This window comes from Schistocerca gregaria, chromosome 11 (genome assembly GCF_023897955.1).
Source record: "Schistocerca gregaria isolate iqSchGreg1 chromosome 11, iqSchGreg1.2, whole genome shotgun sequence".
Classification (NCBI taxonomy): domain Eukaryota; kingdom Metazoa; phylum Arthropoda; class Insecta; order Orthoptera; family Acrididae; genus Schistocerca; species Schistocerca gregaria.
Window position 1 is genome coordinate 152,745,661 of NC_064930.1, and position 144,179 is coordinate 152,889,839.

A 144,179-nucleotide genomic window follows, 5' to 3' on the forward strand; every position below is an offset into this window, starting at 1 on the left:
GCTTCGGTAGCTCAGTTGGTAGAGCACTTGCCCGCGAAAGGCAAAGGTCCCGAGTTCGAGTCTCGGTCGGGCACACAGTTTTAATCTGCCAGGAAGTTTCATATCAGCGCACACTCCGCTGCAGAGTGAAAATCTCATTCTGGAAACATCCCCCAGGCTGTGGCTAAGCCATGTCTCCGCAGTATCCTTTCTTTCAGGAGTGCTAGTTCTGCACGTTTCGCAGAAGAGCTTCTGTAAAGTTTGGAAGGTAGGAGACGGATACTGGCAGAAGTAAAGCTGTGAGTACCGGACGTGAGTCGTGCTTCGGTAGCTCAGTTGGTAGAGCACTTGCCCGCGAAAGGCAAAGGTCCCGAGTTCGAGTCTCGGTCGGGCACACAGTTTTAATCTGCCAGGAAGTTTCATATCAGCGCACACTCCGCTGCAGAGTGAAAATCTCATTCTGGAAACATCCCCCAGGCTGTGGCTAAGCCATGTCTCCGCAGTATCCTTTCTTTCAGGAGTGCTAGTTCTGCACGTTTCGCAGAAGAGCTTCTGTAAAGTTTGGAAGGTAGGAGACGGATACTGGCAGAAGTAAAGCTGTGAGTACCGGACGTGAGTCGTGCTTCGGTAGCTCAGTTGGTAGAGCACTTGCCCGCGAAAGGCAAAGGTCCCGAGTTCGAGTCTCGGTCGGGCACACAGTTTTAATCTGCCAGGAAGTTTCAACTTTTAAGTAGACTGCTAATTCACTAAAGGTGGCTGATTACTGACTAAACTGTGATTGCTAACGACTTCTTGTAGAAAACAATGAAAATAGTACTACCTGTCTCTGGACTGTATTCAAAACAAACACTAGCATTACTGGCACTATGGCTGACTACAAGGACTCTCTCTGACTGTATTCAAAACAAACACGAAATCTATGTAACTCTATTACTAGCACTCGACAATTAAAGCTTCCTAAAAGCAAAAACACACGGAAGAAGAAGTGACAAGTAAGAAAAATACAGTTAATACTTAAATTAAGGTAGCTCGCTGAACAGCAGACGTGAAGCAGACGGCGGTTAGGGCGACACATGAACTTACAACATAAAAGTAATAACAGATAAAAATACATGTTCATGAACCTGAGAGAAAATCAGTCCATAAGTTTAAGCAAACGCTATCAGCAGTACAATGAGAATCAGCTTAATTTTTCAATTAACTCCTTGACAGGATAAAAGGAGTGACCCATGAGGAAACACTCCAGTTTCGATTTGAAAGCGCGTGGATTACTGCAAAGATTTTTGAATTCGAGTGGCAGCTTATTGAAAATGGATGCAGCAGTATACTGCACACATTTTTGCACAAGAATTAAGGAAGTCCGAACCAAATGGGAGTTTGACTTCTGCCGAGTATTAACCGAGTGAAAGCTGCTTATTGTTGGAAATAAACTAATATTGGTAACAAGAAACGACAATAAGGAATATACATATTGAGAGGCCAAGGTCAAAATACCCAGACTCCCTGAACAGAGGTCGACAAGTGGTTCGTGAACTCACACCACTTTTTGCCCGAACCTCCAGTTTCTGAGCCAAAAATATCCTTCTAGAATGGGAAGAGTTACCCAAAAACATAATACCATATGACATAAGTGAATGGAAATAGGCAAAGTAGACTAATTTACTTGTCGAAGTATCACTCACTTTCGGTACCGTTCGAATAGTGAAAATGGCAGTATTAAGTCTTTGAGCAAGATCCTGAACGTGGGCTTTCCACAACACCTTACTATTTATTTGAACACCTAGGAATTTGAACCGTTTAGTATCACTAATCATATGCCCATGCTGTGAGATTAAAACGTCAGGTTTTGTTGAATTGTGTGTTAGAAACTGTAAAAACTGAATCTTACTGTGATTTAACGTTAGTTTATTTTCTATAAGCCATTGACTGAGGTCATGTACTGCACTACTTGAAACGGAGTCAATGTTGCACACAACATCCTTTACTACCAAGCTAGTGTCATCAGCAAACAGAAATATTTTTGAGTTACCCGTAATACTTGAGGGCATATCATTTATATAAATAAGGAACAGGAGCGGCCCCAACACTGATCCCTGAGGAACCCCCTCCCCCTTGACAGTACACCACTCAGATCCCCCATCACACTGTATTACTTTCCCCCATTCCTGTAGATCGTTCCCTAATGCTCTTCCTGAAACACTGTACAACTTCTGATTCTGTCAGTTCTTTCGGGTCCCATCTCCTTAAATTCCCACCTTTTTCCAGTTTCTTCAGTTTTTATCTACAGTTCATAATCAATATACTGTGATCAGAGACCACATTTGCCCCTGGAAATGTCATACAATTTAAAATCTGGTTCCTAAATCTCTGTCTTACCATTATATAATCTATATGAAATATTGCAGTATCTCCAGGTCTTTTATGATTTTTGAACCAAGTGTTAGCTATGATTAAGTTATGCTCTGGGAAAAAACCTACCAGGCGGCTTCCTCTTTCATTTTTTACCCCCATTCCATATTCACCTACTACGTTTCCTTTTCTTCCATTTCCTACTGTCGAATTCCAGTCACCCATTAATATTAAATTTTCATCTCCCATCACTATCTGAATGATTTCTTTTATCTCATCACACATTCCATCAGTTTCATAATCATCTGCGGACTACTTTTACGACTTTGGTAGGCGTGGGATTCGTGGCTATCTTGGCCACAACAATGCGTTCACTATGCTGTTTGTAGTATCTTACCCACATTTCTATTTTTATTAATTGTTAGACCTACTCATGCATTAGCTTCATATTAGCCTTCCTAATACTTAAATCTATATTCGATGTTAACAATGACGCCGGTGGATGGACTATCACGAAATTACTGACCGTCGAGAAAGTCACAAATATAACCGACAAGCTAATGGGCCCTTCACAGGAAAAGGTTTTTTGCCGTTCAAGGGGAAAACTGAAACCCAGCAAATGAGTAAAAAAATGTATATTCACTGACAAAAAAAAATACTGTACGCACACAACTTACACAACAATAGTCTGGGATTACTCTATTACGTAACACAGTTTTTGTGATTGTATCTTGCAGCTTTAGTTATTTTTAATTAAAAGAGGCTTTAAAAGGACAGAAAGAACGTGTTGGACTACGCTACAGATCGTTCTGTTAGCACAGTCTTTACTTTGTAATCACTTTCGTTGACTTCGGCAACTCTCAACAGAAATCTCCAACCTAACCGAGACAATGTGCTACGATACGGCCGAGATCATGACAAGAGAATGGGCTACATCACACTCGAAGTAAATTTATATAGGTAAGGATCCCCATGACCTGTGTACGTCTATTATAGAAAATCTCCAAGCCACTCTCCTCAAATATATCGCAATCTTCTCTTGACCTTCATCTGTTACTATTTCAGAATTAAAAACCAGATTCAAAGAACATTTGGCTACCAGTCACAAAACTAGAAAAATAAAAATAATAAAAGTGAGAACGTGAAACACGTTAGCAATAACCATAAACAGGAGATTTTACAGAAAATAAAATTGAGAAAGGAAATTATTAATATTATCGACCGTTTAGGAACTCTAGGCTACGAAAGGTATGAAACCACATATCGAATAACTGGTGGAAGAGTTAGTGTGTTTTAAGATTAAATCCAAACAAGAATTAGAGAAAAATATATCGAAGCAAGGCAACTATTACGAAAAATTGCTAAATCTCGAGACAAATTGTGTCCTTCTGTATTAGATGAAATGTTTTGGCCCCTAGTACGGATGAAACAGTATCTGCAGAATCAACAAGAACTTCGGACATGTGTTTCATATTTCATCCAAGCCTGCAGTCTATAAATATTTAAACAAAATACTAAAACAAAATACCACTACAGGGGAATTACTTACGAAGTAATTCTTGGTAAAGAAAAACAGGACACAATTACGTATGTAGGCTTAATACGAACTACAGCTGTGTTTATAAATCGCTATAGTTGCCTTGGACTAACGACGAGAGAATATCAATATAACCTATACGCTTTTCAAAGCTGTTATCCATGAAAAAGCTAAACTACGTATCGTAAACAAAATACAATTTAACACCGAAACAATGACATTAGCTGACAATGGGCACAGACTTTAGTCAATGGGCACTTGAAAATTTGTGCCAGACCAGGATTAGCACCCGAGTCCCCTGGTTACTAGGGAGAGGCCATAATCACTGTGTCCCAATTACACAGTGGTCAACAGAATAGCACGAACTGCCCGAGCATGCCGTTCGTTAGATCCAAATTCTCAATTTCTCCATAGACTGCTAATACACTGCTCCTTGAACATAATCCTCCTCCCCTTAATTATACAGTACATGGCCAAAAAAACAGACACAGAATATATGCAAACTTGGCTTTACGAACATTGCAGACGTCGTCTATGTAACACACGTCAAACTTTAAAGAATTTACCAGTTCGTTGCATTGTTTACTATAGACCACAAATCAAGTAACGTAAAAAAAGCACTGCGTCTATTGAAATCATGATTCATAGTTTTTAAAAAAACTAATAAGTCGCCTACATATTACAGTTGCTGCCGAAAGAGGAGAACCATTATTTTCCCACAAAAGGAAATATAGTTAAAATTACGCTTCTATTTCGGTTAGTTTCGGCGGTTACTAAAATTTGCAGTGAAAGTTACATAGTGGACTCTACCCTCCCCCCACAAGAAACGTAGTTATCGTTGCTGTTGTGAGACTTTTGTACACAGTTAGAGAATGTGTGTTAAATGTGGCGCGGGCGGAAACACTAGGCTACGCTACAGGGCAATCTGCTCGCACAACGTTTAGTCGGCATTCATAATCGTTGGCGTAAACAACTCTCAATCAAATTACCACCTTCCAACCTAACTTAGATCTCGGGCTACACTACCAATCGGCCTGTCATCACAACCAAAAATTCATTGAGGGGGGTGGGGGGATTTCCTGTATCTCTCTCTGTAATGTATCTGTAGGCAAAACTGCCAGTTTTGTCAGACTCAACTGCAAGATTTACCAATGGTAAACACTTTTGAGACGGCTCGTAATTTTAGAATAGTCCTCTTCGTCTTACTTGGCATAAATTGTTCGCTGGCGTCCCAGCAGCTAGCTCCCTCAGTGTCTGCTTCTGCCATCGCACCACGCTAGTCTGCTGTTGTCCTAGCAGACCGAACGCACCGCACATCCGATACCTTCGGAACCACTCACTGGCCAGTTAGCAACTGAGCGGAACACTGTTTACATCGTGAAAGGAAAACTATGCAAAGATGTACACTTAAATGGCACGACTGAGTAGCACACACACAGTAATATCTGAGGAATGTCCTTCGACACGCGCAGAACGAAAGTCTTCTCGCGAACGTACAGCATCTCTGAAAAAAAATCTCGTGACTATATTCCGGCGTTACGGCCAGGTTCTCATACAAATGAGCAAAAAAGGGTACATTTGAAATTTTTTTTGAGACAATGAAAATACATTCGAAGGATCTGTTTGGGAATTACGAGTGATAATACTATGAGCTTAATTTTAGATTTTCAATAAAAAATGGCGCCCGTAATTATGATTTGATCAAGGGCCTGCGAGACTGGAGTACGTAGAGTGCGTGCAGTGTGGCACCTGAGATGTTACCTGAATTCAAAAATGGGTAACATCAGTTGATACTACATTATTTCTTTGAAATTGAAAATGGATAACATCAGTCGATAATACATAAAATTTATGGGAGCGCATACCTAACCGCAATGAAACAACCTTAAATTTAACGATACAGTGCTAATTCGAACTTTGAGTTCGATTTTGGGGGGTTTGTTTCACTCCTTATGCCTACACAAAAATTAGTTAATATTAACAAATGTCATATTATAGCTATAAGTTCCTAAGAAAAGTGTTTACTTTTAGGGGTCAGAGGTAGAAGTTAAGAGATCGAACCACTTTTAATTTATACTGCATGCCGTTCTGAGAAAATCGTTACTCGAAAAAAAAGTGTTCAAAGTTTAGGGAAAACATTTAGTTATATTATTACTTCGATTTGCATGAACTGAGTGTTACATATATATTCTTAATGTCGCTGAAAACGAATCTGAAGTCAGATTTTCAATATTCAAAACAGCTAATCCAATACGGAGGGCAAACGATTATTTTTGACAAATTTTTACCAAAAATGTATTTTCGTTATTTACGTTTAGTCTGCAATTCAAGGAGTATTTATCAACCCTTCCTCTACCTCTGATTGTTCCTAGACAGCAACTTCCTGTTCTTCTTGGCAGGAAGGTCGCAGTTCGCAGTAATAGACGGCAAATCATCGAGTAAAACTGAAGTGATATCAGGTGTTCCCCAGGGAAGCGTCCTGGGACCTCTACTGTTCCTGATCTATATAAATGACCTGGGTGACAATCTGAGCAGTTCTCTTAGGTTGTTCGCAGATGATGCTGTAATTTACCGTCTAGTAAGGTCATCCGAAGACCAGTATCAGCTGCAAAGCGATTTAGAAAAGATTGCTGTATGGTGTGTCAGGTGGCAGTTGACGCTAAATAACGAAAAGTGTGAGATGATCCACATGAGTTCCAAAAGAAATCCGTTGGAATTCGATTACTCGATAAATAGTACAATTCTCAAGGCAGTCAATTCAACTAAGTACCTGGGTGTTAAAATTACAAACAACTTCAGTTGGAAGGACCACATAGATAATATTGTCGGGAAGGTGAGCCAAAGGTTGCGTTTCATTGGCAGGACACTTAGAAGATGCAACAAGTCCACTAAAGAGACAGCTTACACTACACTCGTTCGTCCTCTGTTAGAATATTGCTGCGCGGTGTGGGATCCTTACCAGGTGGGATTGACGGAGGACATCGAGAGGGTGCAAAGAAGGGCAGCTCGTTTTGTATTATCGCGTTATAGGGGAGAGAGTGTGGCAGATATGATACACGAGTTGGGATGGAAGTCATTACAGCATAGACGTTTTTCGTCGCGGCGAGACCTTTTTACGAAATTTCAGTCACCAACTTTCTGTTCCGAATGCGAAAATATTTTGTTGAGCCCAACCTACATAGGTAGGAATGATCATCAAAATAAAATAAGAGAAATCAGAGCTCGAACAGAAAGGTTTAGGTGTTCGTTTTTCCCGCTCGCTGTTCGGGAGTGGAATAGTAGAGGGATAGTATGATTGTGGTTCGATGAACCCTCTGCCAAGCACTTAAATGTGAATTGCAGAGTAGTCATGTAGATGTAGTCATGTAGATGTAGATGAAAAGCCGATCTGTCTAAGCTGGATATGCAGCACTCGGCAGCCTGCACTTGATATTCGTCCGTATTTTCGGTGAGTATGTTTGCATGCATTCTGCAGTATGAATAATTTTGAGCACGTGCGACACGGGACGAGTTATCATCTACATCTATATGGATACCCTGCAAAACACATTAAAGTTCCTGGCAAAGGGTTCATCGAATCACCTTCACAACTGATAATTAATTGAAACCCTCAGCTGCCAACAGGTGTTGTTGATATACTTCGATGGGGACAGCTGAAAAGTGTGCCCCTACTGGGACTCGAACCCAAGATCTCCTGCTTACATGGCAGACGCCCAATCCATCTGAGCCATCGAGGGCACAAATGAACATCAGGACTGCAGGAATTTATCCCTCGCACGCTTCCCGTGAGACTCACATCCTCAAACGTCCACAATCCGATTACGTAATGTACTTAATAGGTATTTGTCTATCCACTCATTACTGGCTCACACTAAGGTGAGTTCCGGCAACCTGTGCGCATTCGCACAGACGAAGGTCAATGGCTGGGTAACGTTTAACCATAGATATGAAGATAGTAACTCTTCTCGAAAGAACAGGCGCCACCGACGACCGTGCAGCTCTTCTAGAATACATGACAGACCGGCCGATGTGGCCGAGCGGTTGTAGAAGCTTCAGTCGGGAGCCACGCGCCCGCTACGGTCGCAGGTTCAAATCCTGCCTCGAGCATGGATGTGTGTGATGTCCTTAATTTAGTTAGGTTTAAGTCGTTCTAAGTTCTAGGAAACTGATGACCTCAGATGTTAAGTCCCAAAGTGCTCAGAACCATTTGAACCATCAGTCCCTATGTTTACACACTACTTACAGTAACTTATGCTAAGGACAACACACACACACAACCATGCCCGAGGGAGGACTCGAACCTCCAACGGGGGGAGCCGCGCGAACCGTGACAAGGCGTTGGAGACATGGCGGGTACCCCGCGCGGCTCATGGCAGCCGTGACACTGCTTCAAACAATGGACTGTAGAAACTTGTGTAAAGCACGGATTAAAAAAAAAAACCTTTCCGTTCCAAGAGTCTAGACAAGTACACCTTTAAAAAATGCAACTACAAAGAAATTGAATTTTCGAACGTTTTGAATGAGAACCTGTCCTTATGGAACACCGTTGATCAAATGTCACAGGGATTATATACTCAGGTTTCACCTGTGGATTAACACTTTCTAATCAATATCCGGAATGAGCAGGGCTTAAAACTTTGAAGAGTTAAATTTCAAGGGCCGTTCTCTTGTATGCAAATAGTTTCACAGTAGAAATTTCTCTAGTTTTGTTTATTAATTAATTTATTTATTTTTTGTTGTAGGTAAAGAAGGATAGCATTGTGAGGAGGGGGAAGGGGGAGGGAGGAATCTTGCATCTCCCACCTTGGAATTCTCAGTACAGAATTTTTATTCATTACGAGATTCTTAGCCACTTGCAGAAGTGATTTCGAGTGATTCTGCAAAACTTTTCCTTTAGCCAATCGTAGCAACTATAGGATTCCGTTCCTGCTGCATGACATGTCTCGGAACGTACACTGACCAACTCATTTGCATAAAGAGCTAGCTTATCATCCGCTTCTCTACTTGCGTAGACCGTTCATGGTCTGCAAAGAATTTTTTTCTTTAATCGTTTTTTTATGTCTTTTATAAACTGCAACACTTTCTAAACTTTCTAAACTTAGCACCGTTGAAGCATGGTCTTTTACTGAATGATCAAAAAGCAATGCTGACAGCTGGAGTCCAAGGTTTTTGTTAATCAAGCCGTTTGTATTCTTGTGGTGATATCTCCGTAGAGTCTTTCATTCCCTAACGCATATTTCTTTATATCTAATTGAGAAGTGAAATACCGGTTTTCATAGATGCAGATTTAAAATATTTTAATATAACGAAATAAATATTTCATTAAAATTTTCATCCCCTTATGCTCGAAGTTCCAAAACCAGAAAAACACGTAGTTTTTAAAAATTGTAACACATTAGCCGAATACGAATTGTCAGATATATTTAGCAATCCTTTCATAATGAACCATTTTCTGAAACATCTCACACCCTTTAGGGGTTGGGTTTTCAAAAACAATTAAACACATATTCTTCTATTTAGAGCCGAGGAGCCAAATTCAAATCTTCATCCATTTAATTCTAAAAATTCTTTCATAGTGAAATATTTCATAAAACATTTCATCCCCTATTTCACTCTGTTAGTGAGTTAAATTTCCAAAAGCAACGAAACACATTTATTTTACATCCAACCGAGATGTCAAATACCTATTTTCATAGATGTAGCTATAGAAATGCTTCAGTAGTTCTTTAATAATTATTTATTTTCAAAAAACCTTCACTAATTATTTTATCCCCCAATGGAAGAATTTCGGAAAATGCTAAAAACTTGTTTCTTTTTTGTTTCTGACTGAGACACCAAATATCAATTTTCGTAGTTTTGTAGTTATAGCTTCAATAGGGACATAGGGACATATATTAAAAAAAACTTTCAACCCATATTTCACCCCCTTAGGAGTGAAATTTCGAACAATCTCTTCTTAAATGATGCTTTCAGCGTAAGATTTACACCTTCATCAAATTTCAAGTCCATATACTTTGCAGGTTGGGCTGGAAGGCTATGGGTCAGTGAAACCTGTGCTCCTATTGCACCTTCTTGGAGGTTGTAGTTCCAAAAACAGTGAAACACGTATTTTTCAATAACACAATTTTCATAGATTTCGCTTTAAAAATTCTTTCGCACTGAAATACTTTCATAAAACATTACATCCTATATTCCACCCCTCTTAATGGTTGAATGTATCAAAAACAGGTTTTCATATATTTCATGAAACATTTCATCCTCTATGAAATGGGGTATGGTAGTGACACACCAAAATCACAATAGTAATCCGTTGTAGTTGCTACATATTTTATTACAATCAAAAGCATTATAAAATCACAATCACAATAATAGAGGAGACTGCCTTACAAGGCCAGATCAGTTGGACAAATAATAAATAAGTGGAACGAGACCCGTAAAACTTGAAATTTGAATATGACTATGTAAATATACTTAGGTAAAGCTTTACTAAAATAGCACAAATGTCCATAAAATTCATAGCAGAACTCTCACTACTTGCAATCAGGGGAGAAACAGATTAAGCGTAAGAATACAGATATTTAACGTTCGGCTAGCCAACTTTCCTAAACAAAACTGTATAAAAATGAGTAAAACAATTAAGGGGGTCCTTTAATTTTGACCAAACGGACCTTCAAATTTACTTACTCAGTTGATTAATCAACAATATTCTTAGAATGATTACAACTAGAACATGACTATATGACAATACCCTTAAAATAAGGTTGCTTCAATATTTCGCGTGAATTGGCGATAGACGCGAGCAGACTAAGGATTCTAATCAATACAAGAGATCCACGAGGCAGAGAATGACATAGAAATATACTCAACTTGGCAATGCAATTGAACTTTGGATGCTATAGTTCAGCACCGGAAAGATGGAATCACGCAAAAGTGACAACATAACCCAGGATGTAAAGGAGAGGACATGGCCTTAAATATCTCTCTGCCGCCGTGGTGCTCTGCTCGCAGTATGTTAGCGTCGACCGCTGCCAATTATCTCTAACAAAACACACATCAAGGGCAGACACTTCTCTGAGACATAAACTACACAACCTTATCTGGAGAACAGGTGAGCAATACAACTGGACTGAAACCAATGAGCCTCCGTGAGTTACTTGGCCAGTGCCAGCCCTTAAACTTTGATTAATAAGATCGCTAAAAATCATACCGAAGTTAAGATGACAAGACTTATCTCCAGGTTCGGCATATTAGTGGAAGAGACAATGAATTGGCGACGCTCTCAGCCGTATGTTCGCGGTAGAGTCTAGGGAAGGCAAGGGCCACGTGGAGCCGGATCTTGGGGAGAATTTCCTTCTCTCCGAGACACCCGGCTTCTTCTGCGACTTAGCCGGCAAACAGGTTGAGGACCCCGGGTGGGGACCGATTCGGCAGCAGTTGGCGGATGGCGAGGTCTTCGGGGGGTGGGGGGGGGGGGGGGGTCTTGTGTAAAGGGGAAGACAACCGTGGTGAAGGGAAGGTCTGTATTCCACAGGAACGAGTTAGCATGGCACTCAGATATTTCCACTATTCGGCGGTAGGGGATCATTTGGGGTTCTACAAGTCCTTGAACCGAGTTCGGGAACACATGATTTGGCCCAACCTATATGGTGATGGCAGGCGATTTGTTGGCAACTGTGTCCAGTGTAAGCGCGGTAAGCCCGATGTTGGGCCGCACAGGGAACTACTACAGTCGCTTAGGGAGCAGTGTCCTCTGGACCGTGACTCAAAGATCGAAACAACGATCGACGGAAACTGGCGCCAGAAACGCACCAGCTCACTCTATTTCATCCCCTTAGAGGTTGAACTTCCAAAAACACGAAAATACGTATTTTCTTATTTGTAACCTTGAAGTCAAATACCAATTTTCGTAGATGTAGCCTTAAAAATACTTCCATAGTTCTTCCATAATTTTTTATCTCAAAATAAAATGTTCATCCACTATTTCACCTCATAGAGGTTAAATTCCCAATAATACTGGAACACATATTTCTTTATTTCTGACCTAGAAACCAGATACAAGTTTTCGTCTGCCAAGCTTCAAAATTACCTTAATAGCTACATGTTTCAAAAATCCTTTCATTTCCTGTGTATCCCCCTTAGAGGTGGAATTTCGAAATATGCAGCATAAGCGGTATAAGATCAACACCCTTTCCAAATCTCAAGGTTTATTTTCCTTGGCGGTCTGGACTGCGTGAATTTCATAGTAATGGCCTCCACACACACACGCACACACACACACACACACACACACACACACACACACACACCACTAACAATGCCACCACCACCTCCTGGGGAAATTTCTGCAGACGCCCTTGTTCCACTGCAGTCATATTTTGCCGACGACCTACATTTAGCAGCGTGGGAGGGATAGTGTCGTGCAACAGACAGTATACTCAGTAGACAACGAACTGTTAGTTGTGAAATCAGCGACATAGGAACCGAGACTGACACAGAAGGTGCTGTAGGTGAAGCACACTAGACTCGTGTCTACCACGGCTTCAAATAGTATCGATTTACTATGAACGAAAGTTCCGAAAAGTGAGCAAGTAATTTTACAGTGAATTCAGTACCGATTGTGAGGATATACAACGAAAAACATTTCTATAATATTTCAGAAATAATGAAACATTCCACTCAAGTCGCGCGGCAGAAAACGCAATGGATATGCTTGCACTTAAGACGGAAGGCCCCACGTGCTTACGCAGGCTTACGACAGATCGCAAAATTCGGCAGTAGGCGTAAGGCAACCTCTTGTGCTGCCATCTGTTATTGATGCCAGGAATCAAGGTCTCAGTAGTACGACCATCCACTGGAGAGTAGTTTGCTTTGTAAGCACTCCGTCTTCAGGCCACGAGTGGCCTGCTGGGACGGGACCATCCGACCGCCGTGTCATCATCCGTGGAGGATGCGAACAGGAGGGGCGGGGGTCAGCACACTGTTCTCCCAGTCGTTATGATGGTTTTCTTTGACCGGAGCCGCTACTATTGGGTCGAGTAACTCCTCGATTGGCATCATGAGGCTTAGTGCACCCCGAAAAATGGCAAGAGCGCATGGCGGACTGGATGATCACCCATCCAATTGCCTTCAACGCCCGACAACGCACTTAACTTCGGTGATCTCACGTGAACCGATGTAACCTCCGCGGCAAGTCCGTTGCTGCAGATATTTTAGAGTAGTTGTTACGTTTCATAATTATCTAGTTTACGGGGAAAATGTAAAAAAGGCGATTGTCACCGAAGCTACAACTAATCTGAATTTCTGGTTAGTTATCAAGTGGTCTTATGTGCAAGCCTGAATATTTCATCCTTTGCGGTGGGAATGATTCAAACCCGTCATGTTCTTCTTATGAGGTGTTCTATTTATTTTGCACACAATGATCGTTTGTAGTTGTGTTGAGTTACCACCTTGATAAATTTTTGGATGGCGCACGTATCATAACTGAGATCTGCGCTTGCGCTTAATGGCTGAAGGTCAATTAGCGTAATGAGTAGTAGCGAATGTTATAGTTACATGTTTGTAAATTACTTCAGGTAAATTACCTTAGTAGTGTAATATTATCTGTATACCAGTACAGTATGTGGGCCAATTACGTTAGTCATGGAATACTATCCGTATAAGACTATGTCACCTTGATGTCCCGGACTTGGCTTCAATTTTGGAATCCACGAAAGAACTGGAAATTTTCCTTTACACAGCTTTCCATATAATTTCTATTACAGTGATTCAGTCTTGTCTCTCACTCGACTTTTCTGACTGTGAAATAAATTCTATCGCTCAGGTGCTTATTACCACTTCGTGTTTCCATTTGCCGATATTGCGCATAAACACTTACATATCTCAAAGTTGCTATGGACATTGATGGAACGACACACTTTTCTGTGGCGACATTGCAGTTTAGAGATAGAAAAACTGATCAGTTATAACGACATGGGTATTTTAGTTCTGAATAACCGATGTCTTTCGGTATTTGTTTGCTCTCGGTTATAACAAGTATCTTTTTATTTTTTCCTGATAACCACGTAAAAACAGATATACCAATTAGCCACAGCTGTCGTAGTAAAATTTTTAGTTTTCAAATAAACCTTTTTTAAAAAAGACGAGTAATTTTTATTCGTAAGATTTCCATAGTTCTAAAATACTGCGTTATTACAGAAAAAATGGGTAAAGTGATGTATGCCGCTTTAATAACACTGCTGATAGAAACGAGCAACAAATGAATTGGTCCAACATTGCCGAGACAATACTGTGCGTGCCTGTTATACAAGCAGTTCGCGAGAATGGACGCAGTTTCTCGCTGTTGTCGAACGTCAGTTGTAACACAGAATGGCACCATCTGAAAGCCTGGAAGTATTTTACGATATGCAGTACGAGTGAAGCACAATGGTCGATTTGGTCACTTGCGACATCATACAAGGAAAAAAGTTAAAATTTTACAAATCATTCATAGTTCGGGATAAAAATAGAAAGTGCGTGATCTGCTGCCTGTGTCTACGTAGTATGCCGTTATCTGCTTTTAGCCTTTAACAGAGAAATTAAAACGAAAAAGAGAGTTCTCCTGCCGCAGTTTTCACTCTTTATCGCTGGACTATACGTAATGCCCGCATAGTGCCGTGATAACCGATTTCAATATAATTTTTGATCAGAGTTCTAAAAACTAAAATCAGTAGGATAATACTGGCAGTTTTCTGTAGTATAGAAGCACTCGCTATATTTTGAGAGAAGCAGCGAACATCGGACAAAGTTTTATTGGACTATTTAATTGAAAGAAATTAGAATTATATTAATACCGTCAGTTGCTCAAGGGCGTTGATAAATATCAACGTGGACAAGTGAAAATGTGTGCCGCGATCGGGACTCGAACCCGGGATCTCTTGCTAAAATGACAGACGCTCTATCCATCTAGGCCACCGAGGGCACAGTGTATGGTTCGACTGCAGGGACTATCTCGCGCACGCCTCCTGCGAGACTCACATTCTCACCTTGAATGTCCATACACTACAGTCGTAGAGTCCCACTCCAACACACTCATTCCTCGTGGAAGACATGTCCATATCCATATAAGTATATGGTTCTGGCAATACCAGCCATGACCTTCTTCTGTGAAGATGCACAAGTATTCCCCGAACTGCTACGGGACTTGGTAAGAATGTGTTCCACGAGTAATGAGTGTGTTGGTGTGGGACACTACGAATGTAGTGTGTGCATATGCAAGGTGAGAATGTGAGTCTCGCGGGAGGCGTGCGCGAGATAGTACCTGCAGTCACACTATCGTCTGTGCCCTCGGTGGCTCAGATGGGCAGAGCGCCTGCCACGTAAGCAGGATATCCCGGTTCGAGTCCCAGACGTGCACACATTGTCACCTGTCCCCGTTGATATTTATCGACACCCGTGAGCAGCTGACGGTATTAATATAATTCTAATTTCGTTCTGGATGGCTGCAGGTCGTCATAAATGTATTTGACGTTTTGATTCCATTTATCAATAAACTGAGAAAGTAAAATTTTTTTAATCTCTGTTTGATTTCTACGTTTACTAGAGGAAATAATGTAAATAAAAGACTGAAAATCGGTTATTACAAGAACTGGTATTGTGACGGGCTTTAACAATTAGGTTAAAGTGAGGCTGGGAAACTGATAAGAGCCGAAAACCAGTTGTTTCAGCGATAACCGACATTCCCACTGCTGCTCTGAGTGGTAAGATTGACGCGCAAGGACATCTAGAACAGTTTCTCAGAAAGGTTACTGCAACTCTGATGTTCTCAAAATGAACGGGCCAGCCATTGGCGTCCGCGAGGGGGAAGGGGAGGGGGAGGGTAGGAGGTGGGGAGGGGAGGATTGGCAAAAGGGCACTTTCACCCGTCGCCCCTAACCATCCTTGGAATCTGGAGTAAAGAGTTTTTATTCGTTACAGTATACTCATACTCTTCCAGATAAGAATTCTCCACAATACTGCTAAACCTTAGCTTTGACCAGTTGTAGCGCTTATACAGTTAGGGTCTTGTAGCTTGATGCACCTTGTAACTGACCAGCTGATTTGTACACAGAGTGCCAGTTTCAGAATCATGCATTCCAGCCCCGACGCGCCTTCCCCCCTCCCCACCACTGGAAATATTTCTGCAGACTCCAGTCTGCCACTGTGCATATATTTTGATAACATCCTGGTTTTAATAGCATCGAGGGAACAGCATTGTGGAGTAAGGGTAGACCTAGCACAGAACACACCATTCCCAATGAAACGCATCACTTAGTAGATGGTGAAGTACTCTGAAGCTAGCCAGATAGAAACAAAACCTCCTGACACTGTATCTAACCCAAATTCTAATCTTACACTAATCTCTTGTATGTACCTACCACGCCCTCAAAGGGGCAACGATTTACTATTATCAGAAGTTCCGAAAAATGAGGAAGAAATTGACCCACACTTTTTTCCGTTGTTCATTATTTCGATTACCCCATAAAGGGAATGGACTTGTAGCCACAGGTTACACAAGCGATAGATGGTTTAAAATACATAAAAAGAGATGACAATAGGAAACGATTTTTAAAAACACAATGATGCTCGGCTTTTACGATTTTTACAGGAAAAAAATGGATGACAAAATAAAGGTTTTTCAAAAATACGCTGGTGGGCAATATTGGGGATTTTTTTATCTGTATAGATGACTAGCGGAAAAGCTTGGTGTTGACCAGGCATTTATTTACAGCTGTGCGTCCACGTCCGTACTATGCAGCGTCTGGCCTTGTCCTGAGTTTTTATGACGTATCTCCTGAAACATGTGTCGTACAATGATATAATTTTGTAGGTACATTCAGCGTCATATGCGGATACTGCCTGCAAAATTTATTGCGAATATAGTACCAAAGAAGTAACAAATTTAAATGTCACGAATGCTGTGATCCCCACACACATGGGTGCAACTAATGTACACAGGATGCTTGGCTCCATCATTATGGCTACCATCACCTGTGGTCGAAATTGGACCAGCTGTGTCGACGTAGTGAAAATATAAATGTGCATAACATGGTAAACGTCCATTCTTTCCAGCCATCAGACCTGATCTACGATCAAAAATATCATGTAAAAGTTGGAGGGGCAACGGCCTTGCCGCAGTGGATACACCGGTTCCCGTCAGATCACTGAAGTTTAGCACTTTCGGGCGTGGTCGGCACTTGGATGGGTGACCATCCGATCCGCTATGCGCTGTTTCCATTTTTCGGGTTGCACTCAGCCTTGCGATGCCAATTGAGGAACTACTCGACCGAATAGTAGCGGCTCAAGTCAAAGGAAACTACCACAACGAGTGGGAGAGCCAGCTCCTCCTCCACCCTCAGTGCGAATGACGTGGCGGTCGGATGGTCCTGATTGGCCACTTGTGGCCTGAACACGGAGTGCTTTCTTAAAGTAGTGCTCCCTACATAAAATTGACAGTCTTGGCTCAGGGACTGTCCACGGTAAATGCTGCATTGGACCTACGAATACTCTTAAAATAACGGTTTGAGTTCTCTTTAATTGTCCAATCATCTGAAGTGAGTCCTTATTGAAGTGCGCTGAAAAATAGATTTTATGTTAATGGCGGATAATTTTTTTCTTAATGGCGGCAAATTAACTTTACCCTAATGACACACAAGGTCAATGCCGTTCTATCACGTAAAGTATTCTCAGATCGAAATGTTTTGCATTACCAAATCTCCAGTGTAGATTCATCATACCGCAATTATAATTCTCAAAATAATTTGGAGCTACGTTCAATGCATATTTAAATGCATCTTTCAAAACAATACCAGAATTCTCATTAGATCATCATTATCAGTGGCTAGAGTATTCCTATTATTTCGTCTACCAAAAACCGCGTTTCACTATGTCTTTTTCAGTACGCTGTTTTGTTTTCCACTGCTGACAATAGAAACGATCTGGCAGATGTGACATTGTAGATGTCCAGTATGCGTGTCTTAATGCAAATAAACCGTCTGGAACATTTACCCTTGAACCTCCCTAGAATGGGATTTCATGGAACGTTATTACTTTCCTGTGTCCATTTCTATCACACCAGCTGATCGCCACGACTGGGGAGAGTGAGGAGGGGTTGGGGTGAAAGTTGGCAGCACTTTGAGTGGCAGAAACCTCACGTTTCCGTCATTTGTTTTCATAATGACGTAGTGCCAATTCGTCACATTGGACGCTTTTCTCTCGGAAACGTTTACATTCATCGTCTGGATATCAATGTCGCCTTCTGAGGTATGCAGTCGCACCACTCTGTACGAAATAGGTTCTAAGCTGATGCAGTCGACAAGTAACGTCGAAATATATCGTCACATCGAAATATATCGACACCTCGAAATAAATCAACACCTAGAAATAAAAGGCCACCCCGAAATAAATCGACACAATGAGAAAAATCGAAACTTCGAAATAAATCGACACCTCCAAAAGACTGCTACATCGAAATGATTCGATATCCCGAAATATATCGACATCTAGATGCATTCAGCTTACCATATAGAACGATATCTCGAAACAAGGAGCTCTCGAGATAAATCGAGGTATAGAAACATATCGATATCTTGAAATATAATGGTACCTCGTAATATAAAGATATCTCTAAAAATACGATATCTAGAAATTTATGGATCACTTGAGATATAGAGGTTCCTTGAAATATGTCGATGTCTCGATATTAATTGATATCTGAAGTACACCGATACATTGAAATATATCGATACCTCGAAATATATAGACAACCCGATTGCGTCGGTATATCAAAATAAATCGATAACTCGACGTAAACGTGTACTTCGAAACCAATCGATACCTCGAAATAAATGGACTCCTCAGTATAGATAGATATCTCGAAATAAATCGACATCTCGATATAATGTGTGCCTCGAAATAAGTCAATATACCGAAATAAATGGATAATGGGAAAAAACTGGACGTCTCGAAATAAATCTGTACCCCTAAGAAAACGATTCTCGAAATAAATAGATATATCGAAATATATCACTATCTCGATAAATACCGATATCTAGTGGTCGGATATATGTTTCAAGATGACATGACATATCAGTATAGTTCGATATACATGAAAATACTTTGGATTTTCAATATATTCGTAGATTTCTGGACCTCGGGGAAAAAATCGCCGATCCGACCTCGGTGCAAAAACGCAGACCTAGGGAAAAAACGCCGACCTCGGGGAAAAACGCAGACGTCGAGGGAAAAACGCCGACGTCGGGGTAAAACGCCGACCTCGGGGGAAAAACGCCGACCTCGGGGTAAACCGCCAGCCTCGGGGAAAAACGACGATATCGTGGGAAAACGCCGACCTTCGGAAAACTGCCGACCTCAGAAAAAATCCAGTTCCATTAATTTACACAGACACTAATGTATGTCACCATTAGGTTCTCAAAATGCAACAAAATTTCTGGTATTTATCACCTCACACAAAAAGTGGTCGCGACAGAAAAGTCTCGTTCTTTAGAAAGTTTAGAATGAGATGTTCTAAATATTGCAGTTTATCCATTTACAATAATCTACAAGCACTGCACAATGAGAAGAGACTGTCAACCACAGCACTTTGAAATAGTGGACAGCCAGGAAGACAGAGGTTGCATTGCTGTTTCTAATCCACTGGTGCTTGAGATTCAGAATCCAGGATTGCCTCGAATAAGAACAGCAGGAATGAATGTCCTGCACCAGTGTAGAACTTATTCTGGAACTCCACAGAAAATCACAAGGCACAATTATATCACATCATTCTCAGAAAACTACAGAAGCCTCTAATGGACGTAACAACGTCGTCAACTCCTTCACCAGTGAAAGATCTTAGAAGCTATTGAGTCAAGAGTAGGTGGCCAATTAATAATTTGTTGTTCAAAGCTAACTTCAGTGTATATGGGAATACTCAGTGGACATCTTTAACCATCATATTTTACTGTCTAAGATATGTCAACTTCCCAGACTATAAGTATAAGCTGAGCTTGGACTTTCCCAATCCGAGATTGTTTAGAATGGGTATCACGGGAATCAGATCCACTGGGCATTTAGAGCAACCTGCTTTAAACAATATGAGCAGGCAATAGACACAGACACAGAATTTGAAATTTCTCTGTGAAGCGGTTACCTTCATCGTCTGCAAACTTATGTTGTGTGCTGCGGTATGCGGAGGCACTAATAGCAACACAGTAGAACATAGAAGAAGCTTCTAGGTTTATGTAAGTAGCCCGTAGGAAACAGTACAATTCAGGTTTTAGTTATCGATTATTGATTTATTAGCCGGCTTTGCCAGTAAAATGACCTACTACCTTAAGATTTGGCATTAAACAAGGTCTGGCAGCCACGTTACACGAGAGAATGTGAAAAGTGTTCATATGAACTAAAAACCTAACAAATCCGCCCGTTTTCACATCTGCTTTTGAATCCACGTAATGCGAGATCGTCACATTGGTCGTTTTCTCTCTGAAACGGTTACATTTATCGTTTGCAATGCTATGTAGCGTGCTGCGATTGCGGAGACACTAAAACCACCATAGTAGAACACAGAAGAAGCTTTTAATTTGGTGTAATAGCCAGTAAGAAGCAGTACAAATCAAGTTTTAGTTATCGATTATTGAATTTTTAGCCAGCTTTGGTGCCTTGGACATGGGCTAGGACCTCAAGATTTGGCATGAGGGGACGTCTAGCAACCACGTTGCACGGGAGAATGTGAAAAGTTTTCATGTGCAGTAAAAACCTAAGAAACCCGCCCGTTTTCGTCATCTGCTTTCGAATCGACGTAATGCCAGATCATCACATTGGCCGTTTTCAACCTGAAACGGTTACATATATCATGTGCAAAGCTTTGTCGCGTGCTGCGGTATGCGGAGACACTGGAAGCACCATAGTAGAACACAGAAGAAGCTTTTAATTTGATGTAACAGCCACTAAGGAGCAGTACAACTCAAGTTTTGGTTATCGATTATTGATTTTTAGCCGGCTTTGGTGCCTTGGACATGGGCTACGACCTTAGGATTTTGCATGAAGGGAAGTCTAGAAGCCGCATTGCACGAGAGAATGTGAAAAGTGTTCATATGTAGTAAAAACCTGAGAAATCCGTCCGTTTTCGTCATTTGTTATCGAACCGACATATAGCCAGATAGTCACATTGGCCGCTCTTCTCTTTGAAACGGTTACATTTATCGTCTGGAAAGCTATGTCGCGTGCTGCGGTATGCGCGAGACACTAAAAGCACCATAGTAGAACACAGAAGAAGCTTCTAAGTTGATGTAATAGCCAGTAACAAACGGTGCAATTCAAGTTTTAGTTATCGATTATTGACCTTTTACCCTTCTTTGGTGCCTTGCACATGAGCTAGGACCTGAAGATTTTACATGAAGCTAAGTCCAGCAGCCGCCTTGCACGGGAGAATGTGAAAAGTGTTCATATGTAGTAAAAACCTGAGAAATCCGTCCGTTTTCGCCATTTGTTATTGAATCGACTTAAAGCCATATCGATACATTGGGCGCTCTTCTCTCTGAAACGGTTACATTTATCGTCTGCAAAGCTATGTCGCGCGCTGCGGTATGCGGAGACACTAGAAGCACTACACTAGAACACAGAAGAAGCTTCTAAGTTGATGTAATAGCCAGTAAGAGGTAGTACAATTGAAGTTTTAGTTATTGGTTTTTGACTCTTTATTCGGCTATGTAATAGCCAGTAAGATGTAGTACAATTCAAGTTTTAATTATCGATTATTGAATTTTTAGCCTTCCTTGGTGCCTTGGATATGAGCTAGGACCTTACGATTTTGCATGAAAACAGGATTAGCAGTCGCGTTGCTCGGGACAATGTGAAAAGTGCTCATATGTAGTAACAACCTGAGAAATCAGTCCGTTTTCGTCATTTGTTATTGAATCGACTTAAAGCAAGGAGGTTACATTGGCCGCTCTTCTCTCTGAAGCGGTTACATTTATCGTCTGCAAGGCTATGTCGCGTGCTGCGGTATACGGAGACACTAAAAGCACAATAGTAGAACACAGAAGATGCTTCTAAGTTGAAGTAATAGCCAGTAAGAAGTAGTACAATCCAAGTTTTAGTTATCGATTATTGACTTTTTAGCCCGCTTTGGTACCTTGGACATGAGCTAGGACCTTACGATATTGCAAGAATGGACGACTAGCAGCTGCGTGCATGGGAGAATGTGAAAATTGTTCTTATGTAGTAAACACCTGAGATATCCGTCCCTTTTCGTCATTTGTTACCACATCGACTTAAAGCCAGATCGTTACATTGGCAGCACTTGTCTCTGAAACGGTTACATTTATCGTCTGCATGGCTATGTCGCGTGCTAAAGTATGCGGAGACACTAAAAACACCATAGTAGAACACAGAAGAACCTTCTAAGTTGATGTAACAGCCAGTAAGCAGTAGTACAATCAAGTTTTAGTTATTGGTTTTTGACTTTTTATTCTGCTATGTAATAGCCAGTAAGATGTTGTACAATTCAAGTTTTAATTATCGATTATTGAATTTTTAGCTTTTTGGTGCCTTGGACATGAGGTAGGACCTTACGATTTTGTATGAAAGGAGGATTAGCAGCCGCGATGCTCGGGACAATGTGAAAAGTGTTCATTTGTAGTAAAAACCTGAGAAATCCGTCCGTTTTCGCCATTTGTTATTGAATCGACTTAAAGCCATATCGATACATTGGGCGCTCTTCTCTCTGAAACGGTTACATTTATCGTCTGCAAAGCTATGTCGCGCGCTGCGGTATGCGGAGACACTAGAAGCACTACACTAGAACACAGAAGAAGCTTCTAAGTTGATGTAATAGCCAGTAAGAGGTAGTACAATTGAAGTTTTAGTTATTGGTTTTTGACTCTTTATTCGGCTATGTAATAGCCAGTAAGATGTAGTACAATTCAAGTTTTAATTATCGATTATTGAATTTTTAGCCTTCCTTGGTGCCTTGGATATGAGCTAGGACCTTACGATTTTGCATGAAAACAGGATTAGCAGTCGCGTTGCTCGGGACAATGTGAAAAGTGCTCATATGTAGTAACAACCTGAGAAATCAGTCCGTTTTCGTCATTTGTTATTGAATCGACTTAAAGCAAGGAGGTTACATTGGCCGCTCTTCTCTCTGAAGCGGTTACATTTATCGTCTGCAAGGCTATGTCGCGTGCTGCGGTATACGGAGACACTAAAAGCACAATAGTAGAACACAGAAGATGCTTCTAAGTTGAAGTAATAGCCAGTAAGAAGTAGTACAATCCAAGTTTTAGTTATCGATTATTGACTTTTTAGCCCGCTTTGGTACCTTGGACATGAGCTAGGACCTTACGATATTGCAAGAATGGACGACTAGCAGCTGCGTGCATGGGAGAATGTGAAAATTGTTCTTATGTAGTAAACACCTGAGATATCCGTCCCTTTTCGTCATTTGTTACCACATCGACTTAAAGCCAGATCGTTACATTGGCAGCACTTGTCTCTGAAACGGTTACATTTATCGTCTGCATGGCTATGTCGCGTGCTAAAGTATGCGGAGACACTAAAAACACCATAGTAGAACACAGAAGAACCTTCTAAGTTGATGTAACAGCCAGTAAGCAGTAGTACAATCAAGTTTTAGTTATTGGTTTTTGACTTTTTATTCTGCTATGTAATAGCCAGTAAGATGTTGTACAATTCAAGTTTTAATTATCGATTATTGAATTTTTAGCTTTTTGGTGCCTTGGACATGAGGTAGGACCTTACGATTTTGTATGAAAGGAGGATTAGCAGCCGCGATGCTCGGGACAATGTGAAAAGTGTTCATTTGTAGTAAAAACCTGAGAAATCCGTCCGTTTTCGTCATTTGTTATCAAATCGACTTTAAGCCAGTTCGTCACATTGGCCGCTCTTGTCTCTGAAACGGTTACATTTATCGTCTGGAAAGCTATGTCGCGTGCTGCGGTATGCGGAGACACTAAAAGCACCATAGTAGAGCACAGAAGATGCTTCTAAGTTCATGTAATAGCCAGTAAGATGTAGTACAAATCAAGTTTTCGTTATCGATTATTCACTTTTCAGCCGGCTTTGGTGCCTTGTACATGAGCTAGGACCTTACGATTCTGCATGAAAGGAGGACTAGCAGCCGCGTTGCACGGGAGGAAAGTGTTCATATCTAGATAAAACCTGAGAAATCCTGCCGTTTTCGTCATTTGTTATGGAGTCGACTTAAAGTTAGATCGTCACATTATCCGCTCTTCCCTCTGAAACGGTTACATTTATAGTCTGAAAGGCTATGTCGCGTGCTGCGGTATGCGCAAGACACTAAAAGTACCATAGTTGAACACAGAAGAAGCTTCTGAGTTCATGTAATAGCCAGTAAGAAACATTACAATTCAAGTTTTAGTTATCGATTTTTGACCTTTTACCCTTCCTGTGTGCCTTGGACATAAGCTAAGACCATAAGACTTTGCATGAAAGGAGCACTAGCAGCCGCGTTGCACGGGAGAATATGTTAAGTCTTCATTTGTAGTAAAAACCTTAGAAATCCGTTCGGTTTCGTCATTTGTTATCAAATCGACTTAAAGCCAGATCGTCACATTGTTCGCTCTTCTCACTGAAACGGTTACATTTATAGTCTGGAAAGCTATGTCGCGTGATGCGGTATGCAGAGACACTAAAAGCACCATAGCAGAACACAGAAGAAGCTTCTAAGTTGAAGTAATAGCCAGTAATAAGTAGTACAATGCAAGTTTTAGTTATCGATTATTGACTTTTTAGCCCGCTTTGGTATCTTGGACAGGAGCTAGGACCTTACGATATTGCAAAAATGGACGACTAGCAGCTGCGTTGCATGGGAGAATTTGAATATTTTTCTTATGTAGTAAACACCTTAGATATCCGTCCCTTTTCCTCATTTGTTATCAAATAGACTTAAAGCCAGATCGTTACATTGGCCACTCTTCTGTCTGAAACGGTTACATTTATCGTCTGCAAAGCTATGTCGCGTGCTGCCGTACGCGCAAGACACTAAAAGCACCACAGTTGAACTCAGAAGAAGCTTCTAAGTTCATGTAATAGTCAGTAAGAAACATTACAATTCAAGTTTTAGTTATCGATTATTGATCTTTTACCCTTCCTGTTTGCGTTGGACTTGATCTAGGACCTTAAGACTTAGCATGAAAGGACCACTAGCAGCCGCGTTGCACGGGAGAATGTGTTAAGTGTTCATTTGTAGTAAAAACCTTAGAAATCCGTTCGGTTTCGTCATTTGTTATCAAATCGAATTAAAGCCAGATCGTCACATTGGTCGCTCTTCTCACTGAAACGGTTACATTTATAGTCTGGAAAGCTATGTCGCGTGATGCGGTATGCAGAGACACTAAAAGCACCATAGCAGAACACAGAAGAAGCTTCTAAGTTGAAGTAATAGCCAGTAATAAGTAGTACAATGCAAGTTTTAGTTATCGATTATTGACTTTTTAGCCCCCTTTGGTACCTTGGACAGGAGCTAGGACCTTACGATATTGCAAAAATGGACGACTAGCAGCTGCGTTGCATGGGAGGATTTGAATATTTTTCTTATGTAGTAAACACCTGAGATATCCGTCCCTTTTCCTCATTTGTTATCAAACCGACTTAAAGCCAGATCGTTACATTGGCAGCTCTTGTCTCTGAAACGGTTACATTTATCGTCTGTATAGCTATGTCGCGTGCTAAGGTATGCGGAGACACTAAAAGCACCATAGTAGAACACAGAAGAACCTTCTAAGTTGATGTAACAGCCAGTAAGCAGTAGTACAATCAAGTTTTAGTTATTGGTTTTTGACTTTTTATTTTGCTATGTAATAGCCAGTAAGATGTATTACAATTCAAGTTTTAATTATCGATTATTGAATTTTTAGACTTTTTTGGTGCCTTGGACATGAGCTAGGACCTTACGATTTTGTATGAAAGGAGGATTAGCAGCCGCGTTGCTCGGGACAATGTGAAAAGTGTTCATATGTAGTAACAAACTGAGAAGTCCGTCCGTTTTCGTCATTTGTTATCGAATCGACTTAAGGTAAGGACGTTACATTGGCCGCTCTTCTCTCTGAAACGGTTACACTTATCATCTGCAAAGCAATGTCGCGTGCTCCAGTATGCGGAGACACTAAAAGCACCATAGTAGAACACAGAAGAAACTTCCAAGTTGATGTAATTGCCAGTAAGAAACAGTACAATTCAAGTTTTCGTTATCGATTATTGATCTTTTACCCTTTTTTGGTGCCTTGGACATGAGCTATTACCTTAAGATATTGCATGAATCGAAGTGTACCAGCCGCTTTGCGCGGGAGAATGTGAAAAGTGTTCATATATAGTAAAAACCTTGAGAAATCCGTTTCCGTCATTTGTTATCGAATCGACTTAAAGCCAGATCGTCTCATTGGTGGCTCTTCTCTCTGAAACAGTTACATTTATCGTCTGCAAAGCTATGTCGCGTGCTGCGGTATGGGCGAGACACTAAAAGCAGCATAGTAGAACACAGAAGAAGCTTCTAAGTTGTTGTAATAGACAGTAAGAAGTAGTACAATTCAAGTTTTAGTTATCGATTATTGACTTTTTATTCGGCTTTCGTGCCTTGGGCATAAGCTGGGACCTTAAGATTTTGCATGAAAGGAGGACTAGCAGCCGCGTTGCACGGGAGACTGTGAAAAGTGCTCATTTGTAGTAAAAACCTAAGAAATCCGCCCGTTTTCGTCATTTGTTGTCAAATCGACTTAAAGCCAGTTCGTCACATTGCCCGCTCTTCACTCTGAAACGGTTACATTTATCGTCTGCAAAGCTATGTCGAGTGTTGCGGTATGCGGAGACTCTAAAAGCACCATAGTACAACACAGCAGAAGTTTCTAAGTTCATGTATTAGCCAGTAAGAAACAGTGCATTTCAAGTTTTAGTTATCGATTATTGACTTTTTAGCCGGCTTTCATACCTTAGACATGAGCTAGGACTTTATGATTTTGCATGAAAGGAGGACTAGAATCTGCGGGCACGGGAAAATGTGAAAAGTGTTCATATATAGTAAAAACCTGAGAAATCCGTCAGTTTTCGTCATTTGTTATCGAATGGACTTAAACCCAGATCGTCACATTGGCCGCTCTTCTCTCTGAAACGGTTACATTTATCGTCTGCAAAGCTGTGTCGCGTGATGCCGTATGCGAAGACAGTAAAAGCACCATAGTAGAACACTGATAAAGCTTCTACGTTTATGTAATAGGCATTAAGAAGTAGTACAATTCACGTTTTAGTTATCTATTATTGACTATTTAGCCGGCTTTGGTGCATTGGACATGAGCTAGGACCTTAAGATCTTGCATGAAAGGAGGACTATTAGCCGCGTTGCACGGGAGAATGTGAAAAGTGTTCATATGTATTAAAAACCTGAGAAATCCGGCCGTTTTCGTCATTTGTTATCGAATCGACTTAAAGCCAGATCGTCTTATTGGACGCACTTCCCACTGAAACGGTTACATTTATAGGCTGCTAAGCTATGTCGCTGGGTGCGGTATTCGGAGACACTAAAAGCACCATAGTAGAACACAGATGAAGCTTCTAAGTTGATGTAATACCCAGTAAGAAGTAGTACAACTAAAGTTCTAGTTGTCGATTATTAACTTTTTAGCCGGCTTTGGTGCTTTGGTCATGAGCTAGGACCTTAAGATTTTGCATGAAAGGAGGACTAGCAGCCGAATTGCACGGGAGAATGTGAAAACTGTTCATACGTGGTAAAAACCTGAGAAATCCTTCCGTTTTCGTCATTTGTTATCGAATCGACTTACAGCCAGATCGCCTTATTGACCGGTCCTCCCTCTGAAACGGTTACATTTATCGGCTGCTAAGCTATGTCGCTGGGTGCGGTATGCGGAGACACTAAAAGCACCATAGTAGAACACAGAAGAAGCTTCTAAGTTGATGTAATACCCAGTAAGAAGTAGTACAACTAAAGTTCTAGTTGTCGTTTATTGACTTTTTAGCCGGCTTTGGTGCTTTGGTCATGAGCTAGGACCTTAAGATTTTGCATGAAAGGAGGACTAGCAGCCGAATTGCACGGGCGAATGTGAAAAGTGTTCATACGTGGTAAAAACCTGAGAAATCCTTCCGTTTTCGTCATTTGTTATCGAATCGACTTAAAGCCAGATCGTTACATTGGCAGCACTTGTCTCTGAAACGGTTACATTTATCGTCTGCATAGCTATGTCGCGTGTTAAAGTATGCGGAGACACTAAAAGCACCATAGTAGAACACAGAAGAACCTTCTAAGTTGATGTAACAGCCAGTAAGCAGTAGTACAATCAAGTTTTAGTTATTGGTTTTTGACTTTTTATTCTGCTATGTAATAGCCAGTAAGATGTAGTAAAATTCAAGTTTTAATTATCGATTATTGAATTTTTAACCTTTTTTGGTGCCTTGGACATGAGCTAGGACATTACGATTTTGTATGAAAGGAGGAGTAGCATACGCGTTGCTCGGGACAATGTGAAAAGTGTTCATATGTAGTAACAAACTGAGAAGTCCGTCCGTTTTCGTCATTTGTTATCGAATCGACTTAAGGCAAGGACGTTACATTGGCCGCTCTTCTCTCTGAACTGGTTAGATTTATCGTCTGCAAAGCTATGTCGCTGGGTGCGGTATGCGGAGACACTAAAAGCACCATAGTGGAACACAGAGGAAGCTTCTAAGTTTGTGTTATAGCCAGTAAGAAGTAGTACAATTCAAGTTTTCGTTATCGATTATTCACTTTTCAGCCGGCTTAGGTGCCTTGTACATGATCTAGGACCTTAAGATTTTGCATGAAAGGAGGACTAGCAGCCGCGTTGCACGAGGGAACGTGAAAAGTGTTCATATGTAGTAAAAACCTGAGAATTCCGGCCGTTTTCGTCATTTGTTATCGAGTCGACTTAAACCCAGATCGTCACATTGGCCGCACTTCCCTCTGAAACGGTTACATTTTTCGCCTGCAAAGCTATGTCGCTGGGTGCGGTATGCGGAGACACTAAAGGCACCACAGTAGAAGCTTCTAAGTTGATGTAATAGCCAGTAAGAAGTGGTACAATTCAAGTTTTAGTTATCTGTTTTTGACTTTTTATTCGGTTTTGTAATAGCCAGTAAGATTTAGTACAATTCAAGTTTTAACTATCGATTATTGAATTTCTAGCCTTCTTTGGTGCCTTGGACATGAGCTAGGACCTTACGATTTTGTATGAAAGGAGGATTAGCAGCCGCGTTGCTCGAGACAATGTGAAAAATGTTCATATGTAGTAACAACCTTAGAAATCCGTCAGTTTTCTTCATTTGTTATCGAATCGACTTAAAGCAAGGACGTTACATTGGCCGCTCTTCTTTCTGAAACGGTTACATTTATCGTCTGCAAAGCTATGTCGCGTGCTGTGGTATGCGGAGACACAAAAAGCACCATAGTAGCACACAGAAGAAGCTTCTAAGTTGATGTAATAGCCAGTAAGAAACACTACAATTCAAGTTTTACTTATCGAATATTGACCTTTTACCCTTCTTTGGTGCATTGGCATGAGGTAGTACCTTAAGATTTTGCATGAAATGAGGACCAGCAGCCGCGTTGCACGGGAGAATGGGAAAAAAGTTCATATGTAGTAAAAACCTGAGAAATTGGGCCGTTTTCGTCATTTCTTATCAAATCGACTTAAAGCCATATCGTCACATTGGTCGCTCTTCTCTCTGAAACAGTTACATTTATCATCTGCAAAGCTGTGTCGAGTGCTGCAGTATGCGGAGACACTACAAGCACCATAGTAGAACACAAAGAACCTTCTAAGTTGAAATAATAGCCAGTAAGAAGTAGTACAATGCAAGTTTTAGTTATCGATTACTGACTTTTTAGCCGGCTTTGGTACCTTGGACATGAGCTAGGACGTTACGATTTTGCATGAATGGAGGACTAGTAGCTGCGTTGCACGGGAGAATGTGAAAAGTGTTCATGTGTAGTAAAACTCTGAGATATCCGTCCATTTTCGTCATTTGTTAACAAATCGATTTAAAGCCAAATCGTTACATTGGCCACTCTTCTGTCTGAAACGGTTACATTTATCGTCTGCAAAGCTATGTCGCGTGCTGCCGTATGCGCAAGACACTAAAAGCACCGCAGTTGAACACAGAAGAAGCTTCTAAGTTCATGTAATAGTCAGTAAGAAACATTACAATTAAAGTTTTAGTTATCGATTATTGACCTTTTACCCTTCCTGGGTGCGTTGGACGTGATCTAGGACCTTAAGACTTTGCATGAAAGGACCACTAGCAGCCGCGTTGCACGGGAGAATGTGTTAAGTGTTCATTTGTAGTAAAAACCTTAGAAATCCGTTCGGTTTCGTCATTTGTTATCAAATCGACTTAAAGCCAGATCGTCACATTGGTCGCTCTTCTCACTGAAACGGTTACATTTATAGTGTGGAAAGCTATGTCGCGTGATGCGGTATGCGTAGACACTAAAAGCACCATAGCAGAACACAGAAGAAGTTTCTAAGTTGAAGTAATAGCCAGTAATAAGTGGTACAATGCAAGTTTTAATTATCGATTATTGACTTTTTAGCCCAGCTTGGTACCTTGGACAGGAGCTAGTACCTTACGATATTGCAAAAATGGACGACTAGCAGCTGCGTTGCATGGGAGAATTTGAATATTTTTCTTATGTAGTAAACACCTGAGACATCCGTCCCTTTATCTCATTTGTTATCAAATCGACTTAAAGCCAGATCGTTACATTGGCAGCTCTTGTATCTGAAACGGTTACATTTATCGTCTGTATAGCTATGTCGCGTGATGCGGTATGCGGAGACACAAAAAGCACCATAGTAGAACACAGAGGAAGCTTCTAAGTTGAAGTAATAGCCAGTAAGTAGTACAATGCAAGTTTTAGTTATCGATTACTGACTTTTTAGCCGGCTTTGGTACCTTGGACATGAGCTAGGACGTTACGATTTTGCATGAAGGGAACTGTAGCAGCCGCTTTGCACGGGAGAATGTGAAAAGTATTTATATGTAGTAAAAACTCTTAGAAATCCGTCCGTTTTCGTCATTTGTTATCGAATCGACTTAAAGCCACATGGTCACATTGGCCGCTCTTCTCTCTGAAACGATTACATTTATCGTCAGCGAAGCTATGACGCGTGCTGCAGTATTCGGAGTCACTAAAAGCACCATAGTAGAACACAGAAGAACTTCTAAGTTGATGTAATAGCCAGTAAGAAGTATTACAATTCAAGTTTTAGTTATCGATTATTCACTTTTTAGCCGGCTTTGGTGGATTGGACATGACCTAGGACTTTAAGATGTTGCATGAAAGGCGGAATATTAGCCGCGTTGCACGGGAGAATGTAAAAAGTGTTCATATGTAGTAAAAACCTGAGATATCCGGCCGTTTTCGTCATTTGTTATCGAATCGACTTAAAGCCATATCGCCACATTGGCCGCTCTTCTCTCTGAGACGGTTACATTTATCGTCTGCAAAGCTATGACGCGTGCTGCGGTACGCGGAGACACTAAAAGCACCATAGTAGAACACAGAAAAATCTTCTAAGTTGAAGCAATAGCCAGTAAGAAGCAGTACAATTCAAGTATTGTTTATCGATTATTGATTTTTAGCCGAGTTTAGTGCTTTGTACAGCAGCTAGGACCTTAAGATTTTGCATGAAAGGCGGAATATTAGCCGCATTGCACGGGCGAATGTGAAAAGTGTTCATATGTAGTAAAAACATGAGATATCCGTCCGTTTTCGTCATTTGTTATCGAATCGACTTAAAGCCAGATCGTCACATTGGCCGCTTCTCTCTCTGAGACGGTTACATTTTTCGTCTGCGAAGCTATGTCGCGTGCTGCGGTATGCGGAGACACTAAAAGCACCATAGTAGAACACAGAAGAATCTTCTAAGTTGAAGCAATAGCCAGTAAGAAGCAGTACAATTCAAGTTTTGGTTATCGATTATTGATTTTTAGGGGGCTTTGGTGCCTTGGACATGAGGTGGAACGTTAAGATTTTGCATGAAAGGGGGACTAGCAGCCCCGTTGCACGGGAGAATGTGAAAAGTAAAAACCTGAGAAATCAGTCCGTTTTCGTCATTTGTTATCGAATCGACTTAAAGCCAGATCGTCACATTGGCCGCTTTTCTCTCTGAGACGGTTACATTTTTCGTCTGCAAAGCTATGTCGCGTGCTGCGGTATGCGGAGACACTAAAAGCACCATAGTAGAACACAGAAGAATCTTCTAAGTTGAAGCAATAGCCAGTAAGAGTCAGTACAATTCAAGTTTCTGTTATCGATTATTGATTTTTAGGGGGCTTTGGTACCTTGGACATGAGGTAGAACGTTAAGATTTTGCATGAAAGGAGGACTAGCAGCCGCGTGGAACGGGAGAATGTGAAAAGTAAAAACCAGAGAAATCAGTCCGTTTTCGTCATTTGTTATCGAATCGACTTAAAGCCAGATCGTCACATTGGCCGCTCTTCTCTCTGAGACGGTTACATTTTTCGTCTGCAAAGCTATGTCCCGTGCTGCGGTATGCGCAGACTCTAAAAGCACCATAGTTGAACACAGAAGAAGCTTCTAAGTTGAAGTAATAGCCAGTAAGAGGTACTACAATTCAAGTTTTAGTTGTCGATTACTCACTTTTTAGCCGGCTTTGGTGGCTTGGACATGACCTAGGACCTTAAGATTTTACATGAAAGGAGGACTTGCAGCCGTGTTGCACGGGAGAATGTGAAAAGTGTTCATATGTAGTAAAAACCTGAGAAATCCGTCCGTTTTCGTCATTTGTTACCGAATCGACTTAAAGCCAGATCGTCACATTGGCCGCTTTTCTCTCTGAGACGGTTACATTTATCGTCTGCAAAGCTATGTCGCGTGGTGCGGTATTCGGAGACACTAAAAGCACCATAGTAGAACACAGAAGAAGCTTCTAAGTTGAAGCAATAGCGAGTCAGAAGTAGTACAATTCAAGTTTTAGTTGACGAGTATTCACATTTTAGCCGGCTTTGGTGGCTTGGACATGACCTAGGACCTTAGGATTATCCCTGAAAGTAGGACTAGAAGCCGCGTTGCATGGGAGAATATGAAAAGGGTTCATATGTAGTAAAAGCCTGAGAAATCCGTCCGTTTTCGTCATTTGTTATCGAATCGACTTAAAGCCAGATCGTCACATTGGCCGCTTTTCTCTCTGAGACGGATACATTTTTCGTCTTCAAAGCTATGTCGCGTGCTGCGGTATGCGGAGACACTAAAAGCACCATAGTAGAACACAGAAGAATCTTCTAAGTTGAAGCAATAGCCAGTAAGAAGCAGTACAATTCAAGTTTTGGTTATCGATTATTGATTTTTAGGGGGTTTTGGTGCCTTGGACATGAGGTGGAACGTTAAGATTTTGCGTGAAAGGAGGACTAGCAGCCCCGTTGCACGGGAGAATGTGAAGAGGGTTCATATCTAGTAAAAACCTAAGAAATCCGTCCGTTTTCGTTATTTGTTATCGAATCGACTTAAAGCCAGATCGTCACATTGGCCGCTTTTCTCTCTGAGACGGTTACATTTATCGTCTGCAAAGCTATGTCGCGTGCTGCGGTATGCGGAGACACTAAAAGCACTATAGTAGAACACAGAAGAAGCTTCTAAGTTGAAGCAATAGCCAGTAAGAAGCAGTACAATTCAAGTTTTGGTTATCGATTATTGATTTTTGGCCGGCTTTGGTGCCTTGGACATAAGGTGGAATCTTAAGATTTTGCATTAAAGGAGGACTAGCAGCCGCGTTGCACGGGAGAATGTGAAAAGGGTTCATATGTAGTAAAAACCTGAGAAATCCGTCCGTTTTCGTCATTTGTTATGGAATCGACTTAAAGCCAAATCGTCACATTGGCCGCTCTTCTCTCTGAATCGGTTACATTTATCGTCTGCAAAGCTATGTCGCGTGCTGCGGTATACGGAGACACTAAAAGCACCATAGTAGAACACAGAAGAAGCTTCTAAGTTGAAGCAATAGCCAGTAAGAAGTAGTACAATTCAAGTTTTAGTTGTCGATTATTCACTTTTTAGCCAGCTTTGGTGGCTTGGACATAACCTAGGACCTTAAGATTTTGCATGAAAGGAGGAGTAGCAGCCGCGTTGCACGGGAGAATGTGATAAAGGGTTCATATGTAGTAAAAACCTGATAAATCCGTCCGTTATCGTCATTTGTTACCGAATCGACTTAAAGCCAGATCGTCACATTGGCCGCTTTTCTCTCTGAGACGGTTACATTTATCGTCTGCAAAGCTATGTCGCGTGGTGCGGTATGCGGAGACACTAAAAGCACCTTAGTTGAACACAGAAGAAGCTTCTAAGTTGAAGCAATAGCCAGTAAGAAGTAGTACAATTCAAGTTTTAGTTGTCGATTATTCACTTTTTAGCCGGCTTTGGTGGCTTGGACATGACCTAGGACCTTAAGATTTTGCATGAAAGGATGACTAGCAGCCGCGTTGCACGGGAGAATGTGATAAAGGGTTCATATGTAGTAAAAACATGAGAAATCCGTCCGTTATCGTCTTTTGTTATCGAATCGACTTAAAGCCAGATCGTCACATTGGCCGCTTTTCTCTCTGAGACGGTTACATTTTTCGTCTGCAAAGCTATGTCGCGTGGTGCGGTATGCGGAGACACTAAAAGCACCTTAGTTGAACACAGAAGAAGCTTCTAAGTTGAAGCAATAGCCAGTAAGAAGTAGTACAATTCAAGTTTTAGTTGTCGATTATTCACTTTTTAGCCGGCTTTGGTGGCTTGGACATGACCTAGGACCTTAAGATTTTGCATGAAAGGAGGACTAGCAGCCGCGTTGCACGGGAGAATGTGAAGAGGGTTCATATCTAGTAAAAACCTGAGAAATCCGTCCGTTTTCGTCATTTGTTATCGAATCGACTTAAAGCCAGATCGTCACATTGGCCGCTTTTCTCTCTGAGACGGTTACATTTATCGTCTGCAAAGCTATGTCGCGTGCTGCGGTATGCGGAGATTCTAAAAGCACCATAGCAGAACACAGAAGAAGCTTCTAATTTGAAGCAATAGCCAGTAAGAAGCCGTACAATTCAAGTTTTGGTTATCGAAAATTGATTTTTAGCCGGCTTTGGTGCCATGGACATGAGGTGGAACCTTAAGATTATGCATGAAAGGAGGACTAGCAGCCGCGTTGCACGGGAGAATGTGAAGAGGGTTCATATCTAGTAAAAACCTAAGAAATCCGTCCGTTTTCGTTATTTGTTATCGAATCGACTTAAAGCCAGATCGTCACATTGGCCGCTTTTCTCTCTGAGACGGTTACATTTATGGTCTGCAAAGCTATGTCGCGTGCTGCGGTATGCGGAGACACTAAAAGCACTATAGTAGAACACAGAAGAAGCTTCTAAGTTGAAGCAATAGCCAGTAAGAAGCAGTACAATTCAAGTTTTGGTTATCGATTATTGATTTTTGGCCGGCTTTGGTGCCTTGGACATAAGGTGGAATCTTAAGATTTTGCATGAAAGGAGGACTAGCAGCCGCGTTGCACGGGAGAATGTGAAAAGGGTTCATATGTAGTAAAAACCTGAGAAATCCGTCCTTTTTCGTCATTTGTTATGGAATCGACTTAAAGCCAAATCGTCACATTGGCCGCTCTTCTCTCTGAATCGGTTACATTTATCGTCTGCAAAGCTATGTCGCGTGCTGCGGTATACGGAGACACTAAAAGCACCATAGTAGAACACAGAAGAAGCTTCTAAGTTGAAGCAATAGCCAGTAAGAAGTAGTACAATTCAAGTTTTAGTTGTCGATTATTCACTTTTTAGCCAGCTTTGGTGGCTTGGACATAACCTAGGACCTTAAGATTTTGCATGAAAGGAGGAGTAGCAGCCGCGTTGCACGGGAGAATGTGATAAAGGGTTCATATGTAGTAAAAACCTGATAAATCCGTCCGTTATCGTCATTTGTTATCGAATCGACTTAAAGCCAGATCGTCACATTGGCCGCTTTTCTCTCTGAGACCATTACATTTATCGTCTGCAAAGCTATGTCGCGTGCTGCGGTATGCAGAGACACTAAATGCACCATAGTAGAACACAGAAGAAGCTTCTAAGTTGAAGTAATAGCCAGTAAGAAGTAGTACAATTCAAGTTTTAATGGTCGATTACTCACTTTTTAGCCGGCTTTGGTGGCTTGGACATGACCAAGGACCTTAAGATTTTACATGAAAGGAGGACTTGCAGCAATGTTGCACGGGAGAATGTGAAAAGTGTTCATAAGTAGTAAAAACCTGAGAAATCCGTCCGTTTTCGTCATTTGTTACCGAATCGACTTAAAGCCAGATCGTCACATTGGCCGCTTTTCTCTCTGAGACGGTTACATTTATCGTCTGCAAAGCTATGTCGCGTGGTGCGGTATGCGGAGACACTAAAAGCACCTTAGTTGAACACAGAAGAAGCTTCTAAGTTGAAGCAATAGCCAGTAAGAAGTAGTACAATTCAAGTTTTAGTTGTCGATTATTCACTTTTTAGCCGGCTTTGGTGGCTTGGACATGACCTAGGACCTTAAGATTTTGCATGAAAGGATGACTAGCAGCCGCGTTGCACGGGAGAATGTGATAAAGGGTTCATATGTAGTAAAAACATGAGAAATCCGTCCGTTATCGTCTTTTGTTATCGAATCGACTTAAAGCCAGATCGTCACATTGGCCGCTTTTCTCTCTGAGACGGTTACATTTTTCGTCTGCAAAGCTATGTCGCGTGGTGCGGTATGCGGAGACACTAAAAGCACCTTAGTTGAACACAGAAGAAGCTTCTAAGTTGAAGCAATAGCCAGTAAGAAGTAGTACAATTCAAGTTTTAGTTGTCGATTATTCACTTTTTAGCCGGCTTTGGTGGCTTGGACATGACCTAGGACCTTAAGATTTTGCATGAAAGGAGGACTAGCAGCCGCGATGCACGGGAGAATGTGAAACGTGTTGATATGTAGTAAAAACCTGAGAAATCCGTTCGTTTTCGTCATTTGTTATCGAATCGACTTAAAGCCAGATCGTCACATTGGCCGCTTTTCTCTCTGAGACGGTTACATTTGTCGTCTGCAAAGCTATGTCGCGTGCTGCGGTATGCGGAGATTCTAAAAGCACCATAGCAGAACACAGAAGAAGCTTCTAATTTGAAGCAATAGCCAGTAAGAAGCCGTACAATTCAAGTTTTGGTTATCGAAAATTGATTTTTAGCCGGCTTTGGTGCCATGGACATGAGGTGGAACCTTAAGATTATGCATGAAAGGAGGACTAGCAGCCGCGTTGCACGGGAGAATGTGAAGAGGGTTCATATCTAGTAAAAACCTGAGAAATCCGTCCGTTTTCGTCATTTGTTATCGAATCGACTTAAAGCCAGATCGTCACATTGGCCGCTTTTCTCTCTGAGACGGTTACATTTATCGTCTGCAAAGCTATGTCGCGTGCTGCGGTATGCGGAGATTCTAAAAGCACCATAGCAGAACACAGAAGAAGCTTCTAATTTGAAGCAATAGCCAGTAAGAAGCCGTACAATTCAAGTTTTGGTTATCGAAAATTGATTTTTAGCCGGCTTTGGTGCCATGGACATGAGGTGGAACCTTAAGATTATGCATGAAAGGAGGACTAGCAGCCGCGTTGCACGGGAGAATGTGAAGAGGGTTCATATCTAGTAAAAACCTAAGAAATCCGTCCGTTTTCGTTATTTGTTATCGAATCGACTTAAAGCCAGATCGTCACATTGGCCGCTTTTCTCTCTGAGACGGTTACATTTATGGTCTGCAAAGCTATGTCGCGTGCTGCGGTATGCGGAGACACTAAAAGCACTATAGTAGAACACAGAAGAAGCTTCTAAGTTGAAGCAATAGCCAGTAAGAAGCAGTACAATTCAAGTTTTGGTTATCGATTATTGATTTTTGGCCGGCTTTGGTGCCTTGGACATAAGGTGGAATCTTAAGATTTTGCATGAAAGGAGGACTAGCAGCCGCGTTGCACGGGAGAATGTGAAAAGGGTTCATATGTAGTAAAAACCTGAGAAATCCGTCCTTTTTCGTCATTTGTTATGGAATCGACTTAAAGCCAAATCGTCACATTGGCCGCTCTTCTCTCTGAATCGGTTACATTTATCGTCTGCAAAGCTATGTCGCGTGCTGCGGTATACGGAGACACTAAAAGCACCATAGTAGAACACAGAAGAAGCTTCTAAGTTGAAGCAATAGCCAGTAAGAAGTAGTACAATTCAAGTTTTAGTTGTCGATTATTCACTTTTTAGCCAGCTTTGGTGGCTTGGACATAACCTAGGACCTTAAGATTTTGCATGAAAGGAGGAGTAGCAGCCGCGTTGCACGGGAGAATGTGATAAAGGGTTCATATGTAGTAAAAACCTGATAAATCCGTCCGTTATCGTCATTTGTTATCGAATCGACTTAAAGCCAGATCGTCACATTGGCCGCTTTTCTCTCTGAGACCATTACATTTATCGTCTGCAAAGCTATGTCGCGTGCTGCGGTATGCAGAGACACTAAATGCACCATAGTAGAACACAGAAGAAGCTTCTAAGTTGAAGTAATAGCCAGTAAGAAGTAGTACAATTCAAGTTTTAATGGTCGATTACTCACTTTTTAGCCGGCTTTGGTGGCTTGGACATGACCAAGGACCTTAAGATTTTACATGAAAGGAGGACTTGCAGCAATGTTGCACGGGAGAATGTGAAAAGTGTTCATAAGTAGTAAAAACCTGAGAAATCCGTCCGTTTTCGTCATTTGTTACCGAATCGACTTAAAGCCAGATCGTCACATTGGCCGCTTTTCTCTCTGAGACGGTTACATTTATCGTCTGCAAAGCTATGTCGCGTGGTGCGGTATGCGGAGACACTAAAAGCACCTTAGTTGAACACAGAAGAAGCTTCTAAGTTGAAGCAATAGCCAGTAAGAAGTAGTACAATTCAAGTTTTAGTTGTCGATTATTCACTTTTTAGCCGGCTTTGGTGGCTTGGACATGACCTAGGACCTTAAGATTTTGCATGAAAGGATGACTAGCAGCCGCGTTGCACGGGAGAATGTGATAAAGGGTTCATATGTAGTAAAAACATGAGAAATCCGTCCGTTATCGTCTTTTGTTATCGAATCGACTTAAAGCCAGATCGTCACATTGGCCGCTTTTCTCTCTGAGACGGTTACATTTTTCGTCTGCAAAGCTATGTCGCGTGGTGCGGTATGCGGAGACACTAAAAGCACCTTAGTTGAACACAGAAGAAGCTTCTAAGTTGAAGCAATAGCCAGTAAGAAGTAGTACAATTCAAGTTTTAGTTGTCGATTATTCACTTTTTAGCCGGCTTTGGTGGCTTGGACATGACCTAGGACCTTAAGATTTTGCATGAAAGGAGGACTAGCAGCCGCGATGCACGGGAGAATGTGAAACGTGTTGATATGTAGTAAAAACCTGAGAAATCCGTTCGTTTTCGTCATTTGTTATCGAATCGACTTAAAGCCAGATCGTCACATTGGCCGCTTTTCTCTCTGAGACGGTTACATTTGTCGTCTGCAAAGCTATGTCGCGTGCTGCGGTATGCGGAGATTCTAAAAGCACCATAGCAGAACACAGAAGAAGCTTCTAATTTGAAGCAATAGCCAGTAAGAAGCCGTACAATTCAAGTTTTGGTTATCGAAAATTGATTTTTAGCCGGCTTTGGTGCCATGGACATGAGGTGGAACCTTAAGATTATGCATGAAAGGAGGACTAGCAGCCGCGTTGCACGGGAGAATGTGAAGAGGGTTCATATCTAGTAAAAACCTGAGAAATCCGTCCGTTTTCGTCATTTGTTATCGAATCGACTTAAAGCCAGATCGTCACATTGGCCGCTTTTCTCTCTGAGACGGTTACATTTATCGTCTGCAAAGCTATGTCGCGTGCTGCGGTATGCGGAGATTCTAAAAGCACCATAGCAGAACACAGAAGAAGCTTCTAATTTGAAGCAATAGCCAGTAAGAAGCCGTACAATTCAAGTTTTGGTTATCGAAAATTGATTTTTAGCCGGCTTTGGTGCCATGGACATGAGGTGGAACCTTAAGATTATGCATGAAAGGAGGACTAGCAGCCGCGTTGCACGGGAGAATGTGAAGAGGGTTCATATCTAGTAAAAACCTAAGAAATCCGTCCGTTTTCGTTATTTGTTATCGAATCGACTTAAAGCCAGATCGTCACATTGGCCGCTTTTCTCTCTGAGACGGTTACATTTATGGTCTGCAAAGCTATGTCGCGTGCTGCGGTATGCGGAGACACTAAAAGCACTATAGTAGAACACAGAAGAAGCTTCTAAGTTGAAGCAATAGCCAGTAAGAAGCAGTACAATTCAAGTTTTGGTTATCGATTATTGATTTTTGGCCGGCTTTGGTGCCTTGGACATAAGGTGGAATCTTAAGATTTTGCATGAAAGGAGGACTAGCAGCCGCGTTGCACGGGAGAATGTGAAAAGGGTTCATATGTAGTAAAAACCTGAGAAATCCGTCCTTTTTCGTCATTTGTTATGGAATCGACTTAAAGCCAAATCGTCACATTGGCCGCTCTTCTCTCTGAATCGGTTACATTTATCGTCTGCAAAGCTATGTCGCGTGCTGCGGTATACGGAGACACTAAAAGCACCATAGTAGAACACAGAAGAAGCTTCTAAGTTGAAGCAATAGCCAGTAAGAAGTAGTACAATTCAAGTTTTAGTTGTCGATTATTCACTTTTTAGCCAGCTTTGGTGGCTTGGACATAACCTAGGACCTTAAGATTTTGCATGAAAGGAGGAGTAGCAGCCGCGTTGCACGGGAGAATGTGATAAAGGGTTCATATGTAGTAAAAACCTGATAAATCCGTCCGTTATCGTCATTTGTTATCGAATCGACTTAAAGCCAGATCGTCACATTGGCCGCTTTTCTCTCTGAGACCATTACATTTATCGTCTGCAAAGCTATGTCGCGTGCTGCGGTATGCAGAGACACTAAATGCACCATAGTAGAACACAGAAGAAGCTTCTAAGTTGAAGTAATAGCCAGTAAGATGTAGTACAATTCAAGTTTTAATGGTCGATTACTCACTTTTTAGCCGGCTTTGGTGGCTTGGACATGACCTAGGACCTTAAGATTTTACATGAAAGGAGGACTTGCAGCCGTGTTGCACGGGAGAATGTGAAAAGTGTTCATAAGTAGTAAAAACCTGAGAAATCCGGCCGTTTTCGACATTTGTTACCGAATCGACTTAAAGCCAGATCGTCACATTGGCCGCTTTTCTCTCTGAGACGGTTACATTTATCGTCTGCAAAGCTATGTCGCGTGGTGCGGTATGCGGAGACACTAAAAGCACCTTAGTTGAACACAGAAGAAGCTTCTAAGTTGAAGCAATAGCCAGTAAGAAGTAGTACAATTCAAGTTTTAGTTGTCGATTATTCACTTTTTAGCCGGCTTTGGTGGCTTGGACATGACCTAGGACCTTAAGATTTTGCATGAAAGGATGACTAGCAGCCGCGTTGCACGGGAGAATGTGATAAAGGGTTCATATGTAGTAAAAACATGAGAAATCCGTCCGTTATCGTCTTTTGTTATCGAATCGACTTAAAGCCAGATCGTCACATTGGCCGCTTTTCTCTCTGAGACGGTTACATTTTTCGTCTGCAAAGCTATGTCGCGTGGTGCGGTATGCGGAGACACTAAAAGCACCTTAGTTGAACACAGAAGAAGCTTCTAAGTTGAAGCAATAGCCAGTAAGAAGTAGTACAATTCAAGTTTTAGTTGTCGATTATTCACTTTTTAGCCGGCTTTGGTGGCTTGGACATGACCTAGGACCTTAAGATTTTGCATGAAAGGAGGACTAGCAGCCGCGATGCACGGGAGAATGTGAAAAGTGTTGATATGTAGTAAAAACCTGAGAAATCCGTTCGTTTTCGTCATTTGTTATCGAATCGACTTAAAGCCAGATCGTCACATTGGCCGCTTTTCTCTCTGAGACGGTTACATTTATCGTCTGCAAAGCTATGTCGCGTGCTGCGGTATGCGGAGATTCTAAAAGCACCATAGCAGAACACAGAAGAAGCTTCTAATTTGAAGCAATAGCCAGTAAGAAGCCGTACAATTCAAGTTATGGTTATCGAAAATTGATTTTTAGCCGGCTTTGGTGCCATGGACATGAGGTGGAACCTTAAGATTATGCATGAAAGGAGGACTAGCAGCCGCGTTGCACGGGAGAATGTGAAGAGGGTTCATATCTAGTAAAAACCTGAGAAATCCGTCCGTTTTCGTCATTTGTTATCGAATCGACTTAAAGCCAGATCGTCACATTGGCCGCTTTTCTCTCTGAGACGGTTACATTTATCGTCTGCAAAGCTATGTCGCGTGCTGCGGTATGCGGAGACACTAAAAGCACTATAGTAGAACACAGAAGAAGCTTCTAAGTTGAAGCAATAGCCAGTAAGAAGCAGTACAATTCAAGTTTTGGTTATCGATTATTGATTTTTGGCCGGCTTTGGTGCCTTGGACATAAGGTGGAATCTTAAGATTTTGCATGAAAGGAGGACTAGCAGCCGCGTTGCACGGGAGAATGTGAAAAGGGTTCATATGTAGTAAAAACCTGAGAAATCCGTCCGTTTTCGTCATTTGTTATGGAATCGACTTAAAGCCAAATCGTCACATTGGCCGCTCTTCTCTCTGAATCGGTTACATTTATCGTCTGCAAAGCTATGTCGCGTGCTGCGGTATACGGAGACACTAAAAGCACCATAGTAGAACACAGAAGAAGCTTCTAAGTTGAAGCAATAGCCAGTAAGAAGTAGTACAATTCAAGTTTTAGTTGTCGATTATTCACTTTTTAGCCAGCTTTGGTGGCTTGGACATAACCTAGGACCTTAAGATTTTGCATGAAAGGAGGAGTAGCAGCCGCGTTGCACGGGAGAATGTGATAAAGGGTTCATATGTAGTAAAAACCTGATAAATCCGTCCGTTATCGTCATTTGTTATCGAATCGACTTAAAGCCAGATCGTCACATTGGCCGCTTTTCTCTCTGAGACCATTACATTTATCGTCTGCAAAACTATGTCGCGTGCTGCGGTATGCAGAGACACTAAATGCACCATAGTAGAACACAGAAGAAGCTTCTAAGTTGAAGTAATAGCCAGTAAGAAGTAGTACAATTCAAGTTTTAATGGTCGATTACTCACTTTTTAGCCGGCTTTGGTGGCTTGGACATGACCTAGGACCTTAAGATTTAACATGAAAGGAGGACTTGCAGCCGTGTTGCACGGGAGAATGTGAAAAGTGTTCATATGTAGTAAAAACCTGAGAAATCCGTCCGTTTTCGTCATTTGTTACCGAATCGACTTAAAGCCAGATCGTCACATTGGCCGCTTTTCTCTCTGAGACGGTTACATTTATCGTCTGCAAAGCTATGTCGCGTGGTGCGGTATGCGGAGACACTAAAAGCACCTTAGTAGAACACAGAAGAAGTTTCTAAGTTGAAGTAATAGCCAGTAAGAAGCCGTACAATTCAAGTTTTGGTTATCGAAAATTGATTTTTAGCCGGCTTTGGTGCCATGGACATGAGGTGGAACCTTAAGATTATGCATGAAAGGAGGACTAGCAGCCGCGTTGCACGGGAGAATGTGAAGAGGGTTCATATCTAGTAAAAACCTAAGAAATCCGTCCGTTTTCGTTATTTGTTATCGAATCGACTTAAAGCCAGATCGTCACATTGGCCGCTTTTCTCTCTGAGACGGTTACATTTATGGTCTGCAAAGCTATGTCGCGTGCTGCGGTATGCGGAGACACTAAAAGCACTATAGTAGAACACAGAAGAAGCTTCTAAGTTGAAGCAATAGCCAGTAAGAAGCAGTACAATTCAAGTTTTGGTTATCGATTATTGATTTTTGGCCGGCTTTGGTGCCTTGGACATAAGGTGGAATCTTAAGATTTTGCATGAAAGGAGGACTAGCAGCCGCGTTGCACGGGAGAATGTGAAAAGGGTTCATATGTAGTAAAAACCTGAGAAATCCGTCCTTTTTCGTCATTTGTTATGGAATCGACTTAAAGCCAAATCGTCACATTGGCCGCTCTTCTCTCTGAATCGGTTACATTTATCGTCTGCAAAGCTATGTCGCGTGCTGCGGTATACGGAGACACTAAAAGCACCATAGTAGAACACAGAAGAAGCTTCTAAGTTGAAGCAATAGCCAGTAAGAAGTAGTACAATTCAAGTTTTAGTTGTCGATTATTCACTTTTTAGCCAGCTTTGGTGGCTTGGACATAACCTAGGACCTTAAGATTTTGCATGAAAGGAGGAGTAGCAGCCGCGTTGCACGGGAGAATGTGATAAAGGGTTCATATGTAGTAAAAACCTGATAAATCCGTCCGTTATCGTCATTTGTTATCGAATCGACTTAAAGCCAGATCGTCACATTGGCCGCTTTTCTCTCTGAGACCATTACATTTATCGTCTGCAAAGCTATGTCGCGTGCTGCGGTATGCAGAGACACTAAATGCACCATAGTAGAACACAGAAGAAGCTTCTAAGTTGAAGTAATAGCCAGTAAGATGTAGTACAATTCAAGTTTTAATGGTCGATTACTCACTTTTTAGCCGGCTTTGGTGGCTTGGACATGACCTAGGACCTTAAGATTTTACATGAAAGGAGGACTTGCAGCCGTGTTGCACGGGAGAATGTGAAAAGTGTTCATAAGTAGTAAAAACCTGAGAAATCCGTCCGTTTTCGTCATTTGTTACCGAATCGACTTAAAGCCAGATCGTCACATTGGCCGCTTTTCTCTCTGAGACGGTTACATTTATCGTCTGCAAAGCTATGTCGCGTGGTGCGGTATGCGGAGACACTAAAAGCACCTTAGTTGAACACAGAAGAAGCTTCTAAGTTGAAGCAATAGCCAGTAAGAAGTAGTACAATTCAAGTTTTAGTTGTCGATTATTCACTTTTTAGCCGGCTTTGGTGGCTTGGACATGACCTAGGACCTTAAGATTTTGCATGAAAGGATGACTAGCAGCCGCGTTGCACGGGAGAATGTGATAAAGGGTTCATATGTAGTAAAAACATGAGAAATCCGTCCGTTATCGTCTTTTGTTATCGAATCGACTTAAAGCCAGATCGTCACATTGGCCGCTTTTCTCTCTGAGACGGTTACATTTTTCGTCTGCAAAGCTATGTCGCGTGGTGCGGTATGCGGAGACACTAAAAGCACCTTAGTTGAACACAGAAGAAGCTTCTAAGTTGAAGCAATAGCCAGTAAGAAGTAGTACAATTCAAGTTTTAGTTGTCGATTATTCACTTTTTAGCCGGCTTTGGTGGCTTGGACATGACCTAGGACCTTAAGATTTTGCATGAAAGGAGGACTAGCAGCCGCGATGCACGGGAGAATGTGAAAAGTGTTGATATGTAGTAAAAACCTGAGAAATCCGTTCGTTTTCGTCATTTGTTATCGAATCGACTTAAAGCCAGATCGTCACATTGGCCGCTTTTCTCTCTGAGACGGTTACATTTATCGTCTGCAAAGCTATGTCGCGTGCTGCGGTATGCGGAGATTCTAAAAGCACCATAGCAGAACACAGAAGAAGCTTCTAATTTGAAGCAATAGCCAGTAAGAAGCCGTACAATTCAAGTTATGGTTATCGAAAATTGATTTTTAGCCGGCTTTGGTGCCATGGACATGAGGTGGAACCTTAAGATTATGCATGAAAGGAGGACTAGCAGCCGCGTTGCACGGGAGAATGTGAAGAGGGTTCATATCTAGTAAAAACCTGAGAAATCCGTCCGTTTTCGTCATTTGTTATCGAATCGACTTAAAGCCAGATCGTCACATTGGCCGCTTTTCTCTCTGAGACGGTTACATTTATCGTCTGCAAAGCTATGTCGCGTGCTGCGGTATGCGGAGACACTAAAAGCACTATAGTAAAACACAGAAGAAGCTTCTAAGTTGAAGCAATAGCCAGTAAGAAGCAGTACAATTCAAGTTTTGGTTATCGATTATTGATTTTTGGCCGGCTTTGGTGCCTTGGACATAAGGTGGAATCTTAAGATTTTGCATGAAAGGAGGACTAGCAGCCGCGTTGCACGGGAGAATGTGAAAAGGGTTCATATGTAGTAAAAACCTGAGAAATCCGTCCGTTTTCGTCATTTGTTATGGAATCGACTTAAAGCCAAATCGTCACATTGGCCGCTCTTCTCTCTGAATCGGTTACATTTATCGTCTGCAAAGCTATGTCGCGTGCTGCGGTATACGGAGACACTAAAAGCACCATAGTAGAACACAGAAGAAGCTTCTAAGTTGAAGCAATAGCCAGTAAGAAGTAGTACAATTCAAGTTTTAGTTGTCGATTATTCACTTTTTAGCCAGCTTTGGTGGCTTGGACATAACCTAGGACCTTAAGATTTTGCATGAAAGGAGGAGTAGCAGCCGCGTTGCACGGGAGAATGTGATAAAGGGTTCATATGTAGTAAAAACCTGATAAATCCGTCCGTTATCGTCATTTGTTATCGAATCGACTTAAAGCCAGATCGTCACATTGGCCGCTTTTCTCTCTGAGACCATTACATTTATCGTCTGCAAAACTATGTCGCGTGCTGCGGTATGCAGAGACACTAAATGCACCATAGTAGAACACAGAAGAAGCTTCTAAGTTGAAGTAATAGCCAGTAAGAAGTAGTACAATTCAAGTTTTAATGGTCGATTACTCACTTTTTAGCCGGCTTTGGTGGCTTGGACATGACCTAGGACCTTAAGATTTAACATGAAAGGAGGACTTGCAGCCGTGTTGCACGGGAGAATGTGAAAAGTGTTCATATGTAGTAAAAACCTGAGAAATCCGTCCGTTTTCGTCATTTGTTACCGAATCGACTTAAAGCCAGATCGTCACATTGGCCGCTTTTCTCTCTGAGACGGTTACATTTATCGTCTGCAAAGCTATGTCGCGTGGTGCGGTATGCGGAGACACTAAAAGCACCTTAGTAGAACACAGAAGAAGTTTCTAAGTTGAAGTAATAGCCAGTAAGAGGTAGTACAACTCAAGTTTTAGTTGTCGATTATTCACTTTTTAGCCGGGTTTGGTGGCTTTGACGTGACCTAGGACCTTAAGATTTTGCATGAAAGGAGGACTAGCAGCCGCGTTGCACGGGAGAATGTGAAAAGTGTTGATATGTAGTAAAAACCTGAGAAATCCGTTCGTTTTCGTCATTTGTTATCGAATCGACTTAAAGCCAGATCGTCACATTGGCCGCTTTTCTCTCTGAGACGCTTACATTTGTCGTCTGCAAAGCTATGTCGCGTGCTGCGGTATGCGGAGATTCTAAAAGCACCATAGCAGAACACAGAAGAAGCTTCTAATTTGAAGCAATAGCCAGTAAGAAGCCGTACAATTCAAGTTTTGGTTATCGAAAATTGATTTTTAGCCGGCTTTGGTGCCATGGACATGAGGTGGAACCTTAAGATTATGCATGAAAGGAGGACTAGCAGCCCCGTTGCACGGGAGAATGTGAAAATTAAAAACCTGAGAAATCAGTCCGTTTTCGTCATTTGTTATCGAATCGACTTAAAGCCAGATCGTCACATTGGCCGCTTTTCTCTCTGAGACGGTTACATTTATCGTCTGCAAAGCTATGTCGCGTGCTGCGGTATGCGGAGATTCTAAAAGCACCATAGCAGAACACAGATGAAGCTTCTAATTTGAAGCAATAGCCAGTAAGAAGCCGTACAATTCAAGTTTTGGATATCGAAAATTGATTTTTAGCCGGCTTTGGTGCCATGGACATGAGGTGGAACCTTAAGATTATGCATGAAAGGAGGACTAGCAGCCGCGTTGCACGGGAGAATGTGAAGAGGGTTCATATCTAGTAAAAACCTGAGAAATCCGTCCGTTTTCGTCATTTGTTATCGAATCGACTTAAAGCCAGATCGTCACATTGGCCGCTTTTCTCTCTGAGACAATTACATTTATCGTCTGCAAAGCTATGTCGCGTGCTGCGGTATGCGGAGACACTAAAAGCACTATAGTAGAACACAGAAGAAGCTTCTAAGTTGAAGCAATAGCCAGTAAGAAGCAGTACAATTCAAGTTTTGGTTATCGATTATTGATTTTTGGCCGGCTTTGGTGCCTTGGACATAAGGTGGAATCTTAAGATTTTGCATGAAAGGAGGACTAGCAGCCGCGTTGCACGTGAGAATGTGAAAAGGGTTCATATGTAGTAAAAACCTGAGAAATCCGTCCGTTTTCGTCATTTGTTATGGAATCGACTTAAAGCCAAATCGTCACATTGGCCGCTCTTCTCTCTGAATCGGTTACATTTATCGTCTGCAAAGCTATGTCGCGTGCTGCGGTATACGGAGACACTAAAAGCACCATAGTAGAACACAGAAGAAGCTTCTAAGTTGAAGCAATAGCCAGTAAGAAGTAGTACCATTCAAGTTTTAGTTGTCGATTATTCACTTTTTAGCCAGCTTTGGTGGCTTGGACATAACCTAGGACCTTAAGATTTTGCATGAAAGGAGGAGTAGCAGCCGCGTTGCACGGGAGAATGTGATAAAGGGTTCATATGTAGTAAAAACCTGATAAATCCGTCCGTTATCGTCATTTGTTATCGAATCGACTTAAAGCCAGATCGTCACATTGGCCACTTTTCTCTCTGAGACGGTTACATTTATCGTCTGCAAAGCTATGTCGCGTGCTGCGGTATGCAGAGACACTAAATGCACCATAGTAGAACACAGAAGAAGCTTCTAAGTTAAAGTAATAGCCAGTAAGAAGTAGTACAATTCAAGTTTTAATGGTCGATTACTCACTTTTTAGCCGGCTTTGGTGGCTTGGACATGACCTAGGACCTTAAGATTTTACATGAAAGGAGGACTTGCAGCCGTGTTGCACGGGAGAATGTGAAAAGTGTTCATATGTAGTAAAAACCTGTGAAATCCGTCCGTTTTCGTCATTTGTTACCGAATCGACTTAAAGCCAGATCGTCACATTGGCCGCTTTTCTCTCTGAGACGGTTACATTTATCGTCTGCAAAGCTATGTCGCGTGGTGCGGTATGCGGAGACACTAAAAGCACCTTAGTAGAACACAGAAGAAGTTTCTAAGTTGAAGTAATAGCCAGTAAGAGGTAGTACAACTCAAGTTTTAGTTGTCGATTATTCACTTTTTAGCCGGGTTTGGTGGCTTTGACGTGACCTAGGACCTTAAGATTTTGCATGAAAGGAGGACTAGCAGCCGCGTTGCACGGGAGAATGTGAAAAGTGTTGATATGTAGTAAAAACCTGAGAAATCCGTCCGTTTTCGTCATTTGTTATCGAATCGACTTAAAGCCAGATCGTCACATTGGCCGCTTTTCTCTCTGAGACGGTTACATTTATCGTCTGCAAAGCTATGTCGCGTGCTGCGGTATGCGGAGACACTAAAAGCACTATAGTAGAACACAGAAGAAGCTTCTAAGTTGAAGCAATAGCCAGTAAGAAGCAGTACAATTCAAGTTTTGGTTATCGATTATTGATTTTTGGCCGGCTTTGGTGCCTTGGACATAAGGTGGAATCTTAAGATTTTGCATGAAAGGAGGACTAGCAGCCGCGTTGCACGTGAGAATGTGAAAAGGGTTCATATGTAGTAAAAACCTGAGAAATCCGTCCGTTTTCGTCATTTGTTATGGAATCGACTTAAAGCCAAATCGTCACATTGGCCGCTCTTCTCTCTGAATCGGTTACATTTATCGTCTGCAAAGCTATGTCGCGTGCTGCGGTATACGGAGACACTAAAAGCACCATAGTAGAACACAGAAGAAGCTTCTAAGTTGAAGCAATAGCCAGTAAGAAGTAGTACAATTCAAGTTTTAGTTGTCGATTATTCACTTTTTAGCCAGCTTTGGTGGCTTGGACATAACCTAGGACCTTAAGATTTTGCATGAAAGGAGGAGTAGCAGCCGCGTTGCACGGGAGAATGTGATAAAGGGTTCATATGTAGTAAAAACCTGATAAATCCGTCCGTTATCGTCATTTGTTATCGAATCGACTTAAAGCCAGATCGTCACATTGGCCGCTTCTCTCTCTGAGACCATTACATTTATCGTCTGCAAAGCTATGTCGCGTGCTGCGGTATGCAGAGACACTAAATGCACCATAGTAGAACACAGAAGAAGCTTCTAAGTTAAAGTAATAGCCAGTAAGAAGAAGTACAATTCAAGTTTTAATGGTCGATTACTCACTTTTTAGCCGGCTTTGGTGGCTTGGACATGACCTAGGACCTTAAGATTTTACATGAAAGGAGGACTTGCAGCCGTGTTGCACGGGAGAATGTGAAAAGTGTTCATATGTAGTAAAAACCTGTGAAATCCGTCCGTTTTCGTCATTTGTTACCGAATCGACTTAAAGCCAGATCGTCACATTGGCCGCTTTTCTCTCTGAGACGGTTACATTTATCGTCTGCAAAGCTATGTCGCGTGGTGCGGTATGCGGAGACACTAAAAGCACCTTAGTAGAACACAGAAGAAGTTTCTAAGTTGAAGTAATAGCCAGTAAGAGGTAGTACAACTCAAGTTTTAGTTGTCGATTATTCACTTTTTAGCCGGGTTTGGTGGCTTTGACGTGACCTAGGACCTTAAGATTTTGCATGAAAGGAGGACTAGCAGCCGCGTTGCACGGGAGAATGTGAAAAGTGTTGATATGTAGTAAAAACCTGAGAAATCCGTTCGTTTTCGTCATTTGTTATCGAATCGACTTAAAGCCAGATCGTCACATTGGCCGCTTTTCTCTCTGAGACGGTTACATTTGTCGTCTGCAAAGCTATGTCGCGTGCTGCGGTATGCGGAGATTCTAAAAGCACCATAGCAGAACACAGAAGAAGCTTCTAATTTGAAGCCATAGCCAGTAAGAAGCCGTACAATTCAAGTTTTGGTTATCGAAAATTGATTTTTAGCCGGCTTTGGTGCCATGGACATGAGGTGGAACCTTAAGATTATGCATGAAAGGAGGACTAGCAGCCCCGTTGCACGGGAGAATGTGAAAAGTAAAAACCTGAGAAATCAGTCCGTTTTCGTCATTTGTTATCGAATCGACTTAAAGCCAGATCGTCACATTGGCCGCTTTTCTCTCTGAGACGGTTACATTTATCGTCTGCAAAGCTATGTCGCGTGCTGCGGTATGCGGAGATTCTAAAAGCACCATAGCAGAACACAGAAGAAGCTTCTAATTTGAAGCAATAGCCAGTAAGAAGCCGTACAATTCAAGTTTTGGTTATCGAAAATTGATTTTTAGCCGGCTTTGGTGCCATGGACATGAGGTGGAACCTTAAGATTATGCATGAAAGGAGGACTAGCAGCCGCGTTGCACGGGAGAATGTGAAGAGGGTTCATATCTAGTAAAAACCTGAGAAATCCGTCCGTTTTCGTCATTTGTTATCGAATCGACTTAAAGCCAGATCGTCACATTGGCCGCTTTTCTCTCTGAGACGGTTACATTTATCGTCTGCAAAGCTATGTCGCGTGCTGCGGTATGCGGAGACACTAAAAGCACTATAGTAGAACACAGAAGAAGCTTCTAAGTTGAAGCAATAGCCAGTAAGAAGCAGTACAATTCAAGTTTTGGTTATCGATTATTGATTTTTGGCCGGCTTTGGTGCCTTGGACATAAGGTGGAATCTTAAGATTTTGCATGAAAGGAGGACTAGCAGCCGCGTTGCACGGGAGAATGTGAAAAGGGTTCATATGTAGTAAAAACCTGAGAAATCCGTCCGTTTTCGTCATTTGTTATGGAATCGACTTAAAGCCAAATCGTCACATTGGCCGCTCTTCTCTCTGAATCGGTTACATTTATCGTCTGCAAAGCTATGTCGCGTGCTGCGGTATACGGAGACACTAAAAGCACCATAGTAGAACACAGAAGAAACTTCTAAGTTGAAGCAATAGCCAGTAAGAAGTAGTACAATTCAAGTTTTAGTTGTCGATTATTCACTTTTTAGCCAGCTTTGGTGGCTTGGACATAACCTAGGACCTTAAGATTTTGCATGAAAGGAGGAGAAGCAGCCGCGTTGCACGCGAGAATGTGATAAAGGGTTCATATGTAGTAAAAACCTGATAAATCCGTCCGTTATCGTCATTTGTTATCGAATCGACTTAAAGCCAGATCGTCACATTGGCCGCTTTTCTCTCTGAGACGGTTACATTTGTCGTCTGCAAAGCTATGTCTCGTGCTGCGGTATGCGGAGACACTAAAAGCACCATAGTAGAACACAGAAGAAGCTTCTAAGTTGAAGTAATAGCCAGTAAGAAGTAGTACAATTCAAGTTTTAGTTGTCGATTATTCACTTATAAGCCGGCTTTGGTGGCTTGGACATGGCCTAGGACCTTAAGATTTTGCATGAAAGGAGGACTAGCAGCCGCGTTGCACGGGAGAATGTGATAAAGGGTTCATATGTAGTAAAAACCTGAGAAATCCGTCCGTTTTCGTCATTTGTTACTGAATCGACTTAAAGCCAGATCGTCACATTGGCCGCTTTTCTCTCTGAGACGGTTACATTTATCGTCTGCAAAGCTATGTCACGTGCTGCGGTATGCGGAGACTCTAAAAGCACCATAGTAGAGCACAGATGAAGCTTCTAAGTTGAAGCAATAGCCAGTAAGAAGCAGCACAATTCAAGTTTTGGTTATCGAATATTGATTTTTAGGGGGCTTTAGTGCCATGGACATGAGGTGGAACCTTAAGATTTTGCATGAAAGGAGGACTAGCAGCCGCGTACCACGGTAGAATGTGAAAAGTGTTCAAATATAATAAACACCTGAGAAATCCGTCCGTTTTCGTCATTTGTTATCGAATCGACTTAAAGCCAGATCGTCACATTAGCCGCTTTTCTCTCTGAGACGGTTACATTTATCGTCTGCAAAGCTACGTTGCGTGCTGCGGTATGCGGAGACACTAAAAGCACCATAGTAGAACACAAAAGAAGCTTCTAAGTTGAAGCAATAGCCAGTAAGAAGTAATACAATTCAAGTTTTAGTTGTCGATTATTCACTTTTTAGCCGGCTTTGGTGGCTTGGACATGACCTAGGACCTTAAGATTTTGCATGAAAGGAGGACTAGCAGCCCCGTTGCACGGGAGAATGTGAAAAGTAAAAACCTGAGAAATCAGTCCGTTTTCGTCATTTGTTATCGAATCGACTTAAAGCCAGATCGTCACATTGGCCGCTTTTCTCTCTGAGACGGTTACATTTATCGTCTGCAAAGCTATGTCCCGTGCTGCGGTATGCGGAGACTCTAAAAGCATCATAGTAGAACACAGAAGAAGCTTCTAAGTTGAAGGAATCGCCAGTAAGAAGCAGTACAATTCAAGTTTTGGTTATCGATTATTGATTTTTAGCCGACTTTGGTGCCTTGGACATGAGGTAGAATCCTTAAGATTTTGCATGAAAAGAGGAGTAGCAGCCGCGTTGCACGGGAGAATGAGAAAAGGTTTCATGTGTAGTAAAAACCTGAGAAATCCGTCCGTTTTCGTCATTTGTTATCGAATCGACTTAAAGCCAGATCGTCACATTGGCCGCTTTTCTCTCTGAGACGGTTACATTTATCGTCTGCAAAGCTATGTCGCGTGCTGCGGTATGCGGAAATTCTAAAAGCACCATAGTAGAACACATAAGAAGCTTCTAAGCTGAAGCAATAGTCAGTAAGAAGCAGTACAATTCAAGTTTTGGTTATCGATTATTGATTTTTAGCCGGCTTTGGTGGCTTGGACATGACCTAGGACGTTAAGATTTTGCCTGAAAGGAGGATTAGAAGTCGCGTTGCACGGGAGAATATGAAAAGGGTTCATATGTAGTAAAAACCTGAGAAATCCGTCCGTTTTCGTCATTTGTTATCGAATCGACTTAAAGCCAGATCGTCACATTGGCCGCTTTTCTCTCTGAGACGGTTACATTTTTCGTCTGCAAAGCTATGTCGCGTGCTGCGGTATGCGGAGACACTAAAAGCACCATAGTAGAACACAGAAGAATCTTCTAAGTTGAAGCAATAGCCAGTAAGAAGCAGTACAATTCAAGTTTTGGTTATCGATTATTGATTTTTTTAGGGGGCTTTGGTGCCTTGGACATGAGGTGGAACGTTAAGATTTTGCATGAAAGGAGGACTAGCAGCCGCGTGGAACGGGAGAATGTGAAAAGTAAAAACCAGAGAAATCAGTCCGTTTTCGTCATTTGTTATCGAATCGACTTAAAGCCAGATCGTCACATTGGCCGCTCTTCTCTCTGAGACGGTTACATTTTTCGTCTGCAAAGCTATGTCCCGTGCTGCGGTATGCGGTGACTCTAAAAGCACCATAGTTGAACACAGAAGAAGCTTCTAAGTTGAAGTAATAGCCAGTAAGAAGTAGTACAATTCAAGTTTTAGTTGTCGATTACTCACTTTTTAGCCGGCTTTGGTGGCTTGGACATGACCTAGGACCTTAAGATGTTACATGAAAGGAGGACTTGCAGCCGTGTTGCACGGGAGAATGTGAAAAGTGTTGATATGTAGTAAAAACCTGAGAAATCCGTCCGTTTTCGTCATTTGTTACCGAATCGACTTAAAGCCAGATCGTCACATTGGCCGCTTTTCTCTCTGAGACGGTTACATTTTTCGTCTGCAAAGCTATGTCGCGTGCTGCGGTATGCGGAGACACTAAAAGCACCATAGTAGAACACAGAAGAATCTTCTAAGTTGAAGCAATAGCCAGTAAGAAGCAGTACAATTCAAGTTTTGGTTATCGATTATTGATTTTTTTAGGGGGCTTTGGTGCCTTGGACATGAGGTGGAACGTTAAGATTTTGCATGAAAGGGGGACTAGCAGCCCCGTTGCACGGGAGAATGTGAAAGGTAAAAACCTGAGAAATCAGTCCGTTTTCGTCATTTGTTATCGAATCGACTTAAAGCCAGATCGTCACATTGGCCGCTTTTCTCTCTGAGACGGTTACATTTATCGTCTGCAAAGCTATGTCACGTGCTGCGGTATGCGGAGACTCTAAAAGCACCATAGTAGAGCACAGATGAAGCTTCTAAGTTGAAGCAATAGCCAGAAAGAAGCAGCACAATTCAAGTTTTGGTTATCGAATATTGATTTTTAGGGGGCTTTAGTGCCATGGACATGAGGTGGAACCTTAAGATTTTGCATGAAAGGAGGACTAGCAGCCGCGTACCACGGTAGAATGTGAAAAGTGTTCAAATATAATAAACACCTGAGAAATCCGTCCGTTTTCGTCATTTGTTATCGAATCGACTTAAAGCCAGATCGTCACATTAGCCGCTTTTCTCTCTGAGACGGTTACATTTATCGTCTGCAAAGCTACGTTGCGTGCTGCGGTATGCGGAGACACTAAAAGCACCATAGTAGAACACAAAAGAAGCTTCTAAGTTGAAGCAATAGCCAGTAAGAAGTAGTACAATTCAAGTTTTAGTTGTCGATTATTCACTTTTTAGCCGGCTTTGGTGGCTTGGACATGACCTAGGACCTTAAGATTTTGCATGAAAGGAGGACTAGCAGCCCCGTTGCACGGGAGAATGTGAAAAGTAAAAACCTGAGAAATCAGTCCGTTTTCGTCATTTGCTATCGAATCGACTTAAAGCCAGATCGTCACATTGGCCGCTTTTCTCTCTGAGACGGTTACATTTATCGTCTGCAAAGCTATGTCCCGTGCTGCGGTATGCGGAGACTCTAAAAGCATCATAGTAGAACACAGAAGAAGCTTCTAAGTTGAAGGAATCGCCAGTAAGAAGCAGTACAATTCAAGTTTTGGTTATCGATTATTGATTTTTAGCCGACTTTGGTGCCTTGGACATGAGGTAGAATCCTTAAGATTTTGCATGAAAGGAGGAGTAGCAGCCGCGTTGCACGGGAGAATGAGAAAAGGTTTCATGTGTAGTAAAATCCTGAGAAATCCGTCCGTTTTCGTCATTTGTTATCGAATCGACTTAAAGCCAGATCGTCACATTGGCCGCTTTTCTCTCTGAGACGGTTACATTTATCGTCTGCAAAGCTATGTCGCGTGCTGCGGTATGCGGAAATTCTAAAAGCACCATAGTAGAACACATAAGAAGCTTCTAAGCTGAAGCAATAGTCAGTAAGAAGCAGTACAATTCAAGTTTTGGTTATCGATTATTGATTTTTAGCCGGCTTTGGTGGCTTGGACATGACCTAGGACGTTAAGATTTTGCCTGAAAGGAGGATTAGAAGCCGCGTTGCACGGGAGAATATGAAAAGGGTTCATATGTAGTAAAAACCTGAGAAATCCGTCCGTTTTCGTCATTTGTTATCGAATCGACTTAAAGCCAGATCGTCACATTGGCCGCTTTTCTCTCTGAGACGGTTACATTTTTCGTCTGCAAAGCTATGTCGCGTGCTGCGGTATGCGGAGGCACTAAAAGCACCATAGTAGAACACAGAAGAATCTTCTAAGTTGAAGCAATAGCCAGTAAGAGTCAGTACAATTCAAGTTTCTGTTATCGATTATTGATTTTTAGGGGGCTTTGGTGCCTTGGACATGAGGTAGAACGTTAAGATTTTGCATGAAAGGAGGACTAGCAGCCGCGTGGAACGGGAGAATGTGAAAAGTAAAAACCAGAGAAATCAGTCCGTTTTCGTCATTTGTTATCGAATCGACTTAAAGCCAGATCGTCACATTGGCCGCTTTTCTCTCTGAGACGGTTACATTTATCGTCTGCAAAGCTATGTCGCGTGCTGCGGTATGCGGAGATTCTAAAAGCACCATAGCAGAACACAGAAGAAGCTTCTAATTTGAAGCAATAGCCAGTAAGAAGCCGTACAATTCAAGTTTTGGTTATCGAAAATTGATTTTTAGCCGGCTTTGGTGCCATGGACATGAGGTGGAACCTTAAGATTATGCATGAAAGGAGGACTAGCAGCCGCGTTGCACGGGAGAATGTGAAAAGGGTTCATATCTAGTAAAAACCTGAGAAATCCGTCCGTTTTCGTCATTTGTTATGGAATCGACTTAAAGCCAAATCGTCACATTGGCCGCTCTTCTCTCTGAATCGGTTACATTTATCGTCTGCAAAGCTATGTCGCGTGCTGCGGTATACGGAGACACTAAAAGCACCATAGTAGAACACAGAAGAAGCTTCTAAGTTGAAGCAATAGCCAGTAAGAAGTAGTACAATTCAAGTTTTAGTTGTCGATTATTCACTTTTTAGCCAGCTTTGGTGGCTTGGACATTACCTAGGACCTTAAGATTTTGCATGAAAGGAGGACTAGCAGCCGCGTTGCACGGGAGAATGTGATAAAGGGTTCATATGTAGTAAAAACCTGAGAAATCCGTCCGTTTTCGTCATTTGTTATCGAATCGACTTAAAGCCAGATCGTCACATTGGCCGCTTTTCTCTCTGAGACCATTACATTTATCGTCTGCAAAGCTATGTCGCGTGCTGCGGTATGCAGAGACACTAAATGCACCATAGTAGAACACAGAAGAAGCTTCTAAGTTGAAGTAATAGCCAGTAAGAAGTAGTACAATTCAAGTTTTAATGGTCGATTACTCACTTTTTAGCCGGCTTTGGTGGCTTGGACATGACCTAGGACCTTAAGATTTTACATGAAAGGAGGACTTGCAGCCGTGTTGCACGGGAGAATGTGAAAAGTGTTCATATGTAGTAAAAACCTGAGAAATCCGTCCGTTTTCGTCATTTGTTACCGAATCGACTTAAAGGCAGATCGTCACATTGGCCGCTTTTCTCTCTGAGATGGTTACATTTATCGTCTGCAAAGCTATGTCGCGTGGTGCGGTATGCGGAGACACTAAAAGCACCATAGTAGAACACAGAAGAAGCTTCTAAGTTGAAGCAATAGCCAGTAAGAAGTAGTACAATTCAAGTTTTAGTTGTCGATTATTCACTTTTTAGCCGGCTTTGGTGGCTTGGACATGACCTAGGACGTTAAGATTTTGCATGAACGGAGGACTAGCAGCCGCGTTGCACGGGAGAATGTGAAAAGGGTTCATATGTAGTAAAAACCTGAAAAATCCGTCCGTTTTCGTCATTTGTTATCGAATCGACTTAAAGCCAGATCGTCACATTGGCCGCTTTTCTCTCTGAGACGGTTACATTTATCGTCTGCAAAGCTACGTTGCGTGCTGCGGTATGCGGAGACACTAAAAGCACCATAGTAGAACACAGAAGAAGTTTCTAAGTTGAAGTAATAGCCAGTAAGAAGTAGTAAAACTCAAGTTTTAGTTGTCGATTATTCACTTTTTAGCCGGGTTTGGTGGCTTGGACATGACCTAGGACCTTAAGATTTTGCATGAAAGGAGGACTAGCAGCCGCGTTGCACGGGAGAATGTGAAAAGTGTTGATATGTAGTAAAAACCTGAGAAATCCGTCCGTTTTCGTCATTTGTTATCGAATCGACTTACAGCCAGATCGTCACATTGGCCGCTTTTCTCTCTGAGACGGTTACATTTGTCGTCTGCAAAGCTATGTCTCGTGCTGCGGTATGCGGAGACACTAAAAGCACCACAGTAGAACACAGAAGAAGCTTCTAAGTTGAAGCAATAGCCAGTAAGAAGTAGTACAATTCAAGTTTTAGTTGTCGATTATTCACCTATAAGCCGGCTTTGGTGGCTTGGACATGGCCTAGGACCTTAAGATTTTGCATGAAAGGAGGACTAGCAGCCGCGTTGCACGGGAGAATGTGATAAAGGGTTCATATGTAGTAAAAACCTGAGAAATCCGTCCGTTTTCGTCATTTGTTACTGAATCGACTTAAAGCCAGATCGTCGAATTGGCCGCTTTTCTCTCTGAGACGGTTACATTTATCGTCTGCAAAGCTATGTCACGTGCTGCGGTATGCGGAGACTCTAAAAGCACCATAGTAGAGCACAGAAGAAGCTTCTAAGTTGAAGCAATAGCCAGTAAGAAGCAGCACAATTCAAGTTTTGGTTATCGAATATTGATTTTTAGGGGGCTTTAGTGCCATGGACATGAGGTGGAACATTAAGATTTTGCATGAAAGGAGGACTAGCAGCCGCGTACCACGGTAGAATGTGAAAAGTGTTCAAATATAATAAACACCTGAGAAATCCGTCCGTTTTCGTCATTTGTTATCGAATCGACTTAAAGCCAGATCGTCACATTGGCCGCTTTTCTCTCTGAGACGGTTACATTTATCGTCTGCAAAGCTACGTTGCGTGCTGCGGTATGCGGAGACACTAAAAGCACCATAGTAGAACACAGAAGAAGCTTCTAAGTTGAAGCAATTGCCAGTAAGAAGTAGTACAATTGAAGTTTTAGTTGTCGATTATTCACTTTTTATCCGGCTTTGGTGGTTTGGACATGACCTAGGACCTTAAGATTTTCCATGAAAAGAGGACTAGCAGCCGCGTTGCACGGGAGAATGAGAAAAGGGTTCATATGTAGTAAAAACCTAAGAAATCCGTCCGTTTTCGTCATTTGTTATCGAATCGACTTAAAGCCAGATAGTCACATTGGCCGCTTTTCTCTCTGAGACGGTTACATTTATCGTCTGCAAAGCTATGTCGCATGCTGCGGAATGCGGAAACACTAAAAGCACCATAGTAGCACACAGAAGAATCTTCTAAGTTGAAGCAATAGTCAGTAAGAAGCAGTACAATTCAAGTTTTGGTTATCGATTATTGATTTTTAGCCGGCTTTGGTGCCTTGGACATGAGGTGGAACCTTAAGATTTTGCATGAAAGGAGGACTAGCAGCCGCGTTGCACGGGAGAATGAGAAAAGGGTTCATATGTAGTAAAAACCTAAGAAATCCGTCCGTTTTCGTCATTTGTTATCGAATCGACTTAAAGCCAGATCGTCACATTGGCCACTCTTCTTTCTGAATCGGTTACATTTATCGTCTGCAAAGCTATGTCGCGTGCTGCGGTATGCGGAGACACTAAAAGCACCATAGTAGAACACAGAAGTAGCTTCTAAGTTGAAGCAATAACCAGTAATAAGCAGTACAATTCAAGTTTTGGTTATCGATTATTGATTTTTAGGAGGCTCTGGTGCCTTGGACATGATGTGGAACATTAAGATTCTGCATGAAAAGAGGATTAGCAGCCGAGTTGCACGGGAAAATGTGAAAAGTGTTCATATGTAGTAAAAACCTGAGAAATCCGTCCATTTTCGTCATTTGTTATCGAATCGACTTAAAGCCAGATCGTCACATTGGCCGCTTTTCTCTCTGAGACGGTTACATTTATCGTCTGCAAAGCTATGTCGCGTGGTGCGGTATGCGGAGATTCTAAAAGCACCATAGTAGAACACAGAAGAAGCTTCTAAGTTGCAGCAATAGCCAGTAAGAAGTAGTACAATTCAAGTTTTAGTTGTCGATTATTATCTTTTTAGCCGGCTTTGGTGGCTTGGACATGACATAGGACCTTAAGATTTTGCATGAAAGGATGACCAGCAGCCGCGTTGCACGGGAGAATGTTATAAAGGGTTCATATGTAGTAAAAACATGAGAAATCCGTCCGTTATCGTCTTTTGTTATCGAATCGACTTAAAGCCAGATCGTCACATTGGCCGCTTTTCTCTCTGAGACGGTTACATTTTTCGTCTGCAATGCTATGTCGCGTGCTGCGGTATGCGGAGACACTAAAAGCACCATAGTAGATCACAGAAGAAGCTTCTAAGTTGAAGCAATAGCCAGTAAGAAGCAGTACAATTCAAGTTTTGTTTATCGATTATTGATTTTTAGCCGGCCTTGGTGCTTTGGACATAAAGTGGAACCTTAAGATTTTGCATGAAAGGAGGACTAGCAGCCCCGTTGCACGGGAGAATGTGAAAAGTAAAAACCTGAGAAATCAGTCCGTTTTCGTCATATGTTTTCGAATCGACTTAAAGCCAGATCGTCACATTGGCCGCTTTTCTCTCTGAGACGGTTACATTTATCGTCTGCAAAGCTATGTCCCGTGCTGCGGTATGCGGAGACTATAAAAGCACCATATTAGAACACAGAAGAAGCTTCTAAGTTGAAGGAATCGCCAGTAAAAAGCAGTACAATTCAAGTTTTGGTTATCGATTATTGATTTTTAGCCGACTTTGGTGCCTTGGACATGAGGTGGAACCTTAAGATTTTGCATGAAAGGAGGACTAGTAGCCGCGTTGCACGGGAGAATGAGAAATGGTTTCATATGTAGTAAAACCTGAGAAAGCCGTCGGTTTTCGTCATTTGTTATCGAATCGACTTAAAGCCAGATCGTCACATTGGCCGCTTTTCTCACTGAGACGGATACATTTATAGTCTGCAAAGCTATGTCGCGTGCTGCGGTATGCGTAAACTCTAAAAGCACCATAGTAGAACACATAAGAAGCTTCTAAGTTGAAGCAATAGTCAGTAAGAAGCAGTACAATTCAAGTTTTGGTTATCGATTATTGATTTTTAGCCGGCTTTGGTGACTTGGACATGACCTAGGACGTTAAGATTTTGCATGAAAGGAGGACTAGCAGCCGCGTTGCACGGGAGAATGTGAAAAGGGTTCATATGTAGTAAAAACCTGAGAAATCCGTCCGTTTTCGTCATTTGTTATCGAATCGACTTAAAGCCAGATCGTCACATTGGCCGCTTTTCTCTCTGAGACGGTTACATTTTTCGTCTGCAAAGCTACGTCGCGTGCTGCGGTATGCGGGGACACTAAAAGCACCATAGTAGAACTCAGAAGAAGTTTCTAAGTTGAAGTAATAGCCAGTAAGAAGTAGTACAACTCAAGTTTTAGTTGTCGATTATTCACTTTTTAGCCGGGTTTGGTGGCTTGGACATGACCTAGGACCTTAAGATTTTGCATGAAATGAGGACTAGCAGCCGCGTTGCACGGGAGAATGTGAAAAGTGTTCATATGTAGTAAAAACCTGAGAAATCCGTCCGTTTTCGTCATTTGTTATCGAATCGACTTAAAGCCAGATCGTCACATTGGCCGCTTTTCTCTCTGAGACGGTTACATTTGTCGTCTGCAAAGCTATGTCTCGTGCTGCGGTATGCGGAGACACTAAAAGCACCATAGTAGAACACAGAAGAAGCTTCTAAGTTGAAGCAATAGCCAATAAGAAGTCGTACAATTCAAGTTTTAGTTGTCGATTATTCACTTATAAGCCGGCTTTGGTGGCTTGGACATGGCCTAGGACCTTAAGATTTTGCATGAAAGGAGGACTAGCAGCCGCGTTGCACGGGAGAATGTGATAAAGGGTTCATATGTAGTAAAAACCTGAGAAATCCGTCCGTTTTCGTCATTTGTTACTGAATCGACTTAAAGCCAGATCGTCACATTGGCCGCTTTTCTCTCTGAGACGGTTACATTTATCGTCTGCAAAGCTATGTCACGTGCTGCGGTATGCGGAGACTCTAAAAGCACCATAGTAGAGCACAGAAGAAGCTTCTAAGTTGAAGCAATAGCCAGTAAGAAGCAGCACAATTCAAGTTTTGGTTATCGAATATTGATTTTTAGGGGGCTTTAGTGCCATGGACATGAGGTGGAACCTTAAGATTTTGCATGAAAGGAGGACTAGCAGCCGCGTACCACGGTAAAATGTGAAAAGTGTTCAAATATAATAAACACCTGAGAAATCCGTCCGTTTTCGTCATTTGTTATCGAATCGACTTAAAGCCAGATCGTCACATTGGCCGCTTTTCTCTCTGAGACGGTTACATTTATCGTCTGCAAAGCTACGTTGCGTGCTGCGGTATGCGGAGACACTAAAAGCACCATAGTAGAACACAGAAGAAGCTTCTAAGTTGAAGCAATTGCCAGTAAGAAGTAGTACAATTGAAGTTTTAGTTGTCGATTATTCACTTTTTAGCCGGCTTTGGTGGCTTGGACATGACCTAGGACCTTAAGATTTTGCAGGAAAAGAGGACTAGCAGCCGCGTTCCAAGGGAGAATGTGAAAAGTGTTCATATGTAGTAAAAGCCTGAGAAATCCGTCCGTTTTCGTCATTTGTTATCGAATCGACTTAAAGCCAGATAGTCACATTGGCCGCTTTACTCTCTGAGACGGTTACATTTATCGTCTGCAAAGCTATGTCGCATGCTGCGGAATGCGGAAACACTAAAAGCACCATAGTAGAACACAGAAGAATCTTCTAAGTTGAAGCAATAGTCAGTAAGAGGCAGTACAATTCAAGTTTTGGTTATCGATTATTGATTTTTAGCCGGCTTTGGTGCCTTGGACATGAGGTGGAACCTTAAGATTTTGCATGAAAGGAGGACTAGCAGCCGCGTTGCACGGGAGAATGAGAAAAGGGTTCATATGTAGTAAAAACCTGAGAAATCCGTCCGTTTTCGTCATTTGTTATCGAATCGACTTAAAGCCAGATCGTCACATTGGCCACTCTTCTTTCTGAATCGGTTACATTTATCGTCTGCAAAGCTATGTCGCGTGCTGCGGTATGCGGAGACACTAAAAGCACCATAGTAGAACACAGAAGAAGCTTCTAAGTTGAAGCAATAACCAGTAATAAGCAGTACAATTCAAGTTTTGGTTATCGATTATTGATTTTTAGGAGGCTCTGGTGCCTTGGACATGAGGTGGAACATTAAGATTCTGCATGAAAAGAGGATTAGCAGCCGAGTTGCACGGGAAAATGTGAAAAGTGTTCATATGTAGTAAAAACCTGAGAAATCCGTCCATTTTCGTCATTTGTTATCGAATCGACTTAAAGCCAGATCGTCACATTGCCCGCTTTTCTCTCTGAGACGGTTACATTTATAGTCTGCAAAGATATGTCGCGTGCTGCGGTATGCGGAAACTCTAAAAGCACCATAGTAGAACACATAAGAAGCTTCTAAGATTAAGCAATAGCCAGTAAGAAGCAGTACAATTCAAGTTTTGGTTATCGATTATTGATTTTTAGCCGGCCTTGGTGCTTTGGACATTAGGTGGAACCTTACGATTTTGCATGAAAGGAGGAATAGCAGCCGCGTTGCACGGGAGAATGTGAAAAGTGTTCATATGTAGTAAAAACCTGAGAAATCCGTCCGTTTTCGTCATTTGTTATCGAATCGACTTAAAGCCAGATCGTCACATTGGCCGCTTTTCTCTCTGAGACGGTTTCATTTATGGTCTGCAAAGCTATGTCGCGTGCTGCGGTATGCGGAGACACTAAAAGCACCATAGTAGAACACAGAAGAAGCTTCTAAGTTGAAGCAATAGCCAGTAAGAAGTAGTACAATTGAAGTTTTAGTTGTCAATTATTCACTTTTTTAGCCGGCTTTGGTGGCTTGGACATGACCTTGGACCTTAAGATTTTGCATGAAAGGAGGACTAGCAGCCCCGTTGCACGGGAGAATGTAAAAAGTGTTCATATGTAGTAAAAACCTGATAAATCCGTCCATTTTCGTCATTTGTTATCGAATCGACTTAAAGCCAGATCGTCACGTTGGCCGCTTTTCTCTCTGAGACGGTTACATTTATCGTCTGCAAAGATATGTCGCGTGCTGCGGTACGCGGAAACAATAAAAGCATCATAGTAGAACACAGAAGAAACTTCTAAGTTGAAGCAATAGTCAGTAAGAAGCAGTAAAATTCTTGTTTAGTTTATCGATAATTGATTTTTAGCCGGCTTTGGTGTATTGGACATGAGGTGGAACCTTAAGATTTTGCATGAAAGGAGGACTGGCAGCCGCGTTGCACGGGAGAATGTGAAAAGTGTTCATATGTAGTAAAAACCTGAGAAATCCGTCCGTTTTCGTCATTTGTTATCGAATCGACTTAAAGCCAGATCGTCACATTGGCCGCTTTTCTCTCTGAGACGGTTTCATTTATCGTCTGCAAAGCTATGTCGCGTGCTGCGGTATGCGGAGACACTACAAGCACCATAGTAGAACGCAGAAGAAGCTTCTAAGTTGACGTAATAGCCAGTAAAAAGTAGTACAATTCAAGTTTTAGTTGTCGATTATTCCCTTTTAAGCCGGCTTTGGTGGCTTGGACATGACCTAGGACCTTAAGATTTTGCATGAAAGGAGGACTAGCAGCCGCGTTGCACGGGAGAATATGATAAGTGTTCATATGTAGTAAAAAAATGAGAAATCCGTCCGTTTTCGTAATGTGTTATCGAATCGACTTAAAGCCAGATCGTCACATTGGCCGCTTTTCTCTCTGAGACGGTTACATTTATCGTCTGCAAAGCTATGTCGCGTGCTGCGGTATGCGGAGACACTAAAAGCACCATAGTAGAACACAAAAGAAGCTTCTAAGTTGAAGCAATAGCCAGTAAGAAGCTGTACAATTCAAGTTTTGGTTGTCGATTATTGATATTTAGCCGGCCTTGGTGCTTTGGACATGAGGTGGAACCTTAAGATTTTGCATGAAAGGAGGACTAGCAGCCCCGTTTCACGGGAGAATGTGAAAAGTAAAAACCTAAGAAATCAGTCCGTTTTCGTCATTTGTTATCGAATCGACTTAAAGCCAGATCGTCACATTGACCGCTTTTCTCTCTGAGACGGTTACATTTATCGTCTGCAAAGCTATGTCGCCTGCTGCGGTATGCGGAGACTCTAAAAGCACCATAGTAGAACACAGAAGAAGCTTCTAAGTTGAAGCAATAGCCAGTAAGAAGCAGTACAATTCAAGTTTTGGTTTTCGAATATTGATTTTTAGCCGGCTTTGGTGCCATGGGCATGAGGTGGAACCATAAGATTATGCATGAAAGGAGGACTAGCAGCCGCGTTGCACGGGAGAATGTGAAAAGGGTTCAGATGTAGTAAAAACCTGAGAAGTCCGTCCGTTTTCGTCATTTGTTATCGACTCGACTTAAAGCCCGATCGTCACATTCGCAGCTTTTCTCTCTGAGACGGTTACATTTATCGTCTGCAAAGCTATGTCGCGTGCTGCGGTATGCGGAAACACTAAAAGCACCATAGTTGAACACAGAAGAAGCTTCTAAGTTGAAGTAATAGCCAGTAAGAAGTAGTACAATTCAAGTTTTAGTTGTCAAGTATTCACTTTTTAGCCGGCTTTGGTGGCTTGGACATGACCTATTAACATAAGATTTTGCATGAAAGGAGGACTAGCAGCCGCGTTGCACGGGAGAATGTGAAAAGGGTTCAGATGTAGTAAGAACCTGAGAAGTCCGTCCGTTTTCGTCATTTGTTATCGACTCGACTTAAAGCCAGATCGTCACATTCGCCGCTTTTCTCTCTGAGACGGTTACATTTATCGTCTGCAAAGCTATGTCGCGTGCTGCGGTATGCGGAGACACTAAAAGCACCATATTAGAACACAGATGAAGCTTTTAAGTTGAAGCAATAGCCAGAAAGAAGCAGTACAATTCAAGTTTTTGTTATCGATTATTGATTTTAGGCGGCTTTGTTGCCTTAGACATGAGGTGGAACATTAAGATTTTGCATGAAAGGAGGACTAGCAGCCCCGTTTCACGGGAGAATGTGAAAAGTAAAAACCTAAGAAATCAGTCCGTTTTCGTCATTTGTTATCGAATCGACTTAAAGCCAGATCGTCACATTGGCCGCTTTTCTCTCTGAGACGGTTACATTTATCGTCTGCAAAGCTATGTCGCGTGCTGCGGTATGCGGAGACACTAAATGCACCATAGTAGAACACAAAAGAAGCTTCTAAGTTGAAGCAATAGCCAGTAAGAAGCTGTACAATTCAAGTTTTGGTTGTCGATTATTGATTTTTAGCCGGCCTTGGTGCTTTGGACATGAGGTGGAACCTTAAGATTTTGCATGAAAGGAGGACTAGCAGCCCCGTTTCACGGGAGAATGTGAAAAGTAAAAACCTAAGAAATCAGTCCGTTTTCGTCATTTGTTATCGAATCGACTTAAAGCATGATCGTCACATTGGCCGCTTTTCTCTCTGAGACGGTTACATTTATCGTCTGCAAAGCTACGTTGCGTGCTGCGGTATGCGGAGACACTAAAAGCACCATAGTAGAACACAGAAGAAGCTTCTAAGTTGAAGCAATTGCCAGTAAGAAGTAGTACAATTGAAGTTTTAGTTGTCGATTATTCACTTTTTAGCCGGCTTTGGTGGCTTGGACATGACCTAGGACCATAAGATTTTGCATGAAAAGAGGACTAGCAGCCGCGTTGCAAGGGAGAATGTGAAAAGTGTTCATATGTAGTAAAAACCTGAGAAATCCGTCCGTTTTCGTCATTTGTTATCGAATCGACTTAAAGCCAGATAGTCACATTGGCCGCTTTTCTCTCTGAGACGGTTACATTTATCGTCTGCAAAGCTATGTCGCATGCTGCGGAATGCGGAAACACTAAAAGCACCATAGTAGAACACAGAAGAAGCTTCTAAGTTGAAGCAATAACCAGTAATAAGCAGTACAATTCAAGTTTTGGTTATCGATTATTGATTTTTAGGAGGCTCTGGTGCCTTGGACATGAGGTGGAACATTAAGAATCTGCATGAAAAGAGGATTAGCAGCCGAGTTGCACGGGAAAATGTGAAAAGTGTTCATATGTAGTAAAAACTTGAAAAATCCGTCCATTTTCGTCATTTGTTATCGAATCGACTTAAAGCCAGATCGTCACGTTGGCCGCTTTTCTCTCTGAGACGGTTACATTTATCGTCTGCAAAGATATGTCGCGTGCTGCGGTACGCGGAAACAATAAAAGCATCATAGTAGAACACAGAAGAAACTTCTAAGTTGAAGCAATAGTCAGTAAGAAGCAGTAAAATTCTTGTTTAGTTTATGGATAATTGATTTTTAGCCGGCTTTGGTGTATTGGACATGAGGTGGAACCTTAAGATTTTGCATGAAAGGAGGACTGGCAGCCGCGTTGCACGGGAGAATGTGAAAAGTGTTCATATGTAGTAAAAACCTGAGAAATCCGTCCGTTTTCGTCATTTGTTATCGAATCGACTTAAAGCCAGATCGTCACATTGGCCGCTTTTCTCTCTGAGACGGTTACATTTATCGTCTCCAAAGCTATGTCGCCTGCTGCGGTATGCGGAGACTCTAAAAGCACCATAGTAGAACACAGAAAAATCTTCTAAGTTGAAGCAATAGCCAGTAAGAAGCAGTACAATTCAAGTTTTGGTTATCGATTATTAATTTTTTGCTGGCTTTGGTGTCTTGGACATGAGGTGGAACATTAAGATTTTGCATGAAAGGAGGACTAGCAGCCGCGTTGCAAGGGAGAATGTGAAAAGTGTTCATATGTAGTAAAAAGCTGAGAAATCCGTCCGGTTTCGTCATTTGTTATCGAATCGACTTAAAGCCAGATCGTCACATTGGCCGCTTTTCTCTCTGAGACGGTTACATTTATCGTCTGCATAGCTATGTCTCGTGCTGCGGTATGCGGAGACACTAAAAGCACCATATTAGAACACAGATAAAGCTTTTAAGTTGAAGCAATAGCCAGTAAGAAGCAGTAAAATTCAAGTTTTGGTTATCGATTATTAATTTTAGGCGGCTTTGGTGCCTTGGACATGACGTGGAACATTAAGATTTTGCATGAAAGGAGGACTAGCAGCCGCGTTGCAGGGGAGAATGTGAAAAGGGTTCATATGTAGTAAAAACCTGAGAAATCCGTCCGTTTTCGTCATTTGTTATCGAATCGACTTAAAGCCAGATCGTCACATTGGCCGCTTTTCTCTCTGAGACGGTTACATTTATAGTCTGCAAAGCTATGTCGCGTGCTGCGGTATGCGGAGACACTAAATGCACCATAGTAGAACACAAAAGAAGCTTCTAAGTTGAAGCAATAGCCAGTAAGAAGCTGTACAATTCAAGTTTTGGTTGTCGATTATTGATTTTTAGCCGGCCTTGGTGCTTTGGACATGAGGTGGAACCTTAAGATTTTGCATGAAAGGAGGACTAGCAGCCCCGTTTCACGGGAGAATGTGAAAAGTAAAAACCTAAGAAATCAGTCCGTTTTCGTCATTTGTTATCGAATCGACTTAAAGCCTGATCGTCACATTGGCCGCTTTTCTCTCTGAGACGGTTACATTTATCGTCTGCAAAGCTACGTCGCGTGCTGCGGTATGGGGAGACACTAAAAGCACCATAGTAGAACACAGAAGAAGTTTCAAAGTTGAAGTAATAGCCAGTAAGAAGTAGTACAACTCAAGTTTTAGTTGTCGATTATTCACTTTTTAGCCGGGTTTGGTGGCTTGGACATTACCTAGGACCTTAAGATTTTGCATGAAAGGAGGACTAGCAGCCGCGTACCACGGTAGAATGTGAAAAGTGTTCAAATATAATAAACACCTGAGAAATCCGTCCGTTTTCGTCATTTGTTATCGAATCGACTTAAAGCCAGATCGTCACATTGGCCGCTTTTCTCTCTGAGACGGTTACATTTATCGTCTGCAAAGCTACGTTGCGTGCTGCGGTATGCGGAGACACTAAAAGCACCATAGTAGAACACAGAAGAAGCTTCTAAGTTGAAGCAATAGCCAGTAAGAAGTAGTACAATTCAAGTTTTAGTTGTCGATTATTCACTTTTTAGCCGGCTTTGGTGGCTTGGACATGACCTAGGACCTTAAGATTTTGCATGAAAGGAGGACTAGCAGCCGCGTTGCACGGGAGAATATGATAAGTGTTCATATGTAGTAAAAAAATGAGAAATCCGTCCGTTTTCGTAATGTGTTATCGAATCGACTTAAAGCCAGATCGTCACATTGACCGCTTTTCTCTCTGAGACGGTTACATTTATCGTCTGCAAAGCTATGTCGCCTGCTGCGGTATGCGGAGACTCTAAAAGCACCATAGTAGAACACAGAAGAAGCTTCTAAGTTGAAGCAATAGCCAGTAAGAAGCAGTACAATTCAAGTTTTGGTTTTCGAATATTGATTTTTAGCCGGCTTTGGTGCCATGGGCATGAGGTGGAACCATAAGATTTTGCATGAAAGGAGGACTAGCAGCCGCGTTGCACGGGAGAATGTGAAAAGGGTTCAGATGTAGTAAAAACCTGAGAAGTCCGTCCGTTTTCGTCATTTGTTATCGACTCGACTTAAAGCCAGATCGTCACATTCGCAGCTTTTCTCTCTGAGACGGTTACATTTATCGTCTGCAAAGCTATGTCGCGTGCTGCGGTATGCGGAAACACTAAAAGCACCATAGTAGAACACAGAAGAAGCTTCTAAGTTGAAGTAATAGCCAGTAAGAAGTAGTACAATTCAAGTTTTAGTTGTCAAGTATTCACTTTTTAGCCGGCTTTGGTGGCTTGGACATGACCTAGGAACATAAGATTTTGCATGAAAGGAGGACTAGCAGCCGCGTTGCACGGGAGAATGTGAAAAGGGTTCAGATGTAGTAAAAACCTGAGAAGTCCGTCCGTTTTCGTCATTTGTTATCGACTCGACTTAAAGCCAGATCGTCACATTCGCCGCTTTTCTCTCTGAGACGGTTACATTTATCGTCTGCAAAGCTATGTCGCGTGCTGCGGTATGCGGAGACACTAAAAGCACCATATTAGAACACAGATGAAGCTTTTAAGTTGAAGCAATAGCCAGAAAGAAGCAGTACAATTCAAGTTTTTGTTATCGATTATTGATTTTAGGCGGCTTTGTTGCCTTGGACATGAGGTGGAACATTAAGATTTTGCATGTAAGGAGGACTAGCAGCCGCGTTGCACGGGAGAATGTGAAAAGTGTTCATATGTAGTAAAAACCTGAGAAATCCGTCTGTTTTCGTAATTTGTTATCGAATCGACTTAAAGCCAGATCGTCACATTGGCCGCTTTTCTCTCTGAGACGGTTACATTTTTCGTCTGCAAAGCTATGTCGCGTACTGCGGTATGCGGAGACCCCAAATGCACCATAGTAGAACACAGAAGAATCTTCTAAGTTGAAGCAATAGCCAGTAAGAAGCAGTACAATTCAAGTTTTGGTAATCGATTATTAATTTTTTGCCGGCTTTGGTGTCTTGAACATAAGGTGGAATCTTAAGATTTTGCATGAAAGGAGGACTAGCAGCCACGTTGCACGGGAGAATGTAAAAAGGGTTCATATGTAGTAAAAACCTGAGAAATCAGTCCGTTTTCGTCATTTGTTATCGAATCGACTTAAAGCCAGATCGTCACATTGGCCGCTTTTCTCTCTGAGACGGTTACATTTATCGTCTGCAAAGCTATGTCGCATGCTGCGGTATGCGGAGACACTAAAAGCACCATAGTAGAACACAGAAAAATCTTCTAAGTTGAAGCAATAGCCAGTAAGAAGCAGTAAAATTTAAGTTTTGGTTATCCATTATCGATTTTTAGCCGACTTTGGTGCCTTGGACATGAGGTGGAACATTAAGATTTTGCATGAAAGGAGGACTAGCAGCCGCGTTGCACGGCAGAATGTGAAAAGTGTTCATATGTAGTAAAAACCTGAAAAATCCGTCCGTTTTCGTCATTTGTTATCGAATCGACTTAAAGCCAGATCGTCACATTGGCCGCTTTTCTCTCTGAGACGGTTACATTTATCGTCTGCAAAGCTATGTCGCGTGCTGCGGTATGCGGAGACACTAAATGCACCATAGTAGAACACAAAAGAAGCTTCTAAGTTGAAGCAATAGCCAGTAAGAAGCTGTACAATTCAAGTTTTGGTTGTCGATTATTGATTTTTAGCCGGCCTTGGTGCTTTGGACATGAGGTGGAACCTTAAGATTTTGCATGAAAGGAGGACTAGCAGCCCCGTTTCACGGGAGAATGTGAAAAGTAAAAACCTAAGAAATCAGTCCGTTTTCGTCATTTGTTATCGAATCGACTTAAAGCCTGATCGTCACATTGGCCGCTTTTCTCTCTGAGACGGTTACATTTATCGTCTGCAAAGCTACGTTGCGTGCTGCGGTATGCGGAGACACTAAAAGCACCATAGTAGAACACAGAAGAAGCTTCTAAGTTGAAGCAATTGCCAGTAAGAAGTAGTACAATTGAAGTTTTAGTTGTCGATTATTCACTTTTTAGCCGGCTTTGGTGGCTTGGACATGACCTAGGACCATAAGATTTTGCATGAAAAGAGGACTAGCAGCCGCGTTGCAAGGGAGAATGTGAAAAGTGTTCATATGTAGTAAAAACCTGAGAAATCCGTCCGTGTTCGTCATTTGTTATCGAATCGACTTAAAGCCAGATAGTCACATTGGCCGCTTTTCTCTCTGAGACGGTTACATTTATCGTCTGCAAAGCTATGTCGCATGCTGCGGAATGCGGAAACACTAAAAGCACCATAGTAGAACACAGAAGAAGCTTCTAAGTTGAAGCAATAACCAGTAATAAGCAGTACAATTCAAGTTTTGGTTATCGATTATTGATTTTTAGGAGGCTCTGGTGCCTTGGACATGAGGTGGAACATTAAGATTTTGCATGAAAGGAGGACTATCAGCCGCGTTGCACGGGAGAATGTGAAAAGGGTTCAGATGTAGTAAAAACCTGAGAAGTCCGTCCGTTTTCGTCATTTGTTATCGACTCGACTTAAAGCCAGATCGTCACATTCGCAGCTTTTCTCTCTGAGACGGTTACATTTATCGTCTGCAAAGCTATGTCGCGTGCTGCGGTATGCGGAAACACTAAAAGCACCATAGTAGAACACAGAAGAAGCTTCTAAGTTGAAGTAATAGCCAGTAAGAAGTAGTACAATTCAAGTTTTAGTTGTCAAGTATTCACTTTTTAGCCGGCTTTGGTGGCTTGGACATGACCTAGGAACATAAGATTTTGCATGAAAGGAGGACTAGCAGCCGCGTTGCACGGGAGAATGTGAAAAGGGTTCAGATGTAGTAAAAACCTGAGAAGTCCGTCCGTTTTCGTCATTTGTTATCGACTCGACTTAAAGCCAGATCGTCACATTCGCCGCTTTTCTCTCTGAGACGGTTACATTTATCGTCTGCAAAGCTATGTCGCGTGCTGCGGTATGCGGAGACACTAAAAGCACCATATTAGAACACAGATGAAGCTTTTAAGTTGAAGCAATAGCCAGAAAGAAGCAGTACAATTCAAGTTTTTGTTATCGATTATTGATTTTAGGCGGCTTTGTTGCCTTGGACATGAGGTGGAACATTAAGATTTTGCATGTAAGGAGGACTAGCAGCCGCGTTGCACGGGAGAATGTGAAAAGTGTTCATATGTAGTAAAAACCTGAGAAATCCGTCTGTTTTCGTAATTTGTTATCGAATCGACTTAAAGCCAGATCGTCACATTGGCCGCTTTTCTCTCTGAGACGGTTACATTTTTCGTCTGCAAAGCTATGTCGCGTACTGCGGTATGCGGAGACCCCAAATGCACCATAGTAGAACACAGAAGAATCTTCTAAGTTGAAGCAATAGCCAGTAAGAAGCAGTACAATTCAAGTTTTGGTAATCGATTATTAATTTTTTGCCGGCTTTGGTGTCTTGAACATAAGGTGGAATCTTAAGATTTTGCATGAAAGGAGGACTAGCAGCCACGTTGCACGGGAGAATGTAAAAAGGGTTCATATGTAGTAAAAACCTGAGAAATCAGTCCGTTTTCGTCATTTGTTATCGAATCGACTTAAAGCCAGATCGTCACATTGGCCGCTTTTCTCTCTGAGACGGTTACATTTATCGTCTGCAAAGCTATGTCGCATGCTGCGGTATGCGGAGACACTAAAAGCACCATAGTAGAACACAGAAAAATCTTCTAAGTTGAAGCAATAGCCAGTAAGAAGCAGTAAAATTTAAGTTTTGGTTATCCATTATCGATTTTTAGCCGACTTTGGTGCCTTGGACATGAGGTGGAACATTAAGATTTTGCATGAAAGGAGGACTAGCAGCCGCGTTGCACGGCAGAATGTGAAAAGTGTTCATATGTAGTAAAAACCTGAAAAATCCGTCCGTTTTCGTCATTTGTTATCGAATCGACTTAAAGCCAGATCGTCACATTGGCCGCTTTTCTCTCTGAGACGGTTACATTTATCGTCTGCAAAGCTATGTCGCGTGCTGCGGTATGCGGAGACACTAAATGCACCATAGTAGAACACAAAAGAAGCTTCTAAGTTGAAGCAATAGCCAGTAAGAAGCTGTACAATTCAAGTTTTGGTTGTCGATTATTGATTTTTAGCCGGCCTTGGTGCTTTGGACATGAGGTGGAACCTTAAGATTTTGCATGAAAGGAGGACTAGCAGCCCCGTTTCACGGGAGAATGTGAAAAGTAAAAACCTAAGAAATCAGTCCGTTTTCGTCATTTGTTATCGAATCGACTTAAAGCCTGATCGTCACATTGGCCGCTTTTCTCTCTGAGACGGTTACATTTATCGTCTGCAAAGCTACGTTGCGTGCTGCGGTATGCGGAGACACTAAAAGCACCATAGTAGAACACAGAAGAAGCTTCTAAGTTGAAGCAATTGCCAGTAAGAAGTAGTACAATTGAAGTTTTAGTTGTCGATTATTCACTTTTTAGCCGGCTTTGGTGGCTTGGACATGACCTAGGACCTTAAGATTTTGCATGAAAAGAGGATTAGCAGCCGAGTTGCACGGGAAAATGTTAAAAGTGTTCATATGTAGTAAAAACTTGAAAAATCCGTCCATTTTCGTCATTTGTTATCGAATCGACTTAAAGCCAGATCGTCACGTTGGCCGCTTTTCTCTCTGAGACGGTTACATTTATCGTCTGCAAAGATATGTCGCGTGCTGCGGTACGCGGAAACAATAAAAGCATCATAGTAGAACACAGAAGAAACTTCTAAGTTGAAGCAATAGTCAGTAAGAAGCAGTAAAATTCTTGTTTAGTTTATGGATAATTGATTTTTAGCCGGCTTTGGTGTATTGGACATGAGGTGGAACCTTAAGATTTTGCATGAAAGGAGGACTGGCAGCCGCGTTGCACGGGAGAATGTGAAAAGTGTTCATATGTAGTAAAAACCTGAGAAATCCGTCCGTTTTCGTCATTTGTTATCGAATCGACTTAAAGCCAGATCGTCACATTGGCCGCTTTTCTCTCTGAGACGGTTACATTTATCGTCTCCAAAGCTATGTCGCCTGCTGCGGTATGCGGAGACTCTAAAAGCACCATAGTAGAACACAGAAAAATCTTCTAAGTTGAAGCAATAGCCAGTAAGAAGCAGTACAATTCAAGTTTTGGTTATCGATTATTAATTTTTTGCCGGCTTTGGTGTCTTGGACATGAGGTGGAACATTAAGATTTTGCATGAAAGGAGGACTAGCAGCCGCGTTGCAAGGGAGAATGTGAAAAGTGTTCATATGTAGTAAAAAGCTGAGAAATCCGTCCGGTTTCGTCATTTGTTATCGAATCGACTTAAAGCCAGATCGTCACATTGGCCGCTTTTCTCTCTGAGACGGTTACATTTATCGTCTGCATAGCTATGTCTCGTGCTGCGGTATGCGGAGACACTAAAAGCACCATATTAGAACACAGATAAAGCTTTTAAGTTGAAGCAATAGCCAGTAAGAAGCAGTAAAATTCAAGTTTTGGTTATCGATTATTAATTTTAGGCGGCTTTGGTGCCTTGGACATGACGTGGAACATTAAGATTTTGCATGAAAGGAGGACTAGCAGCCGCGTTGCAGGGGAGAATGTGAAAAGGGTTCATATGTAGTAAAAACCTGAGAAATCCGTCCGTTTTCGTCATTTGTTATCGAATCGACTTAAAGCCAGATCGTCACATTGGCCGCTTTTCTCTCTGAGACGGTTACATTTATAGTCTGCAAAGCTATGTCGCGTGCTGCGGTATGCGGAGACACTAAATGCACCATAGTAGAAGACAAAAGAAGCTTCTAAGTTGAAGCAATAGCCAGTAAGAAGCTGTACAATTCAAGTTTTGGTTGTCGATTATTGATTTTTAGCCGGCCTTGGTGCTTTGGACATGAGGTGGAACCTTAAGATTTTGCATGAAAGGAGGACTAGCAGCCCCGTTTCACGGGAGAATGTGAAAAGTAAAAACCTAAGAAATCAGTCCGTTTTCGTCATTTGTTATCGAATCGACTTAAAGCCTGATCGTCACATTGGCCGCTTTTCTCTCTGAGACGGTTACATTTATCGTCTGCAAAGCTACGTCGCGTGCTGCGGTATGGGGAGACACTAAAAGCACCATAGTAGAACACAGAAGAAGTTTCAAAGTTGAAGTAATAGCCAGTAAGAAGTAGTACAACTCAAGTTTTAGTTGTCGATTATTCACTTTTTAGCCGGGTTTGGTGGCTTGGACATTACCTAGGACCTTAAGATTTTGCATGAAAGGAGGACTAGCAGCCGCGTACCACGGTAGAATGTGAAAAGTGTTCAAATATAATAAACACCTGAGAAATCCGTCCGTTTTCGTCATTTGTTATCGAATCGACTTAAAGCCAGATCGTCACATTGGCCGCTTTTCTCTCTGAGACGGTTACATTTATCGTCTGCAAAGCTACGTTGCGTGCTGCGGTATGCGGAGACACTAAAAGCACCATAGTAGAACACAGAAGAAGCTTCTAAGTTGAAGCAATAGCCAGTAAGAAGTAGTACAATTCAAGTTTTAGTTGTCGATTATTCACTTTTTAGCCGGCTTTGGTGGCTTGGACATGACCTAGGACCTTAAGATTTTGCATGAAAAGAGGACTAGCAGCCGCGTTGCAAGGGAGAATGTGAAAAGTGTTCATATGTAGTAAAAACCTGAGAAATCCGTCCGTTTTCGTCATTTGTTATCGAATCGACTTAAAGCCAGATAGTCACATTGGCCGCTTTTCTCTCTGAGACGGTTACATTTATCGTCTGCAAAGCTATGTCGCATGCTGCGGAATGCGGAAACACTAAAAGCACCATAGTAGAACACAGAAGAAGCTTCTAAGTTGAAGCAATAACCAGTAATAAGCAGTACAATTCAAGTTTTGGTTATCGATTATTGATTTTTAGGAGGCTCTGGTGCCTTGGACATGAGGTGGAACATTAAGATTCTGCATGAAAAGAGGATTAGCAGCCGAGTTGCACGGGAAAATGTGAAAAGTGTTCATAAGTAGTAAAAACTTGAAAAATCCGTCCATTTTCGTCATTTGTTATCGAATCGACTTAAAGCCAGATCGTCACGTTGGCCGCTTTTCTCTCTGAGACGGTTACATTTATCGTCTGCAAAGATATGTCGCGTGCTGCGGTACGCGGAAACAATAAAAGCATCATAGTAGAACACAGAAGAAACTTCTAAGTTGAAGCAATAGTCAGTAAGAAGCAGTAAAATTCTTGTTTAGTTTATGGATAATTGATTTTTAGCCGGCTTTGGTGTATTGGACATGAGGTGGAACCTTAAGATTTTGCATGAAAGGAGGACTGGCAGCCGCGTTGCACGGGAGAATGTGAAAAGTGTTCATATGTAGTAAAAACCTGAGAAATCCGTCCGTTTTCGTCATTTGTTATCGAATCGACTTAAAGCCAGATCGTCACATTGGCCGCTTTTCTCTCTGAGACGGTTACATTTATCGTCTCCAAAGCTATGTCGCGTGCTGCGGTATGCGGAGACACTGCAAGCACCATAGTAGAACACAGAAGAAGCTTCTAAGTAGACGTAATAGCCAGTAAGAAGTAGTACAATTCAAGTTTTAGTTGTCGATTATTCCCTTTTAAGCCGGCTTTGGTGGCTTGGACATGACCTAGGACCTTAAGATTTTTCCTGAAAGGAGGACTAGCAGCCGCGTTGCACGGGAGAATATGAAAAGTGTTCATATGTAGTAAAAAAATGAGAAATCCGTCCGTTTTCGTAATGTGTTATCGAATCGACTTAAAGCCAGATCGTCACATTGGCCGCTTTTCTCTCTGAGACGGTTACATTTATCGTCTGCAAAGCTATGTCGCGTGCTGCGGTATGCGGAGACACTAAAAGCACCATAGTAGAACACAAAAGAAGCTTCTAAGTTGAAGCAATAGCCAGTAAGAAGCTGTACAATTCAAGTTTTGGTTGTCGATTATTGATTTTTAGCCGGCCTTGGTGCTTTGGACATGAGGTGGAACCTTAAGATTTTGCATGAAAGGAGGACTAGCAGCCCCGTTTCACGGGAGAATGTGAAAAGTAAAAACCTAAGAAATCAGTCCGTTTTCGTCATTTGTTATCGAATCGACTTAAAGCCAGATCGTCACATTGGCCGCTTTTCTCTCTGAGACGGTTACATTTATCGTCTGCAAAGCTATGTCGCCTGCTGCGGTATGCGGAGACTCTAAAAGCACCATAGTAGAACACAGAAGAAGCTTCTAAGTTGAAGCAATAGCCAGTAAGAAGCAGTACAATTCAAGTTTTGGTTTTCGAATATTGATTTTTAGCCGGCTTTGGTGCCATGGGCATGAGGTGGAACCATAAGATTTTGCATGAAAGGAGGACTAGCAGCCGCGTTGCACGGGAGAATGTGAAAAGGGTTCAGATGTAGTAAAACCTGAGAAATCCGTCCGTTTTCGTCATTTGTTATCGAGTCGACTTAAAGCCAGATCGTCACATTCGCCGCTTTTCTCTCTGAGACGGTTACATTTATCGTCTGCAAAGCTATGTCGCATGCTGCGGAATGCGGAAACACTAAAAGCACCATAGTAGAACACAGAAGAAGCTTCTAAGTTGAAGCAATAACCAGTAATAAGCAGTACAATTCAAGTTTTGGTTATCGATTATTGATTTTTAGGAGGCTCTGGTGCCTTGGACATGAGGTGGAACATTAAGAATCTGCATGAAAAGAGGATTAGCAGCCGAGTTGCACGGGAAAATGTGAAAAGTGTTCATATGTAGTAAAAACTTGAAAAATCCGTCCATTTTCGTCATTTGTTATCGAATCGACTTAAAGCCAGATCGTCACGTTGGCCGCTTTTCTCTCTGAGACGGTTACATTTATCGTCTGCAAAGATATGTCGCGTGCTGCGGTACGCGGAAACAATAAAAGCATCATAGTAGAACACAGAAGAAACTTCTAAGTTGAAGCAATAGTCAGTAAGAAGCAGTAAAATTCTTGTTTAGTTTATGGATAATTGATTTTTAGCCGGCTTTGGTGTATTGGACATGAGGTGGAACCTTAAGATTTTGCATGAAAGAAGGACTGGCAGCCGCGTTGCACGGGAGAATGTGAAAAGTGTTCATATGTAGTAAAAACCTGAGAAATCCGTCCGTTTTCGTCATTTGTTATCGAATCGACTTAAAGCCAGATCGTCACATTGGCCGCTTTTCTCTCTGAGACGGTTACATTTATCGTCTCCAAAGCTATGTCGCCTGCTGCGGTATGCGGATACTCTAAAAGCACCATAGTAGAACACAGAAAAATCTTCTAAGTTGAAGCAATAGCCAGTAAGAAGCAGTACAATTCAAGTTTTGGTTATCGATTATTAATTTTTTGCCGGCTTTGGTGTCTTGGACATGAGGTGGAACATTAAGATTTTGCATGAAAGGAGGACTAGCAGCCGCGTTGCAAGGGAGAATGTGAAAAGTGTTCATATGTAGTAAAAAGCTGAGAAATCCGTCCGGTTTCGTCATTTGTTATCGAATCGACTTAAAGCCAGATCGTCACATTGGCCGCTTTTCTCTCTGAGACGGTTACATTTATCGTCTGCATAGCTATGTCTCGTGCTGCGGTATGCGGAGACACTAAAAGCACCATATTAGAACACAGATAAAGCTTTTAAGTTGAAGCAATAGCCAGTAAGAATCAGTAAAATTCAAGTTTTGGTTATCGATTATTAATTTTAGGCGGCTTTGGTGCCTTGGACATGACGTGGAACATTAAGATTTTGCATGAAAGGAGGACTAGCAGCCGCGTTGCAGGGGAGAATGTGAAAAGGGTTCATATGTAGTAAAAACCTGAGAAATCCGTCCGTTTTCGTCATTTGTTATCGAATCGACTTAAAGCCAGATCGTCACATTGGCCGCTTTTCTCTCTGAGACGGTTACATTTATAGTCTGCAAAGCTATGTCGCGTGCTGCGGTATGCGGAGACACTAAATGCACCATAGTAGAACACAAAAGAAGCTTCTAAGTTGAAGCAATAGCCAGTAAGAAGCTGTACAATTCAAGTTTTGGTTGTCGATTATTGATTTTTAGCCGGCCTTGGTGCTTTGGACATGAGGTGGAACCTTAAGATTTTGCATGAAAGGAGGACTAGCAGCCCCGTTTCACGGGAGAATGTGAAAAGTAAAAACCTAAGAAATCAGTCCGTTTTCGTCATTTGTTATCGAATCGACTTAAAGCCTGATCGTCACATTGGCCGCTTTTCTCTCTGAGACGGTTACATTTATCGTCTGCAAAGCTACGTCGCGTGCTGCGGTATGGGGAGACACTAAAAGCACCATAGTAGAACACAGAAGAAGTTTCAAAGTTGAAGTAATAGCCAGTAAGAAGTAGTACAACTCAAGTTTTAGTTGTCGATTATTCACTTTTTAGCCGGGTTTGGTGGCTTGGACATTACCTAGGACCTTAAGATTTTGCATGAAAGGAGGACTAGCAGCCGCGTACCACGGTAGAATGTGAAAAGTGTTCAAATATAATAAACACCTGAGAAATCCGTCCGTTTTCGTCATTTGTTATCGAATCGACTTAAAGCCAGATCGTCACATTGGCCGCTTTTCTCTCTGAGACGGTTACATTTATCGTCTGCAAAGCTACGTTGCGTGCTGCGGTATGCGGAGACACTAAAAGCACCATAGTAGAACACAGAAGAAGCTTCTAAGTTGAAGCAATAGCCAGTAAGAAGTAGTACAATTCAAGTTTTAGTTGTCGATTATTCACTTTTTAGCCGGCTTTGGTGGCTTGGACATGACCTAGGACCTTAAGATTTTGCATGAAAGGAGGACTCGCAGCCGCGTTGCACGGGAGAATATGATAAGTGTTCATATGTAGTAAAAAAATGAGAAATCCGTCCGTTTTCGTAATGTGTTATCGAATCGACTTAAAGCCAGATCGTCACATTGACCGCTTTTCTCTCTGAGACGGTTACATTTATCGTCTGCAAAGCTATGTCGCCTGCTGCGGTATGCGGAGACTCTAAAAGCACCATAGTAGAACACAGAAGAAGCTTCTAAGTTGAAGCAATAGCCAGTAAGAAGCAGTACAATTCAAGTTTTGGTTTTCGAATATTGATTTTTAGCCGGCTTTGGTGCCATGGGCATGAGGTGGAACCATAAGATTTTGCATGAAAGGAGGACTAGCAGCCGCGTTGCACGGGAGAATGTGAAAAGGGTTCAGATGTAGTAAAAACCTGAGAAGTCCGTCCGTTTTCGTCATTTGTTATCGACTCGACTTAAAGCCAGATCGTCACATTCGCAGCTTTTCTCTCTGAGACGGTTACATTTATCGTCTGCAAAGCTATGTCGCGTGCTGCGGTATGCGGAAACACTAAAAGCACCATAGTAGAACACAGAAGAAGCTTCTAAGTTGAAGTAATAGCCAGTAAGAAGTAGTACAATTCAAGTTTTAGTTGTCAAGTATTCACTTTTTAGCCGGCTTTGGTGGCTTGGACATGACCTAGGAACATAAGATTTTGCATGAAAGGAGGACTAGCAGCCGCGTTGCACGGGAGAATGTGAAAAGGGTTCAGATGTAGTAAAAACCTGAGAAGTCCGTCCGTTTTCGTCATTTGTTATCGACTCGACTTAAAGCCAGATCGTCACATTCGCCGCTTTTCTCTCTGAGACGGTTACATTTATCGTCTGCAAAGCTATGTCGCGTGCTGCGGTATGCGGAGACACTAAAAGCACCATATTAGAACACAGATGAAGCTTTTAAGTTGAAGCAATAGCCAGAAAGAAGCAGTACAATTCAAGTTTTTGTTATCGATTATTGATTTTAGGCGGCTTTGTTGCCTTGGACATGAGGTGGAACATTAAGATTTTGCATGTAAGGAGGACTAGCAGCCGCGTTGCACGGGAGAATGTGAAAAGTGTTCATATGTAGTAAAAACCTGAGAAATCCGTCTGTTTTCGTAATTTTTTTATCGAATCGACTTAAAGCCAGATCGTCACATTGGCCGCTTTTCTCTCTGAGACGGTTACATTTTTCGTCTGCAAAGCTATGTCGCGTACTGCGGTATGCGGAGACCCCAAATGCACCATAGTAGAACACAGAAGAATCTTCTAAGTTGAAGCAATAGCCAGTAAGAAGCAGTACAATTCAAGTTTTGGTAATCGATTATTAATTTTTTGCCGGCTTTGGTGTCTTGAACATAAGGTGGAATCTTAAGATTTTGCATGAAAGGAGGACTAGCAGCCACGTTGCACGGGAGAATGTAAAAAGGGTTCATATGTAGTAAAAACCTGAGAAATCAGTCCGTTTTCGTCATTTGTTATCGAATCGACTTAAAGCCAGATCGTCACATTGGCCGCTTTTCTCTCAGAGACGGTTACATTTATCGTCTGCAAAGCTATGTCGCATGCTGCGGTATGCGGAGACACTAAAAGCACCATAGTAGAACACAGAAAAATCTTCTAAGTTGAAGCAATAGCCAGTAAGAAGCAGTAAAATTTAAGTTTTGGTTATCCATTATCGATTTTTAGCCGACTTTGGTGCCTTGGACATGAGGTGGAACATTAAGATTTTGCATGAAAGGAGGACTAGCAGCCGCGTTGCACGGCAGAATGTGAAAAGTGTTCATATGTAGTAAAAACCTGAAAAATCCGTCCGTTTTCGTCATTTGTTATCGAATCGACTTAAAGCCAGATCGTCACATTGGCCGCTTTTCTCTCTGAGACGGTTACATTTATCGTCTGCAAAGCTATGTCGCGTGCTGCGGTATGCGGAGACACTAAATGCACCATAGTAGAACACAAAAGAAGCTTCTAAGTTGAAGCAATAGCCAGTAAGAAGCTGTACAATTCAAGTTTTGGTTGTCGATTATTGATTTTTAGCCGGCCTTGGTGCTTTGGACATGAGGTGGAACCTTAAGATTTTGCATGAAAGGAGGACTAGCAGCCCCGTTTCACGGGAGAATGTGAAAAGTAAAAACCTAAGAAATCAGTCCGTTTTCGTCATCTGTTATCGAATCGACTTAAAGCCTGATCGTCACATTGGCCGCTTTTCTCTCTGAGACGGTTACATTTATCGTCTGCAAAGCTACGTTGCGTGCTGCGGTATGCGGAGACACTAAAAGCACCATAGTAGAACACAGAAGAAGCTTCTAAGTTGAAGCAATTGCCAGTAAGAAGTAGTACAATTGAAGTTTTAGTTGTCGATTATTCACTTTTTAGCCGGCTTTGGTGGCTTGGACATGACCTAGGACCATAAGATTTTGCATGAAAAGAGGACTAGCAGCCGCGTTGCAAGGGAGAATGTGAAAAGTGTTCATATGTAGTAAAAACCTGAGAAATCCGTCCGTGTTCGTCATTTGTTATCGAATCGACTTAAAGCCAGATAGTCACATTGGCCGCTTTTCTCTCTGAGACGGTTACATTTATCGTCTGCAAAGCTATGTCGCATGCTGCGGAATGCGGAAACACTAAAAGCACCATAGTAGAACACAGAAGAAGCTTCTAAGTTGAAGCAATAACCAGTAATAAGCAGTACAATTCAAGTTTTGGTTATCGATTATTGATTTTTAGGAGGCTCTGGTGCCTTGGACATGAGGTGGAACATTAAGAATCTGCATGAAAAGAGGATTAGCAGCCGAGTTGCACGGGAAAATGTGAAAAGTGTTCATATGTAGTAAAAACTTGAAAAATCCGTCCATTTTCGTCATTTGTTATCGAATCGACTTAAAGCCAGATCGTCACGTCGGCCGCTTTTCTCTCTGAGACGGTTACATTTATCGTCTGCAAAGATATGTCGCGTGCTGCGGTACGCGGAAACAATAAAAGCATCATAGTAGAACACAGAAGAAACTTCTAAGTTGAAGCAATAGTCAGTAAGAAGCAGTAAAATTCTTGTTTAGTTTATGGATAATTGATTTTTAGCCGGCTTTGGTGTATTGGACATGAGGTGGAACCTTAAGATTTTGCATGAAAGGAGGACTGGCAGCCGCGTTGCACGGGAGAATGTGAAAAGTGTTCATATGTAGTAAAAACCTGAGAAATCCGTCCGTTTTCGTCATTTGTTATCGAATCGACTTAAAGCCAGATCGTCACATTGGCCGCTTTTCTCTCTGAGACGGTTACATTTATCGTCTCCAAAGCTATGTCGCCTGCTGCGGTATGCGGAGACTCTAAAAGCACCATAGTAGAACACAGAAAAATCTTCTAAGTTGAAGCAATAGCCAGTAAGAAGCACTACAATTCAAGTTTTGGTTATCGATTATTAATTTTTTGCCGGCTTTGGTGTCTTGGACATGAGGTGGAACATTAAGATTTTGCATGAAAGGAGGACTAGCAGCCGCGTTGCAAGGGAGAATGTGAAAAGTGTTCATATGTAGTAAAAAGCTGAGAAATCCGTCCGGTTTCGTCATTTGTTATCGAATCGACTTAAAGCCAGATCGTCACATTGGCCGCTTTTCTCTCTGAGACGGTTACATTTATCGTCTGCATAGCTATGTCTCGTGCTGCGGTATGCGGAGACACTAAAAGCACCATATTAGAACACAGATAAAGCTTTTAAGTTGAAGCAATAGCCAGTAAGAAGCAGTAAAATTCAAGTTTTGGTTATCGATTATTAATTTTAGGCGGCTTTGGTGCCTTGGACATGACGTGGAACATTAAGATTTTGCATGAAAGGAGGACTAGCAGCCGCGTTGCAGGGGAGAATGTGAAAAGGGTTCATATGTAGTAAAAACCTGAGAAATCCGTCCGTTTTCGTCATTTGTTATCGAATCGACTTAAAGCCAGATCGTCACATTGGCCGCTTTTCTCTCTGAGACGGTTACATTTATAGTCTGCAAAGCTATGTCGCGTGCTGCGGTATGCGGAGACACTAAATGCACCATAGTAGAACACAAAAGAAGCTTCTAAGTTGAAGCAATAGCCAGTAAGAAGCTGTACAATTCAAGTTTTGGTTGTCGATTATTGATTTTTAGCCGGCCTTGGTGCTTTGGACATGAGGTGGAACCTTAAGATTTTGCATGAAAGGAGGACTAGCAGCCCCGTTTCACGGGAGAATGTGAAAAGTAAAAACCTAAGAAATCAGTCCGTTTTCGTCATTTGTTATCGAATCGACTTAAAGCCTGATCGTCACATTGGCCGCTTTTCTCTCTGAGACGGTTACATTTATCGTCTGCAAAGCTACGTCGCGTGCTGCGGTATGGGGAGACACTAAAAGCACCATAGTAGAACACAGAAGAAGTTTCAAAGTTGAAGTAATAGCCAGTAAGAAGTAGTACAACTCAAGTTTTAGTTGTCGATTATTCACTTTTTAGCCGGGTTTGGTGGCTTGGACATTACCTAGGACCTTAAGATTTTGCATGAAAGGAGGACTAGCAGCCGCGTACCACGGTAGAATGTGAAAAGTGTTCAAATATAATAAACACCTGAGAAATCCGTCCGTTTTCGTCATTTGTTATCGAATCGACTTAAAGCCAGATCGTCACATTGGCCGCTTTTCTCTCTGAGACGGTTACATTTATCGTCTGCAAAGCTACGTTGCGTGCTGCGGTATGCGGAGACACTAAAAGCACCATAGTAGAACACAGAAGAAGCTTCTAAGTTGAAGCAATAGCCAGTAAGAAGTAGTACAATTCAAGTTTTAGTTGTCGATTATTCACTTTTTAGCCGGCTTTGGTGGCTTGGACATGACCTAGGACCTTAAGATTTTGCATGAAAAGAGGACTAGCAGCCGCGTTGCAAGGGAGAATGTGAAAAGTGTTCATATGTAGTAAAAACCTGAGAAATCCGTCCGTTTTCGTCATTTGTTATCGAATCGACTTAAAGCCAGATAGTCACATTGGCCGCTTTTCTCTCTGAGACGGTTACATTTATCGTCTGCATAGCTATGTCGCATGCTGCGGAATGCGGAAACACTAAAAGCACCATAGTAGAACACAGAAGAAGCTTCTAAGTTGAAGCAATAACCAGTAATAAGCAGTACAATTCAAGTTTTGGTTATCGATTATTGATTTTTAGGAGGCTCTGGTGCCTTGGACATGAGGTGGAACATTAAGATTCTGCATGAAAAGAGGATTAGCAGCCGAGTTGCACGGGAAAATGTGAAAAGTGTTCATATGTAGTAAAAACTTGAAAAATCCGTCCATTTTCGTCATTTGTTATCGAATCGACTTAAAGCCAGATCGTCACGTTGGCCGCTTTTCTCTCTGAGACGGTTACATTTATCGTCTGCAAAGATATGTCGCGTGCTGCGGTACGCGGAAACAATAAAAGCATCATAGTAGAACACAGAAGAAACTTCTAAGTTGAAGCAATAGTCAGTAAGAAGCAGTAAAATTCTTGTTTAGTTTATGGATAATTGATTTTTAGCCGGCTTTGGTGTATTGGACATGAGGTGGAACCTTAAGATTTTGCATGAAAGGAGGACTGGCAGCCGCGTTGCACGGGAGAATGTGAAAAGTGTTCATATGTAGTAAAAACCTGAGAAATCCGTCCGTTTTCGTCATTTGTTATCGAATCGACTTAAAGCCAGATCGTCACATTGGCCGCTTTTCTCTCTGAGACGGTTACATTTATCGTCTCCAAAGCTATGTCGCGTGCTGCGGTATGCGGAGACACTACAAGCACCATAGTAGAACACAGAAGAAGCTTCTAAGTAGACGTAATAGCCAGTAAGAAGTAGTACAATTCAAGTTTTAGTTGTCGATTATTCCCTTTTAAGCCGGCTTTGGTGGCTTGGACATGACCTAGGACCTTAAGATTTTTCCTGAAAGGAGGACTAGCAGCCGCGTTGCACGGGAGAATATGAAAAGTGTTCATATGTAGTAAAAAAATGAGAAATCCGTCCGTTTTCGTAATGTGTTATCGAATCGACTTAAAGCCAGATCGTCACATTGGCCGCTTTTCTCTCTGAGACGGTTACATTTATCGTCTGCAAAGCTATGTCGCGTGCTGCGGTATGCGGAGACACTAAAAGCACCATAGTAGAACACAAAAGAAGCTTCTAAGTTGAAGCAATAGCCAGTAAGAAGCTGTACAATTCAAGTTTTGGTTGTCGATTATTGATTTTTAGCCGGCCTTGGTGCTTTGGACATGAGGTGGAACCTTAAGATTTTGCATGAAAGGAGGACTAACAGCCCCGTTTCACGGGAGAATGTGAAAAGTAAAAACCTAAGAAATCAGTCCGTTTTCGTCATTTGTTATCGAATCGACTTAAAGCCAGATCGTCACATTGGCCGCTTTTCTCTCTGAGACGGTTACATTTATCGTCTGCAAAGCTATGTCGCCTGCTGCGGTATGCGGAGACTCTAAAAGCACCATAGTAGAACACAGAAGAAGCTTCTAAGTTGAAGCAATAGCCAGTAAGAAGCAGTACAATTCAAGTTTTGGTTTTCGAATATTGATTTTTAGCCGGCTTTGGTGCCATGGGCATGAGGTGGAACCATAAGATTTTGCATGAAAGGAGGACTAGCAGCCGCGTTGCACGGGAGAATGTGAAAAGGGTTCAGATGTAGTAAAACCTGAGAAATCCGTCCGTTTTCGTCATTTGTTATCGAGTCGACTTAAAGCCAGATCGTCACATTCGCCGCTTTTCTCTCTGATACGGTTACATTTATCGTCTGCAAAGCTATGTCGCGTGCTGCGGTATGCGGAAACACTAAAAGCACCGTAGTAGAACACAGAAGAAGCTTCTAAGTTGAAGTAATAGCCAGTAAGAAGTAGTACAATTCAAGTTTTAGTTGTCAAGTATTCACTTTTTAGCCGGCTTTGGTGGCTTGGACATGACCTAGGAACATAAGATTTTGCATGAAAGGAGGACTAGCAGCCGCGTTGCACGGGAGAATGTGAAAAGTTTTCATATATCGTAAACACCTGAGAAATCCGTCCGTTTTCGTCATTTGTTATCGAATCGACTTAAAGCCAGATCGTCACATTGGCCGCTTTTCTCTCTGAGACGGTTACATTTATCGTCTGCATAGCTATGTCTCGTGCTGCGGTATGCGGAGACACTAAAAGCACCATATTAGAACACAGATGAAGCTTTTAAGTTGAAGCAATAGCCAGTAAGAAGCATTACAATTCAAGTTTTTGTTATCGATTATTGATTTTAGGCGGCTTTGTTGCCTTGGACATGAGGTGGAACATTAAGATTTTGCATGAAAGGAGGACTAGCAGCCGCGTTGCACGGGAGAATGTGAAAAGTGTTCATATGTAGTAAAAACCTGAGAAATCCGTCTGTTTTCGTAATTTGTTATCGAATCGACTTAAAGCCAGATTGTCACATTGGCCGCTTTTCTCTCTGAGACGGTTACATTTTTCGTCTGCAAAGCTATGTCGCGTGCTGCGGTATGCGGAGACCCCAAATGCACCATAGTAGAACACAGAAGAATCTTCTAAGTTGAAGCAATAGCCAGTAAGAAGCAGTACAATTCAAGTTTTGGTAATCGATTATTAATTTTTTGCCGGCTTTGGTGTCTTGGACATAAGGTTGAATCTTAAGATTTTGCATGAAAGGAGGACTAGCAGCCACGTTGCACGGGAGAATGTAAAAAGGGTTCATATGTAGTAAAAACCTGAGAAATCAGTCCGTTTTCGTCATTTGTTATCGAATCGACTTAAAGCCAGGTCGTCACATTGGCCGCTTTTCTCTCAGAGACGGTTACATTTATCGTCTGCAAAGCTATGTCGCATGCTGCGGTATGCGGAGACACTAAAAGCACCATAGTAGAACACAGAAAAATCTTCTAAGTTGAAGCAATAGCCAGTAAGAAGCAGTACAATTTAAGTTTTGGTTATCCATTATCGATTTTTAGCCGACTTTGGTGCCTTGGACATGAAGTGGAACATTAAGATTTTGCATGAAAGGAGGACTAGCAGCCGCGTTGTACGGCAGAATGTGAAAAGTGTTCATATGTAGAAAAACCTGAGAAATCCGTCCGTTTTCGTCATTTGTTATCGAATCGACTTAAAGCCAGATCGTCACATTGGCCACTTTTCTCTCTGAGACGGTTACATTTATCGTCTGCAAAGCTATGTCGCGTGCTGCGGTATGCGGAGACACTAAAAGCACCATAGTAGAACACAGAAAAATCTTCTAAGTTGAAGCAATAGCCAGTAAGAAGCGGTACAATTCAAGTCTTAGTTATCGATTATTAATTTTTTGCCGGCTTTGGTGTCTTGGACATGAGGTGGAACATTAAGATTTTGCATGAAAGGAGGACTAGCAGCCGCGTTGCAAAGGAGAATGTGAAAAGTGTTCATATGTAGTAAAAAGCTGAGAAATCCGTCCGGTTTCGTCATTTGTTATCGAATCGACTTAAAGCCAGATCGTCACATTGGCCGCTTTTCTCTCTGAGACGGTTACATTTATCGTCTGCATAGCTATGTCTGGTGCTGCGGTATGCGGAGACACTAAAAGCACCATATTAGAACACAGATGAAGCTTTTAAGTTGAAGCAATAGCCAGTAAGAAGCAGTACAATTCTAGTTTTGGTTATCGATTATTAATTTTAGGCGGCTTTGGTGCCTTGGACATGAGGTGGAACATTAAGATTTTGCATGAAAGGAGGACTAGCAGCCGCGTTGCAGGGGAGAATGTGAAAAGGGTTCATATGTAGTAAAAACCTGAGAAATCCGTCCGTTTTCGTCATTTGTTATCGAATCGACTTAAAGCCAGATCGTCACATTGGCCGCTTTTCTCTCTGAGACGGTTACATTTATAGTCTGCAAAGCTATGTCGCGTGCTGCGGTATGCGGAGACACTAAATGCACCATAGTAGAACACAAAAGAAGCTTCTAAGTTGAAGCAATAGCCAGTAAGAAGCTGTACAATTCAAGTTTTGGTTGTCGATTATTGATTTTTAGCCGGCCTTGGTGCTTTGGACATGAGGTGGAACCTTAAGATTTTGCATGAAAGGAGGACTAGCAGCCCCGTTTCACGGGAGAATGTGAAAAGTAAAAACCTAAGAAATCAGTCCGTTTTCGTCATTTGTTATCGAATCGACTTAAAGCCTGATCGTCACATTGGCCGCTTTTCTCTCTGAGACGGTTACATTTATCGTCTGCAAAGCTACGTCGCGTGCTGCGGTATGGGGAGACACTAAAAGCACCATAGTAGAACACAGAAGAAGTTTCAAAGTTGAAGTAATAGCCAGTAAGAAGTAGTACAACTCAAGTTTTAGTTGTCGATTATTCACTTTTTAGCCGGGTTTGGTGGCTTGGACATTACCTAGGACCTTAAGATTTTGCATGAAAGGAGGACTAGCAGCCGCGTACCACGGTAGAATGTGAAAAGTGTTCAAATATAATAAACACCTGAGAAATCCGTCCGTTTTCGTCATTTGTTATCGAATCGACTTAAAGCCAGATCGTCACATTGGCCGCTTTTCTCTCTGAGACGGTTACATTTATCGTCTGCAAAGCTACGTTGCGTGCTGCGGTATGCGGAGACACTAAAAGCACCATAGTAGAACACAGAAGAAGCTTCTAAGTTGAAGCAATAGCCAGTAAGAAGTAGTACAATTCAAGTTTTAGTTGTCGATTATTCACTTTTTAGCCGGCTTTGGTGGCTTGGACATGACCTAGGACCTTAAGATTTTGCATGAAAAGAGGACTAGCAGCCGCGTTGCAAGGGAGAATGTGAAAAGTGTTCATATGTAGTAAAAACCTGAGAAATCCGTCCGTTTTCGTCATTTGTTATCGAATCGACTTAAAGCCAGATAGTCACATTGGCCGCTTTTCTCTCTGAGACGGTTACATTTATCGTCTGCATAGCTATGTCGCATGCTGCGGAATGCGGAAACACTAAAAGCACCATAGTAGAACACAGAAGAAGCTTCTAAGTTGAAGCAATAACCAGTAATAAGCAGTACAATTCAAGTTTTGGTTATCGATTATTGATTTTTAGGAGGCTCTGGTGCCTTGGACATGAGGTGGAACATTAAGATTCTGCATGAAAAGAGGATTAGCAGCCGAGTTGCACGGGAAAATGTGAAAAGTGTTCATATGTAGTAAAAACTTGAAAAATCCGTCCATTTTCGTCATTTGTTATCGAATCGACTTAAAGCCAGATCGTCACGTTGGCCGCTTTTCTCTCTGAGACGGTTACATTTATCGTCTGCAAAGATATGTCGCGTGCTGCGGTACGCGGAAACAATAAAAGCATCATAGTAGAACACAGAAGAAACTTCTAAGTTGAAGCAATAGTCAGTAAGAAGCAGTAAAATTCTTGTTTAGTTTATGGATAATTGATTTTTAGCCGGCTTTGGTGTATTGGACATGAGGTGGAACCTTAAGATTTTGCATGAAAGGAGGACTGGCAGCCGCGTTGCACGGGAGAATGTGAAAAGTGTTCATATGTAGTAAAAACCTGAGAAATCCGTCCGTTTTCGTCATTTGTTATCGAATCGACTTAAAGCCAGATCGTCACATTGGCCGCTTTTCTCTCTGAGACGGTTACATTTATCGTCTCCAAAGCTATGTCGCGTGCTGCGGTATGCGGAGACACTACAAGCACCATAGTAGAACACAGAAGAAGCTTCTAAGTAGACGTAATAGCCAGTAAGAAGTAGTACAATTCAAGTTTTAGTTGTCGATTATTCCCTTTTAAGCCGGCTTTGGTGGCTTGGACATGACCTAGGACCTTAAGATTTTTCCTGAAAGGAGGACTAGCAGCCGCGTTGCACGGGAGAATATGAAAAGTGTTCATATGTAGTAAAAAAATGAGAAATCCGTCCGTTTTCGTAATGTGTTATCGAATCGACTTAAAGCCAGATCGTCACATTGGCCGCTTTTCTCTCTGAGACGGTTACATTTATCGTCTGCAAAGCTATGTCGCGTGCTGCGGTATGCGGAGACACTAAAAGCACCATAGTAGAACACAAAAGAAGCTTCTAAGTTGAAGCAATAGCCAGTAAGAAGCTGTACAATTCAAGTTTTGGTTGTCGATTATTGATTTTTAGCCGGCCTTGGTGCTTTGGACATGAGGTGGAACCTTAAGATTTTGCATGAAAGGAGGACTAACAGCCCCGTTTCACGGGAGAATGTGAAAAGTAAAAACCTAAGAAATCAGTCCGTTTTCGTCATTTGTTATCGAATCGACTTAAAGCCAGATCGTCACATTGGCCGCTTTTCTCTCTGAGACGGTTACATTTATCGTCTGCAAAGCTATGTCGCCTGCTGCGGTATGCGGAGACTCTAAAAGCACCATAGTAGAACACAGAAGAAGCTTCTAAGTTGAAGCAATAGCCAGTAAGAAGCAGTACAATTCAAGTTTTGGTTTTCGAATATTGATTTTTAGCCGGCTTTGGTGCCATGGGCATGAGGTGGAACCATAAGATTTTGCATGAAAGGAGGACTAGCAGCCGCGTTGCACGGGAGAATGTGAAAAGGGTTCAGATGTAGTAAAACCTGAGAAATCCGTCCGTTTTCGTCATTTGTTATCGAGTCGACTTAAAGCCAGATCGTCACATTCGCCGCTTTTCTCTCTGATACGGTTACATTTATCGTCTGCAAAGCTATGTCGCGTGCTGCGGTATGCGGAAACACTAAAAGCACCGTAGTAGAACACAGAAGAAGCTTCTAAGTTGAAGTAATAGCCAGTAAGAAGTAGTACAATTCAAGTTTTAGTTGTCAAGTATTCACTTTTTAGCCGGCTTTGGTGGCTTGGACATGACCTAGGAACATAAGATTTTGCATGAAAGGAGGACTAGCAGCCGCGTTGCACGGGAGAATGTGAAAAGTTTTCATATATCGTAAACACCTGAGAAATCCGTCCGTTTTCGTCATTTGTTATCGAATCGACTTAAAGCCAGATCGTCACATTGGCCGCTTTTCTCTCTGAGACGGTTACATTTATCGTCTGCATAGCTATGTCTCGTGCTGCGGTATGCGGAGACACTAAAAGCACCATATTAGAACACAGATGAAGCTTTTAAGTTGAAGCAATAGCCAGTAAGAAGCATTACAATTCAAGTTTTTGTTATCGATTATTGATTTTAGGCGGCTTTGTTGCCTTGGACATGAGGTGGAACATTAAGATTTTGCATGAAAGGAGGACTAGCAGCCGCGTTGCACGGGAGAATGTGAAAAGTGTTCATATGTAGTAAAAACCTGAGAAATCCGTCTGTTTTCGTAATTTGTTATCGAATCGACTTAAAGCCAGATTGTCACATTGGCCGCTTTTCTCTCTGAGACGGTTACATTTTTCGTCTGCAAAGCTATGTCGCGTGCTGCGGTATGCGGAGACCCCAAATGCACCATAGTAGAACACAGAAGAATCTTCTAAGTTGAAGCAATAGCCAGTAAGAAGCAGTACAATTCAAGTTTTGGTAATCGATTATTAATTTTTTGCCGGCTTTGGTGTCTTGGACATAAGGTTGAATCTTAAGATTTTGCATGAAAGGAGGACTAGCAGCCACGTTGCACGGGAGAATGTAAAAAGGGTTCATATGTAGTAAAAACCTGAGAAATCAGTCCGTTTTCGTCATTTGTTATCGAATCGACTTAAAGCCAGGTCGTCACATTGGCCGCTTTTCTCTCAGAGACGGTTACATTTATCGTCTGCAAAGCTATGTCGCATGCTGCGGTATGCGGAGACACTAAAAGCACCATAGTAGAACACAGAAAAATCTTCTAAGTTGAAGCAATAGCCAGTAAGAAGCAGTACAATTTAAGTTTTGGTTATCCATTATCGATTTTTAGCCGACTTTGGTGCCTTGGACATGAAGTGGAACATTAAGATTTTGCATGAAAGGAGGACTAGCAGCCGCGTTGTACGGCAGAATGTGAAAAGTGTTCATATGTAGAAAAACCTGAGAAATCCGTCCGTTTTCGTCATTTGTTATCGAATCGACTTAAAGCCAGATCGTCACATTGGCCACTTTTCTCTCTGAGACGGTTACATTTATCGTCTGCAAAGCTATGTCGCGTGCTGCGGTATGCGGAGACACTAAAAGCACCATAGTAGAACACAGAAAAATCTTCTAAGTTGAAGCAATAGCCAGTAAGAAGCGGTACAATTCAAGTCTTAGTTATCGATTATTAATTTTTTGCCGGCTTTGGTGTCTTGGACATGAGGTGGAACATTAAGATTTTGCATGAAAGGAGGACTAGCAGCCGCGTTGCAAAGGAGAATGTGAAAAGTGTTCATATGTAGTAAAAAGCTGAGAAATCCGTCCGGTTTCGTCATTTGTTATCGAATCGACTTAAAGCCAGATCGTCACATTGGCCGCTTTTCTCTCTGAGACGGTTACATTTATCGTCTGCATAGCTATGTCTGGTGCTGCGGTATGCGGAGACACTAAAAGCACCATATTAGAACACAGATGAAGCTTTTAAGTTGAAGCAATAGCCAGTAAGAAGCAGTACAATTCTAGTTTTGGTTATCGATTATTAATTTTAGGCGGCTTTGGTGCCTTGGACATGAGGTGGAACATTAAGATTTTGCATGAAAGGAGGACTAGCAGCCGCGTTGCAGGGGAGAATGTGAAAAGGGTTCATATGTAGTAAAAACCTGAGAAATCCGTCCGTTTTCGTCATTTGTTATCGAATCGACTTAAAGCCAGATCGTCACATTGGCCGCTTTTCTCTCTGAGACGGTTACATTTATAGTCTGCAAAGCTAAGTCGCGTGCTGCGGTATGCGGAGACACTAAATGCACCATAGTAGAACACAAAAGAAGCTTCTAAGTTGAAGCAATAGCCAGTAAGAAGCTGTACAATTCAAGTTTTGGTTGTCGATTATTGATTTTTATCCGGCCTTGGTGCTTTGGACATGAGGTGGAACCTTAAGAGTTTGCATGAAAGGAGGACTAGCAGCCCCGTTTCACGGGAGAATGTGAAAAGTAAAAACCTAAGAAATCAGTCCGTTTTCGTTATTTGTTATCGAATCGACTTAAAGCCTGATCGTCACATTGGCCGCTTTTCTCTCTGAGACGGTTAAATTTATCGTCTGCATAGCTATGTCTCGTGCTGCGGTATGCGGAGACACTAAAAGCACCATATTAGAACACAGATGAAGCTTTTAAGTTGCAGCAATAGCCAGTAAGAAGCAGTACAATTCAAGTTTTGGTTATCGATTATTGATTTTAGGCGGCTTTGGTGCCTTGGACATGAGGTGGAACATTAAGATATTGCATGAAAGGAGGACTAGCAGCCGCGTTGCACGGGAGAATGTGAAAAGTGTTCATATGTAGTAAAAACCTGAGAAATCCGTCCGTTTTCGTAATTTGTTATCGAATCGACTTAAAGCCAGATCGTCACATTGGCCGCTTTTCTCTCTGAGACGGTTACATTTTTCGTCTGCAAAGCTATGTCGCGTGCTGCGGTATGCGGAGACCCCAAATGCACCATAGTAGAACACAGAAGAATCTTCTAAGTTGAAGCAACAGCCAGTAAGAAGCAGTACAATTCAAGTTTTGGTAATCGATTATTAATTTTTTGCCGGCTTTGGTGTCTTGGACATAAGGTGGAATCTTAAGATTTTGCATGAAAGGAGGACTAGCAGCCGCGTTGCACGGGAGAATGTAAAAAGGGTTCATATGTAGTAAAAACCTGAGAAATCAGTCCGTTTTCGTCATTTGTTATCGAATCGACTTAAAGCCAGATCGTCACATTGGCCGCTTTTCTCTCTGAGACGGTTACATTTATCGTCTGCAAAGCTATGTCGCGTGCTGCGGTATGCGGAGACACTAAAAGCACCATAGTAGAACACAGAAAAATCTTCTAAGTTGAAGCAATAGCCAGTAAGAAGCAGTAAAATTTAAGTTTTGGTTATCCATTATCGATTTTTAGCCGGCTTTGGTGCCTTGGACATGAGGTGGAACATTAAGATTTTGCATGAAAGGAGGACTAGCAGCCGCGTTGCACGGGAGAATGAGAAAAGGGTTCATATGTAGTAAAAACCTGAGAAATCCGTCCGTTTTCGTCATTTGTTATCGAATCGACTTAAAGCCAGATCGTCACTTTGGCCGCTTTTCTCTCTGAGACGGTTACATTTATCGTCTGCAAAGCTATGTCGCGTGCTGCGGTATGCGGAAACACTAAAAGCACCATAGTAGAACACAGAAGAAGCTTCTAAGTTGAAGCAATAGTTAGTAAAATGTAGTACAATTCAAGATTTAGTTGTCGATTATTCACTTTTTAGCCGGCTTTGGTGGCTTGGACATGACGTAGGACCTTAAGATTTTGCATGGAAGGAGGACTAGAAGCCGTGTTGCACGGGAGAATGTGAAAAGTCTTCACATGTAGTAAAATCCTGAGAAATGCGTCCGTTTTCGTCATTTGTTATCGAATCGACTTAAAGTCAGATCGTCACATTGGCCGCTTTTCTCTCTGAGACGGTTACATTTTTCGTCTGCAAAGGTATGTCGCGTGCTGCGGTATGCGAAAACACTAAAAGCACCAGAGTAGAACACAGAAGAAGCTTCTAAGTTGAAGTAATAGCCAGTAAGAAGTAGTACAATTCAAGTTTTAGTTGTCGATTATTCACTTTTTAGCAGGCTTTGGTGGCTTGGACATGATCTAGGAACTTAAGATTTTGCATGAAAGGAGGACTAGCAGCCGCGTTGCACGGGAGAATGTGAAATGTGTTCATATATAGTAAACCCCTGAGAAATCCGTCCGTTTTCGTCATTTGCTATCGAATCGACTTAAAGCCTGATCGTCACATTGGCCGCTTTTCTCTCTGAGACGGTTACATTTATCGTCTGCATAGCTATGTCTCGTGCTGCGGTATGCGGAGACACTAAAAGCACCATATTAGAACACAGATGAAGCTTTTAAGTTGCAGCAATAGCCAGTAAGAAGCAGTACAATTTAAGTTTTGGTTATCCATTATCGATTTTTAGCCGGCTTTGGTGCCTTGGACATGAGGTGGAACATTAAGATTTTGCATGAAAGGAGGACTAGCAGCCGCGTTGCACGGGAGAATGAGAAAAGGGTTCATATGTAGTAAAAACCTGAGAAATACGTCCGTTTTCGTCATTTGTTATCGAATCGCCTTAAAGCCAGATCGTCACTTTGGCCACTCTTCTTTCTGAAACGGTTACATTTGTCGTCTGCAAAGCTATGTCGCGTGCTGCGGTATGCGGAGACACTAAAAGCACCATAGTAAAACACAGAAGAAGCTTCTAAGTTGAAGCAATAGCCAGTAATAAGCAGTACAATTCAAGTTTTGGTTATCGATTATTGATTTTTAGGAGGCTTTGGTGCCTTGAACATGAGGTGGAACATTAAGAATCTGCATGAAAAGAGGATTAGCAGCCGAGTTGCACGGGAGAATGTGAAAAGTGTTCATATGTAGTAAAAACCTGAGAAATCCGTGCATTTTCGTTATTTGTTATCGAATCGACTTAAAGCCAGATCGTCACATTGGCCGCTTTTCTCTCTGAGACGGTTACATTTATCGTCTGCAAAGCTATGTCGCGTGCTGCGGTATGCGGAGACACTAAAAGCACCATAGTAGAACACAGAAAAATCTTCTAAGTTGAAGCAATAGCCAGTAAGAAGCAGTACAATTCAAGTTTTGGTTATCGATTATTGATTTTTAGCCGGCTTTGGTGCCTTGGACATGAGGTGGAACCTTAAGATTTTGCATGAAAGGAGGACTAGCAGCCGCGTTGCACGGGAGAATGAGAAAAGGGTTCAAATGTAGTAAAAACCTGAGAAATCCATCCGTTTTCGTCATTTGTTATCGAATCGATTTAAAGTGAGATCGTCACATTGGCCTCTCTTCTTTCTGAATCGGTTACATTTATCGTCTGCAAAGCTATGTCGCGTGCTGCGGTATGCGGAGACACTAAAAGCACCATAGTAGAACACAGAAGAAGCTTCTAAGTTGAAGCAATAGCCAGTAAGAAGCAGTACAATTTAAGTTTTGGTTATCGAGTATCGATTTTTAGCCGGCTTTGGTGCCTTGGACATGAGGTGGAACCTTAAGATTTTGCATGAAAGGAGGACTAGCAGCCGCGTTGCACGGGAGAATGAGAAAAGGGTTCATATGTAGTAAAAACCTGAGAAATACGTCCGTTTTCGTCATTTGTTATCGAATCGACTTAAAGCCAGATCGTCACTTTGGCCACTCTTCTTTCTGAAACGGTTACATTTGTCGTCTGCAAAGCTATGTCGCCTGCTGCGGTATGCGGAGACACTAAAAGCACCATAGTAAAACACAGAAGAAGCTTCTAAGTTGAAGTAATAGCCAGTAAGAAGTAGTACAATTCAAGTTTTAGTTGTCGATTATTCACTTTTTAGCCGGCTTTGCTGGCTTGGACATGATGTAGGAATTTAAGACTTTGCATGAAAGGAGGACTAGCAGCCGCGTTGCACGGGAGAATGTGAAAAGTGCTCATATATGGTAAACACCTGAGAAATCCGTCCGTTTTCGTTATTTGTTATCGAATCGACTTAAAGCCAGATCGTCACATTGGCCGCTTTTCTCTCTCAGACGGTTACATTTATAGTCTGCAAAGCTATGTCGCGTGCTGCGGTATGCGGAAACACTAAAAGCACCATAGTAGAACACAGAAGAAACTTCTAAGTTGAAGCAATAGTCAGTAAGAAGCAGTACAATTCTTGTTTTGTTTATCGACAGTTGATTTGTAGCCGGCTTTGGTGCCTTGGACATGAGGTGGAACGTTAAGATTTTGCATGAAAGGAGGACTAGCAGCCGCATTGGCGGGAGAAAGTAAAAAGGGTTCATATGTAGTAAAATCCTGAGAAATCCGTCCGTTATCGTCATTTGTTATCGAATCGACTTAAAGCCAGATCGTCACATTGGCCGCTTTTCTCTCTGAGACGGGTACATTTATCGTCTGCAAAGATATGTCGTGTGCTGCGGTATGCGGAAACACTAAAAGCACCATAGTAGAACACAGAAGAAGCTTCTAAGTTGAAGCAATAGTCAGTAAAATGTAGTACAATTCAAGATTTAGTTGTCGATTATTCACTTTTTAGCCGGCTTTGGTGGCTTGGACATGACCTAGGACCTTAAGATTTTGCATGAAAGGAGGACTAACAGCCGCGTTGTACGGGAGAATGTGAAATGTGTTCATATGTAGTAAAAACCTGAGAAATCCGTCCGTTTTCGTCATTTGTTATCGAATCGACTTAAAGCCAGATCGTCACATTGGCCGCTCTTCTCTCTGAATCGGTTACATTTATCGTCTGCAAAGCTATGTCGCGTGCTGCGGTATGCGGAGACACTAAAAGCACCATAGTAGAACACAGAAGAAGCTTCTAAGTTGAAGCAATAGCCAGTAAGAAGTAGTACAATTCAAGTTTTAGTTGTCGATTATTCACATTTTAGCCGGCTTTGGTGGCTTGGACATGACCTAGGACCTTAATATTTTGCATGAAAGGATGACTAGCAGCCGCGGTGCACGGGAGAATGTGAAAAGTGTTCATATGTAGTAAAAACCTGAGAAATCCGTCCGTTTTCGTCATTTGTTATCGAATCGACTTAAAGCCAGATCGTTACATTGGCCGCTTTTCTCTCTGAAACGGTTACGTTTATTGTCTGCAAAGCTATGTCACGTGCTGCGGTATGCGGAGACACTAAAAGCACCATAGTAGAACACAGAAGAAGCTTCTATGTTGAAGTAATAGCCAGTAAGAAGTAGTACAATTCAAGTTTTAGGCGTCTATTATTCTCTTTTTAGCCGGCTTTGGTGGCTTGGAAATGACCTAGGACCTTAAGATCTTGCATGAAAGGAGGACTAGCAGCCGCGTTGCACGGGAGAATGTGAAAAGTGTTCATATGTAGTAAAAACCTGAGAAATCCGTCCGTTTTCATCATTTGTTATCGAATCGACTTAAAGCCAGATCGTCACATTGGCCGCTTTTCTCTCTGAGACGGTTACATTTATCGTCTGCAAAGCTATGTCGCGTGCTGCGGTAAGTGGAGACACTAAAAGCACCATAGTAGAACACAGAAGAAGCTTCTAAGTTGAAGCAATAGCCATAAGAAGCAGTACAATTCAAGTTTTGGTTATCGATTATTGATTTTTAGCCGGCTTTGGTGCCTTGGACATGAGGTGGAACCTTATGATTTTGCATGAAAGGAGGACTAGCAGCTGCGATGCACGGGAGAATGTGAAAAGGGTTCATATTTAGTAAAAACCTGAGGAATCCTTCCGTTTTCGTCATTTGTTGTAGAATCGACTTAAAGCCAGATCGTCACATTCACCGCTTTTCTCTCAGAGACTGTTACATTTATCGTCTGCAAAGCTATGTCGCGTGCTGCGGTATGCGGAGACACTAAAAGCACCTTAGTAGAACACAGAAGAAGCTTCTAAGTTGAAGCAATGGCCAGTAAGAAGTAGTACAATTCAAGTTTTGGTTATCGATTATTGATTTTTAGCCTGCTTTGGTGCCTTGGACATGAGGTGGAACCTTAAGATTTTGCATGAAAGGAGGACTAGCAGCTGCGTTGCACGGGAGAATGTGAAAAGGTTTCATATGTAGTAAAAACCTGAGAAATCCGTCCGTTTTCGTCATTTGTTATCGAATCGACTTAAAGCCAGATCGTCACATTGGCCGCTTTTCTCTCTGAAACGGTTACGTTTATTGTCTGCAAAGCTATGTCACGTGCTGCGGTATGCGGAGACACTAAAAGCACCATAGTAGAACACAGAAGAAGCTTCTAAGTTGAAGCAATAGCCATAAGAAGCAGTAGAATTCAAGATTGGGTATCGATTATTGATTTTTAGCGGCTTTGGTGCCTTGGACAAGAGGTGGAACCTTTAGATTTTGCATGAAAGGAGGACTAGCAGCCGCGTGGCACGGGAGAATGTGAAATGTGTTCATATGTACTAAAAACCTGAGAAATCCGTCCGTTTTCGTCATTTGTTATCGAACCGACTTAAAGCCAGATAGTCACATTGGCCGCTTTTCTCTCTGAGACGGTTACATTTATCGTCTGCAAAGCTATGTCGCGTGCTGCGGTATGCGGAGACACTAAAAGCACCATAGTAGAACACAGAAGAAGCTTCTAAGTTGAAGCAATAGCCGTAAGAAGCAGTACAATTCAAGTTTTGGTTATCGATTATTGATTTTTTGCGGCTTTGGTGCCTTGGACAAGAGGTGGAACCTTAAGATTTTGCATGAAAGGAGGACTAGCAGCCGCGTTGCACGGGAGAATGTGAAAAGGGTTCATATGTAGTAAAAACCTGAGAAATCCGTCCGTTTTCGTCATTTGTTATCGAATCGACTTAAAGCCAGATCGTCACATTGGCCGCTTTTCTCTCTGAAACGGTTACGTTTATCGTCTGCAAAGCTATGTCACGTGCTGCGGTATGCGGAGACACTAAAAGCACCATAGTAGAACACAGAATAAGCTTCTAAGTTGAAGCAATAGCCTTAACAAGCAGTACAATTCAAGTTTTGGTTATCGATTATTGATTTTTAGCCGGCTTTGGTGCCTTGGACATGAGGTGGAGCATTAAGATTTTGCATGAAAGGAAGACTAGCAGCTGCGTTCACGGGAGTATGTGAAAAGGGTTCATATGTAGTAAAAACCTGAAAAATCCGTCCGTTTTCGTCGTTTGTTATCGAATCGACTTAAAGCGAGATCGTCACATTGGCCGCTTTTCTCTCTGAAACGGTTACGTTTATCGTCTGCAAAGCTATGTCACGTCCTGCGGTATGTGGAGACACTAAAAGCACCATAGTAGAACACAGAAGAAGCTTCTAAGTTGAAGCAATAACCAGTACGAAGTAGTACAAATCAAGTTTTAGTTGTCGATTATTCACTTTTTAGCCGGCTTTATTGGCTTGGACATGACCTAGTACCTTAAGATTTTGCTTGAAAGGAGGACTAGCAGCCGCGTTGCACGGGAGAATGTGAAAAGTGTTCATATGTACTAAAAACCTGAGAAATCCGTCCGTTTTCGTCATTTGATATCGAATCGACTTAAAGCCAGATCGTCACATTGGCCGCTTTTCTCTCTGAGACGGTTACATTTATCGTCTGCAAACCTATGTCGCGTGCTGCGGTATGCGGAGACACTAAAAGCACCAAAGTAGAACACAGAAGAAGCTTCTAAGTTGAAGCAATAGTGAGTAAGATGTAGTACAATTCAAGATTTAGTTGTCGATTATTCACTTTTTAGCCGGCTTTGGTGGCTTGGACATGACCTAGGACCTTAAGACTTTGCATGAAAGGAGGACTAGCAGCTGCGTTGCACGGGAGAATGTGAAAAGTGTTCATATGTAGTACAAACCTGAGAAATCCGTTCGTTTTCGTCATTTGTTATAGAATCGACTTAAAGCCAGATCGTCACATTGGCCGCTTTTCTCTCTGAAACGGTTACATTTATCGTCTGCAAAGCTATGTCGCGTGCTGCGGTATGCGGAGACACTAAATGCACCATAGTAGAACACAGAAGAAGCTTCTAAATTGAAGTAATAGCCAATAAGATGTAGTACAATTCAAGTTATAGGCGTCGATTATTCACTTTTTAGCCAGTTTTGGTAGCTTGGACATAACCTCGGACCTTAAGATTTTGCATGAAAGGAGGACTAGTAGCCGCGTTACACGGGAGAATGTGAAAAGTGTTCATATGTAGTAAAAACCTGAGAAATCCGTCCGTTTTCGTAATTTGTTATCGAATCGCCTTAAAGCCAGATCGTCACATTGGCCGCTTTTCTCTCTGAGACGGTTACATTTATCGTCTGCAAAGCTATGTCACGTGCTGCGGTATGCGGAGACACTAAAAGCACCATAGTAGAACACAGAAGAAGCTTCTAAGTTGAAGCAATAGCCATAAGAAGCAGTACAATTCAAGGTTTGGTTATCGATTATTGATTTTTAGCCTGCTTTGGTGCCTTGGACTTGAGGTGGAACCTTAAGATTTTGCATGAAAGGAGGACTAGCAGCTGCGTTGCACGGGAGAATGTGAAAAGGTTTCATATGTAGTAAAAACCTGAGAAATCCGTCCGTTTTCGTCATTTGTTATCGAATCGACTTAAAGCCAGATCGTCACATTGGCCGCTTTTCTCTCTGAAACGGTTACGTTTATTGTCTGCAAAGCTATGTCACGTGCTGCGGTATGCGGAGACACTAAAAGCACCATAGTAGAACACAGAAGAAGCTTCTAAGTTGAAGCAATAGCCATAAGAAGCAGTAGAATTCAAGATTGGGTATCGATTATTGATTTTTAGCGGCTTTGGTGCCTTGGACAAGAGGTGGAACCTTTAGATTTTGCATGAAAGGAGGACTAGCAGCCGCGTGGCACGGGAGAATGTGAAATGTGTTCATATGTACTAAAAACCTGAGAAATCCGTCCGTTTTCGTCATTTGTTATCGAACCGACTTAAAGCCAGATAGTCACATTGGCCGCTTTTCTCTCTGAGACGGTTACATTTATCGTCTGCAAAGCTATGTCGCGTGCTGCGGTATGCGGAGACACTAAAAGCACCATAGTAGAACACAGAAGAAGCTTCTAAGTTGAAGCAATAGCCGTAAGAAGCAGTACAATTCAAGTTTTGGTTATCGATTATTGATTTTTTGCGGCTTTGGTGCCTTGGACAAGAGGTGGAACCTTAAGATTTTGCATGAAAGGAGGACTAGCAGCCGCGTTGCACGGGAGAATGTGAAAAGGGTTCATATGTAGTAAAAACCTGAGAAATCCGTCCGTTTTCCCCTCATTTGTTATCGAATCGACTTAAAGCCAGATCGTCACATTGGCCGCTTTTCTCTCTGAAACGGTTACGTTTATCGTCTGCAAAGCTATGTCACGTGCTGCGGTATGCGGAGACACTAAAAGCACCATAGTAGAACACAGAATAAGCTTCTAAATTGAAGCAATAGCCTTAACAAGCAGTACAATTCAAGTTTTGGTTATCGATTATTGATTTTTAGCCGGCTTTGGTGCCTTGGACATGAGGTGGAGCGTTAAGATTTTGCATGAAAGGAAGACTAGCAGCTGCGTTCACGGGAGTATGTGAAAAGGGTTCATATGTAGTAAAAACCTGAAAAATCCGTCCGTTTTCGTCATTTGTTATCGAATCGACTTAAAGCCAGATCGTCACATTGGCCGCTTTTCTCTCTGAAACGGTTACGTTTATCGTCTGCAAAGCTATGTCACGTCCTGCGGTATGTGGAGACACTAAAAGCACCATAGTAGAACACAGAAGAAGCTTCTAAGTTGAAGCAATAACCAGTACGAAGTAGTACAAATCAAGTTTTAGTTGTCGATTATTCACTTTTTAGCCGGCTTTATTGGCTTGGACATGACCTAGTACCTTAAGATTTTGCTTGAAAGGAGGACTAGCAGCCGCGTTGCACGGGAGAATGTGAAAAGTGTTCATATGTACTAAAAACCTGAGAAATCCGTCCGTTTTCGTCATTTGATATCGAATCGACTTAAAGCCAGATCGTCACATTGGCCGCTTTTCTCTCTGAGACGGTTACATTTATCGTCTGCAAACCTATGTCGCGTGCTGCGGTATGCGGAGACACTAAAAGCACCAAAGTAGAACACAGAAGAAGCTTCTAAGTTGAAGCAATAGTGAGTAAGATGTAGTACAATTCAAGATTTAGTTGTCGATTATTCACTTTTTAGCCGGCTTTGGTGGCTTGGACATGACCTAGGACCTTAAGACTTTGCATGAAAGGAGGACTAGCAGCTGCGTTGCACGGGAGAATGTGAAAAGTGTTCATATGTAGTACAAACCTGAGAAATCCGTTCGTTTTCGTCATTTGTTATAGAATCGACTTAAAGCCAGATCGTCACATTGGCCGCTTTTCTCTCTGAAACGGTTACATTTATCGTCTGCAAAGCTATGTCGCGTGCTGCGGTATGCGGAGACACTAAATGCACCATAGTAGAACACAGAAGAAGCTTCTAAATTGAAGTAATAGCCAATAAGATGTAGTACAATTCAAGTTTTAGGCGTCGATTATTCACTTTTTAGCCAGTTTTGGTAGCTTGGACATAACCTCGGACCTTAAGATTTTGCATGAAAGGAGGACTAGTAGCCGCGTTACACGGGAGAATTTGAAAAGTGTTCATATGTAGTAAAAACCTGAGAAATCCGTCCGTTTTCGTAATTTGTTATCGAATCGCCTTAAAGCCAGATCGTCACATTGGCCGCTTTTCTCTCTGAGACGGTTACATTTATCGTCTGCAAAGCTATGTCACGTGCTGCGGTATGCGGAGACACTAAAAGCACCATAGTAGAACACAGAAGAAGCTTCTAAGTTGAAGCAATAGCCATAAGAAGCAGTACAATTCAAGGTTTGATTATCGATTATTGATTTTTAGCCGGCTTTGGTGCCTTGGACATGAGGTGGAACCTTAACATTTTGCATGAAAGGAGGACTAGCAGCTGCGTTGCACGGGAGAATGTGAAAAGGGTTCATATGTAGCAAAAACCTGAGAAATCTGCCCGTTTTCGTCATTTGTTATCCAATCAACTTAAAGCCAGATCGTTACATTGGCCGCTCTTCTCTCTGAATCGGTTACATTTATCGTCTGCAAAGCTATGTCGCGTGCTGCGGTATGCGCAGACAGTAAAAGCACCATAGTAGAACACAGAAGAAGCTTCTAAGTTGAAGCAATAGCCAGTAAGAAGTAGTACAATTGAAGTTTTAGTTGTGGATTATTCACATTTTAGCCGGCTTTGGTGGCTTGGACATGACCTAGGACTATAATATTTTGCATGAAAGGAGGAATAGCAGCCGCGGTGCACGGGAGAATGTGAAAAGTGTTCATATGTAGTAAAAACCTGAGAAATCCGTCCGTTTTCGTAATTTCTTATCGAATCGACTTAAAGCCAGATCGTCACATTGGCCGCTTTTCTCTCTGAGACGGTTACATTTATCGTCTGCAAAGCTATGTCGCGTGCTGCGGTATGTGGAGACACTAAAAGCACCATAGTAGAACACAGAAGAAGCTTCTAAGTTGAAGCAATAGCCATAAGAAGCAGTACAATTCAAGTTTTGGTTATCGATTATTGATTTTTAGCGGCTTTGGTGCCTTGGACAAGAGGTGGAACCTTTAGATTTTGCATGAAAGGAGGACTAACAGCCGCGTTGCACGGGAGAATGTGAAAAGTGTTCATATGTACTAAAAACCTGAGAAATCCGTCCGTTTTCGTCATTTGTTATCGAATCGACTTAAAGCCAGATCGTCACATTGGCCGCTTTTCTCTCTGAGACGGTTACATTTATCGTCTGCAAAGCTATGTCGCGTGCTGCGGTATGCGGAGACACTAAAAGCACCGTAGTAGAACACAGAAGAAGCTTCTAAGTTGAAGCAATAGCCGTAAGAAGCAGTACAATTCAAGTTTTGGTTATCGATTATTGATTTTTTGCAGCTTTGGTGCCTTGGACAAGAGGTGGAACCTTAAGATTTTGCATGAAAGGAGGACTAGCAGCCGCGTTGCACGGGAGAATGTGAAAAGTGTTCATATGTAGTAAAAACCTGAGAAATCCGTCGGTTTTCGTCATTTGTTATCGAATCGACTTAAAGCCAGATCGTCACATTGGCCGCTTTTCTCTCTGAGACGGTTACATTTATCGTCTGCAAACCTATGCCGCGTGCTGCGGTATGCGGAGACACTAAAAGCACCAAAGTAGAACACAGAAGAAGCTTCTAAGTTGAAGCAATAGTGAGTAAGATGTAGTACAATTCAAGATTTAGTTGTCGATTATTCACTTTTTAGCCGGCTTTGGTGGCTTGGACATGACCTAGGACCTTAAGACTTTGCATGAAAGGAGGACTAGCAGCTGCGTTGCACGGGAGAATGTGAAAAGTGTTCATATGTAGTACAAACCTGAGAAATCCGTTCGTTTTCGTCATTTGTTATAGAATCGACTTAAAGCCAGATCGTCACATTGGCCGCTTTTCTCTCTGAAACGGTTACATTTATCGTCTGCAAAGCTATGTCGCGTGCTGCGGTATGCGGAGACACTAAATGCACCATAGTAGAACACAGAAGAAGCTTCTAAATTGAAGTAATAGCCAATAAGATGTAGTACAATTCAAGTTTTAGGCGTCGATTATTCACTTTTTAGCCAGTTTTGGTAGCTTGGACATAACCTCGGACCTTAAGATTTTGCATGAAAGGAGGACTAGTAGCCGCGTTACACGGGAGAATGTGAAAAGTGTTCATATGTAGTAAAAACCTGAGAAATCCGTCCGTTTTCGTAATTTGTTATCGAATCGCCTTAAAGCCAGATCGTCACATTGGCCGCTTTTCTCTCTGAGACGGTTACATTTATCGTCTGCAAAGCTATGTCACGTGCTGAGGTATGCGGAGACACTAAAAGCACCATAGTAGAACACAGAAGAAGCTTCTAAGTTGAAGCAATAGCCATAAGAAGCAGTACAATTCAAGGTTTGGTTATCGATTATTGATTTTTAGCCGGCTTTGGTGCCTTGGACATGAGGTGGAACCTTAACATTTTGCATGAAAGGAGGACTAGCAGCTGCGTTGCACGGGAGAATGTGAAAAGGGTTCATATGTAGCAAAAACCTGAGAAATCTGCCCATTTTCGTCATTTGTTATCCAATCAACTTAAAGCCAGATCGTTACATTGGCCGCTCTTCTCTCTGAATCGGTTACATTTATCGTCTGCAAAGCTATGTCGCGTGCTGCGGTATGCGGAGACACTAAAAGCACCATAGTAGAACACAGAAGAAGCTTCTAAGTTGAAGCAATAGAATGTAAGAAGTAGTACAATTGAAGTTTTAGTTGTCGAGTATTCACATTTTAGCCGGCTTTGGTGGCTTGGACATGACCTAGGACCTTAATATTTTCCATGAAAGGAGGACTAGCAGCCGCGGTGCACGGGAGAATGTGAAAAGTGTTCATATGTAGTAAAAACATGAGATATCTGTCCGTTTTCGTAATTTGTTATCGAATCGACTTAAAGCCAGATCGTCACATTGGCCGCTTTTCCCTCTGAGACGGTTACATTTATCGTCTGCAAAGCTATGTCGCGTGCTGCGGTATGCGGAGACACTAAAAGCACCATAGTAGAACACAGAAGAAGCTTCTAAGTTAAAGCAATGGCCAGTAAGAAGTAGTACAATTCAAGTTTTGGTTATCGATTATTGATTTTTAGCCGGCTTTGGTGACTTGGAAATGATGTGGAACCTTAAGATTTTGCATGAAAGGAGGACTAGCAGCTGCGTTGCACGGGAGAATGTGAAAAGGTTTCATATGCAGTAAAAACCTGAGAAATCCGTCCGTTTTCGTCATTTGTTATCGAATCGACTTATAGCCAGATCGTCAAATTGGCCGCTTTTCTCTCTGAAACGGTTACGTTTATTGTCTGCAAACCTATGTCACGTGCTGCGGTATGCGGAGACACTAAAAGCACCATAGTAGAACACAGAAGAAGCTTCTAAGTTGAACCAATAACCAGTACGAAGTAGTACAATTCAAGTTTTAGTTGTCGATTATTCACTTTTTAGCCGGCTTTATTGGCTTGCACATGACCTAGTACCTTAAGATTTTGCTTGAAAAGAGGACTAGCAGCCGCGTTGCACGGGAGAATGTGAAAAGTGTTCATATGTACTAAAAACTTGAGAAATCCGTCCGTTTTCGTCATATGTTATCGAATCGACTTAAAGCCAGATCGTCACATTGGCCGCTTTTCTCTCTGAGACGGTTACATTTATCGTCTGCAAAGCTATGTCGCGTGCTGCGGTATGCGGAGACACTAAAAGCACCATAGTAGAACACAGAAGAAGCTTCTAAGTTGAAGCAATAGTGAGTAAGATGTAGTACAATTCAAGATTTAGTTGTCGATTATTCACTTTTTAGCCGGCTTTGGTGGCTTGGACATGACCTAGGACCTTAAGACTTTGCATGAAAGGAGGACTAGCAGCTGCGTTGCACGGGAGAATGTGAAAAGGGTTCATATGTAGCAAGAACCTGAGAAATACGCCCGTTTTCGTCATTTGTTATCGAATCTACTTAAAGCCATATCGTCACATTGGCCGCTCTTCTCTCTGAATCGGTTACATTTATCGTCTGCAAAGCTATGTCGCATGCTGCGGTATGCGGAGACACTAAAAGCACCATAGTAGAACACAGAAGAAGCTTCTAAGTTGAAGCAATAGCCAGTAAGAAGTAGTACAATTGAAGTTTTAGTTGTGGATTATTCACATTTTAGCCGGCTTTGGTGGCTTGGACATGACCTAGGACTATAATATTTTGCATGAAAGGAGGAATAGCAGCCGCGGTGCACGGGAGAATGTGAAAAGTGTTCATATGTAGTAAAAACCTGAGAAATCCGTCCGTTTTCGTAATTTCTTATCGAATCGACTTAAAGCCAGATCGTCACATTGGCCGCTTTTCTCTCTGAGACGGTTACATTTATCGTCTGCAAAGCTATGTCGCGTGCTGCGGTATGTGGAGACACTAAAAGCACCATAGTAGAACACAGAAGAAGCTTCTAAGTTGAAGCAATAGCCATAAGAAGCAGTACAATTCAAGTTTTGGTTATCGATTATTGATTTTTAGCGGCTTTGGTGCCTTGGACAAGAGGTGGAACCTTTAGATTTTGCATGAAAGGAGGACTAACAGCCGCGTTGCACGGGAGAATGTGAAAAGTGTTCATATGTACTAAAAACCTGAGAAATCCGTCCGTTTTCGTCATTTGTTATCGAATCGACTTAAAGCCAGATCGTCACATTGGCCGCTTTTCTCTCTGAGACGGTTACATTTATCGTCTGCAAAGCTATGTCGCGTGCTGCGGTATGCGGAGACACTAAAAGCACCGTAGTAGAACACAGAAGAAGCTTCTAAGTTGAAGCAATAGCCGTAAGAAGCAGTACAATTCAAGTTTTGGTTATCGATTATTGATTTTTTGCAGCTTTGGTGCCTTGGACAAGAGGTGGAACCTTAAGATTTTGCATGAAAGGAGGACTAGCAGCCGCGTTGCACGGGAGAATGTGAAAAGTGTTCATATGTAGTAAAAACCTGAGAAATCCGTCCGTTTTCGTCATTTGTTATCGAATCGACTTAAAGCCAGATCTTCACATTGGCCGCTTTTCTCTCTGAGACGGTTACATTTATCGTCTGCAAAGGTATGTCACGTGCTGCGGTATGCGGAGACACTAAAAGCACCATAGTAGAACACAGAAGAAGCTTCTAAGATGAAGTAATAGCCAGTAAGAAGTAGTACAATTCAAGGTTTAGGCGTCGATTATTCACTTTTTAGAGGGCTTTGGTGGCTTGGACATGACCTAGGACTATAATATTTTGCATGAAAGGAGGAATAGCAGCCGCGGTGCACGGGAGAATGTGAAAAGTGTTCATATGTAGTAAAAACCTGAGAAATCCGTCTGTTTTCGTCATTTATTATCGAATCGACTTAAAGCCAGATCGTCACATTGGCCGCTTTTCTCTCTGAGACGCTTTCATTTATCGTCTGCAAAGCTATGTCGCGTGCTGCCGTATGCGGAGACACTAAAAGCACCATAGTGGAACACAGAATAAGCTTCTAAGTTGAAGCAATGGCCAGTAAGAAGTAGTACAATTCAAGTCTTGGCTATCGATTATTGATCTTTAGCCGGCTTTGGTGCCTTGGACATGAGGTCGATCCTTAAGATTTTGCTTGAAAGGAGGACTAGAAGCTGCGTTGCACGGGAGAATGTAAAAAGGGTTCATATGTAGTAAAAACCTGAGAAATCCGTCCGTTTTCGTCATTTGTTATCGAATCGACTTAAAGCCAGATCGTCACATAAGCCGCTTTTCTCTCTGAGACGGTTACATTTATCGTCTGCAAAGCTATGTCGCGTGCTGCGGTATGCGGAGACACTAAAAGCAGCATAGTAGAACACAGAAGAAGCTTCTAAGTTGAAGTAATAGATAGTAAGAAGTAGTACAATTCAAGTTTTAGGCGTCGATTATTCACTTTTTAGCCAGTTTTGGTGGCTTGGACATGACCTAGGACCTTAAGATTTTGCATGAAAGGAGGACTGGTAGCCGCGTTGCACGGGAGAATGTGGAAGGTGTTCATATGTAGTAAAAACCTGAGATATATGTCCGTTTTCGTCATTTGTTATCGAATCGACTTAAAGCCAGATCGTCACATGGGCCGCTTTTCTCTCTGAGACGGTTACATTTATCGTCTGCAAAGCTATGTCGCGTGCTGCGGTATGCGGAGACACTAAAAGCACCATAGTGGAACAATGAATAAGCTTCTAAGTTGAAGCAATGGCCAGTAAGAAGTAGTACAATTCAAGTTTTGGCTATAGATTATTGATCTTTAGCCGGCTTTGGTGCCTTGGACATGAGGTCGAACCTTAAGATTTTGCTTGAAAGAAGGACTAGCAGCTGCGTTGCACGGGAGTATGTGAAAAGGGTTCATATGTAGTAAAAACCTGAGAAATCCGTCCGTCTTCGTCATTCGTTATCGAATCGACTTAGAGCCAGATCGTCACTATGGCCGCTTTTCTCTCTGAAATGGTTACGTTTATCGTCTGCAAAGCTATGTCACGTGCTGCGGTATGCGGAGACACTAAAAGCACCATAGTAGAACACAGAAGAAGCTTCTAAGTTGAAGCAATAAAAAGTAACAAGTAGTACAATTCATGTAAGAGTTGTCGATTATTCACTTTTTAGCTGGCTTTATTGGCTTGGACATGACCTAGTACCTTAAGATTTTGCATGAAAGGAGGATTAGCAGCCGCGTTGCATGGGAAAATGTGAAAAGTGTTCATATGTACTAAAAACCTGAGAAATCCATCCGTTTTCGTCATTTGTTATCGAATCGACTTAAAGCCAGATCGTCACATTGGCCGCTTTTCTCTCTGAGACGGTTACATTTATCGTCTGCAAAGCTATGTCGCGTGCTGCGGTATGCGGAGACACTAAAAGCACCATAGTAGAACACAGAAGAAGCTTCTAAGTTGAAGCAATAGAATGTAAGAAGTAGTACAATTCAAGTTTTAGTTGTCGAGTATTCACATTTTAGCCGGCTTTGGTGGCTTGGACATGACCTAGGACCTTAATATTTTCCATGAAAGGAGGACTAGCAGCCGCGGTGCACGGGAGAATGTGAAAAGTTTTCATATGTAGTAAAAACATGAGATATCTGTCCGTTTTCGTCATTTGTTATCGAATCGACTTATAGCCAGATCGTCAAATTGGCCGCTTTTCTCTCTGAAACGGTTACGTTTATTGTCTGCAAACCTATGTCACGTGCTGCGGTATGCGGAGACACTAAAAGCACCATAGTAGAACACAGAAGAAGCTTCTAAGTTGAAGCAATAGCCATAAGAAGCAGTACAATTCAAGTTTTGGTTATCGATTATTGATTTTTAGCCGGCTTTGGTGCCTTGGACATGAGGTGGAACCTTATGATTTTGCATGAAAGGAGGACTAGCAGCTGCGTTGCACGGGAGAATGTGAAAAGGGTTCATATGTAGCAAGAACCTGAGAAATACGCCCGTTTTCGTCATTTGTTATCGAATCTACTTAAAGCCATATCGTCACATTGGCCGCTCTTCTCTCTGAATCGGTTACATTTATCGTCTGCAAAGCTATGTCGCGTGCTGCGGTATGCGGAGACACTAAAAGCACCATAGTAGAACACAGAAGAAGCTTCTAAGTTGAAGCAATAGCCAGTAAGAAGTAGTACAATTGAAGTTTTAGTTGTGGATTATTCACATTTTAGCCGGCTTTGGTGGCTTGGACATGACCTAGGACTATAATATTTTGCATGAAAGGAGGAATAGCAGCCGCGGTGCACGGGAGAATGTGAAAAGTGTTCATATGTAGTAAAAACCTGAGAAATCCGTCCGTTTTCGTAATTTCTTATCGAATCGACTTAAAGCCAGATCGTCACATTGGCCGCTTTTCTCTCTGAGACGGTTACATTTATCGTCTGCAAAGCTATGTCGCGTGCTGCGGTATGTGGAGACACTAAAAGCACCATAGTAGAACACAGAAGAAGCTTCTAAGTTGAAGCAATAGCCATAAGAAGCAGTACAATTCAAGTTTTGGTTATCGATTATTGATTTTTAGCGGCTTTGGTGCCTTGGACAAGAGGTGGAACCTTTAGATTTTGCATGAAAGGAGGACTAACAGCCGCGTTGCACGGGAGAATGTGAAAAGTGTTCATATGTACTAAAAACCTGAGAAATCCGTCCGTTTTCGTCATTTGTTATCGAATCGACTTAAAGCCAGATCGTCACATTGGCCGCTTTTCTCTCTGAGACGGTTACATTTATCGTCTGCAAAGCTATGTCGCGTGCTGCGGTATGCGGAGACACTAAAAGCACCGTAGTAGAACACAGAAGAAGCTTCTAAGTTGAAGCAATAGCCGTAAGAAGCAGTACAATTCAAGTTTTGGTTATCGATTATTGATTTTTTGCAGCTTTGGTGCCTTGGACAAGAGGTGGAACCTTAAGATTTTGCATGAAAGGAGGACTAGCAGCCGCGTTGCACGGGAGAATGTGAAAAGTGTTCATATGTAGTAAAAACCAGAGAAATCCGTCGGTTTTCGTCATTTGTTATCGAATCGACTTAAAGCCAGATCGTCACATTGGCCGCTTTTCTCTCTGAGACGGTTACATTTATCGTCTGCAAACCTATGCCGCGTGCTGCGGTATGCGGAGACACTAAAAGCACCAAAGTAGAACACAGAAGAAGCTTCTAAGTTGAAGCAATAGTGAGTAAGATGTAGTACAATCCAAGATTTAGTTGTCGATTATTCACTTTTTAGCCGGCTTTGGTGGCTTGGACATGACCTAGGACCTTAAGACTTTGCATGAAAGGAGGACTAGCAGCTGCGTTGCACGGGAGAATGTGAAAAGTGTTCATATGTAGTACAAACCTGAGAAATCCGTTCGTTTTCGTCATTTGTTATAGAATCGACTTAAAGCCAGATCGTCACATTGGCCGCTTTTCTCTCTGAAACGGTTACATTTATCGTCTGCAAAGCTATGTCGCGTGCTGCGGTATGCGGAGACACTAAATGCACCATAGTAGAACACAGAAGAAGCTTCTAAATTGAAGTAATAGCCAATAAGATGTAGTACAATTCAAGTTTTAGGCGTCGATTATTCACTTTTTAGCCAGTTTTGGTAGCTTGGACATAACCTCGGACCTTAAGATTTTGCATGAAAGGAGGACTAGTAGCCGCGTTACACGGGAGAATGTGAAAAGTGTTCATATGTAGTAAAAACCTGAGAAATCCGTCCGTTTTCGTAATTTGTTATCGAATCGCCTTAAAGCCAGATCGTCACATTGGCCGCTTTTCTCTCTGAGACGGTTACATTTATCGTCTGCAAAGCTATGTCACGTGCTGAGGTATGCGGAGACACTAAAAGCACCATAGTAGAACACAGAAGAAGCTTCTAAGTTGAAGCAATAGCCATAAGAAGCAGTACAATTCAAGGTTTGGTTATCGATTATTGATTTTTAGCCGGCTTTGGTGCCTTGGACATGAGGTGGAACCTTAACATTTTGCATGAAAGGAGGACTAGCAGCTGCGTTGCACGGGAGAATGTGAAAAGGGTTCATATGTAGCAAAAACCTGAGAAATCTGCCCGTTTTCGTCATTTGTTATCCAATCAACTTAAAGCCAGATCGTTACATTGGCCGCTCTTCTCTCTGAATCGGTTAGATTTATCGTCTGCAAAGCTATGTCGCGTGCTGCGGTATGCGGAGACACTAAAAGCACCATAGTAGAACACAGAAGAAGCTTCTAAGTTGAAGCAATAGAATGTAAGAAGTAGTACAATTCAAGTTTTAGTTGTCGAGTATTCACATTTTAGCCGGCTTTGGTGGCTTGGACATGACCTAGGACCTTAATATTTTCCATGAAAGGAGGACTAGCAGCCGCGGTGCACGGGAGAATGTGAAAAGTGTTCATATGTAGTAAAAACATGAGATATGTGTCCGTTTTCGTAATTTGTTATCGAATCGACTTAAAGCCAGATCGTCACATTGGCCGCTTTTCCCTCTGAGACGGTTACATTTATCGTCTGCAAAGCTATGTCGCGTGCTGCGGTATGCGGAGACACTAAAAGCACCATAGTAGAACACAGAAGAATCTTCTAAGTTAAAGCAATGGCCAGTAAGAAGTAGTACAATTCAAGTTTTGGTTATCGATTATTGATTTTTAGCCGGCTTTGGTGCCTTGGACATGATGTGGAACCTTAAGATTTTGCATGAAAGGAGGACTAGCAGCTGCGTTGCACGGGAGAATGTGAAAAGGTTTCATATGCAGTAAAAACCTGAGAAATCCGTCCGTTTTCGTCATTTGTTATCGAATCGACTTATAGCCAGATCGTCAAATTGGCCGCTTTTCTCTCTGAAACGGTTACGTTTATTGTCTGCAAACCTATGTCACGTGCTGCGGTATGCGGAGACACTAAAAGCACCATAGTAGAACACAGAAGAAGCTTCTAAGTTGAACCAATAACCAGTACGAAGTAGTACAATTCAAGTTTTAGTTGTCGATTATTCACTTTTTAGCCGGCTTTATTGGCTTGCACATGACCTAGTACCTTAAGATTTTGCTTGAAAAGAGGACTAGCAGCCGCGTTGCACGGGAGAATGTGAAAAGTGTTCATATGTACTAAAAACCTGAGAAATCCGTCCGTTTTCGTCATTTGTTATCGAATCGACTTAAAGCCAGATCGCCACATTGGCCGCTTTTCTCTCTGAGACGGTTACATTTATCGTCTGCAAAGCTATGTCGCGTGCTGCGGTATGCGGAGACACTAAAAGCACCATAGTAGAACACAGAAGAAGCTTCTAAGTTTGAAGCAATAGCCATAACAAGCAGTACAATTCAAGTTTTGGTTATCGATTATTGATTTTTAGCCGGCTTTGGTGCCTTGGACATGAGGTGGAACCTTATGATTTTGCATGAAAGGAGGACTAGCAGCTGCGTTGCACGGGGGAATGTGAAAAGGGTTCATATGTAGCAAGAACCTGAGAAATACGCCCGTTTTCGTCATTTGTTATCGAATCTACTTAAAGCCATATCGTCACATTGGCCGCTCTTCTCTCTGAATCGGTTACATTTATCGTCTGCAAAGCTATGTCTCATGCTGCGGTATGCGGAGACACTAAAAGCACCATAGTAGAACACAGAAGAAGCTTCTAAGTTGAAGCAATAGCCAGTAAGAAGTAGTACAATTGAAGTTTTAGTTGTGGATTATTCACATTTTAGCCGGCTTTGGTGGCTTGGACATGACCTAGGACTATAATATTTTGCATGAAAGGAGGAATAGCAGCCGCGGTGCACGGGAGAATGTGAAAAGTGTTCATATGTAGTAAAAACCTGAGACATCCGTCCGTTTTCGTAATTTCTTATCGAATCGACTTAAAGCCAGATCGTCACATTGGCCGCTTTTCTCTCTGAGACGGTTACATTTATCGTCTGCAAAGCTATGTCGCGTGCTGCGGTATGTGGAGACACTAAAAGCACCATAGTAGAACACAGAAGAAGCTTCTAAGTTGAAGCAATAGCCATAAGAAGCAGTACAATTCAAGTTTTGGTTATCGATTATTGATTTTTAGCGGCTTTGGTGCCTTGGACAAGAGGTGGAACCTTTAGATTTTGCATGAAAGAGGACTAACAGCCGCGTTGCACGGGAGAATGTGAAAAGTGTTCATATGTACTAAAAACCTGAGAAATCCGTCCGTTTTCGTCATTTGTTATCGAATCGACTTAAAGCCAGATCGTCACATTGGCCGCTTTTCTCTCTGAGACGGTTACATTTATCGTCTGCAAAGCTATGTCGCGTGCTGCGGTATGCGGAGACACTAAAAGCACCGTAGTAGAACACAGAAGAAGCTTCTAAGTTGAAGCAATAGCCGTAAGAAGCAGTACAATTCAAGTTTTGGTTATCGATTACTGATTTTTTGCAGCTTTGGTGCCTTGGACAATATGTGGAACCTTAAGATTTTGCATGAAAGGAGGACTAGCAGCCGCGTTGCACGGGAGAATGTGAAAAGTGTTCATATGTAGTAAAAACCTGAGAAATCCGTCCGTTTTCGTCATTTGTTATCGAATCGACTTAAAGCCAGATCTTCACATTGGCCGCTTTTCTCTCTGAGACGGTTACATTTATCGTCTGCAAAGGTATGTCACGTGCTGCGGTATGCGGAGACACTAAAAGCACCATAGTAGAACACAGAAGAAGCTTCTAAGATGAAGTAATAGCCAGTAAGAAGTAGTACAATTCAAGTTTTAGGCGTCGATTATTCACTTTTTAGAGGGCTTTGGTGGCTTGGACATGACCTAGGACTATAATATTTTGCATGAAAGGAGGAATAGCAGCCGCGGTGCACGGGAGAATGTGAAAAGTGTTCATATGTAGTAAAAACCTGAGAAATCCGTCTGTTTTCGTCATTTATTATCGAATCGACTTAAAGCCAGATCGTCACATTGGCCGCTTTTCTCTCTGAGACGCTTTCATTTATCGTCTGCAAAGCTATGTCGCGTGCTGCCGTATGCGGAGACACTAAAAGCACCATAGTGGAACACAGAATAAGCTTCTAAGTTGAAGCAATGGCCAGTAAGAAGTAGTACAATTCAAGTCTTGGCTATCGATTATTGATCTTTAGCCGGCTTTGGTGCCTTGGACATGAGGTCGATCCTTAAGATTTTGCTTGAAAGGAGGACTAGAAGCTGCGTTGCAAGGGAGAATGTAAAAAGGGTTCATATGTAGTAAAAACCTGAGAAATCCGTCCGTTTTCGTCATTTGTTATCGAATCGACTTAAAGCCAGATCGTCACATAAGCCGCTTTTCTCTCTGAGACGGTTACATTTATCGTCTGCAAAGCTATGTCGCGTGCTGCGGTATGCGGAGACACTAAAAGCAGCATAGTAGAACACAGAAGAAGCTTCTAAGTTGAAGTAATAGATAGTAAGAAGTAGTACAATTCAAGTTTTAGGCGTCGATTATTCACTTTTTAGCCAGTTTTGGTGGCTTGGACATGACCTAGGACCTTAAGATTTTGCATGAAAGGAGGACTGGTAGCCGCGTTGCACGGGAGAATGTGAAAGGTGTTCATATGTAGTAAAAACCTGAGATATCCGTCCGTTTTCGTCATTTGTTATCGAATCGACTTAAAGCCAGATCGTCACATGGGCCGCTTTTCTCTCTGAGACGGTTACATTTATCGTCTGCAAAGCTATGTCGCGTGCTGCGGTATGCGGAGACACTAAAAGCACCATAGTGGAACAATGAATAAGCTTCTAAGTTGAAGCAATGGCCAGTAAGAAGTAGTACAATTCAAGTTTTGGCTATAGATTATTGATCTTTAGCCGGCTTTGGTGCCTTGGACATGAGGTCGAACCTTAAGATTTTGCTTGAAAGAAGGACTAGCAGCTGCGTTGCACGGGAGTATGTGAAAAGGGTTCATATGTAGTAAAAACCTGAGAAATCCGTCCGTCTTCGTCATTCGTTATCGAATCGACTTAGAGCCAGATCGTCACTATGGCCGCTTTTCTCTCTGAAATGGTTACGTTTATCGTCTGCAAAGCTATGTCACGTGCTGCGGTATGCGGAGACACTAAAAGCACCATAGTAGAACACAGAAGAAGCTTCTAAGTTGAAGCAATAAAAAGTAGCAAGTAGTACAATTCATGTAAGAGTTGTCGATTATTCACTTTTTAGCTGGCTTTATTGGCTTGGACATGACCTAGTACCTTAAGATTTTGCATGAAAGGAGGATTAGCAGCCGCGTTGCATGGGAAAATGTGAAAAGTGTTCATATGTACTAAAAACCTGAGAAATCCATCCGTTTTCGTCATTTGTTATCGAATCGACTTAAAGCCAGATCGTCACATTGGCCGCTTTTCTCTCTGAGACGGTTACATTTATCGTCTGCAAAGCTATGTCGCGTGCTGCGGTATGCGGAGACACTAAAAGCACCATAGTAGAACACAGAAGAAGCTTCTAAGTTGAAGCAATAGAATGTAAGAAGTAGTACAATTCAAGTTTTAGTTGTCGAGTATTCACATTTTAGCCGGCTTTGGTGGCTTGGACCTGACCTAGGACCTTAACATTTTCCATGAAAGGAGGACTAGCAGCCGCGGTGCACGGGAGAATGTGAAAAGTGTTCATATGTAGTAAAAACATGAGATATCTGTCCGTTTTCGTAATTTGTTATCGAATCGACTTAAAGCCAGATCGTCACATTGGCCGCTTTTCCCTCTGAGACGGTTACATTTATCGTCTGCAAAGCTATGTCGCGTGCTGCGGTATGCGGAGACACTAAAAGCACCATAGTAGAACACAGAAGAAGCTTCTAAGTTAAAGCAATGGCCAGTAAGAAGTAGTACAATTCAAGTTTTGGTTATCGATTATTGATTTTTAGCCGGCTTTGGTGCCTTGGACATGATGTGGAACCTTAAGATTTTGCATGGAAGGAGGACTAGCAGCTGCGTTGCACGGGAGAATGTGAAAAGGTTTCATATGCAGTAAAAACCTGAGAAATCCGTCCGTTTTCGTCATTTGTTATCGAATCGACTTATAGCCAGATCGTCAAATTGGCCGCTTTTCTCTCTGAAACGGTTACGTTTATTGTCTGCAAACCTATGTCACGTGCTGCGGTATGCGGAGACACTAAAAGCACCATAGTAGAACACAGAAGAAGCTTCTAAGTTGAAGCAATAGCCATAAGAAGCAGTACAATTCAAGTTTTGGTTATCGATTATTGATTTTTAGCGGCTTTGGTGCCTTGGACAAGAGGTGGAACCTTTAGATTTTGCATGAAAGGAGGACTAACAGCCGCGTTGCACGGGAGAATGTGAAAAGTGTTCATATGTACTAAAAACCTGAGAAATCCGTCCGTTTTCGTCATTTGTTATCGAATCGACTTAAAGCCAGATCGTCACATTGGCCGCTTTTCTCTCTGAGACGGTTACATTTATCGTCTGCAAAGCTATGTCGCGTGCTGCGGTATGCGGAGACACTAAAAGCACCGTAGTAGAACACAGAAGAAGCTTCTAAGTTGAAGCAATAGCCGTAAGAAGCAGTACAATTCAAGTTTTGGTTATCGATTATTGATTTTTTGCAGCATTGGTGCCTTGGACATGAGGTGGAACCTTAAGATTTTGCATGAAAGGAGGACTAGCAGCCGCGTTGCACGGGAGAATGTGAAAAGTGTTCATATGTAGTAAAAACCTGAGAAATCCGTCGGTTTTCGTCATTTGTTATCGAATCGACTTAAAGCCAGATCGTCACATTGGCCGCTTTTCTCTCTGAGACGGTTACATTTATCGTCTGCAAACCTATGTCGCGTGCTGCGGTATGCGGAGACACTAAAAGCACCAAAGTGGAACACAGAAGAAGCTTCTAAGTTGAAGCAATAGTGAGTAAGATGTAGTACAATTCAAGATTTAGTTGTCGATTATTCACTTTTTAGCCGGCTTTGGTGGCTTGGACATGACCTAGGACCTTAAGACTTTGCATGAAAGGAGGACTAGCAGCTGCGTTGCACGGGAGAATGTGAAAAGTGTTCATATGTAGTACAAACCTGAGAAATCCGTTCGTTTTCGTCATTTGTTATCGAATCGACTTAAAGCCAGATCGTCACATTGGCCGCTTTTCTCTCTGAAACGGTTACATTTATCGTCTGCAAAGCTATGTCGCGTGCTGCGGTATGCGGAGACACTAAATGCACCATAGTAGAACACAGAAGAAGCTTCTAAGTTGAAGCAATAGCCATAAGAAGCAGTACAATTCAAGTTTTGGTTATCGATTATTGATTTTTAGCGGCTTTGGTGCCTTGGACAAGAGGTGGAACCTTTAGATTTTGCATGAAAGGAGGACTAACAGCCGCGTTGCACGGGAGAATGTGAAAAGTGTTCATATGTACTAAAAACCTGAGAAATCCGTCCGTTTTCGTCATTTGTTATCGAATCGACTTAAAGCCAGATCGTCACATTGGCCGCTTTTCTCTCTGAGACGGTTACATTTATCGTCTGCAAAGCTATGTCGCGTGCTGCGGTATGCGGAGACACTAAAAGCACCGTAGTAGAACACAGAAGAAGCTTCTAAGTTGAAGCAATAGCCGTAAGAAGCAGTACAATTCAAGTTTTGGTTATCGATTATTGATTTTTTGCAGCTTTGGTGCCTTGGACAAGAGGTGGAACCTTAAGATTTTGCATGAAAGGAGGACTAGCATCCGCGTTGCACGGGAGAATGTGAAAAGTGTTCATATGTAGTAAAAACCTGAGAAATCCGTCGGTTTTCGTCATTTGTTATCGAATCGACTTAAAGCCAGATCGTCACATTGGCCGCTTTTCTCTCTGAGACGGTTACATTTATCGTCTGCAAACCTATGTCGCGTGCTGCGGTATGCGGAGACACTAAAAGCACCAAAGTAGAACACAGAAGAAGCTTCTAAGTTGAAGCAATAGTGAGTAAGATGTAGTACAATTCAAGATTTAGTTGTCGATTATTCACTTTTTAGCCGGCTTTGGTGGCTTGGACATGACCTAGGACCTTAAGACTTTGCATGAAAGGAGGACTAGCAGCTGCGTTGCACGGGAGAATGTGAAAAGTGTTCATATGTAGTAAAAACCTGAGAAATCCGTTCGTTTTCGTCATTTGTTATAGAATCGACTTAAAGCCAGATCGTCACATTGGCCGCTTTTCTCTCTGAAACGGTTACATTTATCGTCTGCAAAGCTATGTCGCGTGCTGCGGTATGCGGAGACACTAAATGCACCATAGTAGAACACAGAAGAAGCTTCTAAATTGAAGTAATAGCCAATAAGATGTAGTACAATTCAAGTTTTAGGCGTCGATTATTCACTTTTTAGCCAGTTTTGGTAGCTTGGACATAACCTCGGACCTTAAGATTTTGCATGAAAGGAGGACTAGTAGCCGCGTTACACGGGAGAATGTGAAAAGTGTTCATATGTAGTAAAAACCTGAGAAATCCGTCCGTTTTCGTAATTTGTTATCGAATCGCCTTAAAGCCAGATCGTCACATTGGCCGCTTTTCTCTCTGAGACGGTTACATTTATCGTCTGCAAAGCTATGTCACGTGCTGCGGTATGCGGAGACACTAAAAGCACCATAGTAGAACACAGAAGAAGCTTCTAAGTTGAAGCAATAGCCATAAGAAGCAGTACAATTCAAGGTTTGGTTATCGATTATTGATTTTTTGCAGCTTTGGTGCCTTGGACATGAGGTGGAACCTTAACATTTTGCATGAAAGGAGGACTAGCAGCTGCGTTGCACGGGAGAATGTGAAAAGGGTTCATATGTAGCAAAAACCTGAGAAATCTGCCCGTTTTCGTCATTTGTTATCCAATCAACTTAAAGCCAGATCGTTACATTGGCCGCTCTTCTCTCTGAATCGGTTACATTTATCGTCTGCAAAGCTATGTCGCGTGCTGCGGTATGCGGAGACACTAAAAGCACCATAGTAGAACACAGAAGAAGCTTCTAAGTTGAAGCAATAGAATGTAAGAAGTAGTACAATTCAAGTTTTAGTTGTCCAGTATTCACATTTTAGCCGGCTTTGGTGGCTTGGACATGACCTAGGACCTTAATATTTTCCATGAAAGGAGGACTAGCAGCCGCGGTGCACGGGAGAATGTGAAAAGTGTTCATATGTAGTAAAAACATGAGATATCTGTCCGTTTTCGTCATTTGTTATCGAATCGACTTAAAGCCAGATCGTCACATTGGCCGCTTTTCCCTCTGAGACGGTTACATTTATCGTCTGCAAAGCTATGTCGCGTGCTGCGGTATGCGGAGACACTAAAAGCACCATAGTAGAACACAGAAGAATCTTCTAAGTTAAAGCAATGGCCAGTAAGAAGTAGTACAATTCAAGTTTTGGTTATCGATTATTGATTTTTAGCCGGCTTTGGTGCCTTGGACATGATGTGGAACCTTAAGATTTTGCATGAAAGGAGGACTAGCAGCTGCGTTGCACGGGAGAATGTGAAAAGGTTTCATATGCAGTAAAAACCTGAGAAATCCGTCCGTTTTCGTCATTTGTTATCGAATCGACTTATAGCCAGATCGTCAAATTGGCCGCTTTTCTCTCTGAAACGGTTACGTTTATTGTCTGCAAACCTATGTCACGTGCTGCGGTATGCGGAGACACTAAAAGCACCATAGTAGAACACAGAAGAAGCTTCTAAGTTGAACCAATAACCAGTACGAAGTAGTACAATTCAAGTTTTAGTTGTCGATTATTCACTTTTTAGCCGGCTTTATTGGCTTGCACATGACCTAGTACCTTAAGATTTTGCTTGAAAAGAGGACTAGTAGCCGCGTTGCACGGGAGAATGTGAAAAGTGTTCATATGTACTAAAAACTTGAGAAATCCGTCCGTTTTCGTCATATGTTATCGAATCGACTTAAAGCCAGATCGTCACATTGGCCGCTTTTCTCTCTGAGACGGTTACATTTATCGTCTGCAAAGCTATGTCGCGTGCTGCGGTATGCGGAGACACTAAAAGCACCATAGTAGAACACAGAAGAAGCTTCTAAGTTGAAGCAATAGCCATAAGAAGCAGTACAATTCAAGTTTTGGTTATCGATTATTGATTTTTAGCCGGCTTTGGTGCCTTGGACATGAGGTGGAACCTTATGATTTTACATGAAAGGAGGACTAGCAGCTGCGTTGCACGGGAGAATGTGAAAAGGGTTCATATGTAGCAAGAACCTGAGAAATACGCCCGTTTTCGTCATTTGTTATCGAATCTACTTAAAGCCATATCGTCACATTGGCCGCTCTTCTCTCTGAATCGGTTACATTTATCGTCTGCAAAGCTATGTCGCGTGCTGCGGTATGCGGAGACACTAAAAGCACCATAGTAGAACACAGAAGAAGCTTCTAAGTTGAAGCAATAGCCATAAGAAGCAGTACAATTCAAGTTTTGGTTATCGATTATTGATTTTTAGCGGCTTTGGTGCCTTGGACAAGAGGTGGAACCTTTAGATTTTGCATGAAAGGAGGACTAACAGCCGCGTTGCACGGGAGAATGTGAAAAGTGTTCATATGTACTAAAAACCTGAGAAATCCGTCCGTTTTCGTCATTTGTTATCGAATCGACTTAAAGCCAGATCGTCACATTGGCCGCTTTTCTCTCTGAGACGGTTACATTTATCGTCTGCAAAGCTATGTCGCGTGCTGCGGTATGCGGAGACACTAAAAGCACCGTAGTAGAACACAGAAGAAGCTTCTAAGTTGAAGCAATAGCCGTAAGAAGCAGTACAATTCAAGTTTTGGTTATCGATTATTGATTTTTTGCAGCTTTGGTGCCTTGGACAAGAGGTGGAACCTTAAGATTTTGCATGAAAGGAGGACTAGCAGCCGCGTTGCACGGGAGAATGTGAAAAGTGTTCATATGTAGTAAAAACCTGACACTAGATCGCGTGTTCGTCATTTGTTATCGAATCGACTTAAAGCCAGATCTTCACATTGGACGCTTTTCTCTCTGAGACGGTTACATTTATCGTCTGCAAAGGTATGTCACGTGCTGCGGTATGCGGAGACACTAAAAGCACCATAGTAGAACACAGAAGAAGCTTCTAAGATGAAGTAATAGCCAGTAAGAAGTAGTACAATTCAAGTTTTAGGCGTCGATTATTCACTTTTTAGAGGGCTTTGGTGGCTTGGACATGACCTAGGACTTTAAGATTTTGCATGAAAGGAATACTAGCAGCCGCGTTGCACGGGAGAATGTGAAAAGTGTTCATATGTAGTAAAAACCTGAGAAATCCGTCTGTTTTCGTCATTTATTATCGAATCGACTTAAAGCCAGATCGTCACATTGGCCGCTTTTCTCTCTGAGACGCTTTCATTTATCGTCTGCAAAGCTATGTCGCGTGCTGCCGTATGCGGAGACACTAAAAGCACCATAGTGGAACACAGAATAAGCTTCTAAGTTGAAGCAATGGCCAGTAAGAAGTAGTACAATTCAAGTCTTGGCTATCGATTATTGATCTTTAGCCGGCTTTGGTGCCTTGGACATGAGGTCGATCCTTAAGATTTTGCTTGAAAGGAGGACTAGAAGCTGCGTTGCACGGGAGAATGTAAAAAGGGTTCATATATAGTAAAAACCTGAGAAATCCGTCCGTTTTCGTCATTTGTTATCGAATCGACTTAAAGCCAGATCGTCACATAAGCCGCTTTTACACTAGATCGCGTGTTATTTATCGTCTGCAAAGCTATGTCGCGTGCTGCGGTATGCGGAGACACTAAAAGCAGCATAGTAGAACACAGAAGAAGCTTCTAAGTTGAAGTAATAGATAGTAAGAAGTAGTACAATTCAAGTTTTAGGCGTCGATTATTCACTTTTTAGCCAGTTTTGGTGGCTTGGCCATGACCTAGGACCTTAAGATTTTGCATGAAAGGAGGACTGGTAGCCGCGTTGCACGGGAGAATGTGAAAGGTGTTCATATGTAGTAAAACCTGAGATATCCGTCCGTTTTCGTCATTTGTTATCGAATCGACTTAAAGCCAGATCGTCACATGGGCCGCTTTTCTCTCTGAGACGGTTACATTTATCGTCTGCAAAGCTATGTCGCGTGCTCGCGGTATGCGGAGACACTAAAAGCACCATAGTGGAACAATGAATAAGCTTCTAAGTTGAAGCAATGGCCAGTAAGAGTAGTACAATTCAAGTTTTGGCTATAGATTATTGATCTTTAGCCGGCTTTGGTGCCTTGGACATGAGGTCGAACCTTAAGATTTTGCTTGAAAGAAGGACTAGCAGCTGCGTTTGCACGGGAGTATGTGAACAGGGTTCATATGTAGTAAAAACCTGAGAAATCCGTCCGTCTTCGTCATTCGTTATCGAATCGACTTAGAGCCAGATCGTCACTATGGCCGCTTTTCTCTCTGAAATGGTTACGTTTATCGTCTGCAAAGCTATGTCACGTGCTGCGGTATGCGGAGACACTAAAAGCACCATAGTTAGAACACAGAAGAAGCTTCTAAGTTGAAGCAATAAAAAGTAACAAGTAGTACAATTCATGTAAGAGTTGTCGATTATTCACTTTTAGCTGGCTTTATTGGCTTGGACATGACCTAGTACCTAAGATTTTGCATGAAGGAGGATTAGCAGCCGCGTTGCATGGGAAAATGTGAAAAGTGTTCATATGTACTAAAAACCTGAGAAATCCATCCGTTTTCGTCATTTGTTATCGAATCGACTTAAAGCCAGATCGTCACATTGGCCGCTTTTCTCTCTGAGACGGTTACATTTATCGTCTGCAAAGCTATGTCGCGTGCTGCGGTATGCGGAGACACTAAAAGCACCATAGTAGAACACAGAAGAAGCTTCTAAGTTGAAGCAATAGAATGTAAGAAGTAGTACAATTCAAGTTTTAGTTGTCGAGTATTCACATTTTAGCCGGCTTTAGTGGCTTGGACATGACCAAGGACCTTAATATTTTCCATGAAAGGAGGACTAGCAGCCGCGGTGCACGGGAGAATGTGAAAAGTGTTCATATGTAGTAAAAACATGAGATATCTGTCCGTTTTCGTAATTTGTTATCGAATCGACTTAAAGCCAGACCGTCACATTGGCCGCTTTTCCCTCTGAGACGGTTACATTTATCGTCTGCAAAGCTATGTCGCGTGCTGCGGTATGCGGAGACACTAAAAGCACCATAGTAGAACACAGAAGAAGCTTCTAAGTTAAAGCAATGGCCAGTAAGAAGTAGTACAATTCAAGTTTTGGTTATAGATTATTGATTTTTAGCCGGCTTTGGTGCCTTGGACATGATGTGGAACCTTAAGATTTTGCATGGAAGGAGGACTAGCAGCTGCGTTGCACGGGAGAATGTGAAAAGGTTTCATATGCAGTAAAAACCTGAGAAATCCGTCGGTTTTCGTCATTTGTTATCGTATCGACTTAAAGCCAGATCGTCACATTGGCCGCTTTTCTCTCTGAGACGGTTACATTTATCGTCTGCAAAGCTATGTCGCATGCTGCGGTATGCGGAGACACTAAAAGCACCAAAGTGGAACACAAAAGAAGCTTCTAAGTTGAAGCAATAGTGAGTAAGATGTGGTACAATTCAAGTTTTAGGCGTCGATTATTCACTTTTTAGCCAGTTTTGGTAGCTTGGACATAACCTCGGACCTTAAGATTTTGCATGAAAGGAGGACTAGTAGCCGCGTTACACGGGAGAATGTGAAAAGTGTTCATATGTAGTAAAAACCTGAGAAATCCGTCCGTTTTCGTAATTTGTTATCGAATCGCCTTAAAGCCAGATCGTCACATTGGCCGCTTTTCTCTCTGAGACGGTTACATTTATCGTCTGCAAAGCTATGTCACGTGCTGCGGTATGCGGAGACACTAAAAGCACCATAGTAGAACACAGAAGAAGCTTCTAAGTTGAAGCAATAGCCATAAGAAGCAGTACAATCAAGGTTTGGTTATCGATTATTGATTTTTAGCCGGCTTTGGTGCCTTGGACATGAGGTGGAACCTTATGATTTTGCATGAAAGGAGGACTAGCAGCTGCGTTGCACGGGAGAATGTGAAAAGGGTTCATATGTAGCAAGAACCTGAGAAATACGCCCGTTTTCGTCATTTGTTATCGAATCTACTTAAAGCCATATCGTCACATTGGCCGCTCTTCTCTCTGAATCGGTTACATTTATCGTCTGCAAAGCTATGTCGCATGCTGCGGTATGCGGAGACACTAAAAGCACCATAGTAGAACACAGAAGAAGCTTCTAAGTTGAAGCAATAGCCAGTAAGAAGTAGTACAATTGAAGTTTTAGTTGTGGATTATTCACATTTTACCCGGCTTTGGTGGCTTGGACATGACCTAGGACCTTAATATTTTCCATGAAAGGAGGACTAGCAGCCGCGGTGCACGGGAGAATGTGAAAAGTGTTCATATGTAGTAAAAACATGAGATATCTGTCCGTTTTCGTAATTTGTTATCGAATCGACTTAAAGCCAGATCGTCACATTGGCCGCTTTTCCCTCTGAGACGGTTACATTTATCGTCTGCAAAGCTATGTCGCGTGCTGCGGTATGCGGAGACACTAAAAGCACCATAGTAGAACACAGAAGAAGCTTCTAAGTTAAAGCAATGGCCAGTAAGAAGTAGTACAATTCAAGTTTTGGTTATCGATTATTGATTTTTAGCCGGCTTTGGTGCCTTGGACATGATGTGGAACCTTAAGATTTTGCATGAAAGGAGGACTAGCAGCTGCGTTGCACGGGAGAATGTGAAAAGGTTTCATATGCAGTAAAAACCTGAGAAATCCGTCCGTTTTCGTCATTTGTTATCGAATCGACTTATAGCCAGATCGTCAAATTGGCCGCTTTTCTCTCTGAAACGGTTACGTTTATTGTCTGCAAACCTATGTCACGTGCTGCGGTATGCGGAGACACTAAAAGCACCATAGTAGAACACAGAAGAAGCTTCTAAGTTGAACCAATAACCAGTACGAAGTAGTACCATTCAAGTTTTAGTTGTCGATTATTCACTTTTTAGCCGGCTTTATTGGCTTGCACATGACCTAGTACTTTAAGATTTTGCTTGAAAAGAGGACTAGCAGCCGCGTTGCACGGGAGAATGTGAAAAGTGTTCATATGTACTAAAAACTTGAGAAATCCGTCCGTTTTCGTCATATGTTATCGAATCGACTTAAAGCCAGATCGTCACATTGGCCGCTTTTCTCTCTGAGACGGTTACATTTATCGTCTGCAAAGCTATGTCGCGTGCTGCGGTATGCGGAGACACTAAAAGCACCATAGTAGAACACAGAAGAAGCTTCTAAGTCGAAGCAATAGCCATAAGAAGCAGTACAATTCAAGTTTTGGTTATCGATTATTGATTTTTAGCCGGCTTTGGTGCCTTGGACATGAGGTGGAACCTTATGATTTTGCATGAAAGGAGGACTAGCAGCTGCGTTGCACGGGAGAATGTGAAAAGGGTTCATATGTGCAAGAACCTGAGAAATACGCCCGTTTTCGTCATTTGTTATCGAATCTACTTAAAGCCATATCGTCACATTGGCCGCTCTTCTCTCTGAATCGGTTACATTTATCGTCTGCAAAGCTATGTCGCATGCTGCGGTATGCGGAGACACTAAAAGCACCATAGTAGAACACAGAAGAAGCTTCTAAGTTGAAGCAATAGCCAGTAAGAAGTAGTACAATTGAAGTTTTAGTTGTGGATTATTCACATTTTAGCCGGCTTTGGTGGCTTGGACATGACCTAGGACTATAATATTTTGCATGAAAGGAGGAATAGCAGCCGCGGTGCACGGGAGAATGTGAAAAGTGTTCATATGTAGTAAAAACCTGAGAAATCCGTCCGTTTTCGTAATTTCTTATCGAATCGACTTAAAGCCAGATCGTCACATTGGCCGCTTTTCTCTCTGAGACGGTTACATTTATCGTCTGCAAAGCTATGTCGCGTGCTGCGGTATGTGGAGACACTAAAAGCACCATAGAAGAACACAGAAGAAGCTTCTAAGTTGAAGCAATAGCCATAAGAAGCAGTACAATTCAAGTTTTGGTTATCGATTATTGATTTTTAGCGGCTTTGGTGCCTTGGACAAGAGGTGGAACCTTTAGATTTTGCATGAAAAGAGGACTAACAGCCGCGTTGCACGGGAGAATGTGAAAAGTGTTCATATGTACTAAAAACCTGAGAAATCCGTCCGTTTTCGTCATTTGTTATCGAATCGACTTAAAGCCAGATCGTCACATTGGCCGCTTTTCTCTCTGAGACGGTTACATTTATCGTCTGCAAAGCTATGTCGCGTGCTGCGGTATGCGGAGACACTAAAAGCACCGTAGTAGAACACAGAAGAAGCTTCTAAGTTGAAGCAATAGCCGTAAGAAGCAGTACAATTCAAGTTTTGGTTATCGATTATTGATTTTTTGCAGCTTTGGTGCCTTGGACAAGAGGTGGAACCTTAAGATTTTGCATGAAAGGAGGACTAGCAGCCGCGTTGCACGGGAGAATGTGAAAAGTGTTCATATGTAGTAAAAACCTGAGAAATCCGTCGGTTTTCGTCATTTGTTATCGAATCGACTTAAAGCCAGATCGTCACATTGGCCGCTTTTCTCTCTGAAACGGTTACGTTTATCGTCTGCAAAGCTATGTCACGTGCTGCGGTATGCGGAGACACTAAAAGCACCATAGTAGAACACAGAAGAAGCTTCTAAGTTGAAGCAATAGCCTTAACAAGCAGTACAATTCAAGTTTTGGTTATCGATTATTGATTTTTAGCCGGATTTGGTGCCTTGGACATGAGGTGGAGCCTTAAGATTTTGCATGAAAGGAGGACTAGCAGCTGCGTTCACGGGAGTATGTGAAAAGGGTTCATATGTAGTAAAAACCTGAGAAATCCGTCCGTTTTCGTCATTTGTTATCGAATCTACTTAAAGCCAGATCGTCACATTGGCCGCTTTTCTCTCTGAAACGGTTACGTTTATCGTCTGCAAAGCTATGTCACGTGCTGCGGTATGTGGAGACACTAAAAGCACCATAGTAGAACACACAAGAAGCTTCTAAGTTGAAGCAATAACCAGTACGAAGTAGTACAAATCAAGTTTTAGTTGTCGATTATTCACTTTTTAGCCGGCTTTGGTGGCTTGGATAAGACCTAGGACTTTAAGATTTTGCATGAAAGGAATACTAGCAGCCGCGTTGCACGGGAGAATGTGAAAAGTGTTCATATGTAGTAAAAACCTGAGAAATCCGTCTGTTTTCGTCATTTATTATCGAATCGACTTAAAGCCAGATCGTCACATTGGCCGCTTTTCTCTCTGAGACGCTTTCATTTATCGTCTGCAAAGCTATGTCGCGTGCTGCCGTATGCGGAGACACTAAAAGCACCATAGTGGAACACAGAATAAGCTTCTAAGTTGAAGCAATGGCCAGTAAGAAGTAGTACAATTCAAGTCTTGGCTATCGATTATTGATCTTTAGCCGGCTTTGGTGCCTTGGACATGAGGTCGATCCTTAAGATTTTGCTTGAAAGGAGGACTAGAAGCTGCGTTGCACGGGAGAATGTAAAAAGGGTTCATATGTAGTAAAAACCTGAGAAATCCGTCCGTTTTCGTCATTTGTTATCGAATCGACTTAAAGCCAGATCGTCACATAAGCCGCTTTTCTCTCTGAGACGGTTACATTTATCGTCTGCAAAGCTATGTCGCGTGCTGCGGTATGCGGAGACACTAAAAGCAGCATAGTAGAACACAGAAGAAGCTTCTAAGTTGAAGTAATAGATAGTAAGAAGTAGTACAATTCAAGTTTTAGGCGTCGAATATTCACTTTTTAGCCAGTTTTGGTGGCTTGGACATGACCTAGGACCTTAAGATTTTGCATGAAAGGAGGACTGGTAGCCGCGTTGCACCTGAGAATGTGAAAGGTGTTCATATGTAGTAAAAACCTGAGATATCCGTCCGTTTTCGTCATTTGTTATCGAATCGACTTAAAGCCAGATCGTCACATGGGCCGCTTTTCTCTCTGAGACGGTTACATTTATCGTCTGCAAAGCTATGTCGCGTGCTGCGGTATGCGGAGACACTAAAAGCACCATAGTGGAACAATGAATAAGCTTCTAAGTTGAAGCAATGGCCAGTAAGAAGTAGTACAATTCAAGTTTTGGCTATAGATTATTGATCTTTAGCCGGCTTTGGTGCGTTGGACATGAGGTCGAACCTTAAGATTTTGCTTGAAAGAAGGACTAGCAGCTGCGTTGCACGGGAGTATGTGAAAAGGGTTCATATGTAGTAAAAACCTGAGAAATCCGTCCGTCTTCGTCATTCGTTATCGAATCGACTTAGAGCCAGATCGTCACTATGGCCGCTTTTCTCTCTGAAATGGTTACGTTTATCGTCTGCAAAGCTATGTCGCGTGCTGCGGTATGCGGAGACACTAAAAGCACCGTAGTAGAACACAGAAGAAGCTTCTAAGTTGAAGCAATAGCCGTAAGAAGCAGTACAATTCAAGTTTTGGTTATCGATTATTGATTTTTTGCAGCTTTGGTGCCTTGGACAAGAGGTGGAACCTTAAGATTTTGCATGAAAGGAGGACTAGCAGCCGCGTTGCACGGGAGAATGTGAAAAGTGTTCATATGTAGTAAAAACCTGAGAAATCCGTCCGTTTTCGTCATTTGTTATCGAATCGACTTAAAGCCAGATCTTCACATTGGACGCTTTTCTCTCTGAGACGGTTACATTTATCGTCTGCAAAGGTATGTCACGTGCTGCGGTATGCGGAGACACTAAAAGCACCATAGTAGAACACAGAAGAAGCTTCTAAGATGAAGTAATAGCCAGTAAGAAGTAGTACAATTCAAGTTTTAGGCGTCGATTATTCACTTTTTAGAGGGCTTTGGTGGCTTGGACATGACCTAGGACTTTAAGATTTTGCATGAAAGGAATACTAGCAGCCGCGTTGCACGGGAGAATGTGAAAAGTGTTCATATGTAGTAAAAACCTGAGAAATCCGTCTGTTTTCGTCATTTATTATCGAATCGACTTAAAGCCAGATCGTCACATTGGCCGCTTTTCTCTCTGAGACGCTTCCATTTATCGTCTGCAAAGCTATGTCGCGTGCTGCCGTATGCGGAGACACTAAAAGCACCATAGTGGAACACAGAATAAGCTTCTAAGTTGAAGCAATGGCCAGTAAGAAGTAGTACAATTCAAGTCTTGGCTATCGATTATTGATCTTTAGCCGGCTTTGGTGCCTTGGACATGAGGTCGATCCTTAAGATTTTGCTTGAAAGGAGGACTAGAAGCTGCGTTGCACGGGAGAATGTAAAAAGGGTTCATATATAGTAAAAACCTGAGAAATCCGTCCGTTTTCGTCATTTGTTATCGAATCGACTTAAAGCCAGATCGTCACATAAGCCGCTTTTCTCTCTGAGACGGTTACATTTATCGTCTGCAAAGCTATGTCGCGTGCTGCGGTATGCGGAGACACTAAAAGCAGCATAGTAGAACACAGAAGAAGCTTCTAAGTTGAAGTAATAGATAGTAAGAAGTAGTACAATTCAAGTTTTAGGCGTCGATTATTCACTTTTTAGCCAGTTTTGGTGGCTTGGACATGACCTAGGACCTTAAGATTTTGCATGAAAGGAGGACTGGTAGCCGCGTTGCACGGGAGAATGTGAAAGGTGTTCATATGTAGTAAAAACCTGAGATATCCGTCCGTTTTCGTCATTTGTTATCGAATCGACTTAAAGCCAGATCGTCACATGGGCCGCTTTTCTCTCTGAGACGGTTACATTTATCGTCTGCAAAGCTATGTCGCGTGCTGCGGTATGCGGAGACACTAAAAGCACCATAGTGGAACAATGAATAAGCTTCTAAGTTGAAGCAATGGCCAGTAAGAAGTAGTACAATTCAAGTTTTGGCTATAGATTATTGATCTTTAGCCGGCTTTGGTGCCTTGGACATGAGGTCGAACCTTAAGATTTTGCTTGAAAGAAGGACTAGCAGCTGCGTTGCACGGGAGTATGTGAAAAGGGTTCATATGTAGTAAAAACCTGAGAAATCCGTCCGTCTTCGTCATTCGTTATCGAATCGACTTAGAGCCAGATCGTCACTATGGCCGCTTTTCTCTCTGAAATGGTTACGTTTATCGTCTGCAAAGCTATGTCACGTGCTGCGGTATGCGGAGACACTAAAAGCACCATAGTAGAACACAGAAGAAGCTTCTAAGTTGAAGCAATAAAAAGTAACAAGTAGTACAATTCATGTAAGAGTTGTCGATTATTCACTTTTTAGCTGGCTTTATTGGCTTGGACATGACCTAGTACCTTAAGATTTTGCATGAAAGGAGGATTAGCAGCCGCGTTGCATGGGAAAATGTGAAAAGTGTTCATATGTACTAAAAACCTGAGAAATCCATCCGTTTTCGTCATTTGTTATCGAATCGACTTAAAGCCAGATCGTCACATTGGCCGCTTTTCTCTCTGAGACGGTTACATTTATCGTCTGCAAAGCTATGTCGCGTGCTGCGGTATGCGGAGACACTAAAAGCACCATAGTAGAACACAGAAGAAGCTTCTAAGTTGAAGCAATAGAATGTAAGAAGTAGTACAATTCAAGTTTTAGTTGTCGAGTATTCACATTTTAGCCGGCTTTAGTGGCTTGGACATGACCAAGGACCTTAATATTTTCCATGAAAGGAGGACTAGCAGCCGCGGTGCACGGGAGAATGTGAAAAGTGTTCATATGTAGTAAAAACATGAGATATCTGTCCGTTTTCGTAATTTGTTATCGAATCGACTTAAAGCCAGATCGTCACATTGGCCGCTTTTCCCTCTGAGACGGTTACATTTATCGTCTGCAAAGCTATGTCGCGTGCTGCGGTATGCGGAGACACTAAAAGCACCATAGTAGAACACAGAAGAAGCTTCTAAGTTAAAGCAATGGCCAGTAAGAAGTAGTACAATTCAAGTTTTGGTTATAGATTATTGATTTTTAGCCGGCTTTGGTGCCTTGGACATGATGTGGAACCTTAAGATTTTGCATGGAAGGAGGACTAGCAGCTGCGTTGCACGGGAGAATGTGAAAAGGTTTCATATGCAGTAAAAACCTGAGAAATCCGTCCGTTTTCGTCATTTGTTATCGAATCGACTTATAGCCAGATCGTCAAATTGGCCGCTTTTCTCTCTGAGACGGTTACATTTATCGTCTGCAAAGCTATGTCGCGTGCTGCGGTATACGGAGACACTAAAAGCACCATAGTAGAACACAGAAGAAGCTTCTAAGTTGAAGCAATAGCCATAAGAAGCAGTACAATTCAAGTTTTGGTTATCGATTATTGATTTTTTGCAGCTTTGGTGCCTTGGACAAGAGGTGGAACCTTAAGATTTTGCATGAAAGGAGGACTAGCAGCCGCGTTGCACGGGAGAATGTGAAAAGTGTTCATATGTAGTAAAAACCTGAGAAATCCGTCGGTTTTCGTCATTTGTTATCGTATCGACTTCAAGCCAGATCGTCACATTGGCCGCTTTTCTCTCTGAGACGGTTACATTTATCGTCTGCAAACCTATGTCGCGTGCTGCGGTATGCGGAGACACTAAAAGCACCAAAGTGGAACACAAAAGAAGCTTCTAAGTTGAAGCAATAGTGAGTAAGATGTAGTACAATTCAAGATTTAGTTGTCGATTATTCACTTTTTAGCCGGCTTTGGTGGCTTGGACATGACCTAGGACCTTAAGACTTTGCATGAAAGGAGGACTAGCAGCTGCGTTGCACGGGAGAATGTGAAAAGTGTTCATATGTAGTACAATCCTGAGAAATCCGTTCGTTTTCGTCATTTGTTATAGAATCGACTTAAAGCCAGATCGTCACATTGGCCGCTTTTCTCTCTGAAACGGTTATATTTATCGTCTGCAAAGCTATGTCGCGTGCTGCGGTATGCGGAGACACTAAATGCACCATAGTAGAACACAGAAGAAGCTTCTAAATTGAAGTAATAGCCAATAAGATGTAGTACAATTCAAGTTTTAGGCGTCGATTATTCACTTTATAGCCAGTTTTCGTAGCTTGGACATAACCTCGGACCTTAAGATTTTGCATGAAAGGAGGACTAGTAGCCGCGTTACACGGGAGAATGTGAAAAGTGTTCATATGTAGTAAAAACCTGAGAAATCCGTCCGTTTTCGTAATTTGTTATCGAATCGCCTTAAAGCCAGATCGTCACATTGGCCGCTTTTCTCTCTGAGACGGTTACATTTATCGTCTGCAAAGCTATGTCACGTGCTGCGGTATGCGGAGACACTAAAAGCACCATAGTAGAACACAGAAGAAGCTTCTAAGTTGAAGCAATAGCCATAAGAAGCAGTACAATTCAAGGTTTGGTTATCGATTATTGATTTTTAGCCGGCTTTGGTGCCTTGGACATGAGGTGGAACCTTATGATTTTGCATGAAAGGAGGACTAGCAGCTGCGTTGCACGGGAGAATGTGAAAAGGGTTCATATGTAGCAAGAACCTGAGAAATACGCCCGTTTTCGTCATTTGTTATCGAATCTACTTAAAGCCATATCGTCACATTGGCCGCTCTTCTCTCTGAATCGGTTACATTTATCGTCTGCAAAGCTATGTCGCATGCTGCGGTATGCGGAGACACTAAAAGCACCATAGTAGAACACAGAAGAAGCTTCTAAGTTGAAGCAATAGCCAGTAAGAAGTAGTACAATTGAAGTTTTAGTTGTGGATTATTCACATTTTACCCGGCTTTGGTGGCTTGGACATGACCTAGGACCTTAATATTTTCCATGAAAGGAGGACTAGCAGCCGCGGTGCACGGGAGAATGTGAAAAGTGTTCATATGTAGTAAAAACATGAGATATCTGTCCGTTTTCGTAATTTGTTATCGAATCGACTTAAAGCCAGATCGTCACATTGGCCGCTTTTCCCTCTGAGACGGTTACATTTATCGTCTGCAAAGCTATGTCGCGTGCTGCGGTATGCGGAGACACTAAAAGCACCATAGTAGAACACAGAAGAAGCTTCTAAGTTAAAGCAATGGCCAGTAAGAAGTAGTACAATTCAAGTTTTGGTTATCGATTATTGATTTTTAGCCGGCTTTGGTGCCTTGGACATGATGTGGAACCTTAAGATTTTGCATGAAAGGAGGACTAGCAGCTGCGTTGCACGGGAGAATGTGAAAAGGTTTCATATGCAGTAAAAACCTGAGAAATCCGTCCGTTTTCGTCATTTGTTATCGAATCGACTTATAGCCAGATCGTCAAATTGGCCGCTTTTCTCTCTGAAACGGTTACGTTTATTGTCTGCAAACCTATGTCACGTGCTGCGGTATGCGGAGACACTAAAAGCACCATAGTAGAACACAGAAGAAGCTTCTAAGTTGAACCAATAACCAGTACGAAGTAGTACCATTCAAGTTTTAGTTGTCGATTATTCACTTTTTAGCCGGCTTTATTGGCTTGCACATGACCTAGTACTTTAAGATTTTGCTTGAAAAGAGGACTAGCAGCCGCGTTGCACGGGAGAATGTGAAAAGTGTTCATATGTACTAAAAACTTGAGAAATCCGTCCGTTTTCGTCATATGTTATCGAATCGACTTAAAGCCAGATCGTCACATTGGCCGCTTTTCTCTCTGAGACGGTTACATTTATCGTCTGCAAAGCTATGTCGCGTGCTGCGGTATGCGGAGACACTAAAAGCACCATAGTAGAACACAGAAGAAGCTTCTAAGTCGAAGCAATAGCCATAAGAAGCAGTACAATTCAAGTTTTGGTTATCGATTATTGATTTTTAGCCGGCTTTGGTGCCTTGGACATGAGGTGGAACCTTATGATTTTGCATGAAAGGAGGACTAGCAGCTGCGTTGCACGGGAGAATGTGAAAAGGGTTCATATGTAGCAAGAACCTGAGAAATACGCCCGTTTTCGTCATTTGTTATCGAATCTACTTAAAGCCATATCGTCACATTGGCCGCTCTTCTCTCTGAATCGGTTACATTTATCGTCTGCAAAGCTATGTCGCATGCTGCGGTATGCGGAGACACTAAAAGCACCATAGTAGAACACAGAAGAAGCTTCTAAGTTGAAGCAATAGCCAGTAAGAAGTAGTACAATTGAAGTTTTAGTTGTGGATTATTCACATTTTAGCCGGCTTTGGTGGCTTGGACATGACCTAGGACTATAATATTTTGCATGAAAGGAGGAATAGCAGCCGCGGTGCACGGGAGAATGTGAAAAGTGTTCATATGTAGTAAAAACCTGAGAAATCCGTCCGTTTTCGTAATTTCTTATCGAATCGACTTAAAGCCAGATCGTCACATTGGCCGCTTTTCTCTCTGAGACGGTTACATTTATCGTCTGCAAAGCTATGTCGCGTGCTGCGGTATGTGGAGACACTAAAAGCACCATAGAAGAACACAGAAGAAGCTTCTAAGTTGAAGCAATAGCCATAAGAAGCAGTACAATTCAAGTTTTGGTTATCGATTATTGATTTTTAGCGGCTTTGGTGCCTTGGACAAGAGGTGGAACCTTTAGATTTTGCATGAAAGGAGGACTAACAGCCGCGTTGCACGGGAGAATGTGAAAAGTGTTCATATGTACTAAAAACCTGAGAAATCCGTCCGTTTTCGTCATTTGTTATCGAATCGACTTAAAGCCAGATCGTCACATTGGCCGCTTTTCTCTCTGAGACGGTTACATTTATCGTCTGCAAAGCTATGTCGCGTGCTGCGGTATGCGGAGACACTAAAAGCACCGTAGTAGAACACAGAAGAAGCTTCTAAGTTGAAGCAATAGCCGTAAGAAGCAGTACAATTCAAGTTTTGGTTATCGATTATTGATTTTTTGCAGCTTTGGTGCCTTGGACAAGAGGTGGAACCTTAAGATTTTGCATGAAAGGAGGACTAGCAGCCGCGTTGCACGGGAGAATGTGAAAAGTGTTCATATGTAGTAAAAACCTGAGAAATCCGTCGGTTTTCGTCATTTGTTATCGAATCGACTTAAAGCCAGATCGTCACATTGGCCGCTTTTCTCTCTGAAACGGTTACGTTTATCGTCTGCAAAGCTATGTCACGTACTGCGGTATGCGGAGACACTAAAAGCACCATAGTAGAACACAGAAGAAGCTTCTAAGTTGAAGCAATAGCCTTAACAAGCAGTACAATTCAAGTTTTGGTTATCGATTATTGATTTTTAGCCGGATTTGGTGCCTTGGACATGAGGTGGAGCCTTAAGATTTTGCATGAAAGGAGGACTAGCAGCTGCGTTCACGGGAGTATGTGAAAAGGGTTCATATGTAGTAAAAACCTGAGAAATCCGTCCGTTTTCGTCATTTGTTATCGAATCTACTTAAAGCCAGATCGTCACATTGGCCGCTTTTCTCTCTGAAACGGTTACGTTTATCGTCTGCAAAGCTATGTCACGTGCTGCGGTATGTGGAGACACTAAAAGCATCATAGTAGAACACACAAGAAGCTTCTAAGTTGAAGCAATAACCAGTACGAAGTAGTACAAATCAAGTTTTAGTTGTCGATTATTCACTTTTTAGCCGGCTTTATTGGCGTGGACATGACCTAGTACCTTAAGATTTTGCTTGAAAGGAGGACTAGCAGCCGCGTTGCACGGGAGAATGTGAAAAGTGTTCATATGTAGTAAAAACCTGAGAAATCCGTCCGTTTTCGTCATTTGTTATCGAATCGACTTAAAGCCAGATCTTCACATTGGCCGCTTTTCTCTCTGAGACGGTTACATTTATCGTCTGCAAAGGTATGTCACGTGCTGCGGTATGCGGAGACACTAAAAGCACCATAGTAGAACACAGAAGAAGCTTCTAAGATGAAGTAATAGCCAGTAAGAAGTAGTACAATTCAAGTTTTAGGCGTCGATTATTCACTTTTTAGAGGGCTTTGGTGGCTTGGACATGACCTAGGACTTTAAGATTTTGCATGAAAGGAATACTAGCAGCCGCGTTGCACGGGAGAATGTGAAAAGTGTTCATATGTAGTAAAAACCTGAGAAATCCGTCTGTTTTCGTCATTTATTATCGAATCGACTTAAAGCCAGATCGTCACATTGGCCGCTTTTCTCTCTGAGACGCTTTCATTTATCGTCTGCAAAGCTATGTCGCGTGCTGCCGTATGCGGAGACACTAAAAGCACCATAGTGGAACACAGAATAAGCTTCTAAGTTGAAGCAATGGCCAGTAAGAAGTAGTACAATTCAAGTCTTGGCTATCGATTATTGATCTTTAGCCGGCTTTGGTGCCTTGGACATGAGGTCGATCCTTAAGATTTTGCTTGAAAGGAGGACTAGAAGCTGCGTTGCACGGGAGAATGTAAAAAGGGTTCATATGTAGTAAAAACCTGAGAAATCCGTCCGTTTTCGTCATTTGTTATCGAATCGACTTAAAGCCAGATCGTCACATAAGCCGCTTTTCTCTCTGAGACGGTTACATTTATCGTCTGCAAAGCTATGTCGCGTGCTGCGGTATGCGGAGACACTAAAAGCAGCATAGTAGAACACAGAAGAAGCTTCTAAGTTGAAGTAATAGATAGTAAGAAGTAGTACAATTCAAGTTTTAGGCGTCGATTATTCACTTTTTAGCCAGTTTTGGTGGCTTGGACATGACCTAGGACCTTAAGATTTTGCATGAAAGGAGGACTGGTAGCCGCGTTGCACCTGAGAATGTGAAAGGTGTTCATATGTAGTAAAAACCTGAGATATCCGTCCGTTTTCGTCATTTGTTATCGAATCGACTTAAAGCCAGATCGTCACATGGGCCGCTTTTCTCTCTGAGACGGTTACATTTATCGTCTGCAAAGCTATGTCGCGTGCTGCGGTATGCGGAGACACTAAAAGCACCATAGTGGAACAATGAATAAGCTTCTAAGTTGAAGCAATGGCCAGTAAGAAGTAGTACAATTCAAGTTTTGGCTATAGATTATTGATCTTTAGCCGGCTTTGGTGCGTTGGACATGAGGTCGAACCTTAAGATTTTGCTTGAAAGAAGGACTAGCAGCTGCGTTGCACGGGAGTATGTGAAAAGGGTTCATATGTAGTAAAAACCTGAGAAATCCGTCCGTCTTCGTCATTCGTTATCGAATCGACTTAGAGCCAGATCGTCACTATGGCCGCTTTTCTCTCTGAAATGGTTACGTTTATCGTCTGCAAAGCTATGTCACGTGCTGCGGTATGCGGAGACACTAAAAGCACCATAGTAGAACACAGAAGAAGCTTCTAAGTTGAAGCAATAAAAAGTAACAAGTAGTACAATTCATGTAAGAGTTGTCGATTATTCACTTTTTAGCTGGCTTTATTGGCTTGGACATGACCTAGTACCTTAAGATTTTGCATGAAAGGAGGACTAGCAGCCGCGTTGCACGGGAGAATGTGAAAAGTGTTCATATGTACTAAAAACATGAGAAATCCGTCCGTTTTCGTCATTTGTTATCGAATCGACTTAAAGCCAGATCGTCACATTGGCCGCTTTTCTCTCTGAGACGGTTACATTTATCGTCTGCAAAGCTATGTCGCGTGCTGCGGTATGCGGAGACACTAAAAGCAGCATAGTAGAACACATAAGAAGCTTCTAAGTTGAAGCAATGGCCAGTAAGAAGTAGTACAATTCAAGTTTTGGCTATCGATCATTGATCTTTAGCCGGCTTTGGTGCCTTGGACATGAGGTCGAACCTTAAGATTTTGCTTGAAAGAAGGACTAGCAGCTGCGTTGCACGGGAGTATGTGAAAAGGGTTCATATGTAGTAAAAACCTGAGAAATCCGTCCGTTTTCGTCATTTGTTATCGAATCGACTTAGAGCCAGATCGTCACTATGGCCGCTTTTCTCTCTGAAATGGTTACGTTTATCGTCTGCAAAGCTATGTCACGTGCTGCGGTATGCGGAGACACTAAAAGCACCATAGTAGAACACAGAAGAAGCTTCTAAGTTGAAGCAATAGCCATAAGAAGCAGTACAATTCAAGTTTTGGTTATCGATTATTGATTTTTAGCGGCTTTGGTGCCTTGGACAAGAGTTGGAACCTTTAGATTTTGCATGAAAGGAGGACTAACAGCCGCGTTGCACGGGAGAATGTGAAAAGTGTTCATATGTACTAAAAACCTGAGAAATCCGTCCGTTTTCGTCATTTGTTATCGAACCGACTTAAAGCCAGATCGTCACATTGGCCGCTTTTCTCTCTGAGACGGTTACATTTATCGTCTGCAAAGCTATGTCGCGTGCTGCCGTATGCGGAGACACTAAAAGCACCATAGTGGAACACAGAATAAGCTTCTAAGTTGAAGCAATGGCCAGTAAGAAGTAGTACAATTCAAGTCTTGGCTATCGATTATTGATCTTTAGCCGGCTTTGGTGCCTTGGACATGAGGTCGATCCTTAAGATTTTGCTTGAAAGGAGGACTAGAAGCTGCGTTGCACGGGAGAATGTGAAAAGGGTTCATATGTAGTAAAAACCTGAGAAATCCGTCCGTTTTCGTCATTTGTTATCGCATCGACTTAAAGCCAGATCGTCACTTTGGCCGCTTTTCTCTCTGAAATGGTTACGTTTATCGTCTGCAAGGCTATGTCACGTGCTGCGGTATGCGGAGACACTAAAAGCACCATAGTGGAACAATGAATAAGCTTCTAAGTTGAAGCAATGGCCAGTAAGAAGTAGTACAATTCAAGTTTTGGCTATCGATTATTGATCTTTAGCCGGCTTTGGTGCCTTGGACATGAGGTCGAACCTTAAGATTTTGCTTGAAAGAAGGACTAGCAGCTGCGTTGCACGGGAGAATGTGAAAAGGGTTCATATGTAGTAAAAACCTGAGAAATCCGTCCGTTTTCGTCATTTGTTATCGAATCGACTTAAAGCCAGATCGTCACTATGGCCGCTTTTCTCTCTGAAATGGTTACGTTTATCGTCTGCAAAGCTATGTCACGTGCTGCGGTATGCGGAGACACTAAAAGCACCATAGTAGAACACAGAAGAAGCTTCTAAGTTGAAGCAATAAAAAGTAACAAGTAGTACAATTCAAGTATTAGTTGTCGATTATTCACTTTTTAGACGGCTTTATTGGCTTGGACATGACCTAGTACCTAAAGATTTTTCATGAAAGGAGGACTTGCTGCCGCGTTGCACGCGAGAATGTGAAAAGTGTTCATATGTACTAAAAACCTGAGAAATCCGTCCGTTTTCGTCATTTGTTATCGAATCGACTTAAAGCCAGATCGTCACATTGGCCGCTTTTCTCTCTGAGACGGTTACATTTATCGTCTGCAAAGCTATGTCGCGTGCTGCGGTATGCGGAGACACTAAAAGCACCATAGTAGAACACAGAAGAAGCTTCTAAGTTGAAGCAATAGCCATAAGAAGCAGTACAATTCAAGTTTTGGTTATCGATTATTGATTTTTAGCCGGCTTTGGTGCCTTGGACATGAGGTCGAACCTTAAGATTTTGCTTGAAAGAAGGACTAGCAGCTGCGTTGCACGGGAGTATGTGAAAAGGGTTCATATGTAGTAAAAACCTGAGAAATCCGTCCGTTTTCGTCATTTGTTATCGAATCGACTTAAAGCCAGATCGTCACTATGGCCGCTTTTCTCTCTGAAATGGTTACGTTTATCGTCTGCAAAGCTATGTCACGTGCTGGGGTATGCGGAGACACTAAAAGCACCATAGTAGAACACAGAAGAAGCTTCTAAGTTCAAGCAATAAAAAGTAACAAGTAGTACAATTCATGTAAGAGTTGTCGATTATTCACTTTTTAGCTGGCTTTATTGGCTTGGACATGACCTAGTACCTTAAGATTTTGCAAGAAAGGAGGATTAGCAGCCGCGTTGCACAGGAAAATGTGAAAAGTGTTCATATGTACTAAAAACCTGAGAAATCCATCCGTTTTCGTCATTTGTTATCGAATCGACTTAAAGCCAGATCGTCACATTGGCCGCTTTTCTCTCTGAGACGGTTACATTTATCGTCTGCAAAGCTATGTCGCGTGCTGCGGTATGCGGAGACACTAAAAGCACCATAGTAGAACACAGAAGAAGCTTCTAAGTTGAAGCAATAGCCATAAGAAGCAGTACAATTCAAGTTTTGGTTATCGATTAATGATTTTTAGCGGCTTTGGTGCCTTGGACAAGAGTTGGAACCTTTGGATTTTGCATGAAAGGAGGACTAACAGCCGCGTTGCACGGGAGAATGTGAAAAGTGTTCATATGTACTAAAAACCTGAGAAATCCGTCCGTTTTCGCCATTTGTTATCGAACCGACTTAAAGCCAGATCGTCACATTGGCCGCTTTTCTCTCTGAGACGGTTACATTTATCGTCTGCAAAGCTATGTCGCGTGCTGTGGTATGCGGAGACACTAAAAGCACCATAGTAGAACACAGAAGAAGCTTCTAAAATGAAGTAATAGCCAGTAAGAAGTAGTACAATTCAAGTTTTAGGCGTCGATTATTCACTTTGTAGCCGGCTTTGGTGGCTTGGACATGACCTAGGACTTTACGATTTTGCATGAAAGTAGGACTAGCAGCTGCGTTGCACGGGAGAATGTGAAAAGTATTCATATGTAGTAAAAAGCTGAGAAATCCGTCCGTTATCGTCATTTGTTATCGAATCGACTTAAAGCCAGATCGTCACATGGGCCGCTTTTCTCTCTGAGACGGTTACATTTATCGTCTGCAAAGCTATGTCGCGTGCTGCGGTATGCGGAGACACTAAAAGCACCATAGTGGAACAATGAATAAGCTTCTAAGTTGAAGCAATGGCCAGTAAGAAGTAGTACAATTCAAGTTTTGGCTATCGATTATTGATCTTTAGCCGGCTTTGGTGCCTTGGACATGAGGTCGAACCTTAAGATTTTGCTTGAAAGAAGGACTAGCAGCTGCGTTGCACGGGAGAATGTGAAAAGGGTTCATATGTAGTAAAAACCTGAGAAATCCGTCCGTTTTCGTCATTTGTTATCGAATCGACTTAAAGCCAGATCGTCACTATGGCCGCTTTTCTCTCTGAAATGGTTACGTTTATCGTCTGCAAAGCTATGTCACGTGCTGCGGTATG